A 144,179-nucleotide genomic window follows, 5' to 3' on the forward strand; every position below is an offset into this window, starting at 1 on the left:
AGTGGACTATGAAGAACAAGCTGGGCATCTGAGAAGCAGAGAAGGCCTTTAAATTGATTGAAGAGAAAGATGTGATTTCATGGAACACCCTTATTGCTGCTTGTTCTCATTGTGATGATCATGCAAAGGGCTTGAGAGTTTTCAAGCACATGACAGAAGAAACTAACGTAAGGTCTGATGACTTCACTTTTACCAGTGCCCTTGCTGCCTATGCAAGGCTTGCTTCAATGAGCCATGGTGAGCAGATACATGCTCATCTAATGAGAACAAGGCTATATCAGGATCTGGGAGTTGACAACACACTTGTGAACATGTATGCTAAATGTGGTTGTATTGGCTATGCATATGATATATTCAGCAAAATGGTCCATCACAATCTTGTCTCATGGAACACCATAATTGCTAGATTTTGGAAGTCATGGGCTTGGGGAGAGAGCTGTAGAACTTTTTGAACAGATGAATGCAATTGGGATAAGGCCAGATTCAGTTACGTTTATTGGACTTCTAACAGCTTGCAATCATGCCATAGCCAAGCCGAAGCCAATACCAAGCCCTAGTCTTGTAAGAAACTTAACTTGGCAGAACCAAGCTCCAGCAAGTTATATCCCTACATTCTGCCACTCATCCCACTAATCAATACCCATTCATTTACTAAATCATTTTTCAACCATCCCACTCACTGTTCAAGCCCAATTTTCTCACCACTATTCATCACCCATGAATCCCTCTTCTTTTATTTCCCTGCATGTGGTCATCCTCATCCATGTACACCCATCATATTCAGTGTCTTTCACTTATTTTCATCACCATACCCATCTTTTATCCTCCTAACCCATCGTTTATTTTTCTTGTATCCATTAAGCCATATTTTGACCATCATCGTCTCCTCTATCACACTTTTAGTATACTTCTTTCCTTCCTCGAGTACATGAAGCCTCAATTTGCTAACAAACAGTCTTGCTTCGAACGCAATACATGGTGATGTATATCAGCATCGAAGGAAGAGGATGCTAGATAGTCCTTCAAGGAAAGTGCAACCATGCATGTTGCTACTGACGTGGAGGATAGACCGATAGACTGATCCAAAAATCTGAGAAGAAACAATGACCGGGAATGGTGAAGACCAGCCATCAGAATTGATCTCGAAACCACCTGCTCTTGTACTAAGGTATGGCAGCACGATTATGCCGCGATTATCACCAACCTTCAGGGCAGCATTGCGTGGTGCACCTATAGATATGTCCAGAAATTTTCAGTGAGTTCAAGGTGCCAAGTCTCAAATGGTTTTTTAAGGAACAAACCATACAAACATTAACATGGATCAATATCTTCATGGTTCCTCCAAGTTTTCAACAAAGGCACTGCCTGTGCTTCAATCATCTGGATTCACACATCCATTCTATGCAACTACAGCAGCTTATATGACTTCAGCAAATCCATTTTACCCCAATCTGCTCCTCCATGCATAAGATCCTATGAGCTTTCCTATGAAATCTTGTGCTGAGTTCAAGACTGAACACGTCGTGTCAAAGGACGAAATCAATGGGGAAATGAATGGAAACTCAAACCCCGTATTGGATGAGAAGTGAGAAATGGGGTCGAATAATACTGAGATCTTTGAAAGGACAACTATAGGATGAAATGGGGTCACAGGCTGGAGATGTTTTCATGATTGGAGGAACATGATTCTGATACGTGGTGACAGCGGTCACGGGTTTCTTTTGACAAATTCGATGTGGTTAAGGATGGGTTCATAATCCCAGAGGATCCTTCCTACTCTAGAAGATGAGATGAGGGTGGGGATCGTGATGATAATCCTAGGGTGACTCCTAAAATCACCAGGGATTTTTGTTTATTGGCTAGCATGATGGCTGCTAACTTATACTATTCCCAGATAGAAGATCTTACGTTTGCTCTCTATGTGGTGATGCAATGATGAACTTCGTGTTCGTTCAGATGAACTCCTCAAATCTTCAAGGAAAGATGTAAAACATTGTATAGAGTTTTGGGAACACATTCCTCCAAGTGAACCTTGTCGTGTTATCCTTGGCGACACGAGGGATAAACTGTATAAAGTGAAGGGGATATATTTGAAGCGAATGCAATGGCATGATATGTCCATCTTAGAGTTGAGGATTTTGTGGACAGGATGGTAAACCATTTAGCTCAGAAGTTCAAAAGGAAAGTTTGAAGAAAGACACTCAAGTAGTGGGTTCGCATCAATACCGGATTGACAAGTCGTTGCAGAATTTTGGAAGTGTAATTTATTGCTAATGTTCCCCAGAAATTTGCTCTTTCATTGGGTAGCATCTTCACCAAGCTGATCAACAGGAACACAACAATTCCCTCTAAGAAGAGTCAAGTGTTCTCAACAGTAGCTGACAATCAAACACAGGTTGGTATCAAGGCATTGCAAGGTGAGCGAGAGATGACATCTGATAACAAGCTCCTTGGTGAGTTTGAGCTTATGGGCATCCCACCAGCTCCCATGGGACATGCCTCAGATTGAAGTCACATTTGATATTGACGCTAATGGAATTGTCACTGTGTCCGCCAAAGACAAGGCCACAGCGAAGGAACAACAAATCACGATTCGCTCATCTGGTGGCCTTTCAAAAGATGAGAAAGGAGAAGATGGCGATTGCAATCACCAACTTCAAGGTGGGATATCATTTGCACCTTAGGTCCATGTGCATGGCCACCTTTTGAGCCCTGTGCCACCCCCCTCAAACTCTTTCCCTTTGATGTTGCGTTCAAACCATATACTGATTCTTCCTTGTTGCGTTGAAACTTTATAACTTCGGTTCGTGATTCCATTGTAATCATTGGGTCAAGGTCTGTTACTTATACTTTTGGTTCGCGTTTCACTTATAAACGTTGGGTCAGGGTTCTATCAAAAATCTGTATTTTAGTTTTCTTGGGCAATTATTCCAATACTGTTTGTTGGGTCTCAAATCGTGTCGATTGAGGTTCGCATCAAAACCTGCAAACACATGCATACATGTTTGACATGATTGCATATTTGTTAATGGTTATTAAATAGTTATCGTGCATGCTATTACATGTTTAATTCAAAGTTTTTAAGGGTATACTTAGGATGGCTATAAATTTCCCTACTGAGTTGTGAGCGCACCCTATCCCTCCCACCTTTAGATGTAGGTTAGAAGACCTATGCAGGAAATAATGCTTAAGCATTGCTTTACTGTGATTGGATGTTGTTTGTTCGCATTGATAGTGTTTTGAGGCTTTGCCTTTGTATTAAAGATTGAATCTTTTTGTAGAAATATATATATTTGTTAGGTACACTTGTAGTATGGGCTACCCGTAATGAACCATGGGGTTTTGGTATATGTAAATTAATGTAGTACAAGTTTCTTTTGTGAAACAAAACATATTTTGTTAACTAATAGTTATGAACTTTAATATAAGATGCACTCTTTATAATAGGTTTTGCATATCCTCCTTTTGCACAAAATCAAGAAGGAACTCAGCATTTAAATTTTTGTATCCCCATATCTTTAAGAGCACATATACTATATTTGATAATCAATTGTTCAGTTTAAAAGGAAAAAAAAGAAAAAAAAAACTGGGGTGTGACAAAATAAGTGTACGGGTGTATTAGGTTGGTCTTGCCCTTGGGTTTAACTCCCTAAAGACACGGGGTTGGTCCTACCCTTGGGTATGAGTCCCAAAAGACACGGGATATGACTTGCCCTTGGGTGATATCCATAAATAGTCATTATTATATTAACCGAGTATCTTATGGAGCATTAATATCTGATATATAGATTGGTGGGGGTCAACAGTTTATCAGTTATGAAAGGATGGACGAGGAAAAGCAAAGATGAAACCAGTAAACACATGCATACATGTTTGACATGATTGCATATTTGTTAATGGTTATAAAATGTTTATCATGCATTATATGACATGTTTAATTCAAAGTTTTTAAGGGTATGCTTAGGATGATTATAAACTTTCCTACTAAGTTGTGAACCCACCCTATCCCTTTCACCTTTACATGCAAGTCAGAAAACCTATGCTGGAAATAATGCTTAAGCATTGCTTTACTGTGATTGGATGCTGTTTGTTCGCATTGATAGTGTTTTGAGGCTTTGCCTTTGTATTAAAGACTGAATCTTTTCGTAGATATGATGTTATATATATATATATTTATATATATATATATTTGTTAGGTACACTTGTAGTATGGGCTACCCATAGTGAACCATGGGGTTTTCGCATATGTAAATTAATGTAGTACAAGTTTCTTTTATGAAACGAAACATATTTTGTTCACTAATAGTTACAAAGTTTAATACAAGATGTACTCTTTATTATAAGTTTTGCATATCCTCTTTTTGCACAAAATCAAGAAGGTACTTAGCATTTAAATTTTTGTATCCCCATCTCTTTGAAAGCACTTATATTGTCACACCACGATTTTTTTTTTTTCTTAAACTGAACAATTGATTCTTAAATACAGTATAAATGCTCTCAAGGATATGGGGATACCAAAATTTAAATGCTGAGTTCCTTCTTGATTTTGTGCAAAAAGAGGATATGCAAAACCTATTATAAAGAGTGCATCTTATATTAAACTTCGTAACTATTAGTTAACAAAATATGTTTCGTTTGACTAAAGAAACTTGTACTACATTAATTTACATATACCAAAACCCCATGGTTCACTATGGGTAGCCCATACTACAAGTGCACCTAACAAATATATATATATATATATATATATATATATATATATATATATTTATATATATAACATCATTCATACAAAAAGATTCAGTCTTTAATACAAAGGCAAAGCCTCAAAACACTATCAATACGAGCAAACAACATCCAATCACAGTAAAGCAATGCTCAAGCATTATTTCCTACATAGGTTTTCTTACCTGCATTTAAAGGTGGAAGGGATAGGGTGGGTTCACAACTCAGTAGGAATGTTTATAACCATCCTAAGCATACCCTTAAAAACTTTGAATTAAACATGTAATAGAATGCATGATAAACATTTTATAACCATTAACAAATATGTAATCATGTCAAACATGTATGCATGTGTTTGCTGGTTTCATCTTTGCTTTTCCTCGTCCACCCTTTCATAACTGATAAACTGCTCATCCCCACCAATTTATATATCAGATATCAATGCTCCACAAGATACTCGGTTAATATAATAATGACTATTTATGGACATCACCCAAGGGCAAGTCATACCCCGTGTCTTTTAGGACTCATACCCAAGGATAGGTAGGACCAACCCTGTGTCTTTAGGGACTAAAACCCAAGGGTAGGACCAACCCTATGTCTTTAGGGACTAAAACCCAGGGGTAGGACCAACCCCGTGTCTTTAGGGAGTTAAACCCAAGGGCAAGACCAACCCTATACACCCACATCAGAGTGTCTTCCTCGAGGGCTTTAGGGACTTTCACCCAAGACCAACTCAATAGGAAAGTTTATATCAATCCAAAGCATACTTTTAAAAACCTTGAATTAAACATTTAAAGCATGGATGATAAACATTTTATAACCATTAACAAACATGTATGCATGTGTTTGCTAGTTTCATCCTTGCTTTTCTCCATCTATCCTTTCACAACTGATAAACTGCTGACTCCCAACAATCTACACATCAGATATCCATGCTCCACAAGATACTCAATCAATATAATAATGACTATTCTGGGACCTCACCCAAGGGCAAGTCATACCCTGTGTCTTTTAGGACTCATACCCAAGGGCAGGACCAATCCCGTGTCTTTTGGGACTCATACCCAAGGGTAGGACCAACCCCGTGTCTTTAGGGACTAAAACCCAAGGGTAGGACCAACCCCCCCCCCCCCCCCCCATACACCCACATCGGAGTGTCTTCCTCGAGCGCTTTAGGGACTTTCACCTAAGGACCCACGGTCCCACATAAACAATAGATCAAAAGATAATGCTTGTTGCACCACATGGACACTTCCCACCAACCAATTCTCTGAATGTCATCCGTGATTATTCCACATCCTTCTTGCCATGCAACCACACCATAGACCATTTCCACAACATAGAACCGTGAATCTCCACACCAATATGCCTTCCAATCTCAATGTAACATTTCCACACAATAAATTGAGATGCCATTCACATTAAAACATTTCATGAAATCATAGAAATGACATGAAATTTCCAATAAATGTTTCAAGGAAAGAAATCAGATACACTATGGGATAACATAAAATTCCCTACCTTACACCGACTTCCTTTTTGTGTTTCTTCTAAGTAGGTGATCTTTGCCTAATACAAGGAATTGAAATGAAACAACATAATTTAGGTTTCCTAACCATGAAAATTTATATAGTTTACTGCTGCTAATTTTCAATTCTCATATTCTCTAATCTATATACCTACAGGTTTTCAAATCAAATTTGAATTAAATTAAACAATATTTACAATGCATATTAATTTCCCTAATTAATTACCAAACACTAATTGTTTTGATTTTCTTAAAGCCTAACCCATTAACAAATCCCAACTGTTCAAATAACCTATTTAATCACATGTTTACTATACTATTTTTCAATCAGACCAAATTAAACGAAGATTTATGCCTATCTTACCATTACTAAAATACTTAAGTTAAAATATTTAATCCTTAATTAATTGTGATTTTTAACTAAAACATGTTTATAGCTAATTAAAGGAAAACTTGTACACAAATTTTACCGTTAATTTGTTTCAACTTACCATTAGGAACCAAAATAAACGAAAATTACAAAATTAAACAACTTCCTTACCTCAAATCCACACTTTCTCACTCTAGATTCTCTCTCTAAACCAAGTTGATGCAAGTGAAATGGTGGAAAACGAGTTGCAGCCCCCTTATAAAGGGGTCTCCATGCAACCAAGCACGAGGTGGCGGCCCACATGGCTGCCACCAATCCACCCAAGTAGGAGGTGGCATTCCACTAACTCCAATTTCCAAATTTTGCACTTTAGTCCTTCAAGTTATCAAAAATAAAAACCATAAGTGCCCATTAATCCTTTAGGTTTTCATAATCCTAATTAGCCCCTAAGAATCTAATAAGCATGCTTAAGTTATTAACTAATCCCACTTCACCTTAATCAAAGTTGAATTCATAATTAAACAAGATTAGCACTAAACTAGTTTTAACATCTAATTAAGCATGCTTAAAGTTAAGTTCTAAGATAATCATTATTGTCTATTTAATTGATTAGTACTAGGTATTACAATAAAATTCCCTACTTTACACCGACTTCCTTTTTCTGTTTCTTCTAAGTAGGCGATCTTTGCATATTACGTGGAATTGAAATGAAACAACATAATTTAGGTTTCCTAACCATGAAAATTTATACAGTTTATTGCTGCTAATTTTCAATTCTCATATTCTCTAATCTATATACCTACAGGTTTTCAAATCAAATTTGAATAAAATTAAACAATATTTACAATGCATTTTAATTTCCCTAATTAATTACTAAACACTAATTGTTTTGATTTTCTTAAATCCTAACCCATTAACAAATCCTGTAACACCTAGTACTAATGAATTAAATAGGCAATAATGATTATTTTAGTACTTAACTTTAAGCTTGCTTAGTTAGATGTTAAAACTAGTTTAGTGCTAATCATGTTTAATTATGAATTAAACTTTGATTAAGGTTAAGTGGGATTAGTTAGTGATCTAAGCATGCTTATTAGGTTCTTAGGGACTGATTAGGGTTATGAAAACCTAAAGGACTAATGTGCAATTATGGGTTTTATTTTTGATAACTTGAAGGACTAAAGTGCAAAATTTGGAAATTAAGGTTAGTGGAATGCCACCTCCTACTTGGGTGGATTGGTGGCAGCCATGTGGGCTGCCACCTCATGCTTGGGTGCTTGGAGACCCCTTTATAAGGGGGCTGCAGCTCGTTTTGCACCATTTAGCCTGCAGCAACTTGGGTTAGAGAGAGAAACTAGAGAGAGAAAGTGTAGATTTGAGGTAAGCAAGTTGTTTAATTTTGTAATTTTCGTTTATTTTGGTTCCTAATGGTATGTTGAATAGAATTAACGGTAAAAATTGTGTAAAAGTTGAGTATAATTAGCTATAAACCTGTTTTAGTTAAAAATCACAATTAATTAAAGATTAAAGTATTTTAAGTTAAGTATTTTATTAACGGTAAGATCAGCATAAATCTTTGTTTAATTTGGTTTGATTGAAAAATAGATTAGTAAACATGTGATGAATTGGGTTATTTGGACACTTGGGATTTGTTAATAGGTTAGGCTTTAAGAAAATCAAAAGAATTAGTGTTTGGTAATTAATTAGGGAAATTAATATGCATTGCAAATATTGTTTAATTCAATTCAAATTTGATCTGAAAACATGTAGGATATAGATTAGAGAATGTGAGAATTAAAAATTTGCAACAATAAACTATATAAATTTTCATTGTTAGGAAACCTAAATTATGTTGTTTCATTTCAGTTCCTCGTAATAGGCAAAGATCGTCTACTTAGAAGAAACACAAAAAGGAAGTTGGTGTAAGGTAGGGAATTTTATGCCATTCTATGGTGTATCTGATTTCTTTCCTTGAATTATTTGTTGGAATTTTATGTTGTTTCTATGATTTCATAAAATCTTTTAAAGTGTCATTGCATCTCAGTTTATTGCATTGAAATGTTACCATGATGCCAAAACGTATATTGGTATGAAGATTCGTGGTTTTGTGTTGTCGAAATGGTTTATGGTGTGATTGCATTGCAAGAAGGATATGGAATTATCATAGATCATATTCAGAGAATTTATTGGTGGCGAAGTGCTTATGTGATGCTACAGGCCTTATCATTTGTTATATTGTTTATGTGGGACCGTGGGTCCTTGGGTGAAAGTCCCTAAAGCCCTCGAGGAAGACACTCCGATGTGGGTGTATGGGGTTGGTCCTGCCCTTGGGTATGAGTCCCAAAAGACACAGGGTATGACTTGCCCTTGGGTGATGTCCCAGAATAGTCATTATTATATTGATAGAGTATCTTGTGGAGCATTGATATCTGCTGTGTAGATTGTTGGGAGTCAGCAAATTATCAGTTGTGAAAGGATGGATGGGGAAAAGAAATGATGAAACCAACAAACACATGCATACATGTTTGACATGATTACACATTTGTTAATGGTTATGAAATGTTTATCATGCATGTTATTAAACGTTTAATTCAAGGTTTTTAAAGGTATACTTAGGATGGTTATAAACTTTCCTACTGAGTTGTGAACTCACCCTATTCCTTCCACCTATAGATGCAGGGCAGAAGACCTATGCAGGAAAGAATGCTTGAGCAATGCTTTACTGTGATTGGATGCTGTTTGCTCATATTGAAAGTCTTTTGAGGCCATGCCTTTTGTATCAAGACTACACCTTTTGTTGGAATGATGTAATGTATATATTTGTTAGATACACTTGTAGTATGGGCTACCCATAGTAAACAATGGGGTTTGGTATATGTAAATTAATGTTGTACAAGTTTCTTTTGTGAAACAAAACATATTTTGTTAACTCAATAGTCACAATGTTTATTACAGGATGTACTCTTTATAACAGGTTTTCCATATCCTCTTTTTGAACAAATTCAAGTAGGAACTCAACATTTAAATTTTTGAGAGCACTTTTACTGTATTTGAGTATCAATTCTTTAGTTGAAGAATAAATAATAATAATCATAAGAAAAAAAAAATTGGGGTGTGACAAATCCAAAGTGTCCAAATAACCTAATTAATCACTTGTTTACAAATCTATTTTTCAATCAAACCAAATTAAACGAAGATTTATGCTTATCTTACCATTAATAAAATACATAAGTTAAAACACTTTAATCCTTAATTAATTGTGATTTTTAACTTAAACATGTTAATAGCTAATTCCACTCAACTTTTACACAAATTTTACCGTTAATTCTTTTTAGCATACCATTAGGAACCAAAATAAACGAAAATTACAAAATTAAACAACTTGCTTACCTCAAATCTACATTTTCTCTCTCTAACCCAAGTTGATGCAGGTGAAATGGTGGAAAACGAGCTGCAACTCCCTATAAAGGGGTCTCCATGCAGCCAAGCACGAGGTGGCAGCCCACATGGCTGCCACCAATCCACCCAAGTAGGAGGTGGCATTCCACTAACTCCAATTTCCCAATTTTGCACTTTAGTCCTTCAAGTTATCAAAAATAAAACCAATAATTGCTCATTAGTCCTTTAGGTTTTCAAAACCCTAATCAGCCCCTAAGAATCTAATAAACATGCTTAAGTCATTAGCTAATCCCACTTAACCTTATTCAAAGTTTAATTCATAATTAAACAAGATTAGCACTAAACTAGTTTTAACAATTAATTAAGCATGCTTAAAGTTAAGTAATGAGACAATCATTATTGCCTATTTAATTCATTAGTACTAGGTGTCACAACAATCAAAAGAATAGACAAATTAGCTTAGATAGAAGAACCTAGGATGGCATCTCAATGATGTGAAACTAAACAAACTAAGTAAGAAAATGAATAGAACTATGAATGGCGTTCCAATGATGAGGAATCTCGGGAACAAATGATTATGTTTAGATAGAAGCTAGGATGACATCCTGATTATGGGGTGAAGGACGAAGGATACCCTAAACCAACTTTAGGAAGTGGGATGCCCTAAACGATGCCTTAATAAACTTAATAAAGGGAATTCTCTAAACAAAGTCAAGGAAGGGGGATGCTCTAAGCAAATTCGAGTAAGCGGGATGCCCAATCCCAACAAAAGCGGTTGTGCTTAAAAACCTCAAGAAATGGAGTTGCGCTAAACAAACTTTTGGATGGGGATGGCCTACTACACTAAATGAAGTGGGACTTTTCTAAGTAAGCCCTAGGAAAGGGTATGCCCTAACAGAATTGAAGGAAGTTCGTTGGTCTAAACAAACTCTAGGAACATGAATGAATTAAAAATCTCCATGAAGATGGATGACCTAAGAAACTGAAGGAAGGGTGATGGACTAAAGTAAATCAAGGTAGTTTGATAGCCCAATGAATAGGAACGTCCTAAAAAATAGAGGAATGGGAATACCCTAATAGCACCCGAGGAAAGAGGATGCCCTAAATAAACTCAATGAAGGGGAATACCCTAAACAAACTTAAAGAAGGGGATGCCTGAAAACAATTCAAGGAAGGAGGATGCCCTAAACATACTCAAGGAATAGGGCATACCCTAAAACAAACTCAAGAAAGGGGAGATGTGCTAAACATACTAAAGGATGTGGGCATAACCTAAACAAATGCAAGGACTAGGAATTCTATAAAGAAACTATGAGATGGGGAGGAGGAGATGCCTCAATAACATTGAAGAAAGGGGTATGATCTAAACATAGATAAGGAAGGTGGATGTCATAAATTAACTGAATGAAGGGGGGACGTCTTAAACAAAATAATGGGAAAAAGATGCCTTAATAAGACTGGATGAAATCACATTCCCTAAATGAACTCAAGGAAGGTCCATCCATTAAAGAAACACAAAAGATGAGGTTGCCCTAAATAAACTCAACGATGGAGGATGCCCTGAACAAACTCAAAAAAAGGCGTTCACATTAGGAAATTCATGGAAGGGGAATGCGCTAATAAGACTCAAGGATGGGGGTTCCCTTAAACATAGTCTTATGAGGGGGATGCCATAAGTAACTCTAAGAATCAGGTTGCCCTAAACAAACTCTAGGAAGGGGAATGCACTAAAAAAATTCTCAAGGAAGAGGGCACAAACACTAAACAAACTCAAGGAATAGATATTCTATAAAGAAACTAAGGAATAGTGGGACGTCTTAAGAAGACTCAAGGAAGGGGGATGTCCTAAAAAGAGATATGGAGGGAGAATGTTGTAAACAAACTCAAAGAAGGGGATGTGCTAACAAGACTGAATGAAGGGGGATGCCCTAAAGAAACTCAAAGAAGGGGGATTCTCTAAACTAAATTTGGGAAGGGGATGTCATTAACAAACTCAAGGAAGGGAGATGCTCTAAACAAACTCTTGGAAAGGGAATGAATTACAAAATCTCCATGAAAAAGAATGACCTAAGAAACTAAAGCAAGGGTGACGCCCTAATGTAACTCAAGGGAGTGGGATGGCCTAAGGAAACTCAAGGAACATGGATGTTTAAAACAAACTAAAGGAAGGGGGATGCCCTATTAAAACTCGAGGAAAGTGGACGCCGTAAACAAACTCTAAGAAGGGAAATGCCCTAGACAAACTCAACAAAGGGAGATGTGCCAAAAAAAATACTCAAGAAAGCGGGAGGGGCTTAACAAACTCCAAGAGGCAGATGCGCTATGAATCTTAAGGAAGTGGGAGTGCACTAAATCAACTCTTGGAAGGGGGGTGCCATAAACTCAAGCAAGGGGGATCTTTTACACAAACTCCAAAAAGGGGAACGAATTCAACAATCTTCATGAAAAGGGACTAAGAAACTAAAGGAAGGTATAGCCCTAAAGTAACTCAAGGGAAAGGGGTGCCCTAAGAAACTCAAGGAATGGGGATGCCCTAAACAAACTAATGGAATGGGGATTCCTTAATAACAATTTAGGAAGGGAGATGCCCTAGTAACACTTAATGAAGGGGGATTCCCTAAACATACTCAAGGATGGGCAATGCCTTAAACAAACTAAAGTAAGACAGATCCCATAAACAAAGTCAAGGAAGGGATCTACCACACACAAACTCAAGGATGGGGGATGCCATAAACTAAGTGAAGGAAGGGGAATGCCATTATAAGACTTAAGTATGGGAGATGCCCTAAACAAAGTCACTGAAGGAATATATCCTAAACAAACCGGAGAAAGGAAGATGTCCTAAACAATCTCCCTGAAGAGGGTTGACCTAAGAAACTCAAGAAAGGGAGATGCCCTAATGTAACTCAAGGAATGGGGATGCCCTAAACAAACTAAAGGAAGAGGAATGCCCTAAACAAATTCATGGAATGACAAGAGGAACCACCGATTCACAAATCTCATTAACCACAGAATTTAGTGAGCGGCGCCAAATCTTTCTAAATGCCACTCGAACCCAGAGCTAGATGGTTCTCCTCGAAATGCGTTGCCCTAAACAAATTCATGGAATGACAAGACTTTAAACAAACTAAAGGAAAGGGGTGTCCAACAGAAAATCATGGAAGGAGGGGATTCTCCACAGGAATTAAAGGAAAGGATGCCTTAATGAAACTCTATGCCATAAACAAATTCAAGGACACGAGATGTCATTAAAAAAACTCTAGGAAGGTGGATGCAATATAAAACTTAAGGAAGTGGGAGTGCACTGAATAAACACTTAGTAGATGATGCCTTAAACAAATTCAACTAAGGCGAATGCTCTACACAAACTCTAGGAAGGGGAATGAACTAAACAATCTCCATGAAGAGGAATGACCTAAGAATGTGAAGGAAGGGTGATGCACTAAGGAAACTAAAGGAACCCCATGGCCCAGGCAAACTAAAGGAAGGGGGGTGTCATGATAACACTCGGGGAAAATGGATGCCCCAAACAAATTCAAAGAAATGGAATGCCCTAAAAAAACTCAAGGAAGGGAGATGCTAAAAAAAAACCCTAAAAGAAAAGGGGATGTCCTAAACAAAGTCAAGGAAGGGAGATTACCTAATAATAATCAAGGAAATGGGATGACCTAAACAAACTAAGGTAGGGGGATGCATTAAAGAAACTCTAGGAAAGGGGATGTCATAAACAAAAAGGAAATAAGGATGCATTGAAAAAAAACAAAAAACTCCATGAAGAGGGATGACCTAAGAAAATGAAGGAAGGGTGATTCCCTAATTTAACTCAAGGGAATAGGAAAACTTAAGGAAACTCTAGGAAAGGAGATGCCTTAAACAAATTAAAGGAAGGTGGATGCCCTAATAAAGGGAAATGACCTAAATAAACTAAAAGAAAGGGTGATGCTAAACAAACTTAATGAAGGGGAATGAGTTAAAAAAGCTAATGGAAAGAGGGATGTCCTAAACAAACTAAGGGGGATGCCCTAAACAATGTTAAGGATTGGGGATACTCTAATCAAGCTGAAAGAAAGAAGGTGCCATAAACAAAGTCTAGGAAGGGGTTACTATGGACTTGCATTTCTCACTTGCGTCCCCACTCGACAATGAGACTCATTTTTTAATTGTGAAAATTTGATATTTTATTAAAATTTGGAGTTCTCATGCCACTTATTTTATTTTATTTTTTATAGGGAAAATAATATAAGAAACTAAAAGCATAAGAAAAATGACACCTTAAACTTTGGAAAAACATGTCTTTGAAATAATAAACCCGAGTCTAGGTCCAAGGATCAGGTTATCTATCAGGAAGGTACCTTAAGATAATGGTACTCCAAACCCTTAAAAAGATCTCTACAAACTAAATAGAGGGAAGTATGACAATTAAGTGATTAATAGAGGGAATCAAGGAAGACTTATTGTGATTACTCAAATTCCAATAACATATTAAGCATGCTAAACAAATAATTCAAGTCAGACCATAAAGGTAGAGTAAGATGCGTACCTGGACTGCAATTTAAAGCGCTATTACAAGATACTGAAGTTAGTTCAAACAACAAAATAAGCATGCATCTCATCAGCAAAAATCAAGGCACTCTGCGCCAATATCAAACATGGTATGATTCACACAAAACATTTCATATGTAACTAAAAAGAAGTGAATGGTGGAGAGTGTACCTGAAGAGCATATCTTTAACGCAATGCACTTTCAATACAAATGGAGAAGCTAGGATAAAAAATGATGACAAGCAATTACGAGAGCATAATATCTGCATGGCATGAACTTACAAAGACATCAACTATACAAGTTATATAACCAACTAAATAAATCAACTTTGGGAAAAGCTTTTTCGATGCAAATAACATTCTAGAATCAATTTCAAGAAGTGAGTAACATCACACAATTATGGAAAAAAAAATTTAGTACACTCCAAAAATAATTAAAACAAAATTTAAAACTAAAAGGTCATTGGCTAAGCTGAAACTGGTAGCAAGGATAAATTTTAAAATATCTTTTATGTAGGGTTCACTCAAATCTTCATTCAAAATTCCATAACCCATACATCCTCAACCTCAAGTGAAAAAAATTACCAAGGCCAAGGACATTCCCATTAGTTTGGAGGCACAAGTTCAAACTTATGCGAATAAAAACAAAGTTTTTGGAAAACCAAAAAGAGAATGCAACATGTATGAAATGAGTTGCATGTTTTTAAAAGAAAGTGAGATATTTGCCCTAAACCTAAAACGAATTTTCTTTTAAAGTCCTTAAATGATTCAAATCCTTTTGAAAATAATTTAAATTATTTTTAAAAAAAATTGATTTTAGGAGGAGCAAAAAAAGAAGAAAATTAAGAAATTCCAAACAAAAGACCTAAAAGTTGGGATTTTTTATTCATAACTTTAAACAATTTGAAAAGAAAGGAAAAATCAACTTAGACATTCTTTTTTGGCTACCTTTTCATTACTGGTGGAGAAAAGATCTTTTTTTGTAAAAGAAATTTTGACTCAAAAATCAATTAAGTTTTTTCTAAAGAATAACAAGCTCTCAAAGGTAAATAATCAAATATCATGAATTTTTAACTAAGTTAGCATTTAAAGAACTTTAGAAAATAACTTAAGATGAATTTTTCACTAAACTTGCATTCAAGAAACTTTAAAAAAGAATCTAACATGAATTTTTAACCAAACTAGCATACAAAGAACTTTAAAAAACTAATACAGAAATTCAAACTCCATTATTATCTTTCAAATTTATCTAGAAATTCAAACTCCAAAACTTATATACTGCCTAAGGGAAAATCTAACAAGTTCATCACCATCATGAAAGGGAGATAGAGATTACTTGTCTTAAGGGACAGAACAAGAGAAATGCCAATCTCACATAAGTACCAAATAGGTTGTTAAAAACAACATTGATTAAACCAATTGCTCTAACAACAAAAGCATAAGTTGATTTACATATTAAGGTAGAGAAGAAAAAACACACACTTCTTGTCATTGTCGTAGCTCTGAACTTATTAAAACCCACATTCCACACTACCACTGTGATTTAGTGCTTCCTTTTTTCCTCTTCTTTTGTTACTAGCCGATTTAAATATTAATTAAAGCATGCAGTTTACATAAAGGAAATGCTAGTGGGACCCTTGTTCGCCTTTTCTATTCCTTATAGAGTAAGACACTAAGCTATAGTTGGAAATTGACCTAAATCACCAATAACAAACATGGGTTTCAAGTCAACAAACCAAAGCAAACTTAAAGCAAAATAAAGATGCAACCACATTTTAAGACTTCCAACACCCTTATTCAACCCAACCACATAGTGTAACTCACTATTGTGTGAATCACTGCAACTATGAACAAAAAAAATATAAACACATCATTTCTTTCTTGTTGCATAGGGTATAGAACAATGATTGCGTAGGGGTGAAAAATTGTTGAAAGTGACACAAATCTACCATCAAAGACAAAGCAATTCTACAACACAAACTGCTTAAAATACAATGGCATAAGCGAAGAGTCTTTTTACCATATCAATGATTCAATAAGACAACTTTCAATGATTTCTTAACCACAAACTGCCACATACATGATTTTCATAACTCAAACCTAGGTACAAAGTCAAGTACAAGAAATCAAGCCAATCTATGAGGAAAAAAAAAAAGGAAAAATAAATAAATAAATAAAAGAAAATTTCGAACAACCCAAATGCATTATCTAGTAAGATAAGAATGCAATTGAGCGAAGTAACATAAAAGAGGAAAAATAAGAGAAAAAAGAACATTATGAAAAGAGGATGACTCCTAGAACATTTAACCCACAAACCTATCATTGGTCTAGTTGCGATTGACAGGGCTTGAACCCACAGCTTCCGCCTTGCAAAGGCATTGCACTGACCATTTGAACTACAATCTCACATAAATAAGGTCACAACTGTCAATATAGGTAACCAAACAAGTTGTACAAATAACACTTAACAACTCAATCTTTATAATAACTCAATCTTAATTTCATTATATTGAATGACATACAATTCTTTTGTAGAAGTACTTATAAATCAAGTATCTTCAAATCAAACCAAATATGCTCATATCCATGCGCTAGGAAAAAATGATTCATATTAAGGCAAAAAAGTAAAAAAGAAATATCAGTTACTATTAGATGTCAACCCCACATCCCACATCATATTATTTCATGCAGAAACCAAAAGAATGATCCATAATTAATCCAAATTCATGAAAACATAACTTGACATGGAACAAATAGTCTCTATTAAAAAAATCTAGGAATATAAGTAAATCTCAAGGCTATGCCCCACACTATAATGACAACAATTACAAATTGAAGGGATTTGCACTATTACAAATTTAAGTGGTTTCCATAATGCATCTAGCTTATACTACTTAAGAAATAGCAAAAACCAAAAGAATTATTAGCCCAAAACCATAATGAATTCATAATCACGAAAATGTTATTGTAACACCGAAGCATTTTCTTTTAAGGGTAATTTAGGAAATTGTTATTAATAATTAAATTAGTTAATTAATTAATTTAATAAAAAAAAGAGGGGTAAAAGAGTAATTTTACGATTAATACCCTAGGTATAAAAAAAAAATTCTCTTCTTCTTGTTCTTTTTTGAATCGTATTCCTATTCGCAGAAAGTTTCCAGAGAACGTGAAGTTGAGGTCAGATTTGAAGGTTTGAAGAACAAACCTCTATAGGTAAGTTTCTAACCCCTAGATTATTATTTTAGATTCATTAGTTAATTTCAAATACATTAGATATTTTTTGGAAAACCCTAAATCTAGATTAGGGTTAGATTATTTTTTTTTTTAATTCGTTTTAATATCAAATAGTGAAAATTTAAGATTTTGATTTATTATTGGAATTGGGGAGATTTTAACTTTTTTTTATTAGAAAAAAAAAATTCCTGTGAGGATTTCGATTTAGATTAGGGTTAGTTTATTATTATTATTATTATTATTATTTCGTTTTAATATCAAAATAGTGAAAATTTAAGATTTTGATTTATTATTGGAAATTGGAAATTCTTAAGCTTTAAAAAAAAAAAAAAGAGAACGCGTGTGCATAGCCCTAGAAGGAAGGAAAAAAAAAAAAAAGAAAGAAAGAAAAGGGCGTGTGCCAAATGGAAGGAGCCTTTATATATATATATAATGAATCATGATGATGGCAATGAAAAAAAAAAAAAAAAACTTGCTTTTTGGTTTGGTTTGGTGTACCCGAGACAGGTTGAGTGGCTTTGGAATTGGTTAATTAAAGTAATAATATTTAGTTTTAGATTTATAATTAAGATAATAGTAATAATAGTTTTTTTTTTTTTGTAATAAATAGAATGAGAGATTTAGCAAAATATATATATATAGAATTTTATAATGAAATAAAGTTATAATTTAATTAAATTAGTAATGTGTTATTAGAAATAAATTGGGAATTTATTAGTTTATTTAAATAAGGAACAGATTAGTTAAATTATAAATAAATAGTAATAATTGTTCCTCTTATGTTTTGTTAGGTGAAGAGTAGATTTTCAGGATTATTTTTCTTCAAAGTTTTTGGAGGATTTCTTTTGAGGTAAGGGAAGTTAATGCAATATTTATAAAATTTAAATTATTTTATATGTTATTTTGAATTGTGGAAAAGAAAATGATATTTTGTTACCATGCATGGATCAAATTGTTTTGCACTAAATGTTATGTTGGAATATTTTGTTTTATTTATGACACAAAATATGGAGATATTATGTTGTGTAAATTTGAATACTTGAACAAAAAAACATCACTTTGGTTTATTTGGCCCTTGTCAACGGGATATAATAGTTGACTATTCGGCCCTGTCAACGGGATATAATAGTTGACCTTTACATTTCATGGTGGGAATGTAATTGATTTGGATCCCAGCCTCTAGGGGTTTGGTTAGAGGTTACTAGTACTTGTAGTGTTTGGTTCCGTCCACCAGGAACAATTTGAGGCTAGCCACCCATTTGAAAAGTCCCACCTAACTGGGCATTTGATATTTGATAACCAGAGTAATGAAAAAAAAAATGAAAAATTGAATGGATTTGATTGAATCTTATGTGAAAGTGTTTGAATTTGATATGAAATTGGTTAGTTGAATTTTGAATATATTGGTATTTTTGAAACTCTGATATTTGATGAGAAAAAAAATGATATCTCCTATTTGAAATGAAAATATTTGATCCATGAACTGCATTAATATTCCTTATTGGGCTGTGAGCTCATTCCCAATTGTTGAAAATTTTTCAGGTACTCTTAGTTCGGGTGAGGAGTGATGGCTAGGCTGAGGAATGGTCATCATTAGGATTTGACTTAGGATTTTATGTTGGATTTTGTTTAACTGTTAGTTATGTTCATTTGGATCATTTGATATTTGGAAGTTATTTGGAAATTGAATTTTGAGGATTTTAGATTTTGTTTCGCTACTCTAAACAGGTATTTGGTAACATCCAGTTACAATATGATTGTTTGGGTCAGATTATACTTTAAGCCTTCGGGTTTGAGGTGTGAAATGACCGTCACGCCCTTGGAGTGGGTCTTGGGGCATGATAGTTATCATGACTTGGCATGGAACAAATAGTCCCTATTCAAAACCTAATAATATAAGTAAATTTCAAGGCTATGGCCCACACCATAATGACAACAATTACAAATTGAAAGGATTTGCACTATTACAAATCGAAGTGATATCCATAGTGCATCCAGCTTATACTACTTAATAAAAAATTGCATAAACCAAAAGAATTATCAGCCCAAAACCATAATGAATTAAAATCATCAAAATGTTTCCATGACTTGGCATGAAACAAATAGTCCCTATGTATATATAGTGTCAGAAGCCTCTTCCCCAAATTGATATAGGATATCACAACATCTCTCCAGCTTGGTTTTCCAATTTAGTTAATGGAACTAAAAATATTGGTGGTTACAGAATTTACCAATGGCTAAATCTTCTGTTGAGATTATTTTCCTCCACTTGCCTCTTACCATAATTAAATGACAAATTCCTTTAATGTTGACGCATCTTGAAGGTCTAGTGAACATTCTTGCTTGTAGAGTAACATGAAAGAGGACTGTAGTTTGAGGTTCTAGAATCATGGGATGGTGGCCATGGATTTCTTAATAAGTAAAAAAATCACCACAGGGATCTCTATAGGCTAATTGCTTAGTGTGTGGCATTTTGAAGGACATACTGAGATAGGTGATGACAACTTCCAAGGGTTCATGGGATTATGAAAAGTGGATGTTAAAAGGATGTAGCTCCAAATTCATGAAGTACATTTGTTTTTCTGGCTTATCATTTTAACCAACAAAATTAGCTCTCTTGTGCCATGAACTTAAGATGACTAATTGGAAGGTGGTTTTTTATTGTCTAATTTATAAAATTAGTGAGATTTATCATTCAAATGAGGGCATGATCTCAACCTCCATTACAATATATGGAATGATTTATCATTCAAATGAAAAAATATCGGGACACATCATAGGTGCTTGAGTACATATAATTAATTTTCTAAAAAAAATGAAAAATCTAAAGAAATTATAATTCCTCATGGAAACCATTCTCAGGACCACTTCTTTGAAGGGAAATACTGGCGACCTATAATCAAACACTTGAATGTTGGCTAAGTCAAGCTGCCCCACAAACTAGTCTACATGTCGTCTGCTATCTGCTTGAGTAGCAACCAAGCCTTCACATGATCTCTCATCAAACCTTGGTCCATCAGCTTGCATGCTGAATAGGCACTCGTGGGTGCAAAGCATCATCCAATGCGGCCTTGGTACCACATCATCCAAGTCAAGATGCTAACACACAACCCTATCCCTACCCCCCAATCCAATCTAAAGGAAATGGGAAAAAGAAGTAGCTAGCTACTCCCATACACACCCCTCCTTTGCGCTTCCAGGAGCTCAAATCATAGACCATTACTCCAATTAATTCGATACTCCTTTCCATAACCCTATCCCTCCAACCCAAAGGAAGGGAGGAAAGCAGCAGCCACTGACTACTTCCATACCCTATTTAATACAAATCGTCCTGCATAAATTAAGCTCAGCCACAAATTTTTTATTGCCTAACAAGAGGAATGTGTAGCCATGGAAATAGAAAAAGAATTATACACGTGTGTACACATATAATACATGGGTGCACACAATAAATGTAATGCATGTCAAGTGTAACTACAAAATGGAAGAAGAATATATTGATGTGTTACCTAAACTTCTATTGTGGCATTTCATAAAAGCAAGATTTCCACCAGTGCATTTCATAAAATGCAAAATTTCCACTGTTGCAGTTCATAGAAGCAAAATTTTAATTGTTGCATTTCATAAAAAAACACATTACTTCTTCAAGTTGTTACCTGGATCTGAGGGCCTTTTTCCTAGCAAGGGATTTCTTGTCATTAGGGGATTTTTTGCTGTGACCAGCAGAGTTGGATGGCAGAGAATTGGTTGCAACATTAAAAGATTTTGTTTCCATTGTCAACATCTTCAAAGATATTTTCCGGAGGTAATCAGACTGAATTAGAAGTAAAAATAAAAATATATCAATTCATCAAATTATTAATGACAAAGTAAGATAAGATAGTATCAAGTTTTGCACTTTAATCTTTTACACTAAGGATAGATACAAAAAATGCTCATAGGTCTTAAGGAATGGTTGAGTAAATACTAGCATGATGGATATACTTGGCTTGTGGCAGCAAAATAAATCTTTTCCTGAAACCTTTCAACAATTTTCCTTAGCTCATGCAGTCCCTCTGGTCCAGAAATAGGAAGATGTCTCTTCAATCATTGGTTCAAAAAAAATATATTAAATAGGAAATCATGTTAGTTATGCACTGACCATGTCACATAAATTTCCAACCATAAAACAATATTGCATGAAACAGGAATTTAGAGTAAATAGAAAATTTTTATTAAGGAAAGGAAAGGAAAGGAACTAACATCCCATAATAAGAGGGGGTTTGAGGGTAAGACAACCAGAAAGCTTGTATATTTATAGGATTCCATGCTTACATCCCTTCTTTTGAACAAGTCAAACACAAAAGATTGTCTCTTGCAATTTACTGCACATTCTAATACCTTTTTTCTAGTTCCTATTTTTTAATGATCATATTTGAACTTCCTCATGTATTGATTTCTAATGTATCTAACATGCTCACAAAAACTTATTATGTCTTGCCTAGCTTGAACTCCCAAATACAAGAATCAATGAAATTCAATTATATTCCCCTAAACAATTCATGGAATGCCAGCTTACATTTCAATTAGACCAAGGATTACAACAAGTTCTTTGGTCACTATACTTATTTCTTGCCAATAGGAGAAATCGGTTTGGAGGTTAGAGGCCAAGAATATTTTTAGACCACCTATGTAGACTAGCCTGTAACACCAAGTACTAATGAATTAAATAGGCAATAATGATTATTTTAGTACTTAACTTTAAGCTTGCTTAGTTAGATGTTAAAACTAGTTTAGTGCTAATCATGTTTAATTATGAATTAAACTTTGATTAAGGTTAAGTGGGATTAGTTAATGATCTAAGCATGCTTATTAGGTTCTTAGGGACTGATTAGGGTTATGAAAACCTAAAGGACTAATGGGCAATTATGGGTTTTATTTTTGATAACTTGAAGGACTAAAGTGCAAAATTTGGAAATTAAGGTTAGTGGAATGCCACCTCCTACTTGGGTGGATTGGTGGCAGCCATGTGGGCTGCCACCTCATGCTTGGGTGCTTGGAGACCCCTTTATAAGGGGGCTGCAGCTCGTTTTGCTCCATTTCACCTGCAGCAACTTGGGTTAGAGAGAGAAACTAGAGAGAGAAAGTGTAGATTTGAGGTAAGCAAGTGTTTAATTTTGTAATTTTCGTTTATTTTGGTTCCTAATGGTATGTTGAATAGAATTAACGGTAAAAATTGTGTAAAAGTTGAGTATAATTAGCTATAAACCTGTTTTAGTTAAAAATCACAATTAATTAAAGATTAAAGTATTTTAAGTTAAGTATTTTATTAACGGTAAGATCAGCATAAATCTTTGTTTAATTTGGTTTGATTGAAAAATAGATTAGTAAACATGTGATGAATTGGGTTATTTGGACACTTGGGATTTGTTAATAGGTTAGGCTTTAAGAAAATCAAAAGAATTAGTGTTTGGTAATTAATTAGGGAAATTAATATGCATTGCAAATATTGTTTAATTCAATTCAAATTTGATCTAAAAACATGTAGGATATAGATTAGAGAATGTGAGAATTAAAAATTTGCAACAATAAACTATATAAATTTTCATTGTTAGGAAACCTAAATTATGTTGTTTCATTTCAGTTCCTCGTAATAGGCAAAGATCGTCTACTTAGAAGAAACACAAAAAGGAAGTTGGTGTAAGGTAGGGAATTTTATGCTATTCTACGGTGTATCTGATTTCTTTCCTTGAATTATTTGTTGGAATTTTATGTTGTTTCTATGATTTCAAAAAATCTTTTAAAGTGTCATTGCATCTCGGTTTATTGCATTGAAATGTTACCATGATGCCAAAACGTATATTGGTATGAAGATTCGTGGTTTTGTGTTGTCGAAATGGTTTATGGTGTGATTGCATTGCAAGAAGGATATGGAATTATCACAGATCATATTCAGAGAATTTATTGGTGGCGAAGTGCTTATGTGATGCTACAGGCCTTATCATTTGTTATATTGTTTATGTGGGACCGTGGGTGAAAGTCCCTAAAGCCCTCGAGGAAGACACTCCGATGTGGGTGTATGGGGTTGGTCCTGCCCCTGGGTTTTAGTCCCTAAAGACACGGGGTTGGTCCTGCCCTTCGGTATGAGTCCCAAAAGACACGGGGTATGACTTGCCCTTGGGTGATGTCCCAGAATAGTCATTATTATATTGATCGAGTATCTTGTGGAGCATTGATATCTGCTGTGTAGATTGTTGGGAGTCAGCAAATTATCAGTTGTGAAAGGATGGATGGGGAAAAGAAATGATGAAACCAACAAACACATGCATACATGTTTGACATGATTACACATTTGTTAATGGTTATGAAATGTTTATCATGCATGTTATTAAACGTTTAATTCAAGGTTTTTAAAGGTATACTTAGGATGGTTATAAACTTTCCTACTGAGTTGTGAACTCACCCTATTCCTTCCACCTATAGATGCAGGTCAGAAGACCTATGCAGGAAAGAATGCTTGAGCAATGCTTTACTGTGATTGGATGTTGTTTGCTCATATTGAAAGTCTTTTGAGGCCATGCCTTTTGTATAAAGACTACACCTTTTGTTGGAATGATGTAATGTATATATTTGTTAGATACACTTGTAGTATGGGCTACCCATAGTAAACAATGGGGTTTGGTATATGTAAATTAATGTTGTACAAGTTTCTTTTGTGAAACAAAACATATTTTGTTAACTCAATAGTCACAATGTTTATTACAGGATGTACTCTTTATAACAGGTTTTCCATATCCTCTTTTTGAACAAATTCGAGTAGGAACTCAACATTTAAATTTTTGAGAGCACTTATACTGTATTTGAGTATCAATTCTTTAGTTGAAGAATAAATAATAATAATCATAAGAAGAAAAAAAAAATTGGGGTGTGACAAAAACTCCCCTGTTTTTTTGTTTTTCTCTCATTTTTTTCACTCTCTATTTTATTTCACTCTTTTTTTTGTTCACTCTCTTTCTCATCATCTTTTTTTGAACTCTTAGTGTCACAATTTTTTTGCAAGTCATTCTCTCTTTTCAATTTCATTTGATCTTCATATACTTGTCGTGGAGTCAACGGTACAAGAGTAATGGTTTTATTGTCTTTTGCAAAAGAATACCTATTCTTGAACCCGTCATGATTGACCTTTCTGTCAAACTGCCAAGGCCTACCCAATAAAATGTGACCCGCATGCATTGGAACAATATCACAAAGTACTTCATCCTTGTACCTCCCAATTGAAAAAGAAACCAGCACTTGCTTATTTAGCTTAACCTCTCCACAATCATTCAACCACTGCAACTTATATGGTCTAGGGTGTTTCAAGGTAGGTAAATTCAATTTTTCAACTAAAGTAGTGCTAGCCACATTGGTACAACTCCCCCCCATCAATGATCATACTACATACCTTATTGTTGATGTGGCATCTAGTATGAAAAATATTCTCCATTTTTTGTTCCACGTCATCCTCTTTAACTTGGGCACTTAAAGCACGCCTAGCCACAAGTGACTCACCCTCCACATTATCGTCACAAGCATCATCCAGTGATGGCATCTGGTCATCATCTTCCTCACTTTCAGTTTCCACCTCTCCATCAACACGTGATATCATGGTCCTCTTATTTGGGCATTATGAAGCTATATGACCTACTCCCAAACAATGAAAACATTTAATATCACGATTACGAGTTTGGGATTCATTTTTTACCTTTGTTGACATTGGGAGCTTCATCTCTCCTTTTTGGTGGTTCGGTTTTGGACTTGAAAACAACCCCTTCATCTTTCCTCCCATTTGGCCTCCATGAAGCAGAGGAGCCGAGATTTTGAAATGACCAAGTTCCTTTCCTTTTAAGCTGTCGTTCCACCTTTATTGCCATGTGCACCATGTCTTCCAACTCCACATAGTGTTGTAACTCTACCACGTTGGCAATGTCCCGATTCAACCCATTCAGAAACCTTGCCATAATAGCTTCTCTATCCTCCTCTACATTAGCCCGAATCATGGCAATCTCCATCTCCTTGTGATAGTCATCCACGCTCTTATAGCCTTGAGTAAGACTCTGTAATTTCTGATAGAAGTCCCTATAGTAGTGACTAGGGACAAACCACCTCCTCATGGTGGCTTTTATTTCCTCCCATGTCTCAATAGGCCTCTCATAATTTCTTCTTCTATTCATCACAACTTGATCCCACCATATAATAGCATAGTTAGTAAACTCAATCATAGTTAGTTTTACCTTTTTCTCCTCGGAGTAGTTATGGCACTCAAAGATGAACTCCACCTTCTTCTCCCACTCCAAGTATACTTCTGGATCATTTTTCCCTTGGAATGATGGTATCTTCATTTTGATGTTTCCTAGGCTTCTATCAGTCCCATCTTGCCGTCTTGGAGCTCTTTAGAAACCTCTACCACGCCTTTCGCCCCTTGGCGCAAACCTGCCCTCATGGTTCAATGAAGCTCGATCCTCTTCATCTTCAAACTCCTCCTCATGGTAGTCATCAGAATCATCAATGCGCGCACGCCTTCCTTGCCTTCTAGCATTAGGGGTTCTTTGGGTACGCTCCTCTCACAAATAAGCAATAACAGTGTCTTGCCTACCCATCCGATCCCGAATATCATTAAACACCACGTTCATGCGTTCAAACTGTTGTTGCATAGCCTGCAACAAGAGGGATGACTCCTCCCCTCCTTCCTTATTTGATGTTTCGCCCTTGGAAGACATATTTTTTAAACTACAAGAAAAATGTAAGAAATAATTCCTCACAACACTCCCTCACGTGTTTGCACTCACACTCATGTTTCACTCTTAAATTGGCTTTTTCCCGATATTAGTCTCACACTCTCTTGCCTTTTTCCACTCGTAGCTTCCCCTTTTTAGTTTTGCTTAAACTAATAAACTTGATCAAGAAATTCATCTTGTAGTATCTAAACTAATACCAATGGTAAGAAAATATGACAGAAATACTAAATCAAAGGAAGAGGACAAAAGAAAATAATATTTTGATTTGAGAGAATTGAAACTATACTCAATATTTTTTTTTTCTATTTCTTTTTTCTTTTCTTTGGAGCTTGGTGCACGATCTTAACCTAGTGCACGTCAAAAAAATAAGAACGAGGAATAAAGAACACAAAAGGAACAAGATAGGATGATAATAGGAAACAAAAGATAAAGGGATAGAAAACTGATTTTAGAACCTGTGCTCTGATACCAAATGATGCGAACCTCAATCGACACGATTTGAGACCCAACAAACAGTATTTGAATAATTGCCCAAGAAAGCTAAAATACAGATTTTTGATAGAACCCTGACCCAATGTTTATAAGTGAAACGCGAACCAAAAGTATAAGTAACAAACTTTGACCCAATGATTATAATGGAATCACGAACCGAAGGTATAAAGTTTGAACGCCACAAGGAAGAATCCTTGATAACTTCACAGTTTTTGAAGAACCAAAAGAAGAGCAAAGCCTCACCTTTTTTTTATTCAATAAAAAAAATATTCCCCTATTACAGTGAGTGCGTGCTATTTATATGTCATGAAAAAAACTTACTAAATATTAAAACCCTAAACTAAAAAAGGTACTAAATATTAAAATCCTAAATAAAGGTTGATTTGGTCTGAAATTAGCAGATCAAAAATAGGAAAATAGCTAAAAAACATTCTAAATAATAAAAGCCTAAAATTAAGGTAGATTTGGCCTGAATTTAGAAGCTCTAGAATAGGAAATAACTTATATGAAACTAGAAAGTCAATCAGTCATTAATCCATGCCATAAAATCAAGCCAAATTAACCCTCAATATCTTGGATTAAATTTATTACACCTTCATCTTCCTTTGGGCCAAACTTGGAATGTCCCGCGTTAGAATCAGCCCAAATCTCTTGAATTAGCCCATTAAGTGCTTCTTTGATCTTCTTAGATCTTGCTTTAGTAATAGGGCCAACTGGAACATGCAATGGATCCTTGAATGCTTGTTGGTTCTCCTTAAGCAATGACACATTAAAACATATAATGAAATCATAGAAATGACATGAAATTTCCAATAAATGTTTCAAGGAAAGAAATCAGATGCACTATGGGACAGTATAAAATTCCCTACCTTACACCAACTTCCTTTTTGTGTTTCTTCTAAGTAGGCAATCTTTGCCTATAGGAACTGAAATGAAACAACATAATTTAGGTTTCCTAACCATGAAAATTTATACAGTTTATTGTTGCTAATTTTTAATTCTCATATTCTCTAATCTATATACCTACAGGTTTTCAAATCAAATTTGAATTGAATTAAACAATATTTACAATGCATATTAATTTCCCTAATTAATTACCAAACACTAATTGTTTTGATTTTCTTAAAGCCTAACCCATTAACAAATCCCAAGTGTCCAAATAACCTAATTAATCACATGTTTACTAATCTATTTTTCAATCAAACCAAATTAAACGAAGATTTATGCTTATCTTACCACTAATAAAATACTTAAGTTAAAATCCTTTAATCCTTAATTAATTGTGATTTTTAATTAAAACGAGTTTATAGCTAATTACACTTAACTTTTACACAAATTTTACCGTTAATTTGTTTCAACATACCATTAGGAACCAAAATAAACAAAAATTACAAAATTAAACAACTTGCTTACCTCAAATCGACACTCTCTCTCTAGATTCTTTCTCTAACCCAAGTTGCTGTAGGTGAAATGGTGGAAAACGAGTTGTAGCCCCCTTATAAAGGGATCTCCATGCAGCCAAGCACGAGGTGGCAGCCCACATGGCTGCCACCAATCCACCCAAGTAAGAGGTGGCATTCCACTAACTGCAATTTCCCAATTTTGCACTTTAGTCCTTTTTGTTATAAAAAATAAAACCCATAATTGCCCATTAGTCCTTTAGGTTTTCATAACCCTAATCAGCCCCTAAGAACCGAATAAGCATTCTTAAGTCATTAAATAATCCCACTTAAACTTAATCAAAGTTTAATTCATAATTAAACAGTATCAGCACTAAACTAGTTTTAACATCTAATTAAGCATTCTTAAAGTTAAGTAGTAAGATAATCATTATTGCCTATTTAATTCATTAGTACTAGGTATTACAAAAATCCATCTCTCTATGAGGAGGTAAACATGGCAATTCTTTTGGAAAAGCATCAGCAAATTCACAAAACATTGGAATGCAATCTATAGTTATCTTTTTTTTGCCTTCTCCCAACATATTAAAAAGAAAATAGTGTAAACCATCCTTTCTTGACCACTTGTCATCTAGGTTTCGAATTAATGGAATAAATGTAAGCCTTTTGTCACCATAGAAACTTCAATATGAACCCGAAGAGATTTGGAATGTTACTTTCTTCAAATAACAATCTAATACAGCATGATGCCAGTCTAGCCAATCCATCCCCACAATTACATCAAAGGATGAAATATCAAGAAGAACCAGATATATTGTAACTTCAAGATCCCCAATATAAAGTACACAAGCATTACACACCCACTCGGTTTCCACCTTACCACCCATAGGAGTCTCAACACATAATGAATAATGAAGGGGAACAAATTCTATGTCTAGCATGGAGGCACATGATGTAGAAATAAAAGAGTGGGTAGCTCAAAGACCAAATAAAACATGTGCCCAAGTGCTAAAACATAAGATCATACCTTCCACTAAGGCATTTGACTCTGCATTTTGTGACCCCAATGCATAAAATCTCCCTTGTTGTCCTTGCTCTAGCTTCTGTCCAGGCTTCCCTTGTCTAAAGTTGTAACAACTAGTACCAATGAATTAAATAGGCAATAGTGATTATCTTAGTACATAACTTTAAGCATGATTAATTAGATGTTAAAACTAGTTTAGTGCTAATCTTGTTTAATTATGAATTAAACTTTGATTAAGGTTAAGTGGGATTGGTTAATGACTTAAGCATGCTTATTAGGGGCTGATTAGGGTTATGAAAACCTAAAGGACTAATTGGCAATTATGGGTTTTATTTTTGATAACTTGAAGGACTAAAGTGCAAAATTGGGAAATTGGAGTTTGTGGAATGCCAGCTCCTACAAGCCACCTCATGCTTGGCTACTTAGAGACCCCTTTAAAAGGGGCTACAGCTCGTTTTGCACCAGTTCACCTACAGCAACTTGGGTTAGAGAGAGGATCTAGAGAGAGAAATTGTAGATTTGAGGTAAGCAAGTTGTTTATTTTTTTAATTTTTGTTTATTTTGGTTCCTAATGGTATGCTGAAAAGAATTAACGGTAAAATTTGTGTAAAAGTTTAGTGTAATTAGCTATAACCACGTTTTAGTTAAAAAAAATCACAATTAATTAAAGTTTAAAGTATTTTATTAATGGTAAGATCGGCATGAATCTTTTTTAAATTTTGTTTGATTGAAAAATAGATTAGTAAACATGTGATTAATTAGGTTATTTGGACACTTGGGATTTGTTAATAGGTTAGGTTTTAAGAAAATCAAAAGAATTATTGTTTGGATTAATTGGGGAATATGTGAATTTAAAAAAAAAAAACAATAAGTTGTTAAAAATTAGTAAGAAAGGAAAATTTCATAAGATTTAAGAGAATAAATTTTAATGGTTAGGAAAACCTAAATTATGTTGTTTCATTTCAGTTCCTCGTAATAGAAGAAACACAAAAAGGAAACCGGTGTAAGGTAAGGAATGTTATACTATCCAAGGGTGCATCTTGATTTATTGTGTTGAAATGTTACCTTGAAATTAGAACGCATATTTGTATGAAGATTCATGGTTCAGTGTTGTGGAAATGGTTCATGGTGTGGTTGCATTGACAAAAGGATATGGAATAATCATAGATGATATTCATAGAATTGATTGGTGGGAAGTACTTATGCGATGCTACAAGCATTATATTATGATATATTATTTATGTGGGACCGTGGGTCCTTGGCCAAAAGTCCCTAAAGCCCTCGAGGAAGACACTTCGATGTGGGTGTATGGGGTTGGTCTTGTCCCTGGGTTTTAGTCCCTAATGACATGGGGTTGGTCCTGCCCTTGGGTATGAGTTGCAAAAGACACAGGGTATGACTTGCCCTTGGGTGAGGTCCCAGAATAGTCAGTATTATATTGATCGGGCATCTTATGGAGCATTGATATTTGATGTGTATATTGGTGGGAGTTATCAGTTTATCAGTTAATGGTTATAAAATGTTTATCATGCATGCTATTAAACGTTTAATTCAAGGTTTTTAAAGGGTATGCTTAAGATGGTTATAAACTTTCCTACTGAGTTGTGAAGTCACCTTATCCCACCTCCAGATGCAAGTTAGAAGAACTATGCAGGAAATAATGCTTGAGCAATGCTTTACTATGATTGGATGTTGTTTGCCTACATTGAAAGTCTTTTGAGACCTTGCCAGGTACACTTGTAGTATGGGCTACTCGTAGTGAATAATGGGGTTTTGGTATACGTAAATTAATGTAGTACAAGTTTCTTTTGTGAAACAAAACATATTTTGTTAACTAATAGTCACAAAGTTTAATACAACATCTACTCTTTATAACAAGTTTTGCGTATCCTCTTTTTGCACAAAATCAAGTAGGAACTCAATATGTAAATTTTTGAGAGCAATTATACTGTATTTGAGTATCAATTGTTTAGTTTGAAGAACAACAAAAACCAGGGTGTGACAAAAGTTTCCTTCCTTGGATTCGTGAGTTCATATGCTGAAATTGCTGTTGAGATGGCTTGTAAGCAAGTCATTGAATTTTGGGTAGTCCCTCCCAAGATGTCTAACATCTCCTTGGTCCCTTGGTCATATCTGTAGTCTCACTATACTGCTCTTGTTTTCTGGGTTGTTGTTGGGGATGAGTCACTTTTTGGCGCTTAAAATCTTGTTCCCGTTTTTTTGAACCACCAAACCTAGAATTTTTACTTCTCAACCCAGCTTCCTCCATTTCCCTTTCTCTAACCAAAGCCCTTGCCACAACCTCACTATAAGTACGAAGCATGAAGGGAGCAACCTGTGCTCTAATGTTCAATCTCAACCCCTCTTGGAATTGTTCAGCTCGCATTTGTTCATCTACAACCACATTCAGAGCATATTCAGATAGTTGTGTAAACTTTATTGGATATTCAGTTAATGTCATGTTCCTTTGAACCAAGTGTATAAATTAAGCTCTTTTTTGTCTTCTAACAACCTCTGGAAAGTAATTAGATAAAAGAAGCTCCTCAAATTGCATCCAAACCATCTTAGTTACATCCTGACTAGTCTTGATCATATCCCACCAATTGTCTACTTCATCCCTCAACATGAAGGAAGCTAAAGAAACTCTCCTTTCCTCAGGCACTGCCATTACATCCAGTATTTTCTTTATTTCTTCCATCCAATTCTCAACTTCAAGAAAATTAGGCCCACCTAGAAAGATTGGAGGAGTCAATGCTTTAAATTCCCCAATTAGGCTCAGTTATGAAATTCTGAACCAGCAACTGGATATATTGTAGCTCTTCCCTCAGTAACATTAGCATGAGATAGTGGAGATAATCTAGTGGTTCGTCTAGGCCTTGTTGTTAGTTGGTTCCTTGCTCTAGGCATTTTGTCTTAGAAAGGTATCCAAGGATTAGATTATCAATACATTACATTATAAGGGTTATTCATTAAATCAAGCATCCTTAAATAATACAATTAAACCACTTATGTCACATACAATCATTTTGAAAATAGACCTAATACCAACAACACTATAGTAATGAATTCAAACAAGAAACATGATCACAATTACCATAGCTAGGCATACTCGCACCAATACAACCAAGAATGTCATCAACACAATAAAAACACAAACCGTTAATCATTTAAACTTTCACCTTAGTATTAATATATCATACACAATAAAAGAGTGTAACAATAATAATGACTCCAGTGCACCTATTGGGCTCCCCACCTAATTGTCCATAATAGGCATCTAATCCCTTATGCTTTGATACCAAGATGTCACACCTCGGTTTTTTTTTTTTTTTTTTTTCAAACTGAACAATTTATACCCAAATATAGTATAAGTACTCTCAAAGAGATGGGGATACAAAAATTTAAATGCCAAATTCCTTCTTGATTTTGTGCAAAAAGAGGATATGCAAAACTTGTTATAAAAAGTACATCTTGTATTAAACTTTGTAACTATTAGTTAACAAAACATGTTTTGTTTCACGAAAGAAACGTGTACTACATCAATTTACATATGCCAAAACCCCATGGTTCACTACGGGTAGCCCATACTACAAGTGTACCTAACAAATATATATATATATACATCATTCCTACAAAAAGAATTACGTCTCTAATATAAAGGCAAAGCCTCAAAACACTATCAATGCGAGCAAACAACATCCATCCAATCACAGTAAAGCAATGCTCAAGCATTATTTCCTGCATAGGTCTTCTGACCTGCATTTTAAGGTGGAAGGGATAGGGTGAGTTCACAACTCAGTAGGAAAGTGTATAACCATCCTAAGCATACCCTTAAAAACTTTGAATTAAACATATAGCATGCATGATAAACATTTTCTAACCATTAACAAATATGCAAACATGTATGCATGTGTTTGCTGGTTTCATCTTTGCTTTTCCTCGTCCATCCTTTCAAACCTGATAAACTATTCACCCCCACCAATCTATATATTAGATATCACTGCGCCACAAGTCATACCCTGTGTCTTTTGGGACTCATACCCAAGGGCAAGACCAACCCTATGTTTTTAGGCACTAAAACCTAGGGACGGGACCAACCCCATACACCCACATCGATGTGTCTTCCTCGAGGGCTTTAGGGACTTTCACCTAAGGACCCACGGTCCCACATAAACAATATATCAATAGATAATGCCTGTAGCATCACATAAACACATTGCAATTCTCTGAATATCATCTATGATTATTCCATATCCTTGTTGCCATGCAACCACACCATGAACCATGAATCTTGATATCAATATGCGTTCCAATCTCATTCTAACATTTCAACACAATAAACCGAGATGCAATGACACATTAAAACATTTGATGAAATCATAGAAATGACATGAAATTTACAATAAATGATTCAAGGAAAGAAATCATATACACTATGGGATAACATAAAATTCTCTACCTTACATGGACCCTCCTTCTATGATTCTTCTATGTATGCGATCTTTACCTATAACAAGGAATTAAAATGAAACACATAATTTAGACTTCCTAACGATGAAAATTTATACAATATATGGTTGCTAATTTTTTAATTATAATATTCTCAAATTAATTGCCAAACAATAATTCTTTTGATTTTCTTAAAGCCTAACCTATTAACAAATCCCAAGTGTCCAAATAACCTAATTAATCACATGTTTACTAATCTATTTTTCAATTAAAAAAAGATTTATGTTGATCTTACCGTTAATAAAATATTTAAGCTAAAATACTTAAATCCATAATTATTTGTGATTTTTAACTAATACATGTTTATAGCTAATTACTCTCAACTTTTACAAAAATTTTACTGTTAATTTGTTTCAACATACAATTAGGAACAAAAATAAACAACTTGTTTACCTCAAATCTACACTTTCTCTCATTAGATCCTCTCTCTAACCCAAGCTGCTGCAACTAAATGGTGCAAAACGAGTTGCAGGCCCTTCTATAGGGCTCTCCATGCAGCCAAGTAAGAGGTGGCAGGCCACATGCCTACCACTAAACTCCAACTCCTAAATTTTGCACTTTAGTCGTTCAAGTTATCAAAATTAAACCCATAATTGCGAATTAGTCCTTTAGAATTTCATAACTATAATCAGCCCCTAACAACCTAATAAGCGTGGTTAAGTCATTAACTAATCTCACTTAACCTTAATTAGATTAATCCCTAATTAAACAGGATTAACACTAAACTAGTTTTAACATCTAAGATAATCATTGCCTATTTAATTCATTAGTGCTAGGATGACATCACAATGACGAGAAACATAACAAACTACCAACTAAGCTTAGGTAGAACCTAGGATGGTATGTAGACAATCAGACACAAAATTAACTTAAATTGGATATAGATAGAACATAGGATGATGTCCTAGTGATCAGAAATCAAATGAACAAACGAATAAACTTAGATTAAAACTAGGATAGTAACCCAATGACGAAGGAACTGAATGAACAGAGATAGAACAAATGAATTAGCTTAGATAGAACCTAGGATGGCATCTCAAAGAATGAAAATGAATAGAACTATGAATGGCGTTCCAATAATGAGCAATCTCAGGAACAAATGATTATGTTTAGATAGAACCTAGGATGGCATTCTGATTATGGGGTGAAGGACAAGGGATACCCTAAAAAAACTAAAGGAATAAACTTAATGATCGGAATTCTTTCAAGGAAGCAAATTCGAGTAAGCGGGATGCCCTTAAAATGCCAATGGAAGAAGAACGTCGCAAATGAACATTAAGAAGGGGGATTCACTAATAGGACTCATAGAAGGGGCATGCCACAAAAAAACTCTACCAAAGGGGGATGCCCAATCCCAACACAAGCGGTTGTGCTAAAAAACCTCAAGAAATGGAGTTGCACTAAACAAACTACTGGATGGGGATGCCCTAGTACACTAAAGAAAGTGGGAGTCTGCTAAGTAATCCCTAGGAAAGGGTATGCCCTAAAAGAATTGATGGAAGGTTGTTGGTCTAAACAAACTCTAGGAAAGGGAATGAATTAAAATCTCCATGAAGATGGATTGTAATACCTAGCACCATTGAAATAAGTGAGCAATAATGATTATCTTAGAACTTAAATTTAAATGTGCTTAATTAGATGTTAAAACTAGCTTAGTCTTAATCCTATTTAATTATGAATTAAACTTTGATTGAGGATAAGTGAGATTAGTTAATGACTTAACCATGCTTATTAGGTTATTAGGGGCTGATTATAGTTATGAAAACCTAAAGGACTAGTGGGGAATTATGGGTTAATTTTTGATAACTTGAAGGGCTAAAGTGGAAAATTGAGTTAGTGGAAGCCATGTTGCCTACAACCGCCTACTTGGACAGAGGATCTAGAGATAGAAAGTGTAGATTTGAGGTAAGCAAGTTGTTTAATTTTATTTTGGTTTCTAATGGTATGTTGAAACAAATTAATGATAAAATTTGTGTAAAAGTTGAGTTTAATTAGCTATAAACATGTTTCAGTTAAAAATCACAATTAATCAACAATAAAAGTATTTTGTTAATGGTAAGATTAGCATAAATATTTGTTTAATTTGGTTTAATTGAAAAGTAGATTGATAAACATGTGATTAATTAGGTTATTTAGACACTTGGGATTTGTTAAAAAAATCAAAACAATAAGTGTTTGGTAATTAATTAGGGACTATTAATATGAATTGTAAATAATGTTTAATTCAATTCAAATTTTATTTGAAAACTTGTAGACATGTAGATTAGAGAATATTATAATTAAAAATTAGCAACAGTAAATTGTATAAATTTTCATCGTTAGAAAGTCTAAATTATGTGTTTCATTTTAGTTCCTTGTAATAGGTGAAGATCGCCTAAATAGAAGAATCATAGAGGCAAAGCCAGTGTAAGGTAGGGAATTTCATAAAATGTTTTAACGTGTCACTGCATCTTGGTTTATTGTGTTGAAATGTTACATTGAGATTGGAACATATATTTGTATGAAGATTCATGGTTTTGTGTTGTGGAAATGGTTCATGGTGTGGTTGCATTGCAAGAAGGATATGGAATAATCACAGATGATATTAAGAGAATTGATTGGTAGGAAGTATTTATGTGATGCTACAGGCATTATCCTTTGATATATTGTTTATGTGGGACTGTGGATCCTTGGCTGAAAGTCCCTAAAGCCCTTGAGGAAGACATTCCGATGTGGGTGTATGGGGTTGGTCCTACCCTTGGGTTTTAGTTCCTAAAAACATGGGGTTGGTCTTGCCCTTGGGTATGAGTCCCAAAAGATACAGGGTATGACTTGCCCTTAGGTGATGTCCCAGAATAGTCATTATTATATTGACCACTTATCTTGTGGAGCATTGATATTTGGATATATATATATATATATAGATTGGTGGGGGTGAGCAGTTTATCAGTTGTGAAAATATTGGCCAAACCTAGGATTGCATCCAAATGCTTGGAACCCAAAGGAGCCAAGAAAAAACCTAGATGGAAACTAGGATGACATCACAATGATAAGAAATATAACAAACAACCAACTAAGCTTAGTTAGAACCTAGGATGGCATGTAGAGGATCAAACACAAATTTAACTGAAATTGGATATAGATAGAACCTAGGATGACGTCCTAGTGATGAGAAAAAAGAGGATGAAACGACTAAACTTACATTAAAACTAGGATAGTAACCCAATGGTGGGTAACTAAAGGAACTAAGAATGAATAGAGATAGAACCAAGAATTATGGTCCAATGATGAGCAATCCAAAGAACAAACGAATTAACTTAGATAACACCAAGAATAGAATCTCAATGATGTGAAATTAAACAAACCAAGAATGAAAATGAATTGAACTATGAATCGTATTCCAATGATGAGCAATATCAGGAACAATTAATTATGTTTAGATAGAACCTAGGATGACAACCTGATTATGAGGTGAAGGATGAGGGATACCCTAAACAAACTTAAGGAAGTGGGATGCCCTAAACGATTCCCTTAATAAACTTAATGAAGGGAATTCTCTAGTCAAAGTCAACGAAGGGTGATGCTCTAAGCAAATTCGAGTAAGTGGGATACCCTTAAAAAGCCAATGGAAGAAGAACGTCGTATATGAACTTTAAGAAGGTGGATTCACTAGTAAGACTCATAAAAAGGGCAAGCGACAAACAAACTCTACCAAGGGGGATGACGAATCCAAACAAAAGCGGTTGTGCTAAAAAAGGTCAAGAAATGGAGTTGCGCTAAACAAATTATTGGATGGGGATGCCCTACTACATTAAAGGAAGTGGGAGTTTTCTAAGTAATCTCTAGGAAAGGGTATGCCCTAAAAGAATTGAAGGAGGGTTGTTGGTCTGAACAAACTCTAGGAAAGCGAATGAATTACAAATCTCCATGAAGATGGGTGACCTAAGAAAGTGAATGAAGGGTGATAGACAATAGTAAATCAAGGTAGTTTCATAGCCCAATGAACAAGAATGTTCTAAAAAAATTGAGGAATGGGAATACCCTAATAACACTCGAGGAAAGAGGATACCCAAAAAGGGGAATACCGTAAACCAATTCAAGGCAGGGGATGCCCGAAAACAACTTAAGGAACGAGGACGTCCGGAACATAATCAAGGAATAATGCATACCCTTAAACAAATTCATAGAATGGCGTCCTACTTATGAGAAACCAAAGGAACAGACAAATAAGCTTAGATAGTTCACAATGATGGGAAACCAAAGGAACAAACAATGAACATAGGTTGAACCTAGAATTGTATCCAAATGTTTGGAACCCAAAGGAACTAAGAACAAACCTTGATAGAAATGACATCCCAATGATGAGAAACATAACAAACAACCGACTAAACTTAGGTAGAACCTAGGATGGTATCCAGACGATCAGACAAAAAAATTAAGTCAAATTGGATATAGATAGAACTTAGGATGATGTTCTAGTTATGAGAAATCAAAGGAATAAATGAATCAACTTAGATTAAAACTAGGATAGTAACCCAATGACGGGTAACTTAAAGACCTAAGAATGAACAGAGATACAACCAAGAATTATGGTCGAATGATGAGCAATCAAAAGAAAAAATGAATTAGCTTAGATAGAACCTAGGATGGCATCTCAATGATGTGAAACTAAACAAACTAAGAATGGCATGCCATTGATGAGCAATCTCGGGAAAAAATGATTCTTTATAGATAGAGCATAGGATGACATCCTGATTATGGGGTGAAGGACGAGGGATACCCTAAAAAAACTTATGGAAGTAGGATACCCTAAACAATCCCCTTAATGAGGGGAATTCTCTAAAGAAAGTCAAGGAAGGGGGATGCACTAAGAAAATTCAAGCAAGCGGGATGCCCTTAAAAACCAATGGAGGAACAACATGGTAAATGAACTTTAAGAAGGCGGATTCACTAATAAGACTCAAAGAAAGGGCATGCCAGAAACAAACTCTACTAAGGACGATGGCCAATCCCAACAAAAGTGGTTGTGCTAAAAAAACATCAAGAAATAGAGTTGCGGTAAAGAAACTAGTGGATAGGGATGCCCTACTACACTAAAGAAAGTTGGAGTCTACTAAGTAATTCCTAGGAAAGGGTATGCCCTCAAAGAATTGAAGGAAGTTGGTTGGCCTAAACAAACTCTAGGAAAGGGAATGAATTAAAAATCTCCATGAAGAATGATGACCTAAGAAACTCAAGGAAAGATGATGGACTAAAGTAAATCAAGGTAGTTTGACAGCCCAATGAACAAGAATGTTCTAAACAAATAGAGGAATGGGAATACACTACTTACACTCGAGGAAAGAGGATGCCCTAAAGAAACTGATCTGCCTTTTGGTTCTCCCCGAAAACGACCTTCCTTTTTTAAACCCATTTTGAAAGAACTTGAAAAAAGAATTAGAAAATTTAAAAACAAGTGTTTTATAGTTCTAACAGTTTTAAAAGAACAAACAAAATTGTTTTTATTTTTAAGAGTTCAAAAGAAATAAAAAAATGGGTTATCAACAATGTTCTATATATAAATATAAAAAGAAATAATAAAAGAACTCTTAAAAATGTATCCAGCTCAATTATTTGGATTGAGAGAAGTACATGAATCTAGTGAAACTCAAAAACAAAAGGATTCGAAAATCAATAATAAGATGATTCACAAATCGTCTATTAAAATTCGATCTATGAAGGGGAATACCCTAAAAAAACTCAAGGAAGGGGATGCCCGAAAACAACTAAAGGAAGGAGGATGTCCTTAACATACTAAAGGAATACGGACCCTTAAAAAAATTCTTACGATGGTGTTCTAATGATGGGAAACAAAATGAACATACGAATAAGCTTCAATAATTCACAATGGAGGGAAACAAAAAGAACGAACAATGAACATAGGCCGAACCTAGGACTCCATCAAATTGTTGGAACTCAAAGGGACTAAGAACAAACCTTTATAGAAACTAGGATGACATCACAATGATGAGAAACATAACAAACAACCAACTAAGCTTAGGTAGAACCTAGGATGGTATGCAAACGATCGAACACAAAATTTACTCAAATTTGATATAGATAGAAGCTAAACAAACTATGAATAGAAGAATGAATGGCATTCCAATGATGAGCAATCTCGAGAACAAATTATCATGTTTAGATAGAACCTAGGATGACATCCTGATTATGGGGTGAAGGACGAGGGATACCCTGAACAAAATTCAAGAAGTGGGATGCCCTAAACCAATAGAAGAACAAAGCAAATTCAAGGAAGGGGGATGCACAAAGCAAATTCAAGCAAGCGGGATGCCTTTACAAAACCAATAGAAGAACAACATCGTAAATGAACTTCAAGAAGGCGCATTCACTAATACGACTCAAAGAAAGGGCATGCAACAAACAAACTCTACTAAGGATGATGGCCAAGCCCAACAAAAGTGGTTGTGCTAAAACAATATCAAGAAATGGAGTTGCGCTAAAGAAACTACCAGATAGGGATGCCCTACTACACTAAAGGAAGTGGGAGTATGCTAAGTAATCCCTAGGAAATGATATGCCCTCAAAGAATTGAAGGAAGTTGGTTGGCCTAAACAAACTCTAGGAAAGGGAATGAATTAAAAATGTCCATGAAGATGGATGACCTAAGAAACTCAAGGAAAGATGATGGACTAAAATAAATGAAATCAGTTTGATAGCCCAATGAACAGGAATTTTCTAAAAAAAAATAAAGGAATGGGAATCCCCTAATAACACTCCAGGAAAGAGGATGCCCTAAATAAACTCAATGAAGAGGAATATCCTAAACAAACTTAAGGAAGGGGATGCCCGAGAACAACTCAAGGAAGAAGGATGTCCTCAACATACTAAAGGAATAGGGTGTCCCCTTTAAGAAATTCATAGGATGGTGTTCTAATGATGAGAAACAAAAGGAACATATGAATAAGCTTCAATAATTCACAATGAGGGGAAACCAAAGGAACAAACAATGAACATAGGCCAAACCTAGGCCTCCATCGAATTGTTTGGAACCCAAAGGGACTAAGAACAAAACTTTATAGAAACTAGGACGACATCACAATGATGAGAAGCATAACAAAAAACCAACTAAGCTTAGGTAGAACCTAGGATGGTATTCAAACGATCGAACACAAGTTTAACTCAAATTGGATATAGATAGAACCTAGGATGGCATTTCAATGATGTGAAACTAAACAGAAAAAGAATGAAAATGAATAGAAGAATGAATGGCATTCTCGAGAACAAATGATCATGTTTAGATAGAACCTAGGACGAGGGATACCCTGAACAAATTTCAAGAAGTGGGATGCCCAAAAAAATCCCCTTAATAAACTTAATGAGGGGAATTCTCTAAACAAAGTCAAGGAAGGGGGATGCACTAAGCAAAGTCAACCAAGCGGGATGCCCTTAAAAAGCCAATGGAAGAACAACATCGTAAATGAACTTTAAGAAGGCGGATTCAATAATAAGACTCAAAGAAAGGGTATGCCACAAACAAACTCTACGAAAGAGGATGGCCAATCCCAACAACAGTGGTTATGCTAAAAAAACATCAAGAAATGGAGTTGCGCTAAAGAAACTACTGGATAGGGATGCCCTACTACACTAAAGGAGGTGGGAGTCTGCTAAGTAATCCCTAGGAAGGGTATGCCCTCAAAGAATTGAAGAAAGTTTGTTGGCCTAAACAAACTCTAGGAAAGGGAATGAATTAAAAATCTCCATGAAGATGGATGACCTAAGAAACTCAAGGAAAGATGATGGACTAAAGTAAATCAAGGTAGTTTGATAGCCCAATGAACAAGAATGTTCTAAAAAAATAGAGGAATAGGAATCCCCTAATAACACTTGCGGAAAGTGGATGCCCTAAATAAACTCAATGAAGGGGAATACCCTAAACAAACTCAAGGAAGGGGATGCCTAAAAACACAAATGGAAGAACATCATCGTAAATGAAATTTAAGAAGGCGGATTCACTAATAAAAGGGCATGCCACAAACAAACTCTACTAAGGATGATGGCCAATCCCAACAAAAGTGGTTGTGCTAAAACAACATCAAGAAATGCAGTTGCGCTAAAGAAACAACTGGATAGGGATGCCCTACTACACTAAAGGATGTGGAAGTCTTCTAAGTAATCCCTAGGAAAGGGTATGCCCTGTAAAAATTGAAAGAGGTTGGTTGGCCTAAACAAACTATAGGAAAGGGAATAAATTAAAAATCTCCATGAAGAGGGATGACCTAAGAAACTCAAGGAAAGATGAGGGACTAAAGTAAATCAAGGTAGTTTGATAGCCCAATGGAATGGAATGTTCTAAAAAAAATAGTCATGGGAATACCCTAATAACACTCGAGGAAAGAGGATGCCCTAAATAAACTCAATGAACGCGAATACCCTTAACAAACTCGAGGAAAGGGATGCCTGAAAGCAACTCAAGGAAGGAGGATATCCTCAACAAACAAAAGGAATAGGGTGTATCCTTAAACAAATTCATAGGATGGTGTTCTAATGATGAGAAACAAAAGGAACGTACGAATAAGCTTCGATAATTCCCAATGAGGGAAACCAAACAAATAAACAACGAAGATAGGCTAAGCCTAGGACTCCATCGAAAACTTTGGAACCCAAAGGGACTAAGAACAAACATTTATAGGAACTAGGATAACATCACAATGATGAGAAACATCACAAACAACCAACTAAGCTTAGGTAGAACCTAGGATGGTATGCACACGATCGGACACAAAATTAACTCAAATTGGATATAGATAGAACCTAGGATGACATCTCATTGATGTGAAACTAAACAAACTAAGAATGAAAATGAATAGAACTATGAATGGCATTCCAATGATGAGCGATCTCGGGAAGAAATAATTATGTTTAAGTAGAACTAAGGATGAAATTCTGATTATAGGGTGAAGGACGAGGGATACCCTAAAAAAACTTAAGGAAGTGGGATGCCCTAAATGATCCCCTTAATAAAATTAATGAGGGGAATTCTCTAAACAAAGTTAAGGAAAGGGGATGCACTATGCAAATTCAAGCAAGCGGGATGCCCTTAAGAAACCGGTGGAAGAACATCATCTTAAATGAACCTTAGGAAGGCGGATTTAGTAATAAAAGGGGATGCCACAAACAAACTCTACTAAGGCGATTGCCAATCCCAACAAAAGTGGTCATGCTAAAAAAAACCTCAAAAAATGGAGTTGCGCTAAACAAACTACTAGATAGGTATGCCCTGGCCAGACTAAAGGAATTGGGAGTCTGCTTAGTAGTCCCTAGGAAAGGGTATGCCCTCAAGGAATTGAAGGAAGTTGGTTGGCCTAAACAAACTCTAGGAAAGGAAATGAATTAAAAATCTCCATGAAGATGAATGACCTAAGAAACTCAAGGAAAGATGATGGACTTTATCAGGAAAGTTTGATAGCCCAATGAACAACAATTTTCTTTAAAAAAAAAATAGAGGAATGGGAATACCCTAATAACACTCGAGGAAAGAGTATGCCCTAAATAAACTCAATGAAGGGGAATACCCTAGACAAACTCAAGGAAGGAGGATATCCTCAACATACTAAAGGAATGGGGTGTACCCTTAAATAAATTCATAGGAAGGTGTTCTAGTGATGAGAAACAAAAGGAACATACGAATAAGCTTGGATAATTCACAATGGAGGGAGGGAAACCAAACAAACAAACAACGAACATAGGCCAAACCTAGGACTCCATCGAAAACATTGGAACCCAAAGGGACTAAGAACAAACGTTTATAGGAACTAGGATAACATCACAATGATGAGAAACATAACAAACAACCAACTAAGCTTAGGTAGAACCTAGGATGGTATGCACACAATCGGACTAAAAATTAACTCAAATTGGATATAGATAGAACCTAGGGTGGCATCCCAATGATGTGAAACTAAACAAACTAAGAATGAAAATGAATAGAACTTTGAATGGCATTCCAATGATGAGCAATCTAGGGAACAAATGATTCTGTTTAGATAGAGCTTAGGATGACATCCTGATTATGGGGTGAAGGATGAGGGATACCCTAAATGATCCCCTTAATAAATTTAAGGAGGGGAATTCTCTAAACAAAGTCAAGGAAGGGGGATGCACTAAGCAAATTCAAGCAAGCGGGATGCCCTTAAAAAACCAATGGAAAAACATCATCATAAATGACCTTTAAGAAGGCGGATTTACTAATAAGACTCAAAGAAAAGGCATGCCACAAACAAACTCTACCAATAGGGAGGCCCAATCCCAACAAAAGCGGTCGTGCTAAAAAAACCTCAAAAAATGGAGTTGCGCTAAACAAACTACTAGATGGGTATGCCTACTAGACTAAAGGAATTGGTAGTCTGCTTAGTAATCCCTTGGAAAGGGTATGCCCTCAAAGAATTGAAGGAAGTTGGTTGGCCTAAACAAACTCTAGGAAAGGGAATGAATTAAAAATCTCCATGAAGAACGATTACCTAAGAAACTCAAGGAAAGATGAGGGACTAAGAAGTAAATCAGGGTAGTTTGATAGCCCAATGGACAGGAATGTTCTAAAAACATAGAGGAATGGGAATACCCTAATAACACTCCAGGAAAGAGGATGCCCTAAATAAACTCAATGAAGGGGAATACCCTAAAGAAACTAAAGGAAGGGGATGCCCGAAAGCAACTCAAGGAAGAAGGATATCCTCAACATACTAAAGGAATAGGGTCTACCCTTAAACAAATTCATAGGATGGTGTTCTAATGATGAGAAACGAAAGGAACATACGAATAAGCTTTGATAATTCACAATGGAGGGAAACCAAACAAACGAACAATGAACATAGGTCGAACCTAGGACTCCATCAAAAACTTTGGAACCTAAAAGGACTAAGAACAAACCTTTATAGAAACTAGGATGACATCACAATGATGAGAAACATAAGAAACAAGCAACTAAGCTTAGGTAGAACCTAGCATGGTCCGTAGACGATCGGACACAAAATTAACTCAAATTGGATATAGATAGAACCTAACATGGCATCTCAATGATGAAACTAAACAAAACTAAGAATAAAAATGAATTGAACTATGAATGGCATTCCAGTGATGACCAATCTCGGGAACAAATCATTCTTTATAGATAGAGCATAAGATGACATCCTGATTATGGGGTGAAGGACGAGGGATACCCTAAAAAAACTTAAGGAAGTGGGATGCCCTAAACGATCCCCTTAATAAACTTAATGAGGGGAATTCTCTAAACAAAGTCAAGGAAGGGGGATGCACTAAGCAAATTCAAGCAAGCGGGATGCCCTTAAAAAACCAATGGAAGAACAACATCGTAAATGACCTTTAAGAAGGCAGATTCACTAATCAGACTCAAAGAAAGGGCATGCCACAAACATACTCTACCAATGGGGAGGCCCAATCCCAACATAAGCGGTCATGCTAAAAAAACATCAAAAAATGGAGTTGCGCTAAACAAACTACTAGATGGGTATGCCTTACTAGACTAAAGGAATTAGGAATCTACTTAGTAATCCCTAGGAAAGGGTATGCCCACAAAGAATTGAATGAAGTTGGTTGGCCTAAGTAAACTCTAGGAAAGGGAATGCATTAAAAATCTCAACGAAGATGGATGACCTAAGAAACTCAACGAAAGATGATGGACTAAAGTAAATCAAGGTAGTTTGATAGCCCGATGAATAGGAATGTTCTAAAAAAGTAGAAAAACGGGAAAACCCTAATAACACTCCAGGAAAGAGGATGCCCCAAATAAACTCAATGAAGGGGAACACTCAACAAACTCAAGGAAGGAGGATGTCCTCAACATACTAAAGGAATAGTGTTTACCCTTAAACAAATTCATAGGATGGTGTTCTAATGATGAGAAACAAAAGGAACATATGAATAAGTTTCAATAATTCACAATGGAGGGAAACCAAACGAACGAACACTGAACATAGGACTCCATCGAATTGTTTGGAACCGAAAGGGACTAAGAACAAACTACTACATGGCACTGCTCTACTACACTAAAGGAAGTGGGAGTCTACTAAGTAATCCATAGGAAAGGAACATACGAATAAGCTTAGATAGTTCACAATGATGGGAAAAAAAGGAACGAAAATTGAATATAGGCCGAACCTAGGATTACATCCAAATGCTTGGATCCCAAAGGAACTAAGAGCAAACCTAGGTAGAACCAACTAAGCTTAGGTGGAACCTCAGACGGTATGCAGACAATCTGACATAAAATTAACTCAAATTGGATATAGATAGAACCTAGGATAAAGCCCTAGTGATAAAAAAAATAAGAGGAACAAACGAATAAACGAAGATTAAAACTAGGATAGTAACCCAATGACGGTTAACTAAAGGAATGAAGAATGAACAGATATACAACCAAGAATTATGGTCCAGTGATGATCAATCAAAAGAACCAACGAATTAGCTTATATAGAACACAGGATGGCATCTCAATGATGTGAAACGAAACAAACTAAGAATGAAAATGAATAGAACTATGAATGGCATTCCAATGATGAGCAATCTCGCGAACAAATGATTATGTTTAGACAGAACTTAGGACGACATCTTGATTATGGGGTGAAGGACGAGGCTTACCCTAAAAAAACTTACGCAAATGGGATGCCCTAAACAATCCCCTTAATAAACTTAATGAGGGGAATTCTCTAAATAAAGTCAAGGAAGGGGGATGCACTAAGCAAATTCAAGCAAGCGGGATGCCCTTAAAAAACTAATGGAAGGACAACATCGTAAATGAACTTTAGGAAGGCGTATTCACAAATAAGACTCATAGAAAGGGCATGCCACAAAAAAAAAACTCTACCGATGGGGAGGCCCAATCCCAACAAAAGCAGTTGTGCTAAAAAAACCTCAAAAAATGGAGTTGCGCTAAACAAACTACTAGATGGCTCTGCTCTACTACACTAAAGGAAGTGTGAGTCTGCTAAGTAATCCATAGGAAGGGAACATACGAATAAGCTTATATAGTTCACAATGATGGGAATAAAAGGAACGAAAATTGAATATAGGCTGAACCTAGGATTGCATCCAAATGCTTGGATCCCAAAGGAACTAAGAGCAAACCTAGGTAGAAATTACGGTGACATCACAATGATGAGAAACATAACAAACAACCAACTAAGCTTAGGTGGAACCTAAGACGGTATGCAGACAATCCAGAACAAAATTAACTCATATTGGATATAGATAGAACCTAGGATAAAGTACTAGTGATAAAAAAATAAGAGGAACAAACGAATAAACCTAGATTAAAACTAGGATAGCAACCCAAAGACGGGTAACTAAAGGAATGAAGAATGAAAATATATAGAAACAATAATTATGGTCCAGTGATGAGCAATCAAAAGAACCAACGAATTAGCTTATATAGAACCCAGGATGGCATCTCAATGATGTGAAACTAAACAAACGAAGAATGAAAATGAATAGAACTATGAATGGCATTCCAAAGATGAGCAATCTTGGGAACAAATGATTATGTTTAGATAGAACTTAGGACGACATCTTGATTATGGGGTGAAGGACAAGGCATACCCTAAAAACACTCACGCAAGTGGGATGCCCTACATGATCCCCTTAATAAACTTAATGAGGGGAATTCTCTAAACAAAGTCAAGGAAGGGGGATGCACTAAGCAAATTCAAGCAAGCGGAATGCCCTTAAAAAACTAATGGAAGGACAACATCGTAAATGAACTTTAGGAAGGCGTATTCACAAATAAGACTAATAGAAGGGGCATGCCACAAACAAACTCTACCGATGGGGAGGCCCAATCCCAACAAAAGCGGTTGTGCTAAAAAAACCTCAAAAAATGGAGTTGTACTAAACAAACTACTAGATGGCTTTACTCTACTACACTAAAGGAAGTGGGAGTCTGCTAAGTACTCCATAGGAAAGGAACATACGAATAAGCTTAGATAGTTCACAATGACGGGAAAAAAAGGAACGAAAATTGAATATAGGCCGAACCTAGGATTGCATCCAAATGCTTGGATCCCAAAGGAGCTAAGAGCAAACCTAGGTAGAAATTACGGTGACATCACAATGATGAGAAACATAACAAACAACCAACTAAGCTTAGGTGGAACCTAGGACGGTATGCAGACAATCCAGCACAAAATTAACTCATATTGGATATAGATAGAACCTAGGATAAAGTACTAGTGATAAAAAATAAGAGGAACAAACGAATAAACCTAGATTAAAACTAGGATAGCAACCCAAAGACGGGTAACTAAAGGAATGAAGAATGAAAATATATAGAAACAATAATTATGGTCCAGTGATAAGCAATCAAAAGAACCAACGAATTAGCTTATATAGAACCCAGGATGGCATCTCAATGATGTGAAACTAAACAAACTAAGAATGAAAATGAATAGAACTATGAATGGCATCCCAATGATGAGGAATCTCGGGAACAAATGATTATGTTTAGATAGAACTTAGGACGACATCTTGATTATGGGGTGAAGGATGAGGCATACCCTAAAAAAACTTACGCTAAACGATCCCCTTAATCAACTTAATGAGGGGAATTCTCTAAACAAAGTCAAGGAAGGGGGATGCACTAAGCAAATTCAAGCAAGCGGGATGCCCTTAAAAAACCAATGGAAGGACAACATCGTAAATGAACTCTAGGAAGGCGTATTCACAAATAAGACTCATAGAAAGAGCATGCCACAAACAAACTCTACCGATGGGGAGGCCCAATCCCAACACAAGCGGTTGTGCTAAAAAAACCTCAAAAAATGGAGTTGCGCTAAACAAACTACTAGATGGCTCTGCTCTACTACACAAAGGAAGTGGGAGTCTGCTAAGTAATCCAGAGGAATGGAACATACGAATAAGCGTAGATAGTTCACAATGATGCGAAAAAAAGGAACGAAAATTGAATATACGTCGAACCTAGGACTGCATCGAAATGCTTGGATCCAAAAGGAACTAAGAGCAAACCTAGGTAGAAACTACGGTGACATCACAATGATGAGAAACATAACAAACAACCAACTAAGCTTAGGTGGAACCTAAGATGGTTTGCAAACAATTGGACACAAAATTAACTCAAATTGGATATAGATAGAACCTAGGATAAAGTCCTAGTTATAAAAAATAAGAGGAACAAACGAATATACCTACATTTAAACTAGGATAGTAACCCAATGACGGGTAACTAAAGGAATGAAGAATGAACAGATGTAGAACCTAGAATTGTGGTCGAATGATGAGAAATCAAAAGAACCAACGAATTAGCTTAGATAGAACCCAGGATGGAATCGCGATGATGTTAAACTAAACAAACTAAGAATGAAAATGAATAAAACTATGAATGGCATTCCAATGATGAGGAATCTTGGGAACAAATGATTATGTTTAGACAGAACTTAGGACGACATCTTGATTATGGGGTGAAGGACGAGGCATACCCTAAAAAAACTTACGCTAAACGATCCCCTTAATCAACTTAATGAGGGGAATTCTCTAAACAAAGTCAAGGAACGGGGATGCACTAAGCAAATTCAAGCAAGCAGGATGCCCTTAAGAAACCAATGGAAGGACAACATCGTAAATGAACTTTAGGAAGGCGTATTCACAAATAAGACTCATAGAAAGGGCATGCCACAAACAAACTCTACCTACTAGACTAAAGGAAGTGGGAGTCTGCTAAGTAATCCACAGGAAAGGAACATACGAATAAGCTTAGAAAGTTCACAATGATGGGAAAAAAAGGAACAAAAATTTAATAGAGGCCGAACCTAGGAAATCGCATCCAAATGCTTGGATCCCAAAGGAACTAAGAGCAAACCTAGGTAGAAACTATGGCGGCATCACAATGATGAGAAACATAACAAACAACCAACTAAGCTTAGGTGGAACCTAAGATGGTATGCAGACAATCAGACACAAAATTAACTCAAATTGGATATGGATAGAACCTAGGATAAAGAAAAATAAGAGGAAGAAACAAATAAACGTAGATTAAAACTAGGATAGTAACCCAATGACGGGTAACTAAAGGAATGAAGAATGAACAGATATAGAACCAAGAATTATGGTCCAGTGATGATCAATCAAAAGAACCAACGAATTAGCTTATATAGAACCCAGGATGGCATCTCAATGATGTGAAACTAAACAAACTAAGAATGAAAATGAATAGAACTATGAATGGCATTCCAATGATGAGCAATCTCGCGAACAAATGATTATGTTTAGACAGAACTTAGGACGACATCTTGATTATGGGGTGAAGGACGAGGCTTACCCTAAAAAAACTTACGCAAATGGGATGCCCTAGACGACCCTTAATAAACTTAATGAGGGGAATTCTCTAAACAAAGTCAAGGAAGGGGGATGCACTAAGCAAATTCAAGCAAGCATGATGCCCTTAAAAAACCAATGGAAGGACAACATCGTAAATGAACTTTAGGAAGGCGTATTCACAAATAAGACTAATAGAAGGGGCACGTCACAAACAAACTCTACCGATGGGGAGGCCCAATCCCAACAAAAGCGGTTGTGCTAAAAAAACCTCAAAAAATGGAGTTGTACTAAACAAACTACTAGATGGTTTTACTCTACTACACTAAAGGAAGTGGGAGTCTGCTAAGTACTCCATAGGAAAGGAACATACGAATAAGCTTAGATAGTTCACAATGACGGGAAAAAAAGGAACGAAAATTGAATATAGGCCGAACCTAGGATTGCATCCAAATGCTTGGATCCCAAAGGAACTAAGAGCAAACCTAGGTAGAAATTACGGTGACATCACAATGATGGGAAACATAACAAACAACCAACTAAGCTTAGGTGGAACCTAGGACGGTATGCAGACAATCCAGCACAAAATTAACTCATATTGGATATAGATAGAACCTAGGATAAAGTACTAGTGATAAAAAATAAGAGGAACAAACGAATAAACCTAGATTAAAACTAGGATAGCAACCCAAAGACGGGTAACTAAAGGAATGAAGAATGAAAATATATAGAAACAATAATTATGGTCCAGTGATGAGCAATCAAAAGAACCAACGAATTAGCTTATATAGAACCCTAGATGGCATCTCAATGATGTGAAACTAAACAAACTAAGAATGAAAATGAATAGAACTATGAATGGCATTCCAATGATGAGGAATCTCGGGAACAAATGATTATGTTTAGATAGAACTTAGGACGACATCTTGATTATGGGGTGAAGGATGAGGCATACCCTAAAAAAACTTACGCTAAACGATCCCCTTAATCAACTTAATGAGGGGAATTCTCTAAACAAAGTCAAGGAACGGGGATGCACTAAGCAAATTCAAGCAAGCAGGATGCCCTTAAGAAACCAATGGAAGGACAACATCGTAAATGAACTTTAGGAAGGCGTATTCACAAATAAGACTCATAGAAAGGGCATGCCACAAACAAACTCTACCTACTAGACTAAAGGAAGTGGGAGTCTGCTAAGTAATCCATAGGAAAGGAACATACGAATAAGCTTAGATAGTTCACAATGATGGGAAAAAAAGGAACAAAAATTTAATAGAGGCCGAACCTAGGAAATCGCATCCAAATGCTTGGATCCCAAAGGAACTAAGAGCAAACCTAGGTAGAAACTATGGTGGCATCACAATGATGAGAAACATAACAAACAACCAACTAAGCTTAGGTGGAACCTAAGATGGTATGCAGACAATCAGACACAAAATTAACTCAAATTGGATATGGATAGAACCTAGGATAAAGAAAAATAAGAGGAAGAAACAAATAAACGTAGATTAAAACTAGGATAGTAACCCAATGACGGGTAACTAAAGGAATGAAGAATGAACAGATATAGAACCAAGAATTATGGTCCAGTGATGATCAATCAAAAGAACCAACGAATTAGCTTATATAGAACCCAGGATGGCATCTCAATGATGTGAAACTAAACAAACTAAGAATGAAAATGAATAGAACTATGAATGGCATTCCAATGATGAGCAATCTCGCGAACAAATGATTATGTTTAGACAGAACTTAGGACGACATCTTGATTATGGGGTGAAGGACGAGGCTTACCCTAAAAAAACTTACGCAAATGGGATGCCCTAGACGACCCTTAATAAACTTAATGAGGGGAATTCTCTAAACAAAGTCAAGGAAGGGGGATGCACTAAGCAAATTCAAGCAAGCGGGATGCCCTTAAAAAACCAATGGAAGGACAACATCGTAAATGAACTTTAGGAAGGCGTATCCACAAATAAGACTCATAGAAAGAGCATGCCACAAACAAACTCTACCGATGGGGAGGCCCAATCCCAACACAAGCGGTTGTGCTAAAAAAACCTCAAAAAATGGAGTTGCGCTAAACAAACTACTAGATGGCTCTGCTCTACTACACTAAAGGAAGTGGGAGTCTGCTAAGTAATCCAGAGGAATGGAACATACGAATAAGCGTAGATAGTTCACAATGATGGGAAAAAAAGGAACGAAAATTGAATATACGTCGAACCTAGGACTGCATCGAAATGCTTGGATCCAAAAGGAACTAAGAGCAAACCTAGGTAGAAACTACGGTGACATCACAATGATGAGAAACATAACAAACAACCAACTAAGCTTAGGTGGAACCTAAGATGGTTTGCAAACAATTGGACACAAAATTAACTCAAATTGGATATAGATAGAACCTAGGATAAAGTCCTAGTTATAAAAAATAAGAGGAACAAACGAATATACCTACATTTAAACTAGGATAGTAACCAAATGACGGGTAACTAAAGGAATGAAGAATGAACAGATGTAGAACCTAGAATTGTGGTCGAATGATGAGCAATCAAAAGAACCAACGAATTAGCTTAGATAGAACCCAGGATGGAATCGCGATGATGTTAAACTAAACAAACTAAGAATGAAAATGAATAAAACTATGAATGGCATTCCAATGATGAGCAATCTTGGGAACAAATGATTATGTTTAGACGGAACTTAGGACGACATGTTGATTATGGGGTGAAGGACGAGGCATACCCTAAAAAACTTACACAAATGGGATGCCCTAAACGTCCCTTAATAAACTTAATGAGGGGAATTCTCTAAACAAAGTCAAGGAAGGAGGATGCACTAAGCAAATTCAAGCAAGCGGGATGCCCTTAAAAAACCAATGGAAGGACAACATCGTAAATGAACTTTAAGAAGGCGTATTCACAAATAAGACTCATAGAAAGGGCATGCCACAAACAAACTCTACCAAAGGAATGAAGAATGAACAGATATAGAACCAAGAATTATGGTCCAATGATGAGCAATCAAAAGAACTAACGAATTAGCTTAGATAGAACCCAGGATGGCATCTCAATGATGTGAAACTGTTTAAACTAATAATGAAAATGAATAGAACTGTGAATGGCGTTCCATTGATGAGGAATCTTGGGAACAAACGATTATGTTTAGATAGAATCTAGGATGGCATCAAGAATATGGTGTGAAGGACGAGGGATACCCTAAACAAACCTAAGGAAGTGGGATGCCCTAAATAAACTTAATGAAGGGAATTCTCTTAACAAAGTCAAGGAAGGGGGATGCTCTAAGCAAATTCGAGTAAGCCGGATGCCCTTAAAAAGCCAATGGAAGAAGAATGTTGTAAATGAACATTAAGAAGGGGTAGTCACTAATAAAACTCATAGAAAGGGCATGCCACAAAGAAAGTCTACCAAGGGGGATGCCCAATCCCAACAAACGTGGCTGTGATAAGCAAACTACTGGATGGAGATGCCCTACTACACTAAGGAAGTGGGAGTCTTCTTAGTAAGCCCTTGGAAAGGGTATCCCTAAAAGAATTGAAGGAAGGTTGTTGGTCTAAAAAAACTCTTAGGAAAGGGAATGAGTTAAAAATCTCCATGAAGATGGATGGCCTAAGAAACTGAAGGAAGGGTGATGGACTAAAGTAAATCAAGGTAGTTTGATAGTCCAATGATCAGAAATGTCCGAAAAACATAGAGGAATGGACAAACCCTTATAACTCTAGAGGAAAGAGGATGCGTTAAATAAACTCAATGAAGGGGATGCCCGAAAACAACTCAAGGAAGGAGGATGCCTTGAAGATACTCAAGGAATAGTGCATACGCTTAAACAAACTCATAGGATGGAATGCTCATTATGAGAAACAAAAGGAAAATACGAATAACCATAGATAACTCAAAATGATGGGAAACCAAAGAAATGAACAATGAACATATGCCGAACCTAAGATTGGATCAAAATGTTTAGAACCCAAAGGCACTAAGAACAAACCTAGATAGAAACTAGGATGACATCATAATGATGAGAAACATAACAAACAATCAACTAAGCTTAGGTAGAACCTAGGATGGTATACAGACAATCGAACACAAAATTAACTCAAATTGGATATAAATAGAACCTATGATGACTTCCTAATGATGAGAAATAAGAGGGAACAAACAAATAAACTCGTTTAAAACCAGGATAGTAACCCAATGACAGGTAACTAAAGGAACTAAGAATAAACAGAGATAGAGCCAAGAATTATGGTCCAATGATGAGCAATCAAAAGAACAAACGAATTAGCTTAGAGAGAACATAGGATGGCATCTCAATGATGTGAAACTAAACAAACTAAGAATGAAAATGAATAGAACTATGAATGGCGTTCCAATGATGAGAAATCTCAGGAACAAATGATTATGGGGTGAAGGACGATGGATACCCTAAACAAACTTAAGGAAGAGGGATGCCCTAAACGATTCCCTTAATAAACTTAATGAAGGCAATTCTCTAAACAAAGTCAAGGAAGAGGGATTCTCTAAGCAAATTCGAGTAAGCGGGATGCCCATGAAAAAAGCCAATGGAAGAAGAACGGTGAAAATGAACATTAAAAAGGGGGATTCACTAATAAGAGTCATAGAAAGGGCTTGCCACAAACAAACTCTAGCAAGGGGGATGCCCAATCCAAACAAAAGTGGTTGTGCTAAAAAACCTCAAGAAATGGAGTAGCACTAAAAAAAACTAATTGATGGGGATGCCCTACTACACTACAGGAAGTGGGAATTTGCTAAGTAATTCCTAGGAAAGAGTATGCCCTTAAAGAATTAAAGGAAGTTGGTTGGGCTAAACAAACTCTAGGAAAGGGAATGATTTAAAAATCTTCATGAAGATGGATGACCTAAGAAATTGAGGGAAGGGAATGTCCTAAAAAAATAGAGGAATGGGAATAACCTAATAACACTCAAGGAAAGAGGATGCCCTAAATAAACTCAATGAAGGAGAATACCCTAAACAAACTTAAGGAAGAGGATGCCCAAAAACAACTCAAGCAAGGAGGATGGCGTACCTTTAAACAAACTCATAGGATGGCGTCCTAATTATGAGAAACCAAAGGAACATACAAATAGGCCTAGATAGTTCATAATGATGGGAAACCAAAGGAACAAACAATGAACATAGGTCGAACCTAGGATTGCATCCAAATGTTTGGAACCTAAAGGAACTAAGAACAAACCTAGATAGAAAGTAGGATGACATCACAATGACAAGAAACATAACAAAGAAACTTAAAACTAGGATATAGATTGAAACTGAGCTTTGGTAGAACCTAGGATGGTATGCAGACTATCGGACACAAAATTAATTCAAATTAGATATAGATTGAACCTAGGATGACGTCCTAGTGATGAGAAATAAGAGGGAACAAATGAATAAACTTAGATTAAAACTAGGATAGTAACCCAAAGACAGGTAACTAAACGAACTAACAATGAACCAAGAATTATGGTCCAATGATGAGCAATCAAAAGAACAGACGAATTAGCTTAGATAAAACCTTGGATGGCTTTTCAACGATGTGAAATTAAACAAACTAAGAATGAAAATGAATAGAACTATGAATGGCATTCCAATGATGAGGAATCTCAAGAACAAATGATTATGTTTAGATAGAACATACATCCTGATTATGGGGTGAAGGACGAAGGATACCCTAAACCAACTTAAGGAAGTGGGATGCTCTTAATAAACTTAATGAAGGGAATTCTCTAAACAAAGTCAAGGAAGGGGGATGCTCTAGGCAAATTCGAGTAAGCTGGATGCCCTTAAAAAGCCAATGGAAGAAGAACGTCGTAAATGAACATTAAGAAGGGGGATTCACTTATAAGACTCATAGAAAGGGCATGCCACAAAAAAATTCTACCAAGGGGAATGCCCAATCCCAAAAAAAACGGTTGTGCTAAAAAACCTCAAGAAAAGGAGTTGCAATAAACAAACTACTAGATGGGGATGCCCTACTTAAAGGAAGTGGGAGTCTGCTAAGTAATCCCTAGGAAAGGGTATGGTCAAAAAGAATTAAAGGAAGTTGGTTGGTCTAAACAAACTCTAGGAAAGGGAATGAATTAAAAATCTCCATGAAGATGGATGACCTAAGAAACTGAAGGAAGGGTGATGGACTAAAGTAAATAAAGGTAGTTTCATAACCCAAGGAACAGGAATGCCCTAAGAAAATAGTGGAATGGGCATACCCTTATAACACTCAGAGAAAGAGGATGCCCTAAAGAAACCTAGTGAAAGGGAATACCCAAAACAAACTTAAGGAAGGAATGCCAAAAAACAACTCAAGGAAGAAGGACGTCCTGAACGTACCAAAGGAATAGTGCATATGCTTAAGAAAAAATCATAGGATAGCATCCTAATTATCAGAAACCAAAGGAACATATCAATAAGCTTAGATAGATCACAATGATGGGAAACAGAAGGAATGAACAATGAACATAGGCCGAACCTAGGATTGGATCCTAATGTTTGAACCCAAAGGCACTAAGAACAAACCTAGATAGAAACTAGGATGATATCACAATGACGAGTAACATAACCAATAATCAACTAATCTTAGGTAGAACCTAGGATGGTATGTAGACGATCAAACACAAAATTAACTCAAATTGGATATAGAACCTAGGATGACATCCTAGTGATGAGAAATAAGAGGGAACAAACGAATAAACTCATATTAAAACTAGGATAGCAACCCAATGACGGGTAACTAAAGGAACTAAGAATAAACAGAGATAGAACCAAGAATTATGGTCCAATGATGAGCAATCAAGAGAACAAATGAATTAGCTTAAATAGAACCTAGGATGGCATCTCAACGACATGAAACTAAACAAACTAACAATGAAAATGAATAGAACTACGAATGGTGTTCCAATGATGAGGAATCTCGGGAACACATGATTATGTTTAGATAGAACTTAGAATGCCATCCTGATTATGGGGTGAAGGACGAAGGATACCCTAAACCAACTTAAGGAAGTGGGATGCCCTAAAGGATGCCCTTAATAAACTTAATGAAGGGAATTCTCTAAACAAAGTCGAGGAAAGGGGATGCTCTAAGAAAATTCGAGTAAGTGGGATGCCCTTAAAAAGGCAATGGAAGAAGAACGTTGTAAATGAACATTAAGAAGGGGGATTCACTAATAAGACTCATAGAAAGGGCATACCACAAACAAACTCTACCAAGGGGGATGCCCAATCTCAACAAAAACGGTTGAGCTAAAAAACCTCAAGAAATGGAGTTGCACTAAACAAACTACTAGATGGGGATGTCCTACTACACTAAAGGAAGTGGGAGTCTGCTAAGTAATACCTAGGAAAGGGTATGCCCTAAAAGAATTGAAGGAAGTTGGTTGGTGTAAACAAACTCTAGGAAAGGGAATGAATTAAAAATCTCCATGAAGATGGATGACCTAAGAAACTGAAGGAAGAGTGATGGACTAAAGTAAATCAAGGTAGTTTGATAGCCCAATGAACAGGAATGCCCTAAAAAAATAGTGGAATTCGAATACCCTTATAACACTCAAGGAAAGAGGATGCCCTAAATAAACCTAATGAAGGGGAATACCGAAAACAAACTTAAGGAAGGAATGCCAAAAAACAACTCAAGGAAGGAGGACGTCCTGAACGTACCCAAGGAATAGTGCATACGCTTAAGAAAAACTCATAGGATGGCGTCCTAATTATCAGAAACCAAAGGAACATATCAATAAGCTTAGATAGTTCACAATGATGGGAAACCGAAAGAACGAACAATGAACATAGGACGAACCTAGGATTGGATCCTAATGTTTGAACCCAAAGGCACTAAGAACAAACCTAGATAGAAACTAGGATGATATCACAATGACGAGTAACATATAACAAACAATCAACTAACCTTAGGTAGAACCTAGGATGGTATGTAGACGATCAAACACAAAATTAACTCAAATTGGATATAGAACCTAGGATGACATCATAATGATCAGAAATAAGAGCAAACAAACGAATAAACTCATATTAAAACTAGGATAGCAACCCAATGACGGGTAACTAAAGGAACTAAGAATAAACAGAGATAGAACCAAGAATTATGGTCCAATGATGAGCAATCAAGAGAACAAATGAATTAGCTTAGATAGAACCTAGGATGGCATCTCAACGACATGAAACTAAACAAACTAACAATGAAAATGAATAGAACTACGAATGGTGTTCCAATGATGAGGAATCTCAGGAACACATGATTATGTTTAGATAGAACTTAGAATGCCATCCTGATTATGGGGTGAAGGACGAAGGATACCCTAAACCAACTTAAGGAAGTGGGATGCCCTAAAGGATGCCCTTAATAAACTTAATGAAGGGAATTCTCTAAACAAAGTCGAAGATGCTCTAAGAAAATTCGAGTAAGTGGGATGCCCTTAAAAAGCCAATGGAAGAAGAACATTGTAAATGAACATTAAGAAGGGGGATTCACTAATAAGACTCATAGAAAGGGCATGCCACAAACAAACTCTACCAAGGGGGATGCCCAATCTCAACAAAAACGGTTGAGGTAAAAAACCTCAAGAAATGGAATTGCAGTAAACAAACTACTGGATGGGGATGTCCTACTACACTAAAGGAAGTGGGAGTCTGCTAAGTAATACCTAGGAAAGGGTATGCCCTAAAAGAATTGAAGGAAGTTGGTCGGTGTAAATAAACTCTAGGAAAGGGAATGAATTAAAAATCTCCATGAAGATGGATGACCTAAGAAACTGAAGGAAGAGTGATGGACTAAAGTAAATCAAGGTAGTTTGATAGCCCAATGAACAGGAATGCCCTAAAAAAATAGTGAAATGCGAATACCCTTATAACACTCAAGGAAAGAGGATGCCCTAAATAAACCTAATGAAGGGGAATACCGAAAACAAACTTAAGGAAGGAATGCCAAAAAACAACTTAAGGAAGGAGGACGTCCTGAACGTACCCAAGGAATAGTGCATACGCTTAAGAAAAACTCATAAGATGGCGTCCTAATTATCAGAAACCAAAGGAACATATCAATAAGCTTAGATAGTTCACAATGATGGGAAACCGAAGGAACGAACAATGAACATAGGCTGAACCTAGGATTGGATCCTAATGTTTGAACCCAAAGGCACTAAGAACAAACCTAGATAGAAACTAGGATGATATCACAATGACGAGTAACATAACCAATAATCAACTAATCTTAGGTAGAACCTAGGATGGTATGTAGACGATCAAACACAAAATTAACTCAAATTGGATATAGAACCTAGGATGACATCCTAGTGATGAGAAATAAGAGGGAACAAACGAATAAACTCATATTAAAACTAGGATAGTAACCAAATGACTGGTAACTAAAGGAACTAAGAATAAACAGAGATAGAACAAGGAATTATGGTCCAATGATGAGCAATCAAAAGAACAAATGAATTAGCTTAGATAGAACCTAGGATGAAATCTCAACGACGTGAAACTAAACAAACTAAAAATGAAAATGAATAGAACTATGAATGGCGTTCTAATGATGAGGAATTTCGGGAACACATGATTATGTTTAGATAGAATCTAGGATGACATCCTGATTATGGGGTGAAGGACGAAGGCTACCCTAAACCAACTTAAGGAAGTGGGATGCCCTAAATGATGCCCTTAATAAACTTAATGAAGAGAATTCTCTAAACAAAGTCAAGCACGGGGGGGGGGAGGGTGCTCTAAGCAAATTCGAGTAAGCGGTATGCCCTTAAAAAGCCAATGGAAGAAGAACGTCGTAAATGAATATTAAGAAGGGGGATTCACTAATAAGACTCATAGAAAGGGCATGCCACAAACAAACGCTACCAAGGGGGATGCCCAATCCCATCAAAATCAGTTGTGCTAAAAAACCTCAAGAAATGGAGTTGCGCTAAACAAACTACTAGATGGGGATGCCCTACTACACTAAAGGAAGTGGGAGTCTGCTACATAATCCCTAGGAAAGGGTATGCCTTAACAAAATTGAAGGAAGTTGGTTGGTCTAAACAAACTCTAGGATAGGGATTGAATTAAAAATCTTCATGAAGATGGATGACGTAAGAAACTTAAAGAAGGGTGATGGACTAAGTAAATCAAGGTAGTTTGATAGCCCAATGAACATGAATATCCTTTAAAAAAAATAGAGGAATGGGAATACCCTTATAACACTCAAGGAAAGAGGATGCCCTAAATAAACTCAATGAAGGGGAATACCCTAAACAAACTTAAGGAAGGGGATGCCCAAAAACAACTCAAGGAAGGAGGATGTCCTGCACATACTCAAGGAATAGGGAATACCCTTCAACAAACTCAAGAAAGGGAGATGTGCTAAACATACTGAAGGATGCAGGTATAATATAAACAAACGCAAGGAATAGGAATTCTACAAAGAAAGGGATGGGGAGGAGGAGATGCCTTAATAACATTAAAGAAAAAGGGGATGATCTAAACATAGATAAGGAAGGTGGATGCCATAAATTAATTGAATGAAGGGGGATGTTTTAAACAAAATATGGAAAAAGAAGCCTTAATAAGATTCGATTAAATCACATTCCCTATATGAACTAAAGGAAGGTTCATGCATTAAAGAAACACAAAAGATGAGGTTGCCCTAAATAAACTCTACGATGGAGGATGCCCTAAACAAATTCAAAAGAAGGCGTTGCCGTTAGGAAACTCATGGAAGGTGTGTTTCACTTCTGCTTCGGTCTTCGACCTTAAGTCTTTCCTAGAGTTCCACTCTGTATCAGGTATTCTACTTCAACGTTTCTAGGGTTCCACCCTTTGTGAAGGTGCTTCGGGCCCTTTGGGTCCTTTAGACAAAGGAAAGGGGAAAAAACTAGCATAACCTATCGGAGGGCTGATACAATAATAACCCTTTAGCTCTTATGCTCATTATCCTAGGCAATATGATATGCACTTTAGGGCATCCTCAAGATATGTTTTCAAATACTGCTATAAAATTACAACCCATCTTTGCTCAATGGATACAAAACACCCATGCCCTAGCACACGCTAATAAGACTCAAGAATGGGGGTTGCCTTAAACATAATCAAATGGTGATGCCATAAGTAACTCTAAGAATCGGGTTGTCCTAAACAAACTCTAGGAAGGGGGATGCACCAAAAAAATTCCCAAGGAAGAGGGCACAAAAACTAAACAAACTCAAGGAATAGATATTCTATAAAGAAACTAAGGGACAATGGGATGTCTTAATAAGACTCAAGGAAGGGGGATGCCCTAAACAAAGACATGGAAGGAGAAGGTTGCAAACAAACTTAAAGAAGGGGATGTGCTAACAAGACTCAATGAAGTGGGATGCCCAAAAATTTGAAACCAAATGAACTAAAATTAAGCACAGATAAAACCTAGGATGATATCTCAATGATGAGAAACTAAAAGAACAAAGAAATAAGCTTAGGAAAACCTTAGGAAGTTAGAATGACCAATGACAGAACCTAGGACGGCGTCCTAATTATGAGAAACCAAAGGAACATACAAATAAGCTTAGATAGTTCACAATGATAGGAAACCAAAGGAACGAACAATGAACATAGGCTAAACCTAGGACTGCATCCAAATGTTTGGAAATGAGAAACAAAGGAACATACGAATAAGCTTAGGTAGTTCACAATGGTGGGAAACCAAAGGAATGAACAATGAACATAGGTTGAACCTAGGATTGCATCCAAATGTTTAGAACCCAAAGGAACTAAGAACAAACCTAGATAGAAACTAGGATGACGTCACAATGATGAGAAACATAACAAACAACCAACTAAGCTTAGGTAGAACCTAGGATGGTATGCAAATGATCGGACACAAAATTAACTCAAATTGGATATAGATAGAACCTAGTTAGACGTCCTAGTGATGAGAAATAAGAGGGAACAAACGAATAAACTCATATTAAAACTAGGATAGTAACCCAATGACGGGTAACTAAAGGAACTAACAATGAACAGAGATAGAACCAAGAATTATGGTCCAATGATGAGCACTCAAAAGACAAACGAATTAGCTTAGATAGAACCTAGGATGACATCTCAACGATGTGAAACTAAACAAACTAAGAATGAAAATGAATAGAACAATGAATGGCGTTTCAATGATGAGGAATCTCGAGAACAAATGATTATGTTTATATAGGAACATAGGATGACATCTTGATTATGGGGTGAAGGACGAAGGATACCCTAAACCAACTTAAGGAAGTGGGATGCCCTAAAGGATGCCCTTAATAAACTTGATGAAGGGAATTCTCTAAACAAAGTCAAGGAAGGGGGATGCTCTAAGCAAATTCGAGTAAGCGGGATGCCCTTAAAAAGCCAATGGAAGAAGAACGTTGTAAATGAATATTAAGAAGGGGGATTCACTAATAAGACTCATAGAAAGGGCATGCCACAAACAAACACTACCAAGGGGGATGCCCAATCCCATCAAAATCAGTTGTGCTAAAAAACCTCAAGAAATGGAGTTGCGCTAAACAAACTACTAGATGGGGGATGCCCTACTACACTAAAGGAAGTGGGAGTCTACTAAGTAATCCCTAGGAAAGGGTATGCCCTAACAAAATTGAAGGAAGTTGGTTGGTCGGTCTAAACAAACTCTAGGAAAGGGATTGAATTAAAAATCTTCATGAAGATGGATGACGTAAGAAACTTAAAGAAGGGTGATGGACTAAGTAAATCAAGGTAGTTTGATAGCCCAATGAACATGAATATCCTTTTAAAAAAAATATAGAGGAATGGGAATACCCTTATAACACTCAAGGAAAGAGGATGCCCTAAATAAACTCAATGAAGGGGAATACCCTAAACAAACTTAAGGACATACTCAAGGAATAGGAATAGGGCATACCCTTAAACAAACTCAAGAAAGGGGGATGTGCTAAACATACTCAAGGATGTGGGCATAACCTAAACAAATGCAAGGAATAGCTACAAAGAAACTATGGGATGGGTAGGAGGAGATGCCTTAATAACATTGAAGAAAATGGGATGATCTAAACATAGATTAGGAAGGTGGATGCCATAAATTAACTGAATGAAGGGGGATGCCTTAAACAAAATAATGGAAAAAGATGCCTTAATAAGACTCGATGAAATCACATTCCCTAAATGAACTCAAAGAAGGTCCATGCATTAAAGAAACAAAAAAGATGAGGTTGCCCTATATAAACTCAACGATGGAGGATGCCCTAAAACAACTCAAAAAAAGGCATTGCCATTAGGAACTTCATGGAAGGGGAATGCGCTAAGAAGACTCAAGGATGGGGGTTCCCTTAAACATAATCAAATGAGGGGATGCCATAAGTAACTCTAAGAATTAGTTTGCCCTAAACAAACTCTAGGAAGGGGGATGCACTAAAAAAATTCTCAAGGAAGAGGGCACAAACACTAAACAAACTCGAGGAATAGATATTCTATAAAGAAACTAAGGGATAGTGGGACATCTTAATAAGACTCAAGGAAGGGGGATGCCTTAAACAAAGATATGGGGGGAGAATGTTGTAAACAAACTCAAAGAAGTGATGTGCTAACAAGACTCAATGAAGGGGGATGTGCTAATGAAACTCAAAGAAGGGGGATTCTCTTAACAAAATTTGGGAAGGGGATGTCATTAACAAACTCAAGGAAGGGGGATGCTCTAAACAAACTCTTGGAAAGGGAATGAATTTCAAAATTTCCATGAAAAATAATGACCTAAGAAACTAAAGCAAGGGTGACGCCCTAATGAAACTCAAGGGAGTGGGATGGCCTAAGGAAACTCAAGGAACATGGATGCATAAAACAAACTAAAGGAAGGGGGATGCCCTATTAAAACTCGAGGAAAGCGGACGCTGTAAACAAACTCTAAGAAGGGAAATGCTCTAGACAAACTCAACAAAGGGAGATGTGCCAAAAAAAAATTTCTCAAAAAAGGGGAGGGGCTTAACAAACTCCAAGAGGTAGATGCACTATGAATCTTAAGGAAGTGGGAGTGCACTAAATCAACTCTTAGAAGGGGGGTGCCACAAACTCAAGCAAGGGGGATCCTTTACACAAACTCCAAAAAGGAGAATGAATTAAACAATCTTCATGAAAAGAGACTAAGAAACTTAAGGAAGGTGAAGCCCTAAAGTAACTCAAGGGAAAGGGGTGCCCTAAGAAACTCAAGGAACGAGGATGCCCTAAACAAACTAATGGAAGGGGGATTCCTTAATAACAGTTTAGGAAGGGAGATGCCCTAGTAACACTCAATGAAGGGGGATTCCCTAAACATACTCAAGGATGGGGAATGCCTTAAACAAACTAAAGTAAGGCGGATCCCATAAACAAAGTCAAGGAAGGGGGATGCCACACACTAACTCAAGGAAGGGGGATGCCCAAGTGGAATGCCATAACTAAGTGAAGGAAGGGGAATGCCATTATAAGACTTGAGTATGGGAGATGCCCTAAACAAAGTCACTGAAGGAATATATCCTAAACAAACTGGAGAAAGGAAGATGTCCTAAACAAACTCCAAGAGGGTATACCATAAACCAACTCAAGGGGTAGGGGGACGTCGTAGAAAACTAATGAAAGGGGGATGTGCTAATAACAGTGATGGAAAGTAATTGTCATAGACAAACTCCAAGAAAGGGGATTCCCTAGACAAACTCAATGAAGGGAGATGCGCTAAAAATATATAGAAAATGGGAGGTGTTGAACAAACTATAGGATGTGCATGCCCTATAAAACTCAAGAAAGTGGGGGTGCACTAAATCAACTATTGAAAGGGGGATGTCCTAAACAAACTTAAGGAAAGGGGATGCTCTACACAAAGTCCAGGAAAGGGAATGAACTAAACAATCTCCATGAAGAGGATTGACCTAAGAAACTCAAGAAAGGGAGATGCCCTAATGCAACTTAAGAAATAGGGATGCCCTAAACAAACTAAAGGAAGGGGAATGCCCTAAACAAATTCATGGAATGACAATACTTTAAACAAACTAAAGGAAAGGGGATGTCCAAGAGAAAATCAAGGAAGGAGGGGATTCCCCACAAGAACTAAAGGAAAGGATGCCTTAATGAAACTCTATGCCATAAACAAATTCAAGGACACGGGATGTCCTTAAAAAACTCTAAGAAAGTGGATGCCCTATAAAACTTAACAAAGTGGGAGTGCACTGAATAAACACTTAGTAGGGATGGCTTTAAACAAATTCAACTAAGGCGAATGCTCTACACAAACTCTAGGAAGGGGATGAACTAAACAATCTCCATGAAGAGGAATGACCTAAGAATGTGAAGGAAGGGTGATGCACTAAGGAAACTAAAGGAACCCCATGGCCCAGGCAAACTAAAGGAAGGGGGTGTCATGATAACACTCGGGGAAAATGGATGCCCTAAAAAAACTCAAGGAAGGGGGATGCTAAAAAAAAACTAAAAGAAAAGGGGATGTCCTAAACAAAGTCAAGGAAGGGAGATTCCCTAATAATAATCAAGGAAATGGGATGACCTAAACAAACTAAGGGTAGGGGATGCCTTAAAGAAACTCTAGGAAAGGTGATGTCATAAACAAAATTAGGAAATAAGGATGAATTGAAAAAAGAAAACTCCATGAAGAGGGATGATGTAACATCTAGTACTAATGAATTAAATAGGCGATAATGATTATCTTAGTACTTAACTTTAAACGTGCTTAATTAAATATTAAAACTAGTTTAGTGTTAATCCTATTTAATTATGAATTAAAGTTTGATTAAGGTTAATTGAGATTAGTTAATGACCTAAGCATGCTTATTAGATTCTTAGGGACTGATTAGGGTTATGAAAACCTAAAGGACTAATGGGCAATTATGGGTTTTATTTTTGATAACTTAAAGGACTAAAGTGCAAAATTGGGAAATTGAAGTTAGTGGAATGCCACCTCATACTTGGGTGGATTGGTGGTAGCCATGTGGCCTACCACCTCGTGCTTGGTTGCATGGAGACCCCTTTAAAAGCAGCTACAACTCGTTTTGCACCAGTTCACCTATAGTAACTTGGGTTAGAGAGAGGATCTAGAGAGAGAAAGTGTAGATTTGAGGTAAGCAAGTTGTTCAATTTTGTAATTTTCATTTATTTTGGTTCCTAATGGCATGCTGAAAAGAATTAACAGTAAAATTTGAGTAAATGTTGAGTATAATTAGCTATAAACCCATTTTAGTTAAAAATCACAATTAATTAAAGATGAAAGTATTTTAGCTTAAGTATTTTATTAATGGCAAGATCAGCATGAATCTTTGTTTAATTTGGTTTGACTGGAAAAAAAATTAGCAAACATGTAATTAGTTAGGTTGTTTGGACACTTGGGATTTGTTAATAGGCTAGGCTTTAAGAAAATCAAAAGAATTAGTGTTTGGTAATTAATTGGGGAATATGAGCATTAAAAAAATTTAACAATAGTAAGTTGTAAAAAATTAGTAAGAAAGGAAAATTTCATAAGTTTTAATTAAATAAATTTTAATGGTTAGAAAACCTAAATTATGTTGTGTCATTTCAGTTCCTCGTAATAGGCAAAGATCACCTACATAAAATAAACACAAAAAGGAAACTCATGTAAGGTAGGGAATTTTATGCTATTCTATGGTGTATCTGATTTCTTTCCTTGAATCATTTGTTGGAATTTCATGTTATTTTTATGATTTCATAAAATATTTTAATGTGTCATTGCATCTCGATTTATTGCATTAAAATGTTACCATGATATTGGAATGTATATTGGTATGAAGATTCATGGTTCTATGTTGTAGAAATGTCATTTTCATGTGTGGTTGCATTGCACAAAGGATATGGAATTATCACAGGATGATATTCAGAGAATTGATTGGTGGGAAGTGTTTATGTGATGCTACAGGTATTATCATTTGATATATTGTTTATATTGGACCGTGGGTCCTTGGGTGAAAGTCCCTAAAGCCCTTGAGGAAGACACTCCGATGTGGGTGTATGGGGTTAGTCCTACCCTTGGGTTTTAGTTCCTAAAGACACAGGATTGATCCTGCCCTTGGTATGAGTCTCAAAAGACACGGGGTATGACTTGACCTTGGGTGATGTCCCAGAATAGTCATTATTATATTAATCGAGTATCTTGTGGAGCACCGATATTTGATGTGTAGATTGGTGGGGGTTAGCAGTTTATCAGTTGTGAAAGGATGGATGAGGAAAAGCAAAGATGAAACTAGCAAAAACACATGCATACATGTTTGACATAATTACACATTTGTTAATGGTTATAAAATGTTTATCATGCATGCTATTAAACATTTAATTCAAGGTTTTTAAGGGTATGCTTAGGATGGTTATAAACGTTCCTACTGAGTTGTGAACTCACCTTATCCCTTCCACCTCTAGATGCAGGTCAGAAGACCTATGCAGAAAATAATGCTTGAGCAATACTTTACTGTGATTGGATGCTATTTGTTCGCATTGAAAGTCTTTTGAGGCCTTGCCTTTTGTATCAAAGACTGAATCTTTTTGTAGGAATGATGTAATATATATATTTGTCAGGTACACTTGTAGTATGGGCTACCCATAGTGAACAATGGGGTTTTGGTATACGTAAATTAATGTAGTACAAGTTTCTTTTGTGATACAAAACATATTTTATTAACTATAGTAATAAAGTTTAATACAAGATGTACTCTTTATAACAAGTTTTGAGTATCCTCTTTTTGCACAAAATCAAGCAGAAACTCAGCATTTAAATTTTTGAGAGCTCTTATACTTTATTCGAGTATTAATTGTTTAGTTTGAAGAATAACAAAAACCGGGGTGTGACAGATGACCTAAGAAAATAAAGGAAGGGTGATTCCCTAATTTAACTCAAAGGAATAGGATGACTTATGGAAACTCCAAGAAAGGAGATGCCTTAAACAAATTAAAGGAAGGTGGATGCCCTAATAAAGGGAAATGACCTAAATAAACTAAAGGAAAGGGTGATGCTAAACAAACTTAATGAAGGGGAATGAGTTAAACAAACTAAAGGAAAGGGAGATGTCCTAAACAAACTATGGGGGATGCCCAAAAAAAAACCTCAAGGAAAAGGGGGTGCCCTAAACAATGTTAAGGATGGGGGGTACTCTAATCAAACTGAATGAAAGAAGGTGCCATAAACAAAGTCTAGGAAGGGGGTTACTATGGACTTGCATTTCTCACTTGCGTCCCCACTCGACAACGAGACTCATTTTTTATTTGTGAAAATTTGATATTTTATTAAAATTTGGAGTTCTCATGCCACTTATTTTTATTTTTTTATAGGAAAAATATTATAAGAAATTAAAACCCTAAGAAAAATGACACCTTAAACTTTTGAAAAAACATGCCTTTGAAATAATAAACCCAAGTCTAGGTCCAATAATCAGGTTACTTAAGTTGAGGGAAGTAAGACAATTAAGTTATTAATAGAGGGAATCAAGGAAGACTAATGGTGATTACTTAAATTCCAATAACATATTAAGCATGCTAAACAAATAATTCAAGTTAGACCATAAAGGAAGAGTAAGATGCGTAGGACTGCAATTTAAAGTGCTATTACAATATACTGAAGTTAATTCAAACAACAAAATATATAGCATGCATCTCATCAGCAAAAATCAAACAAACATCAAGGCACTCAGCGCCAATATCAAACATGGTATGGTTCACACAAAACATTTCATATGTAACTAAAAAGAAGTGAATGGTGGAGAGTGTACCTGAAGAGCATATCTTTAACGCAATGCACTTTCAATACAAATGGAGAAGCTAGGATAAAAGATGATGACAAGCAATTACGAGAGCATAATATCTGCATGGCATGAACTTACAAAGACATCAGCTATACAAGGTATATAACCAACTAAATAAATCAACTTTGGGAAAAGCTTTTTCGATGCAAATAACATTCTAGAATCAATTTCAAGAAGTGAGTAACATCACACAATTGTGGAAAAAAAAAAAATTAATACACTCCAAAAATAATTAAAACAAATTTTCAAACTAAAAGGTCATTAGCTAAGTTGAAACTGGTAGCAAGGATAAATTTTAAAATATCTTTTATGTAGGGTTGTGTCAAATCTTCATTCAATATTCCATAACCCATACATCCTCAACCTCAAGTGAAAAAGATTACCAAAGCCAAGGACATTCCCATTAGTTTGGGGGCACAAGTTCAAACTTATGCAAAATAAAAACAAAGTTTTTGGAAAACCAAAAAGAGAATGCAACTTGTATGAAATGAGTTGCATGTTTTTAAAAGAAAGTGAGATTTTTGCCCTAAACCTAAAAACAAATTTTCTTTTAAAGTCCTTAAATGATTCAAATACTTTTGAAAATGATTCAAATCCTTTTGAAAATGATTCAAATCCTTTTGAAAATGATTCAAATCCTTTTGAAAATGATTCAAATCCTTTTGAAAATGATTCAAATCCTTTTGAAAATGATTCAAATCCTTTTGAAAATGATTCAAATCCTTTTGAAAATAATTTAAATTATTTTTTTTTAAAAAAATTGATTTTAGGAGGAGAAAAAAAGGAACTAAGAAAATTAAAGAAATTCCGAACAAAAGACCTAAAAGTTGGGATTTTTTATTCATAACTTAAAACAATTTGAAAAGAAAGGAAAAATCAACTTAGACCTTCTTTTTGGCTACCTTTTCATTCATGATGGAGAAAAGATCTTTTTTTGTAAAAGAAATTTTGACTCAAAAATCTATTAAGTTTTTTCTAAAGAATAACAAGCTCTCAAAGGTAAATAATCAAACATCATGAATTTTTAACTAAGGTAGCATTCAAAGAACTTTAGAAAATAACTTAAGATGAATTTTTAACTAAACTAGCATTCAAAGAACTTTAAAAAAGAATCTAACATGAATTTTTAACCAAACTAGCATACAAAGCACTTCAAAAAACTAATACAGAAATTCATCTTTCAAATTTATCTAGAAATTCAAACTCCAAAACTTATATACTACCTAAGGGAAAATCTAACAAGTTCATCACCATCATGAAAGGGAGATAGAGATTACTTGTCTTAAGGGGCAGAACAAGAGAAATGTCAATCTCATATAAGTACCAAATAGGTTGTTAAAAACATTGATTAAACCAATTGCTCTAACAACAAAAGCATAAGTTGATTTACATATTAAGGCAGAGAAGAAAAAACACACACTTCTTGTCATTGTCGTAGCTTTGAACTTATTAAACCCCACATTCCACATTATATTATTTCTTAAGAAAACCACAAAAATAATAAGAAACAAACAACTTTTGTAGTGGATTACTAAAATAGAGTTGGCTCTACCACTATGATTTAGTGCTTCCTTTTTTCCTCTTCTTTTGTTAATAGCCGATTTAAATATTAATTAAAGCATGCAGTTTACATAAGGGAAATCCTAGTGGGACCCTTGTTCACCTCTTTCTATTCCTTATAGAGTAAGACATCAAGCTACAGTTGGAAATTGACCTAAATCGCCAATAACTAACATGGGTTTTAGGTTAACAAACCAAAGCAAACTTAATGCAATCACATTTTAAGACTTCCAACACCCTTATTGAACCTAACCACATAGTGTAACTCATTATTGTGTGAATCACAACAACTATTAACAAAAAAATATAAACACATCATTTCTTTCTTGTTGCACAGGGTATACAACAATGATTGTGTAGGGACGAAATTTTTTTGAAAGTGACACAAATCTACCATCAAAGACAAAGCAATTCTACAACACAAACTGCTTAAAATACAATGGCATAAGTGAAGAGTTTTTTTAGCATATCAATGATTCAATAAGACGACTTTCAATGATTTCTTAACCACAAACTGCCACATACATGATTTTCATAACTCAAACCTAGGTACAAAGTCAAGTACAAGAAATCAAGCCAGTCTATGAGAAAAAAAAAAGAAAAATAAATAAATAAAAGAAAATTTCGAACAACCCAAATACATTATCTAGTAAGATAAGAATGCAATTGAGCGAAGTAACATAAAAGAGAAAAAAGAACATTATGAAAAGAGAATGACTCCTAGAACATTTGACCCACAACCCTATCATTAGTCTAGTTGGGATTGACGGGGCTTGAACCCGCAGCTTCTGCCTTGCAAAGGCATTGCACTGACCAATTGAACTACAATCCCACATAAATAAGGTCACAACTGTCAATATAGGTAACCAAACAAGTTGTACAAATAACACTTAACTCAATCTTCATAATAACAAATACTTAAGTTTAATTTCATTATATTGAATGACATACAATTCTTTTGTAGAAGTACTTATAAATCAAGTATCTTCAAATCAAACAAAACATGCTCATATCCATGCGCCGGGAAAAAATGATTCATATTAAGGCAGAAAAGTAAAAAAAAATATCAGTTACTATTAGATGTCAATCTCATATCCCACATCATATTATTTCATGCAGAAACCAAAAGAATGATCAGCCCAAAACCATAATGAATTCAAAATCATGAAAACAGGACTTGACATGGAACAAATAGTCTCTGTTAAAAAAAAACCTAAGAATACAAATAAATCTCAAGGCTATGCCCCACACTATAATGACAACAGTTACAAATTGAAGGGATTTGCACTATTACAAATTTAAGTGGTTTCCATAGTACATCCAACTTATACTACTTAAGAAATAGCAGAAACCAATAGAATTATTAGCCCAAAACCATAATGAATTCAAAATCATGAAAATGTTATCATGACTTGGCATGGAACAAATAGTCCCTATTCAAAACCTACAAATATAAGTAAATTTCAAGGCTATGGCCCACACCATAACAACAACAGTTACAAATTGAAGGGATTTGCACTATTACAAATTTAAGTGGTTTCCATAGTGCATCCAACTTATACTACTTAAGAAATAGCAGAAACCAATAGAATTATTAGCCCAAAACCATAATGAATTCAAAATCATGAAAATGTTATCATGACTTGGCATGGAACAAATAGTCCCTATTCAAAACCTACAAATATAAGTAATTTCAAGGCTATGGCCCACACCATAACGACAACAATTACAAATTGAAGGGATTTGCATTATTACAAATCGAAGCGATATCCATAGTGCATCCAACTTATACTACTTAATAAGAAATTGCAAAAACCAAAAGAATTATCAGCCCAAAACCATAATGAATTCAAAATCATCAAAATGCTTCCATGACTTGGCATGGAACAAATAGTCCCTATGCATATATAGTGTCAAGAGCCTCTTCCCCAAATTGATATAGGATATCACAACATCTCTCTAGCTTGGTTTTCCATTTTAGTTAATGGAACTAAAAATGTTGGTGGTTACAGAATTTACCAATGGCTAAATCTTTTGTTGAGATTGTTTTCCTCCACTTGCCTCTTACCATATTAAATGACAAATTCCTTTAATGTTGACGCATCTTAGAGGTCTGGTGAACATTCCTGCTCGTAGAGTAACATGAAAGAGGACTGTAGTTTGAGGTTCTAGATTCATGGGATGGTGGCCATGGATTTCTTGATAAGTAAAAAATCACCACAGGGATCTCTATAGGCTAATTGCTTGGTGTGTGGCATTTTGAAGGACATACTGAGATAGGTGATGACAACTTCCAAGGGTTCATGGGATTATGAGAACTACATTGTTTTTCTGGCTTATCATTTTAACCAACAGAATTAGCTCTCTTGTGCCATGAACTTAAGATGACTAAATGGAAGGTGGTTCCTTATTGTCCAATTTATAAAATGAGTGAGATTTATCATTTAAATGAGGGCATGATCTCAACCTCCATTACAATATATGGAATGATTTATCATTCAAATGAAAAAATACCGAGACGCATCATAGGTGCTTGAGTACGCATAATTTTCTAAAAAAATGAAAAATCTAAAGAAATTATAATTCCTCATGGAAACCATTCTCAAGACCATTTCTTTGAAGGGAACTACTAGCGACCTATAATCAAACACTTGAATTTTGGCTAAGTCAAGTTGCCCCACAAGCTAGTCTGCATGTCGTCTGCTGTCTGCTTGAGTGGCAACCAAGCCTTCACATGATCTCTCATCAAACTTTGGTCCATCAACTTGCATGCTGAATAGGCACTCGTGGGTGCAAAGCGTCATCCAATGCGACCTTGGTACCACATCATCCAAGTCAAGATGCTAACACACAACCCTATCCCTACCCCCTAATCCAATCCAAAGGAAAGGGGAAAAAGAAGAAGTAGCAAGCTACTCCCATGCGCACCCCTCCTTTGCGCTTCTAAGAGCTCAAATCATAGACCATTGCTCCAATTAATTCGATACTCCTTTCCATAACCCTATCCCTCCAACCCAAAGGAAGGGAGGAAAGAAGCAATCATTGACTGCTTCCATACCCTATTCAATACAAATCGTCCTGCATAAATTAAGCTCAGCCACAAATTTTTTATTGCCTAACAAGAGGAATGTGTAGCCATGGAAATAGAAAAAGAATTATACACGTATGTACACATATAATACATGGGTGCACACAATAAATGTAATGCATGTCTAGTGTAACTACAAAATGAAAGAAGAATATATTGATGTGTTAGCTAAACTTCTATTGTGGCATTTCATAAAAGCAAAATTTCCACCATTGCATTTCATAAAATGCAAAATTTCCACTGTTGCAGTTCATAGAAGCAAAATTTTGATTGTTGCATTTCATAAAAAAAAAATACATTACTTCTTCATATTGTTACCTGGATCTGAGGGCCTTTTTCCTAGCAGGGGATTTCTTGTCATTAGGGGATTTTTTGTTGTGACCAGTAGAGTTGGATGGCAGAGAATTGGTTGTAGCATTAAAAGATTTTGTTTCCATTGTCAACATCTTCAAAGATATTTTTCAAAAGTAATCAGACTGAATTAGAAGTAAAAATAAAAATATATCAATTCATCAAATTATTGAAGATAAAGTAAGATAAGAAAATATCAAGTTTTGCACTTTAATCTTTTACACTAAGGATAGATACAAAAAATGACACTGGCATAGACGACATATGTGAATACTGATCTACCTTAACAGATATACCTTATCTTGACGATGAAAAACTGTCAATGAAGACCTTTTTTCTTGTAGTGAATGATTTAGTCGAGAAGATGATAGATGATTTAAGGTCAAAAAAGAGATAAGATAATATCAAGTTTTGCACTTTAATCTTTTACACTAAGGATAGATACAAAAAATGTTCATAGGTCTTGAGGAATGGTTGAGTAAATACTAGCATGATGGATATACCTGGCTTGTGGCAGTAGAATAAATCTTTTCCTCAAACCTTCAACAATTTTCCTTAGCTCATGAAGCCCCTCTAGTCCAGAAATAGGAAGATGTCTCTTCAATGTGTCCATGCTAGACATAAAAAAAGGTTAAATTGTAATGGGTTATTCTTATGCAATCATTGGTTCAAAGAAAAAAAATCTTAAATAGGAAATCATGTTAGTTGTGCATTGACCATGTCACATAAATTTCCAACCAGAAAACAATACTGCATGAAACAAGAATTTAGAGTAAATAAAAAAAAAATTAAGGAAAGGAACTAACATCCCCATAATAAGAGGAGGTTTGAAGTAAATAGAAAAAATTTATTAAGGAAAGGAACTAACATCCCATAATAAGAGGGGGTTTGAGGGTAAGACAACTAGAAAGCTTGTATATTCATAGGATTCCATGCTTACATCCCTTCCTTTGAACAATTCAAACACAAAAGATTGTATCTTGCAATTTACTGCACATTCTAATACCTTTTTTCTAGTTCCTGTTTTTTAATGATCATATTTGAACTTCCTCATGTATTGATTTTTAATGTATCTAACATGCTCACAAAAACTTATTATGCCTTGCCTGGCTTAAATTCCCAAATACAAGAATAAATGAAATTCAATTATATTCCCCCAAACAATTCATGGAATGCCAACTTACATTTCAATTAGACCAAGGATTATAGCAAGTTCTTTGGTCATTATACTTATTTCTTGCCAATAGGAGAAACCGGTTTGGAGGTCAGGGGCCAAGAATATTTTTAAACCACCTATGTAGATTAGCCTAACCTAGACTAATATTGCTTTTGTTAGAATATGATATACAAAATATGGGTCCAATTCTTGATAACTTAAAACTTTAAGGAAAATTGATTACTTAACATAATCAGATTTTAGGTTATTTAGGGGTCTCGAGTTGAAATCACTCCCCCATTTATTTATTTGTCTAATTATATGTAATCACAAATGTATGATTTATCTACCACTACTATGATTTGGGAGGATTAAGATTTGTCTGCTACTACCATGATTTATGCCTCTCATTGCAAGTATAGGGCCACATGCATGCAATAGCAAAAAACTATTTTTTATTCTTTACCTTAAAAACAAGTTTTAAAAAACATAATCAAACATACCCATATTTTTATTTTTATTTAAAAAAAAATAGATGGAAACAATTCCTACTTGTGTTTCTAAAAATTATTTTTTATTTCATTTTAATTTTAAAAATTGTTTAAAAAATATAAAAAAATGTTTTTAATTATTATTTTTAAATTTTTGTTTTAAAAATAAATTATTATTTTTAGAATAAATCTTAGGTGTTTTTAATTATTTTTTTATATTAAATAATAATTTAAAATATAAATAATTTTTTGAAAATTTAATATGGGACACAAATTGGGTTTTTTTTTTCTTTTTTTTTTTCCCTTCAATTTGTTTAAGTTAAAGTATTGTAATTGATATTTAAGCTAAAAATTTAATCACCATGTACCCGGGTTGTGCCAAATTTATTTCTAACCTAAATTCGGCCATTGGCTTGCCCAACTTGAATTTTGAGCCTCACCTCGAATAAAAACGAAGCTCGAACCCAAACCCCTTAAAAATATCTGGACCAGGTTGGGCTAAGAATTAAATTCTTCATAATAGGCATCCAACCAACGGAATGAAAGTACCCAATGGACTTGCATTTTAGTTGGTCATTTTCAGTCTTTTGTTTGTTGAAATGAAAGGACCCAATGGGCTTGTATTTTTAGTTGGACCCTCCAATTATTTTTTTAACCTCATCCTAAATAGCCCAAGGACCCAAAAGAGAAAAAAAAAAAAAATTTGTTTTCTTTGAGAAGTATATCCCAACGCCTCCTAAATAAATTGTTTATATTTTACTATAAACTTTTATAAATAGAAATTTCAATATTATAATAAATAAATATTACTAGAAAAATGACTAATGAGAGTAAAATAGATATTTGAATCTAACTTGGAAAGTGAATAAATTTTCAAGAAGACACAAGGAACAGATCAAGCAACTATAGAATCAAAGTGCATATCAAATCAAGTGAAGCAAAGGACTAATGCACATACCTTCAACAATATCAATTTTTGAAAATTCTTCTGCACTGCTCTTAGCTACCATAAAACATTCCAAGCTACCAACTTTTTGTTGATGTATGTGGGCATTTCTTGCAGTAACCTCTTCTTCCATTTGTTCCATATGGAATTTGTCAAGCTTCTCAAACTCCTCAATGCGAGACTTGAGTTCCAGTTGCAAACTCCTTACTCTGGTTTTCGTTAGTGTGAAAAAAATACACCAATTATTAAAAAAATAAATTGCAAATGAGGTAATGCAAGAACAACTTAATACCTTGCTAGGTTATTAATGAAGTATGTCTCCAATATGGGTAAATAAGAGACTAGTCCAAGCGTAGGTGCCATGACATTATATCTTATAATGAAGTCATGCATTAAAACCTGACATGATAATAAGTTGTCATATTAGCACATGATAGATGAAAATAGAATTAAAACAATAATATAAACAATACATGTGACTCCACCAAACCTATTGCAAACCTTTTCAACCACAACTTCCATATTTCTCCATAGGAGTTGGATGAGTAGCATAAATAGCAACAATAACATTATCAGCAACAGCATACCATTATGTTTCCTGGCAGCCAAAACCATCAATTAAGATTTCCATTTGGATACATGACACCATATGCGTCAATTGGTTAATAGCAACATGGAACATAATGAATAAATATCTACTAAGTTTTGTTACAAGAACAGTTGAAAGGACACATGGTACCACTTTCAATGTAATTTTGAAACTAAGAGACATTTTCCTCAAGTCAACAACTAAGGTTTCAATAGTTGGATGAATTGCATAAATAAAATCAATAACATTATCAGTAACCGCATACCATAAGTTATCTAGCAGCCAAAAACCGGTGATTAAGCTTTTCAGAATGTCAAATATCAGGGTCTCATTATTAGACAATAGGTTTTTCTTTCGCTCTTTAGAAAACTTGTAAGAGTAATGCATCCGATTCAAGCATGCAGTTCAAGCAACCTTGGAGTTTTGAAACCAATATTAGACCCCAAAATGAGGACAATATTGAGAAGCAAAAAAGTATAGGTTTTAAAAGCAATCCAATGTGAGGCTACCCAATCAAGGATCAATACATTATCAACAAATCGTAAGTAACTCGAGATGGAGTATCCACCTTTGGAAGAACGCTCAGATTGGGCCTAGGACTCTCCCCAAGATTTAATTTACAAGATAGTGAGACTAGAGAAACCTTTGATTAATAAACATACATGATCAAACACGTCTTACTCTTCGAGACAGAAAAGCTCTTTCCAAGAGAGATCAAATAATACATCTATTTGCATAAGAAGAAAAAAAGATTAAAATCCTAAAAAAAAAATGGTCTATACAAAATAACTAATGTCAATATCTTTACTTAGAAAAATGACTAATGAGAATAAAATAGATATTTGAACCTAACTTGGAAAGTGAATAAATTTTCAAGAAGACACAAGGAACAGATCAAGCAACTATAGAATCAAAGTGCATATCAAATCAAGCGAAGCAAAGGACTAATGCACATACCTTCAACAATATCAGTTTTTGAAAATTCTTCTGCACTGCTCTTAGCTACCATAAAACATTCCAAACTACCAACTTTCTGTTGATGTATGTGGGCATTTCTTGCCGTAACCTCTTCTTCCATTTGTCCCATATGGAATTTGTCAAGCTTCTCAAACTCCTCAATGCAAGACTTGAATTCCAGTTGCAAACTCCTTACACTGGTTTTCGTTAGTGTGAAAAAAAATACACCAGTTATTAAAAAAATAAACTGCAAATGAGGTAATGCAAGAACAACTTAATACCTTGCTAGGTTATTAATGAAGTATGTCTCCAATATGGGTAAATAAGAGACTAGTCCAAGCGTAGGTGCCATGACATTATATCTTATAATGAAGTCATGCATTAAAACCTGACACGATAATAAGTTGCCATATTAGCACATGATAGATGAAAATAGAATTAAAACAATAGTATAAACAATACATGTGACTCCACCAAACCTATTGCAAACCTTTTCATTTATAATACCCAACAAGCTATAAATATGAAATAACTTGAAAATAATGTCTAATGCTAGGTTTTGATTTGTCTTCTTCCAAGGGCATGTGCTCAAAATCCTTTTAATCAAATATTTCATTTTGGTAATATATATCCCAAAAAACCTGTTTACTGGAAGAGGAAGGCTTCTTGATTCAACTAGTTGCTGCACATAATACATCTTTTGGTGTAGAGTTTATGCTTCTTACCTCTCATTGTCCAAGAAATTTTTCCTCCAACGTTTGAGTGTCTGGTGATAATGTATTCTTATGTTTTCCAGATGATTATTTTTTATTTAGGTCATGGCCAGTTTGAGTCTATCGGCTACTTATAATTATATTCAAGTTGCCACAAATTCTTCCTACTTCCTGCAATAGTTGGGAAACATACTTATTTATTATCCTTCTCACATGGTCACACCAAAGCTTGTGTCATAGATTTACATTACCTTGTTCACTTGATGTTCTCTGTCCAAAGTAGCATTTCCAGAAAATAAGGCCCAAAATTGTGAAAATGAAAACCAATACTGAAACTAGAACTGCAATGAGTATCTTCTTTTTTCCATTAGAAAGAGGCTTGAAATATATCAAAAATAAAAACAACAGTGTTAGCTTGAATGCTATGCTTAGCACACAATTCCATTCAATTGATGTTTTCTATAATAAGATTTCTTTAGCATTGCATATATCAGGGAGTAAATTGGTTAGAAAAATAAAATAAAATAGAGGAATTGAGCTGGTTTTCATGAAGTTGTTAAATAACTGTCTGAGGTTACAAAACTATTGATTTCATAATTTAACAGAATAACTTTATAGTTATTTGTCATAGCAGAACAAGTTGGGCAACAAAAAGGCACATCCAACTTAACTATGAAAGAGAAAGACTATGATATTTCACTAGGAATGAATAAGGCCTAAACTCACCAGATTCCACAGAAATAGCTAATATGAGAGGACCATAAGTTCCTCTGCTTGGTATAGCTGTTGTCCCCTTGCTAGCCCAATGAAAGCGGACCTCTAAAGTTTTATTCTTCACAACTGCTTTAAATTCTTTTACAACTACCTTTTCAACCCCTTGTGCTGCTTGTACAATATCAAAATCCTCCGATTCCAACTTTCCCTGCAATTAACTAATTAAATCAACTAACCTTCTATAACAAACCAAGCACCAATCTAATTTTTCCTATTATGAGTACCTGAATATAAACATTAAAAATATGTCTACCAAGGCTATGAAAGGATTTATTGCCTCTGATAATTATCTCTGCAAAGTGAATTTTTACTGTATAGTTCCCATCTGCTAAGCAGCGCCCATAGTAAGTAAAAGATAGAGGAGAAAGTCGTGCTCTGGTGTACAACCCAGAGTGGTTCATTCCAAGTACGGATACATTTTGTGCTATGTAATCATTTATGGTTCTGTTATGATCCTAGAAGTGTCCAGTGCTACTAAATCCCCAATAATCAGTCATAGGATGAAATTTTGCTGCACCTCCTTCATATTGATCCCCTTCATAAACAACATTTCCAACAGTAGATTTCTCTCCACCACAATTTATATGCAATGAATAACGATCTTAAGAAAACAGAAAAGTTATAGACGATGATCAGTTATTAAACATAAATAAATATATAAATATATAAATAAATAAAACTAAATTTTATGTCCTTGATGAGATGATATAATTTCATTTCAATACCAAAGATAAGTCCCAATCATCTAGGATAAAATAACTGAGAAATTCACCTCACATTTTATGTACTCACTTTTTTGACAAGGATAGTTTTCCAGGCACCCACCAAGTTCTCTGAATTAATGTAGCATTGGTCCAAAAAAGAAAGAAAAGAAAAGAAAAGAATCAATGTTGTGCAAGATAAAACATATACAAATTGCTTCCCTTCACACACAAATTATAAAGTAAAAAGCTTACAAGTTCCCCTCCTCAAAAAAGCTTTTGAACAAGTTCCTAATGAAACAAAAAAGAAGATAATTTAATGTAGGCAGTGAATGAAAGAAAAACTGCGCCTAAAGCTTGAAAAGGTTTAGTTTACTAAGAAATAGTTCTTGCAAGCTATCTCGACATGAAGGTAGTGCAGATTGCTCAGAGAAGTTACTGTAAGAAAGATCTATTTCACTGCAAAAACATAAATGACTCTTTAAACACAATATAACTCCATGAAAGCTAATATACAAAACACTATGAAAGAATTGTATAAGTTATAAGTGCTAAAGAAGATTGTATGCGGAATTTAATCTAATTTGCAACTAATAGCTAACAAATAGTTAGGAGCTTTTCTAATGAGAACATTTCTTTGACCCATTGCAGATAGAGGGATGCAAATAGCAAGAATAGAATCAGCAATCAAACTCCATAGAGGTCAGAGATGAATGTGTTCGTACAGGGGAGTTCATGTGTATGCATGTGTACAACCTTACCTGTGTATGGTTGGGTAGATAAAAACAAAGGTAATAGATAACAAAAGATGGACATCAAATCTCAAGCAAAATTAACTCAAGATGCTGGATGAAAAACATACGTGCGGCTCTGCCTTCCCTTGATTCCATCTAGAATATTTCCATTAAGCCGGTTGCCTGTCAGACACCTAATCGGCACGCAAAAATGGTTTATTGTTAAAGCTTTCCAACGTAACAGAACATGGGGAGCACAAAATAATAATGAATGTAGATGTAGAAAAACCTATTAAAGAAAATGAATGTAGATGTAGAAAGAACTATTAAATAATAATGCACTGACAGGGAATTAAACCTAGTTATGAACTATGGCAGGGTACTATTTTACCACTAGACCACTAATGCAACTTTTGTTATTATCTCAAGATGTTCTGCAGGAGAAGATGGAGAAAAAATTGAAATTTTCACAAGGGTAATCCCCATAGGTATTGAAAGCCCTTGCCCCAAGTGATGCAGTCTCTTAATGCACCAGACTTGTGGCCACCTCCATAACCCATATAGCTGGGGGCAAGTGAGTATACCTGCTACTCATAACCAGGCAAATGTATGACCCCAAAACAATTATAAGAATGAACTAATAGTGTATAGTTTTAACCCCTCTATCAATTTTTATGATAGACACAACATAGATAGGGAAGACTTCTATGCATTACAATTACACATGTCCTAAGTTTCTGTTTCTTACATGACTTGCACGTTTGTTAGGCCATCAAGATTTGGAATCTCTCCGTTCAACTTGTTGAAGCTGAGATCTCTGTGAGAAAACAACAGTACAAATGTCATAATAAAGCACCAAATTAGAAGTTCAGCCAAATGATGGCTTAATTGAATTTGGTGCAATATAAATCTCAAGAGATAAAAGGTCATTAGTCTGAAGATAGAAGGGTAAAGAAAAGAGGCATAACTCATTGATAGACATAGAATTACTGACCCCTAGATCAGCCATTTATCCCCATTCTTAATAATAATAAAGTCAGGGTGTGTATATTATCATTTGAGGGCCAATTTAATCTCACAAAAGTATTTTGGCACAGAAAAACCACCCAACAAATTCAATAAGAGGGGGGGATGAATTACAAGAGGAAAGGATCCCTTCGCAAAAGGGACAAAGAAAAAAGAGCTTCCAACTAAGGAGTCAAAAGATAAAAATATAGTTTAGACCCAAAGGAGCTGGTAATTTCCATCAACATACAGTCTCCCAATATAGCTTTGGCCCATATTGTAAAATATTTGTCTTTCCTACTTTTTCTACCTTCATATGTAAAAATAAAAATGTAGAAAAAAAAAAAGGCACAATTTGCCTTAATGATTAAAGGTCAAGGGTAAAGGGAAGGAACAAGAAGAGGAAGCCCCTTACATGGTAGCCCACAATACAAGTTCTTACTGTAGAAAGCTAATGATACTTGACATAATCCACTACTCCAACCATTTAGGGACAACAAATTTGCCATAAAAGAAAAAGAAAGAGGAAAAGAAATGCATGGTAGAGTTACAAAAATCTCAATTCTGTCATCTCTACTATATATGTGGGGATTGGTCCTGAGATATTACAACCCCTCAACATCCTGCAACATAAACTAAGTCCATGTAAGTACTAGTGCTAGAGAGTGTGAATTACTTTGCTTTAGAGCATTTTTTTAATCATAAATACCACTTAAAACCTGTACATTCTTTTCATGCTTCTTAGGGGTGGAAAAGTGGAACCCTCTCCATTTAAGTCACTAATTCTTCTGCATAGAATCCCATGAAGAAAAAAAATGGCAAAATGCTACTCTTGTCAGTAATATACTGCATTTACACAACTCTCTTAGATTAATTTTTTCAGAAAGTGGAAGAAAGATGATTAATTCCAAATCATTGTATTAGCTTTTACCAGTGTCTTGATGCAACAATATGGCCATTGTTACTCTAATGAATGAAGGAAAACATCCACCAAGGAAAATGAATTCCTTTATAAAATTTGAGTTTCTTCTGTACTCATCGTGCCTTTCAACTGGGATTGATATGAATTAAGGAAAAAAGAAAAATCAAACACCCTTGGTTGTTGGAAAAAAATATTAATCTTTATAAGAAAGACATTTATATTTTGATCAACAATATAACTAAATCCCACCCTTCCATATGCTCTACATCCATTCTATTAGAATGTGGTATTTGCAGAATAATTCCTTTGCCTTTCCCAGCAAAGAAAATCAACTAGAGAAGACAGAATCATAGATTCGGCTGTAGTGCATCAACTGAATGTGGCTCATGACAACCCAAAAGATTGGTTTTGAATCCATGGATACAGGTCCTTTTAATACCTTTGCAGCACCAGTGCTGCTGGGAATAATGTTGAAGGAGGCAGCTCTGCCACCTCTCCAATCCTAATGGTTTTCTAAATCCATGGTAGTTGTGGTACGTGTTTAGCTGGAACCAGAAAGATTCAGTGATAGAACCATCCCTACAATTAATTTTATTATTATTATTATTATTATTATTATTATTATTATTATTATTATTATTATTATTATTGTGTAACTAATCAAAAGGGAAAGCAGAAACTTTATTGGCATGCAGAGTAACATGATAGAGCCAATTAGAGAAGCTCTAATTTTTTATTGGACTGAGGAAGTGTTAGAATCCAGGTTTATTGTCCTGATTTTTTTCTAGGTGACTTAGGTCAAGCATGCTTCAAGTATGAAGATAGGTGGGCAACTATCTCAGCAAGATCATGGACAGAATGACCTTCAGCCTTGTTCTCAAACAGAGAAAGGAAAAAAAAACAGAAAATTAAGACAATCCCAATAATGATGTATTAGTTAAATTACAGTTCTGTAAGATTAGGTACAACTTATAGATTTCCTTTTGTATATTTATACCCAAAGTTAAAAAGTAAATAACCTACATTTCATGATAACAACAAAAATAAAAATAGAAGTATCTATTTTAAAAAAACAAAAAGAAATTGAGCAGAGTGTATCAATATGTTACTAGTGCCTTATTTTTCTAGTACATGATGAAGCATGTATAACCTGCAGCCAATTTTCTGAAAGCAACCTGCAGCCTTATTTTCTACCACTTTCTATACAAAATATTTAGCTAGAGATCAAGAATCAAATGTCAGTTGTATTATAGCCTCGAATTATGTGGGTTAGGCTTTTTTTAACAATGGAAAATCATGATTTTCGGAGGCATGTTTCTACCAGTGATAGACCAATGTTGAGCTAAAATGACCACTGAACTTAAAAATAGTTTTTTTTTTCTTGCATTGCGCTATCCTCCTTTTGCTTCGGTTAGTTGGGTATTCATTTAGAGTGGACAACCAGGCAATTGCCTCCATTGAGACTTCCTACAACTCCAAAAGTATTTCCAACTTCTTCCTTAGTAAGCTATTAGTAGAAATGGCAGATATAAATAGATTGAGAGAGAGAGAGAGAGCATCACATACCCGGCCCTAGAACTCAGTTTACTAAACTGCTCCAAGATAGACATGAGGCATGTGTGTCTTAAGGAAATAGCATGGAAGGCTTCTGAAAGCTCATGCATTCTTGAAACATTTTCCAGTGATATATCCTTGAAAATAAAAATAAAAGAGTCACCAGGTGTCCACAATCTGATTCAAAGCAGTAAAGGAATTCATATCCAAAAAATCGAGCTCCTTAACTCACATGGGCAATGGTACACTCACAGGGACGCTTTATCCCTGCAAGAGATACTGATCAGTAGCTATGAGGAGATCTTGTGCAATATCCAATATAATTTCTACAGATCCAGTGTATAAAAATCTGTACAAAAATAGAATGTCAATAAATAAGAAAAGCTCAAGTCAATTTGGAGATGGAGCAGTGATGCAGACAAGATTTAATTTCCATCTGAGTTGTCCAAGGCCTAATCTGGTTCTTGGTGTTAAACCTCATTCAGATAGATCAGGAATCATTGTCCTTCTGCAAGATAAAGCTAGAAGTAGAAGGTCTTCAAGTTTTCAAAGATGATAAATTGTTTAGGATGTTGACTAGATAGAATTGAAAAGGAGAATAATGGAATCAAGGTGTAATTTTTTCTTCTCTCTAATGCAATAAGACAACAATAGACAATGATAAACAAGTTAAAATCTTATTTATTCAAAGCAAGTCTTCAAGGGGCATATTGTTTCAAAAGAAAAAGAAAAAATTTAATGACATTAATCAGAAATCTTCCAGAGTCAAAAGCCCCCAAATGATGTGACAATCATATTCAAGTGTATTGATATTTACCCACCTCACCAACATTGCTCATGGCAAAGAAAAGTGTCCCTGCAACAAGGAGTGTATCACCAATTAGAGGTTTCAAACCTTCTAAGAGACAAATACAAGTTTGTGTGATAGTTGATACTGTACTAATAAATAATAATGTAAAATTTTCAGTAATGAATTAGAAAATGCCTCAATGACAAAACAAAGCTCTAGTTCTAGAATTTTCAGGTGGATTAAGTCATACTCTATTTTGCTGAATTTCATGATAGTTATGCACTAATTCTTGGAAGATAAAGGTTTTTGGCACCATAAAAATATGTCGCACATAACAGTCTATGCATGCTTTAGACCTTTAAGTTCAAAAGAGAGAAGAGATCATGGTGATACTGTTTTTGTCCAAAGCCTAGATTCAGAAACTTCCATTTTCAAGGCTATCTTTCACTAAAAATTGCTACTTATCTGTTTCTGTTCATTTAGTCATGAAAAAAATCATTATAATAATTGAATTGATGAATGGTAGGATGAGAAGGGAGAGGATTTTTACCTTTAGCTTTGATAGGGTTTCTATCATGGATTTGAGCAAGTTGATGTCTATGAATTTCTAGCCCAGCCTTTTTTTTTTTTTTTTTTGATAGGTAAAAAAAGTTCATGGTAAATCAAAATACCAAAGAACACGATGAAATTTCAAAAATTCAAAACCTAGAACTTTCTTACAGGTAGTTTTATTTGACTTAAAAAGATTAAAAAACTATCTGTTTTTTTAATTACAATTTCTGCACAACTAAACAGCACATTAACAAACCGAATGGACTAAAAAAAACAGATCTACAATAACCATGAAAGAATCATCATCAAAAACTAATTCCCCAAAACAAAGAATCAGACCCGTGGAGAGAATAAATTAAAAATTAAAAATTAAAAACCAAAAAAGAACAAATCATAAAAAATAAAAACAAAAGGACTCGGATCCAATTTTCTAAGAACCCTATTATTATTCTTGGTTTAAACCAAAACCTACGAATTTCATCACAATCATCAAGAACCCGGATTCATAACTCACCTGTAGGGGGGCGAAAGTCTACCGATCCCGGCGAGCAAACTCCCAAGAACCTGATGCGAGTCCCTCTATCTTGCAGCAAACCTAAAGACTCAGACCTCTCGTGCTTCTTCCGTGAGAGAATAAATTCAAAATTAAAAAACCAAAAAGGAACAATTCATAAAAAACAAAAGGGCTCGGAGACCAAATTTTCCAAGAACCCGACTATTTTTCTTGGTATAAAGCAAAACCGACATCATCAAGAACCCGGTGGGATTCAACTCACCTGTAGGACGGCGCAAGTCTGCCGATTCCGGCGAGCAAACTCCCAAGAACCCTGATGCGAGTCCTCTATCTTGCAGCAAACTTAAAGACTCCGACCTCTCGTGCTTCCTCTCCTCTCCTTGAAGAAGTCCTTCCGATCCCAAGGCAGTGGTTTTGACAGCATGAAAACCCAGTCAATCGCAAGGGCAGCCCCGCCCCTAGCTTAATCAGCCAACCACACAACCCTGACCCAAATCTAAGGTTTCCAAAATCCCACAACCACAAAACCACTACGCAATAAGTTGATTCCCCGAGCTTCCACACCGAGATCGAACCAAATCACACCGTGCCCTAGCCTCTCGGCCAATAAAACTCAAAAGTCCTCCGCCTTTCACTTCCCCTTCTTTCCGCCGCGCCCTAGATTCCACTTCGGGGAGACGCCACCATAGATGAGACACAAAAGCCTCGGCTTCCTACCTCCAGTTTCTTTCACTTTCTAAGCTAGCAGGGGAAAAAATTTGTTTGGAACGAGAAGGTGAGATCGTGACGACAATAAGGTCCATAAAAGAGAAGAGGAGAAGAAAAAGAGGTGAAAGAGAGGAAAGTCTCGAGACTAAAGAATGAGTATGGTATATCTATATATCAGATCATCGGCTTCACTTAACCAGAATTTATATAATATTTTCATGTCCCAATAATTAATTTCATTTGTCCTAGTTTATTTATTTTCAAGGTCTATTTAGCCATGTTTTTTTAAACTTAAACATAAGGTAATTTTTAATTTAAAGATCGTTTCTAAATTAGTGAGAGAAAAAATCATAACTAAAAGTTCATTTGACAGTAATTCTAATAAAAATATTGTTCTTAAAAGTGTTTTGTCTTTATGAAAAACAGTTTTATGAGAATCAGAAAAAATGATTCTAATAATGTTTTTGATAATATGTTGTATAAGTATAAAAACATTTTTAATATTAATAAATTACCAAAAATTATATATAATTTTAATTACAAAAAGAAAATAGTATGATAAACAAAAAACTTTTCAAAAGAATATATATATTGTTAAAAAAAACTAAAAATAAATTTTTTATTTAAATAAAATTTTGAAAAATGTTTATAAAAGGATTGAATAAAAGATAATTTTGAAAATAAAATAATATATGATTACCTATTAATTTCTCAAAAAAAAAAAAACTTTTCTAATTAAAATTAATAATTTTTTATCATTATAATAAAATTTTAAAAAATATTTACGAAAAAACATCTAAATCAATAAATAAAAAATAAACATTAAATAAAAGATAATTTTCAAATAAAACAATACATGATTGCCCAAAACCCACACGATAGAACCCCAACTTATAGCAGATTGAGTACATATCGTCTTCCACTTTGAATAGCTTCATGTATTCTTGTTGTTTGTCATATCCCATTCTACGATGAACTCCTCCTTCTACTTTGGCTTCTCATGGACCAATCATCGAACACTTGGTGAATGCAAACACAGTGGGAACTGAGAACACTTGGTGTATTGCTGATTTCAACTCCTGAAAATCAAATGAGCTTCCTCCATAGACCAAGGATTTGAATACTGATATTATGATCGGAAAAACTGACCTATTACAACATGCATAAATGGGACAGTTGTTCTTCTCAATTGAAATTGTTGTTCCCATTATGCTTCCCTCAACCTCAACACAAAGGTCGTAAATAGGCTTAACCACACGGTTCAAATATGCATTCTCATTCGGAATTGATGGCAACATAGGGAGACCTATGTTTTCATCAATATTAATTCTCAAGAACTCGAGTAGATAGAGGCTGAGGTAGAATAATTTGCAATCCGAATTGGGCATAGAATCTTGAATCCAAATGATTCGATTTCTGGCTGAACAGAGGGTCTTCCTACTATGCAGTCTCGGATAGAGAGCGATGGATGAAGAGAATGAAGGAGAGAGGTATGAGTGAAAGGGAAAGGAAGGTATCGGGAATCACTTGGGGGCATTTTTGGAATATTTCAAATTTTTTGAAGTGTTTTTTTTTAAAAAAAAACACCTGTCAAGTGATTCTCTAAAAATCACTTTAAGTGTTTTTCTGGATTTTCAAAAGTGTTTTTAAAATTTTGCCAAACACCTTATTTTTCATCCCAAAAACACTTAAAAGTGTTTTTAAAGGTAGAAACACTTTTGAACATCATTGCCAAACAGGCTCTAAATTTTTTTAAAATAAAAGTATTTGACAAGATGTTTTAAAAAATAGTTTTTTTAAACAAAAAAAAAAAACAGTTTTTTTAAACAAAAAAAAACAGTTTTTTTAAACAAAAAAAAAACAGTTTTTTAAACAAAAAAACTCATTTATAAATTTAATTTTTAATAATATAAAATCAAATTCAAGTTAAGTCATGTTAACAAAATAAAAATTAAATCTACAATTATCTATAAATTAAAGATAAATAAATTTTTTTTAATTATAAAACAATTTTTTTATTCTAGTGATATAAACATTACTAAAAGATAAAAATAATTTTAATATTCAACCATGATTTCTCATGCTTGTTTTTAAAAACCATTTTTAAGTTAAAAAATAAAATAAAATATTTATAAAAATAAGGGCATTTGGCAAGTTATTTTTATAAAACGATTTTCTTGGATAAATATTTTAAAAAATATATATATATTTTCATTTTGTAAAAATAAATAAAATTAAATTTATATAATATTAATTAATTAAATTTAATTGAAGTCTTATTGAAAATGAAAATAATTTTGTAATTATAAATATATTAAAAAAATAGATTGTTTTTAGTAAAATATAAATACTAATATTATAATAAAACCATAAATAATATTTTTAGTAGAAAATATACTATTTTATTATATATTAGAAACATAAGGATATTAACATCTTTGTATTTTTTTTTTTTGTTAAAATGAATAATACTAATTGTCAATAGGATTTTATTTAAAATGAATAATGAATAAAGTTTTTTTTTAACATATAAATGAGCAAGTTTTTTATTACACATGCGCACATTTAATATTAAATTTTGAACATAATATTCTACAATGTTTTGATTTAATCTAAAATTAATTGGGCCAATATTTTTATTACAAATCATTCTTAAAATTAAATGATTTATTAAATAATTAAAATTATTAATCATGCCTTACTTAATTTATAACCTATTTACCTAGTGAGAAAATTTTCAAAAGAATAGTTGTGTGTATGGGTTAAATAGTAAAGTTATGACTCATGATATATATGTTTTTTTTTTCAATGATTAGATTTATTTTTGAGTTGCAAATTATTTCAAAAAAAATTTAAACTCATTAATAAATTCAATAAAAAGTACCACTTGATTTGAAGTTCATTTTTCTAGTGAAAAAAAAATTATAAAACAATAATTATGTGCATAAAATAAATAATAGAGTCATTATAAACCAATTTTTATTCATAAATTTATGGTTTTAATAAGTTTATTATTTGAGTTTTAAATTATTTTAAAAAATTATTAGAGTTGTTAATGAATCCAATATATGAAGTCTTATTTAATTTGAAGTTCATCTGCCTATTGAAAAAAAAAATCATAAAATAATAATTTTATATAGAAGAGAAACAATAAAGTTGTTTTAAACCAATTTTTATTTATAAATTTCTGATATTAATGAGTTTATTATTTAAGTTTTAAATTATTTTTTAAAATTAATAGACTTGTTAACAAATCTAACATATTAAGTCTTATTTAATTTGAAGTTAATTTGCCTAACAAAAAACAAATCGAAAAATAATGATTCTATGTAGAAGAAATAACAGAATGTGTGTTTTTTTATTAGTTTTAAAAATCGATGAAAACAACTTTTACTTGTTATTTAAAATTTATTATCTATTTCACTTTGATTTTAAAAATTAGAATCAGAGAACAATAATTAAATGGTATTATGAATTTTTAAAAACAATTTTATGTTTCTAAAAAACAAAAAGTTGTTTTTAAAAACTCTGCTAAACAGGCTCTAATTTTTTAAAAATGTTTTTAAACTAAAGAACAAGAAAGAGTTTTATGATGTTTTATTAAAACCTAAATCATACTTTTAAAATAAATTTTGGTCTATAGCTTATTAATATTATTGAGTTCCTTCTTAATATTAATTAAATTGGTTTTTGAGTTTTAAATTATTTTTAAAAATTAATAAATTTTATGTGTCAAGTATAATTTGATTTGAAATTTATTTGTGTAATGAAAAATTTTAAAGAAATTAAAAAAATAGAAAAATACATGTAATATAAAGGAAAATCATATTTTAAAATTTTTTATATCAATATTATATCGTAAAAAGAGAAAGGGAATGGGATCATATTCAATTTTATTTCTTTTTATTATTTTTCTAAAATTTTATGTGTTTTACTACTGTTTTTAAAAACTGGTGAAAACAATTTTTACTTGTTCTCTAAAAACTATTCTTTATTTCACCTTGTTTTTAAAATCGTTTCCTAAGAACAACGGTCAAATAGTGTTCAGAATTTTTAAAAAAGGTTTTTTGTTTTTTTTATAAAGATTGTATGATATGTAATAAGACAAACATTGATATAGACTAAAAAACATTAGAAGATAGTTTCACTATACACAAGATACTATAGATCCAAAGGTATAGAGATACAACATTCCTATTACTTCCAATACATAAGTACTTCATCATAGTGGGAGGTTTATACTCTATATTATGATGAAGCAATGAGTATGTTGGTGCTCATAACTCGACAAGGAGCTATGAATGATAGTTAGAATCGTTATAATTTTAATGTAGTCTGGGTTCTTGTAGAAGCACCCGAAGGGATAAAACCCATAAGTGGAAGTTGGTCTACAAAAGGAACAAAGGAGTAGATGGAAAGCGGTTAGGTTGTAGCTAAAGTTTATAGTTTGAACATTGTTTTGAATATAGGAAACCTTTTCACCAGTAGTTATAATCAAATCCATTAGAGTACTCCTATCCATTGTGGTGCATCTCATTTATGAGATATTACAATAAGATGTCAAGATAGTGTTCTTAAACTTTTATCTTGATATTAACATCTATATGATGTAACCATATATTTTCATAACAAATGGTCTTGTGTGTACAAGAATGTGAAGGGAAGTGTGGTAGTGCTCTAAGATCTTGTAGGTAGATAACAATCTACTCTTTGAGAATGATGTAGAGATATTTTCATCAACCAAGATAAGTTTTTCTACTCAATTCTACAAGGGACACCATCTAAGTTTATCTATCTAAGTTTATTGTTTGTTCCTTTGGTTATTCATCATTGGGACACCATCCTAAGTTCTAAGTTTATTCTTTGTTTCTTTGGACTTTTATCATTGGGATGCTATCATAGGCTACATCTAAGTTAATTATTTATTCATTCATTTGGTTTCTAATTATTGTGACACCATCCTAGGTTCAATCTAATGTTATTCTTTATTTCTTTAGACTCTTATCATTGTGGTACTATCCTACCTTGTATCTAACTTAATTCAATTTTCCTTTGGACTCTTATCTAAATTTATCTATGTTCCATTGGCTTCTCATTATTGGGACACCATCATAGGTGTAATCTAAGTTCATTATTCGTTCCTTTGGATCCTTATCATTAGGACGTTATCCTGGGTCCTATCTAAGTTTGTTATTTGTTCCTTTGGTTTCCTATCATTGGGATATCGTCATAGGTTCAATCTAAATTTATTCTTTGTTCCTTTGGACTCTTATCTTTGGGACATCATCCTAGGTTCTATCTAAGCTTATTATTTGTCCATTCAGTTTCTAATCATTAGGACACCATCCTAGCCGCAATTTGAGTTTATTCTTTGATTCTTAGGACTCTTATCATTAGGATGTCATCTTAGGTTCTAGTTAAGTTTATTATTTGTTCCTTTTTTTTTTTTTTCTAATCATTGGGATACCATCCAAGGTTCAATATAAGTTTATTATTTGTTCCTTTGAACTCTTATCATTGGGACGCCACCCAAGGTTCTATCTAAATTTATTATTTGTTCCTTTGGTTTCTTATCATTGGAACACAATCCTAAGTTAAATCTAAGTTTATTCCCTATTCCTTTTAGAGTCATCATTAGGATGTCATCCTAAATTGTAATACCTAGCACCAATGAATTAAATAGGCAATAATGATTATCTTAGTACTTAACTTTAAACGTGCTTAATTAGATGTTAAAACTAGTTTAGTGTTAATCCTATTTAATTATGAATTAAACTTTGATTAATGTTAAGTTAGATTAGTTAATGACAACCTTGCTTATTAGGTTCTTAGGGGCTGATTATAATTATGAAAACCTAAAGGACTAATGGGTAATTATGGGTTTAATTTTTGATAACCTGAAAGACTAAAGTGCAAAATTGGGAAGTTGGAGTTAGTGGCAGCCAAGTGGCCTGCCACCTCCTACTTGGGTGGGTTGGTGGCCGCCATGTGGTCTGCCACCTTCTACTTGGCTGCATGGAGAGCCCTATATAAGGGCATGCAACTCATTTTGCACCATTTTACCTACAACAACTTGGGTTAGAGAGAGGATCTAGAGAGAAAAAGTGTAGATTTGAGGTAAGCAAGTTGTTTAATTTAGTGCTTTCGGTTCATTTTTGTTCCTAATGGTGTACTGAAACAAATTAATGGTAAATTTTTTGTAAAAGTTGAGTGTAATTAGTTATAAACATGTTTTAATTAAAAATCAAAATTAATTAAGGATTAAAGTATTTTAGCTTAAATATTTTATTAATGGTAAGATCAGCATAAATCTTTGTTTAATTTGGTTTAATTGAAAAATAGATTAGTAAACATGTTATTAATTAGGTTATTTGGACCCTTGGGATTTGTTAATGGGTTAGGCTTTAAGAAAATCAAAACAATTAGTGTTTGGTAATTAATTAGAGAATATTAATATGCATTATAAATATTGTTTAATTCAATTCAAATTTGATTTAAAAACCTGTAGGCATGTAGATTAGAGAACATTAGAATTAAAAATTAGCAACAGTAAATTGTATAAATTTTCATCATTAGGAAGTCTAAATTATGTGTTTCATTTCAATTCCTTGTAATAGGTAAAGATCGCCTACATAGAAGAATCATAGAAGGAAAGTTTGTGTAAGGTAGGGAATTTTATGCTAACCCATGGTGTATCTGATTTCTTTCCTTGAAAGATTTATTGGAAATTTCATGTCATTTCTATGATTTCATAAAATGTTTTAATGTGTCATTGCATCTCGGTTTATTGTGTTGAAATGTTACATTGAGATTGGAACTCATATTGGTATGAAGATTCATGGTTCTGTGTTGTGGAAATGGTTCATGGTGTGGTTGCATTGACAAAAGGATATGGAATAATCACAGATGATATTCAAAGAATTGATTGGTGGGAAGTATTTGTGCGATACTACAGACATTATCCTTTGATATATTATTTATGTGGGATCGTGGGTCCTTGGGTGAAAGTCCCTAAAGCCCTCGAGGAAGACACTCTGATGTGGGTGTATGGGGTTGGTCCTGCCCTTGGGTATGAGTCCCAAAAGGCACAGGGTATGACTTGCCCTTTGGTGATGTCCCAAAATAGTCATTATTATATTGATAATGTATCTTGTGGAGCATTGATATATGATATATAGATTGGTGGGGGTGAACAGTTTATCAGTCGTGAAAAGATGTACAAGGTAAAGTAAAGATGAAACTAGCAAACACATGCATACATGTTTGACATGATTGCATATTTGTTAATGGTTATAAAATGTTTATCATGCATGCTATTACATGTTTAATTCAAAGTTTTTAAGGGTATGTTTAGGATGGTTATAAACTTTTCTACTGAGTTGTGAACTCACCCTATCCCTTCCATCTTTAAATGCAGGTCAGAAGACCTATGCGGGAAATAATGCTTGAGCATTGCTTTACTATGATTGGATGTTGTTTGCTCGCATTGATGGTGTTTTGAGGCTTTGCCTTTGTATTAAAGACCAAATCTTTTTTTAGGAATGATGTAATATATATATTTGTTAGGTACACTTGTAGTATGGGCTACCCGTAGTGAACCATGGGATTTTGGTATATGTAAATTAATGTAGTACAAGTTTCTTTTGTGAAACAAAACATATTTTGTTAACAAATAGTTACGAAGTTTAATACAAGATGCACTCTTTATAACAGATTTTGCATATTCTCTTTTTGCACAAAATCAAGCAGGAACTCGACATTTAAATTCTTGTATCCCCATATCTTTGAGAGCACTTATACTGTATTTGAGTATCAATTGTTCAGTTTGAAAAAAAAAAAAAAAACCGGGGTGTGACATAAATTCTATCTAAGTTGATTATTTGTTCCTTTCCTTTCTTATCATTAGGACACCATCCTAGGTTGAATCTAAGTTTATTCTTTATTCTTTTGGACTCTTATTATTGGGACCCTATCCTAGGTTTTATGTTAGTTTATTCTATATTCCTTTGGTAACTCATCATTGGGACACAATCCTAGATTCTAACTAAGTTTATTTTTTGTTTCTTAAGTTACTAATCATTGGGAAACCATCATACGTCCAATCTAAAGTCATTCTTTGTTCTTTTTGGACTCTTATCATTGGGATGTCATCCTAGGCTATATTCTTTGTATATTATTTGTTCATTTGGTTTCTAATAATTAGGACACCATCCTAGGTTAAATCTAAGTTCATTGTTTCTTTAAACTCTTATCATTGAGACGACATCTTAGGTTCTATCTAAGTTTATTCTTTGTTTCTTTGGACTCTTATCATATATATATATAAATTTATTATTTGTTCCTTTTGCTTGTAATTATTAGGACACCGTCCTAGGTTTAATATAATTTTATTCTTTGTTCCATTGGACTCTTATCATTTGGACACCATTCTACATTTGATCAATTTTAGCTAATATTTATTTTGACTAATCCTAGTAATAAATTTATTTATAAGACATATATCATAAATGTATAAGATAATTAAAAAAATATTTATTTATGAGACATATATCATAGATGTATAAGATAATTAAAAAATATTTATTATAAAATATGAGTTGTTAAAGATTCATGGTTGTGTAATGCCTTTTGAGAGTATATGAGGTAAAAGAGATTTGCAATTAAAAATAAGTAAATTATTTTGATTTAATAGTTAAAAGGTTATTTTTGATATTAAGTTATGTTATTGAATTATTTTATCAAACACATTTAATTTATTCATCAATTTAAATTTAAATCATTAAATCATTAAATTGATTTATTGAATATCTTCTAACTATTGAGTGGATGAAGTGACAAGGGAAACTAAGGAAGTGTTTTGTAAAACTTAATATTTATTACTTAATAATTTAAGTTGACTTTAAGTTAAATTATACTTAAGTTATTGACTTAAAACTTATTATTTAATTCTTATTTTAAATATTAAAGTTGTTTGATAAAATTAACTTAAATCTTATTCTTAATCATAAAATTGACATATAACCTCATAAATTATAATTATAGCAAAGAAGGTTGAGTAATAGTGGAGGTTGTAAAGTAGCAAAAATAATCCTAAAGGTAATTAGAATAAATGAGGGAAAAAAGTAAAATGAAGATGTTAACTTAAGTATAAGTTAATTGTTTTTACTTAATACTTGAAGTTACCTTTGACTTGAAGTCACATCATTAAGTTATTTTATTAAGCATACGTAATTTACTTAATAACTTAAATTTAAGTTATTAAGTTGGTTTACCTATAAAATGACTAGGAAGCTAAGCTTGGGAACACATGTAAAAAAACCTTGATATGGATCAACCAAAAATGATAACTCTTTTGATTTGCTTATCCAAAAGATAAGCCTACTTTTTTTAAGTCACTAAAGACTTTCTTACATGTCCAAGCAATTTTAGCATATGTGGCTCTGAAAGACCTTGATCTGTCTAATTCCTCAGAACGTTGCATCGGGCAGGAACCTCAGGCCTGGAATCCTCCAACTATGAACACACACTTCCTTTCCTCAAGCATCCATATCCACCAAATGCATTCCTCTTTCTTAGAATTTATAACGTCCATTTCTTTGTGAATTAAACAAATTGATATAAATACACTGTTGCTTCCTCTAATTCACATTTTAGCTACCACCGAAAGTTACCTATGTTTAATGAAACTTTGTAATATCGAAATTCTCTTCTAAAATTATGAATTTAACTTCAAAAACCTATCTCAATTAAAGTCTTAAAATGTGTTTGGTAGTTATTTTAGGAAGTGCTTCTAGTTTTTTTATGCTTGAAAGATAAAAAATTTCAAGTGTTAAAAAGATTAGAAACTATTCCTAAAATCACTGTTAAATGCACTCTTACTCTAGGATGATTTCTAAAATTCTCAAACATTAGAATGGGCCAAGAATTCCAGATTCTTGGCTTTAACATGTTTTTAATTTCAACCTTCATTTTCAAAAATATGATTCATTTACGGTTGAAGAAGCTAATTGCAAATATTTTTTTTTTCCCTTTATCCAAGTAACCATGTGGTAAAAAAATTCCGCCAAGATACCAGCTTAGGCAACACAGAAAAAGGTGTTGATGAGAAATGATAGGAACTCGTGGATCATTTATAGCAGCATTCTGTTAATGCTTAGCATTAGTCCTTCATTCTCTACTCTCAATCTCTCTCTCTCTCTCTCATCCCTCATCATCAAGTTGCCCCTGCTCACCAACTGGTCCAACTGATCGAGGTCGGAATCCTCATATTGTGTTTGAATCAATGTTATCAAAATTAATCTAGAGTAGTCAGACACTGCTAATTGAGTTCGTTTTCAGTCTAGGCTAGGGTTAAAATATGACCTCTCATGGTTGGAATTTAGGACAGATAAATAGGATGAATTTCCACTCAAAGACTCTTATATGATTGCGGTTGTTACAATGAATTGAGATTCAACAAATTACAACACTAGGTTACTTTTCCATTGCAATCTCTTACAACTACTAGGAACTGAACGCACACCTCAAATTACAATTACTTGGAACATCCGACTTCCTTTGCGTTCTCTTTTTTATATAACACTAACATTCTGAGGCAACTGCCAATATTATCTCATCAAGGGCTTATGGTAGAAAAAGATAAAACAAATCCTCACCAAGAAACGGTCAGTTGCAGCAACAAATTATCCGAACATTTTGTTGAATAATTGGTGGGTCTCTTCCATCCAAGAAAGCACCTCCAGTGCCTCTGAAACATGAGAAATACTGATCATTCGACCACTCTTGACAATATGGTCATTAATTAAACAATGAAATGAGTAAATTCATTACCGAGAAGCAACCAGAATTGTAAGTAACTCAAGTTTGTCTTAAATTTGGAGAACATGATCATACCCATAAAATCTGAAAATCCAGCAGGAATAAGATTTACTTGGCAGAAGCTTAACAACAAAATTGTTTCTTGGACAACTTGCTGGAGTTGTGTGCACGTTTTACTAAGTTTTACCAGAATCAGGATTCAGTTTGGGGGAGTGGCAATATAATGCATATTTGCCATAGACTAGCAGCCGCACTCACTGTGGAGCACCCAACTTGCTACATAAAGACCTCAGTAGCCCACTATAACAGAAAAACAAAGGGGGTAAAAGAGGTGAAACAATTTCTTCAGTCAGCATCTATTTGAGAAAAGAACTACTTTTTCCTTTCTTAGTTTGTACGCAATATTGTAACAAAGTCAGGTGGCAGAGATTCCATGAATGGATGATATATCCTCCATCTTGAGGAACTTCAATTCCTGCTTTAGTTTTTTCTTCTCTTCATTTGACATTCCCTTCCCGAAAGCTAATTTACTGCAAAACACATAATTTGTTAATATTTCTAAAGCACTATAGCAACCATGAAAAAAAAAAAACATGTTTCAATGTTTTGCCTCAAGATAATCTTGAGGAAATGAAGGAAAGGTATACCAATTAAAGATAGGACCTTCTCCCTTAAATCACTATCCTAGAGCTTGATTTGAGGGCTTTTGACAAATGTAGGGTTTGTTTGGAGCCATGCAGTTGTTTGTCAAGTTAAATGAGGATAAGACTACATCTTTAAGAGATGAGTCAACATTCCAAAACCAAGGCCATATTCAAGCATCTAGGTTTCAATATATTCTAAAACATGATATAATCCTAAGCTGACTGCACCCATGTTGAATTCAAGACCAAATTTAGATTCCATTCCGTCTTATTCACACCTCACACACCTTATAATCACCTCAGGGGTTTAAAATAGGATGAGCTTGTAGCCTAGTAAGGGAAAATAAAACAAGGAAGATCAACTAAAAGTTCGAAAGGGAAATCAAAATAGCGAATATCATATTCACAACATATTAACCAAATTCATTTTCTCAAAACAGATATCATAAATCTTTCAAATATAACCTTTCTTTTTTCTTAGTCATGGCTTGATTCCTTTACTTTTTTCCTTGTGTCAAATAAAATATGGTTAAAATATACCAACCAGTCTAAAAGATCTAAAGTTCAATAGTATTAAAAAGCCTCTAACTTAACCCTCTAAGGGTTGGGGTACAATGCCTTAGAACCCCTAACAAGGGTGCATAGGATCTCAAATCATATGAGCTCAGATGAAATATATATGCAAATATTCCCAAACTACCAATTCCAATAATCAAAATGTAAACTGAATTTCATAAAGGAATTGCAAGATCTACATTTTTAGGTTCATTATACAAAAACTTAATTCACATGATTCTTTCAAATGATTCTTATAGAATGACAGGTCATAACATTGCCCTTTACCTTGGGTATTTTGATGACCAATCAGCCCCAGATGCCATTAAGCAAACTGTCTTCTCCTATTGTCAAACAAATAAATGGGTAAATATGTTGCCCTATATTCCCAATACTAGGTTTTACTTGAGTTAATCTAATTCTGTTTGGGTTGGGCCTTAACCAGGAGTGTGATCTTATATCCATTGTTGGTCTGTTTGCTAAAAGTATTAAATGGTTGTCTGGTATTGGATCCATTCCATTCTTTGATAATCCTAAGTTTATAGAGCATAAAAAAGATCATGATCAAATTCGTAGTCACTGATTACAATCTTTAGTCTTAGAGCCTTTTCCTTTTATATCAAAAGATCAGTTTTGTTTCTCTCTAATCTACTTTGTATTTATATTTCAGAAATTCAAATGGGTATTTGATATTTACACCATCATTGAGAAACAATGAGGTTATTTTAGTTAAAATCAATGACAAAAATTACATATAATGGTCCTCTCACTTCATTTAATGGAAGCCATTAGGCAATATCTTCATGGAATAAACATAGAATCAACTGCATGTAGTAGATCCATAGCCACTTCGACCAAGAATGAATCTAAAGTGGTTGCTTGAATTCTATCTACTACAACACAAGTCATTCTTTACAAACTTTCACTAGACTCCACTCTTTCCAATGCCACACCTAATAAGATCATATCAACTATCCTGATGTAGGATAACCATAGAGTTGTAAGGAAGGGAACAAAGAATTAAGATTGTGACAGTGGGAACAAAAAATTATAAAAAAACAAAAGAAAAAAAAAGAAAAGAAATATAGGTAAATCCTATGATATACAGATATGTTAACTTCAACTAAACTATTTGTGTCAAGTGTCAACATAATACCACATGGGTGCACGTATGAGATTAGTGTTTGATATGCTTATATTGCATTGAATACGATCTTGTTAAAAGGTTGTATTTGGGAGAGAAGCAGAGGTATCTCTTCATGGATTAGATTCGAGGATGTTAGTTTGCGGTGCTTATTGGAAGAGTAGAAGTCTATTGTAGAGAGATTGATAACTGAAGTTGGGTTCTTGGTTGGGAAGAGGGGGGAAGGAAGTATAGATTGGAGTGATGTTTTAATGAGGCAAGAAGGTTCATTCTTTGCTTTGTCCTTGATCTTGAGTAAAAAAAAATCAGCATTCTCTTTCCAAAAGGGAAGGGGCTGTCTGATGGTAGGAATCCTCTGGCCGAGAGGTTGAGAGGTCTTGGAGTGGTCCCTGTAGGAGGCTTAAAGGAAACTAGAGTTCCAGAGGTTGCTGAGGGTGAAGGGGGGCCTGAAGGTTTTGTGGAGGGAGAAGGAGGTGGAGACAAAGTCCTACGCAGATGCTGTAAAGTCAAAAGTGGGAAGAATAGGCGATTCAGTTTGGTTAGAGGTGGGGGAAAGAGAAGTGCGAGGAAGGTTACATAAGATGAAGTAGTGTCTGGTGGGCTGGTGGGGTAATAATTCAGCTCCATTACCTGAGTTGGATTTCGTAAGGAGATGGACGCATCAATATTGGCTTTTAAAGGGGAATCTGAGTGTTGCTATGTTAGGCAGAGGACTCTTTCTGTTTGAATTTGAGACGCTAAGTGAGATTGAGCAAGTTCTAGTTAGAGGCAAAAGAAGTATTAAGGAGAATTTTCTTATTTTGGATAGATGAAACCCAAAGGTGGGGTGTCTTTGCAAGGACTCCTTTACTAATGAGGCTTGGATGAGGGTAGTGGGGCTCCCGCTTCACTTGTGGAGTCATGAGGTGTTTAAAAGAATCGACGATGGGTGTGGAGGCTTTGTTGCAGTGGATGAAGATACCGATTCTTTGACTGAGCTGCAGTGGGCTCAAATCTTGGTGAAACTTGCGGTAAGGGTTTTACTCTGCTCAGGTTGTTGTGGGGTCGGGTGCTATTCCTTTCATTTGTGGTGGGAGACTCCACCTTATTTCCCGTAGGTGGTGTCGACGGGAAGAAACTATGGAGAGGGCGTTTCATGGGAAGGAGAAGAAGAAGGGGGAAGTTCACGTGTTGCTTGCTTTGGGAGTCAAAGGTAGAAGGTGGAGCAATTGAACTTGCAGCTTGGGGTACGGGATGTGTCGTTAGTTAGAGGAAACCCAACTACCCTTCCTGTTGAGGTCTCTTTTGTAGAGATTGAAGAGAGGTTTAGGGTAGGTAACTCTCCTTTCCAAGAGAAAGGGGTTGAAAAGTAATTTTTTTTTAAATAGACGGGCGGACTTGGTTTAGGGACGAGTGGTCTTAGTTGTGAGCCTTCTGGATTGGGCCTTAGGGAGGCCTAAGGACAAGATAAGGAGCTGCAGGTGGGTTTGGGTCAGGTCTTTAAGCCCATTGCTTTAAACGATTTAAAAAGGTGCAGCAAGGGGGAGTTGGTTGTGGACCTTGAGCCCAAAGTTGTTGGAACAATGGGAGGAGGGGATTTAATTGGGCCAGAGTCTTCAGTCTTTTTTTCTAGGGCTCTAGATTAGTTTTCGCTTAGCAAGGCTAGAGAGGAAAGCGGAGATGTGGATCCTCTTGTAGGGTTGACAAGGACTGCTTTGTCATTGGAGGCCCTTGAGGTGGTGGAAAGAGCGTCGTTGATTGATGAAGATCTATTTGCAGAGGCTTCTAGGTACGTCGAAACTCTTTCATTCTCCGTGGGGGGTCGAGAGCTCTCTTTTTCTACTAGTTCTTCTGGGTTTGGTCGGGTTGTGATGAAGGAGGGGTCTTTTGGTGGGTTGACTTCTATGGATGGTGGAGAGGAGTCGAACCTGCTGAGTATTATTTTGGCTGATGGCAGATCTGGGGAGATGACCTCTGAGGGGGAGAAGACTCTAGTTGAAGAAGGAGTGGGGAGTGAGGATGAGGAGTTGCTACAAGATTTGGAAGGGAAAGGTTGTCGATGGGACGACAGCTGTCTGGCGAGGTTCAACAAGTTTTTGGGTTTTTCAACGGAAGGGTTTAAATGTGAAATTTTGAATTTGCTTCTAAGGACCAAGAGAAAAAGAGAGTAAAGTATTAAGAGGGAAACCACAGGGTCTACTAAGTTTGATCGAGAACTAAAAAGATTAAAGTGGTCCATTAATTATAATGGTGCGAGCAAGGAGAACTTTGTGGTTAGAGGAGGTGGGGCCAGACTCTTAACCCTTAGATGAAGTTAAAAATTTTATCTTGGAATGTTAGAGGAGCTAATGACATAAATAAAAGAAAGATAATCAAGGCCTTGATCAGGTCTCAAAGAGTGGATTTGGTGTATTTTCAGGAGACTAAAATTCAAGACATATCCCTGGGGGTTAGTGCACAGTCTTGGAGTGGGACTATTTTTAGGTTGGGGAGCAGTGAATGCAAGGGGGGCAACTATTGGGGTGGTAGTTATTTGGGATAACAAAGTTTTAGAGTTAGTAGGCATGGAGGTGGGTCTTTTCTCAATTTTGTGTCGCTTTAAAAATTGCGAGGATGGCTTCTTGTGGACCTTTACGAGGGTTTACGAACCTACCTTGAAAAGATACAGAGAATTTTTTTGGGAAGAGTTAGGTGTCATTTAAGGGGACGTTAATGTGATTAGATTTCGTAGTGAGCGTAATAGAGAAGGAAGAATGTCTAGGTCCATGAGAAGGTTTTCGGAGTGATTGATGAGTCGGCTTTAAAAGACCTGCCTCTACAAGGGGGCCCTTTACGTGGAGTGGAGGGTTGAATGGTCAATCCAGGTCAAGACTGGATCAGTTTCTGGTTTTGGAGGATTGAGAGACTCATTTTAGCGGGGTGGTGTAGTGTACTCTCCCAAGGCCAGTGTCTAACCATTTTCCAATTCCATTAGATGGGGGTGGAGTGAGGAGAGGTCCAATTCCTTTTTGATTTGAAATTATGTGGTTGAAGGAGGAGGGGTTTAAGGAGATGTTGAAGGACTGGTGGCAAGGTTTCAACTTTAGTGGGTCCTATAGCTTTATCTTGACAGAAAAATTAAAGGCTTTAAAAAACAATTTGAAGATTTGAAACGAGGAAGTGTTTGAAAAAGTGGGGGTGAACAAGAGGCTGGCTATAGACAGAGTGTCCTTTTGGGATGATCAAGAGCAGCTAAGAGTTTTAAACGGGCAGGAGTTAGAGGCTAGAAAGGAGGCTAGGGAGGATTTCAAGAAGTGGGCACTTATGAAGGAAATTTCGTGGAGACAAAAATCAAGAGAAACGTGGTTGAAGGAAGGAGATAAGAACACAGGATTCTTCCATAGGATGGCAAATTCTAAGAGAAAGAGGAATTGTTTGACAAAGATTAAAATTAATGGCCTCTGGTTGTCAGAAGAACAAGAAATTAAGAGGGGTGTGGTTAGGGCCTACCAGAATCTGTTATCGGATCCTGGTGGTTGGCACCTTAGTTTGAACAGTTTGGAGTTTGACAGAATTAGGGTTGAGGAGGCAGCCGGTTTGGAGGTGTTCTCTGTGGAAGAGGTTTACTTGGCCCTTTCGGAGCTGAAAAGGGACAAGACGCCTGGTCCGAACGAGTTCACCCTCGCTTTCTGGCAGTTCTGTTGGGATTTTGTTAAAGATGAGTTAATGGGTTTCTTCAAAAAAATTTATGAGAGGGGAAGATTCGTTAGAAGCTTGAACACCACATTCCTGGTTTTAGTCCCAAAAAAAGGTGAGGCAAATGATTAGAAAGATTTTAGACCCATCAGTTTGGTGGGAGGATTGTACAAGTTGCTTGCAAAGGTCTTAACTAATAAGCTAAAGAAGGTAATGGGAAAGGTGGTGTCATTAACCTAAAATGCCTTTGTTGAAGGAAGACAAATTCTCGATGCTGCGTTAATTGCTAATGAGGCCATAGACTCTTTGTTGAAAAGGAATGAAAGTGAAGTGTTGTGTAAGTTAGATTTAGAGAAGCTTATGATCATATTCATTGGAATTTTCTGTTGATAGTGATGCAAAAAATGGGTTTTGAGGAGAAATGGGCTAGCTGGATTAGTTAGTGTATATCCACAGCTACGTTTTCAGTTTTGATTAATGGCTCGCCAACGGGTTTTTTTCAAAGACTAAGGGGTTAAGGCAAGGGACCCCCTTATCCTCTTACTTATTTGTGATTGGGATGAAGGCTTTAAGTTGTCTCATTAATAGAGCAGCAAGGGGGGGGGGGACAGGCTATAGGATAAGGGGAAGGGGTGGCGACGGTCTCCAAATTACTCACTTGCTGTTCGCTGATGATACACTGGTTTTTTGTGAGGCTTCTTAGGAGCAAATGTCTTTTTTAAGTTGGTTGCTAATGTGGTTTGAAGCCATTTCAGGGATGAGTATCAATTTGGATAAGAGTGAAATTTTTTGTCGGTGGGAAGAGTAGAGAATGTAGAGTTGTTGGCCCTAGAGCTTGGCTTCAAAGTGGGAGCTCTTCCTTCCACTTATTTGGGGCTCCCTTTGGGTGCTCCGCACAAATTGGTGGTGGTTTGGGATGGTGTAAAGGAAAGGATTCAGAAGAGACTAGCCTTGTGGAAGAGGCAATTCATTTCTAAGGGAGGGAGAATTACTCTCATTTGGAGCACTTTGGTTAGCATGCCAATCTATCTCATGTCCTTGTTGCGTATGCCAAGAGTTGTTAAATTGAGACTAGAACAAATCTAAAGGGACTTTTTTTGGGGTGGGGAGCTTTGGAGAAGAGGCCCCCTCTTGTAAAGTGGGCAATTGTTTGTTCAAATAAAAAGAATGGTGGATTGAGTGTTAAAAATCTTTCTATCCTCAATAGGGCCCTTTTATGTAAGTGGAGTTGGCGTTATACGGTTGAAAGGGAGTCCTCGTGGAAGCTTGTTATTAGTAGGAAGTTTAGGGAGGAAGGAGGAGGGTGGAGTACTTGTGAAATAAGGGAGGGCTATGGGGTGGGGTTTTGGAAGGAAATTAGAAAGGAAGGTTCCTTGAGGCTTAAAAATATTACTTTCTCTGTGGGGGATGGTAGAAGGGTGAGATTTTGGAAGGGCAAATGGTGTGGGAATAATACCCTTCATGATTCTTTTCCTTCTTTGTTTGACTTAGCAGTTTCTAAAGATGCGTGGGTAGCGGATTGTTGGGATTCCTTGGAGAAAGGGGGCGGGGACATGGGGTGAAATCCCTGTTTCTCTAGATCTTTTAATGATTGAGAGGTGGAGGCGGTGGAGAGGGCTCCTTTCGACTCTTTAAGGAAAGAGACTAGTTGTTGGTTTGGAGGACAAGGTGGTGTGGAAAGAGACAAAGAATGAGATTTTTTCTGTTAAATCCCTTTATAATACTCTTGAACCTAGTTGTGCAGTCCCGTTTCCCTGGAGCATCATTCGGAGCCCTTGTGTTCCTACTAAGGTGGGTTTTTGTTGCTTGGGAAGCTTCATGGGGGAAGGTCCTAACCTTAGATCAACTCAAGAGGAGGGGGTGGAACTTAGCTAACAGATGTTTCCTGTGTTGTGTTGAAGAGGAGACAATTAATCACATTCTTATTCATTGCTCTAAGGCGAGGGTTTTGTAGGAGCTTGTGTTTACATTGTTTGGTGTTAATTTGGTCCTTCCGCTTTCGGCTAGAGACACTCTTAGGTTGGCGTGATTCCTTTGTGGGCAAGAAGCATAGAAAGGCTTAGTTGGCAGCCACTTTTTGTTTATTTTAGATGATTTGGAAGGAAAGAAACAAGATAGCTTTTGTTAATGAGGATTTTTCAATTCAAATGATGAAAAATTCGTTTGTTTGTAATCTTTGGTCTTGGTCTAGGTCTTGTTTAGATGTAGGACCTTTACCTTTAATCAACTTTTTTGATTGGTTTGGTTCTAGTTGAGGGTTGATAAGTGTTTCCTTCTTTTTGTTCTTGCCTTTTGGCGTCTCTTGTATACTCTCTATATGCTTTGGGTTGCCTCTTAAGCACCCTTTTTCTTAATATATTTTCTGTGTGTTTATCTATATATAAAAAAAATACGATTAGGCTAATGATTTGGTTGATCTCCTTCTTTAATTTTTTAATTTATTTTTACATTGTATACATGTAGTTATTTTTCTCTTTCTCTCCTTTCTACTTTTTATTTTAGATTATATCAAATAATAGTATAAAATAAAGTGTAATAAAAAATAAAGAATTTTTAAATCAATTTCCAACTCGTTGGTTTTCTTTTTTTTTTTCTTTTTTAAACAAACATTATAATAGATAGATTTTAAAGATAAATATAATATAAAATTTATAGATAAATATAATAATTAAACCTGTGTATTGTGGTGCGCTTTTTCGCTAAGCACTATTAATTTATTTGTTTCATTTGCCTCTTAAAAAGGATAAATATAATAATTAATAACATAAAAAATCTAAATATAAATATCAAAATTATTATCTTAAAAAATCTAAAGCTTAATGATTACTACTCAAAAAGTCCTATTTTATAGCTTGTAATTAACTCTTTTAAACACTTTTGAGTAGTAGTTATTACCTTTTAACTCAATTGGCATGTTAAGGACCCTTGCAATCGTTTCTAATCAAAATTGTGTTAAGTTTTGGTGTTTTTGATAGCTTTTTGAATACCAAAGCAATCTAAGATGAGGGAGAGTTCTATATAATCCATGGCAAAGCAAATGAAAGCTCATTTACAAGAAGAATCCAAGCTTTGGAGCTTTGTAGTCCTTTGCCAAAAGCAAATCATGAATGCAAGGAGGGAAAGCAAAGAGAGAAATCTAACATGAAGAATTCAAGAGGACAGCAATTGTTGGAAACATTTCGAGTACTTCCTGGAGATGCATACTATATGTCGTTTCGAAGCTCGCGAAGTCAGGAGTCCAACGCTTTAAATAGTGTGCGAATTGGAGTTGAAACGAAGAAGTTATGGTCATTTGAAGACAACTGCATTAAGCTGTGCGAAAATTTCGCAGCCCAAAGCCCATTTCGCAGTTGCGAAATGAGTTGCGAAATCCACCTGTGTAAACTCAGATATTTGCAACCGACTTAGTTAGATTTTTTCTCAAGATATTTTGTGTAAATTTCCATTTTCTCCTTGTAATAAGTCAAAGATATTATTGGGATATTTCTTAGAAAATATCTTCTCTGTATATATCTTTGAACCAATGTAAAGAATGAATCAATCCATCATAGATCCGATATATGTAATCCACGAGAGGAGGATCATAGAAGAAATATATTTTTACAGAGCACTTGCTCTGTTTTTCCTTCATATTTTTGTTTTCTCGTTATTTTTATTTCTAGCAAATCAAACTTTGAGGATGTTTCCTAAGAGGATGAGTGGCTAGGCTCTTTGTCTCTTGGAGTGAAGAAAGCCGGGTAAGTTTCCACATGCAAAAATTGGAAGTTTTGTTGTTTCAGCTTTTAATGAAGAGAAAGTGTAACCTGTTAATGGTTTTTATCTTTTTAGTTAACTTAAAACTCCTTAAAATCACCTGGGCCAACACTTGGTAAGGCAAATGGTCTCCATCCATTGAGATACACTAGTTTATCTCTTGCGAGCTTTTGGGAGGTGGTTCAAAGGTAGGATTTTCTAGAATAGCCAACACTTGGTAAGCTTTTGGACTCTAAGAAGACATCCATTAGTTATCTCTTGCTAGCTTTTGACGAGTAGTCCAAGGTTAAGGATCACCTTGAATGGCAAAATGCTAGGTGAGGGGCACGAGCCATTGCAAGATGCATCAGTGAGAGGGATTTAGTGTTTGAACCTATTAAGGGGAAGCATCTGTACCACACCGATTCGGGAAATAACTATATGTTAAATCCCTAACACGAGGAAAAGATTCAAGTGACCGAAACTCCCTTTTTGTATAAGGAACCTGAGCCTAGTGATCTAAAACTCCAAGAAACACTTTTCTTTGTAATTAAAATCAGTTACTATTTTTGTTAGCTTAAAACCAACCTTTTCAAACATCTTTATGTCTTCTTTTAAAGTTAACCTTGAAATGAAAAGGCACCAATTCAACTTTGAATTAATATCAATTGTGGAGTGAAAACCCATCCCAGTGAACGATCCTAGAGCCACTATGCTATGCTAGCTGAGGCTATCTTAGTACATGGTGTAATAGGTTATAAATTTTGTTGATTACTCCCGTCTGAGGATAGCAATCAAGGTACACTAGCTGGGCACGAATCAAATGGCGCCGTTGTCGAGGACCATTGAGAGGACATGAATCAGCTAATACACCAATTGGGAACGAATCACTTAATTATAATAATTGATATAAAAATTCAAAAAATTTCCATAATAAAAAAATTGAATATGAATTATATTTAATCAACATCTAATGTATTATAAGAATTTTATGACAAAATCATTACAAATTTATAATACTTTAAACTAATCAAAGTTTACTAATAATGTGACATAATATTTTCTTAAAGATTTTTTCTCAGCATTCCATTAAATTAGGTTCTTTAAGTACAATTAGCACTAATATCATGTAGTATTATAGATAACTTATACTTACATTACTATGCTTATGTTTAGTGTTAATTTATTTATTTTTATTAATGTTGTATCCAAGTACCCACACCCATAGTTGAGATCCTTTTAAGCCAAATTCCTATGTTCTAAAATTTTAGGATGCAAAAGATCCAACACCTAGACATATACCCACACCTACACATCCAAATGTAATGTAGGGAAAATCCTATAATAAGCCTTACCATTAGAAATTCAAAATATGCACGAAAAAATAGAAACAAAAAAGTAAACATGATTCATCATTTTATTCATTTTTCTCTTGGTTATATTACATAGCCTCGTTTATAAGCTTTAAATAACCTAAAAGACTCGACAGACTATAGAAAAAGAAACCTAACCTATATAGTAACTTTGTAGAAAAACCTAAAAGACTAGACAGACTATAGGAAAAGAAACCTAACCTACATAGTAACTTTGTAGAAGTCATCATTCTTTTGTACCATTTGAGCCTTTTAAATAACTGAATTAAAAGGAAAATAGAAACTTTGAGCAAATAGAGAAACTTTAGAAAATAGATGCTTTTAGAAAATAGAAACTTAAAAAATATATCATCTTAGAGAAAGACATCCTTTTAAAAAATCAGAAACTTAAAAGTATAAGAACTTATTGCAATATATAAGAGATTTCTAAGAAAGAAGACTAGAATTCTAAATAACCAAATAATCAACTACCATAAACTTGAACTCCAAATGATTTGAATAAGAAGAATTACAAAAACGCCTTTCATTCCTTTTCATGAATGACTCATATCCCCAACTTTTCTTGTATAGCATGTAGCCTAAATCAAATTCACTTTCTACACTCAAAATTTTCTCTTGGCTGCCCAAAATGCCAACTATAAGAATAATCAATGCATTGGCAACACTCATTGATAGCCACTCCCCACCGATAGAAGGTGGTGCATGAACTCTTAGCATAATTTCCTTTCCTTTCCTTACAACCACCTAATTGATTGCCCTGTTTGCCACAACATTTAAGTATTACTACAATTTTCCATTGTCATCCATTAGAGCAAAATACTTTTGATTGCCATGGAGTTGAGATCTTTTGGAAGCTCTGAATACTCCTTAAACTTCTTAAGAATTGGAACATATGCCTCAATAAGAGATACGACTCATCAAGTAAACTTTCCTGCATAAAATATGTCCATAGGATGATATAAAAAAATGACCATATGCTTCCTACCAACCATAATGATGTTTTCTTTGGGAAATCAAACATTGACTTCCCTTTGGCTTTTAAAGCTCCTAAATGACAAGCAATTCGAGTATAACCTAGGGGTCATATTTCTCTATGTTGGTAATTGAAACCTGTGTCATGACACACATAACATGTGCTTGGTGCATTTGTTAATCTGAAAATCATGACCAAACCCCTCATATAATACATAAAGATTTAATCTTTCTTCAATATTCTTCAATAAACAACTCATCAACTCATCTTTTAAGCTCTACATACTCCATGCAATGTGTATGGTACATCAGTAAATTAGGGAAAGAAGAATCTAAGCTAGATTAATTGCATTTGGTAGGTTTGCATAATTGACAATTCATACCATAGTTTATTATTGGGAGTCAAGTTACTAGAATCAACCAGTAGCTGTTGCACTTCTTTTGCCACTTTCACAATCTGTTTTGGGATGGGTTTTACTACATCTTGAGGTATAGATGCATCATAGGCAAAACCTTTCCTCTTTGCCCTCATCTTCAAATTGCTATTTGATGAAAGTATATGATGGTTCTTTTGTTTCAAAGGATGCTAATTTTTCTACTAGTTCTTTGATGGTAGAATTTCTTTCATTAAACAAAGAATCTTCATTCGCCTAATGCACAAGAGTACAAATGTTCTCAAATCCATTAGGTTAGACTTCTTGATATAAAAATACAAGGTCTTCTTAGTAAAATATGGGCAACTATCATTGGCCAACAACAAACCATATCAACTACTTAAAATTATTATTTATAAGAAATGTTAATAGACAACAAAAACTCCAAAAGTCAATTCCAGATCACCCTACTTTCACAATAGAATTGGCTTGAATTTCAAGGGAGAATGTGATTCTTTGAGATGAATCTAAACCCAATGTGATTCTTCGAGATCAATCTAAATCCCTTAAGATAACTAATTAAATGCCTTCTTTAAGTTCTATAATCCCCGTATGATATGAATAGAATATTTCTGAAAGAAGAAAAAAAAATATTAACACCTTTTTGTTTTTCATAAAAATTGTTATCAAAAAAGGGAAAAAATTATCTATAAAGAAAATTTTAAAAATAAGTCAAAAACAAGATATTGATCATATGTAAATCTTACTATTTGACATGAAAACATTTTGACAATATATAACACTTATATAAAATAAGTTCACTTAGTACTCCTTCAGTTTTATTATTATTATTTTTTCTGTTAATTAATATTTACTGACATGTATATCAAAGTAAGGTGAACAGATGGTCTACATTTCTTCCCAAGATGGTAAGTGATATTAATTCACAGGTTTATATAAATTCATTGTGGGAAATAAGGTCAGTTCAACAATAAATATAAAATAAATTCATGTATATCATCAAGAGGAATAAAAAATCAATCAATTGCCAAACAATCATCGAAGGAGATAACGTGGATGTTGGGCCCCCACCAAAACCTATTTATTTTGCATGGATTAGTTCAATGAGTTCCATTATTTGGAACCATGAAGTTTGTTCATGCTTATTGAAAAATCAAGAAAATTATTAAATAAGTTGAGAAAGGTGCTTGTTGAAGGAATATGGCAGCAAGTGTTATTAAAAACTGAATTTTATTTTCTAAAAAAAAAATCTCCTAAGGATGAAATTTGAAGAAAATTGAAACCGTTTTAACGAAAAATATTTTGAAATCCAATTTTAAAATGTATAATATCACAAGAAGAAGATAAAGAAACATTAGGGGGAGGATGATGTGCACCAAGGTGGCCAAGTTAGAGAAAGACACGGGAGTGTGATTGAGACAACATTGTTGGTGGTCACATGAGGAGTCTTCAATAGATTATTGATAGGTCTAGTTTCTCATAACCATAACTCAAATCATCAACAGAAGCTTGCGGTGAAGCAGCAAAATCCAGTTTCATATCAGATCTCCTGTACTGTTGCTCTATTCCGTTAGTTGGAGATGCATTCTCAGATTTATCAATATACTCAAATTCAATTACTGAGTTGCTTTTCTTCCACTTTAAGTTTCTGTGCCCACTGCTCCCCAATTGGTAAGCCATCTCTTATCCCAACAGAACTCCGAATTAAGATAATGGATGTAGACACAACCATATTAGCATGCTACACTGCCACTTCTTGGAGAGGCACTCAAGCTTTTTGTAAGAAGGTAGTTGCTTTTTACAACAGTTCACGAAGCATGGCAACGTTTGAGAAAGTAGTCATTTCAGCTTTCCTGATGTTTCTGAACCTGGTAAAAAAGGCAATGTCGTTGTAGATGGTGCTGAATCATCTTCGGTCTTTAATCAGTATCAATTCCAATCGAAACCATGCGATCTACTCGTGTACTAGTGCTTTTAAAATCATTTTTTGGCTCTCCTCTACAAACTGCTATTTGACTATGGTACTGTTGCCTGTGTCCTAAAACCATTTGCATAGGGAAAAATAAAGCCTGATACAGTTCCAGTGTATAGGTGGCCGATTCGTCTCTAGTTTCTCACTAACCATCGCCATCTTTCATACAATGAATGAATGACAACGAATGCATTTCATGATACTCCGGACATCTGGACTATCAAAGGATGGCACATCTTGAGACTCGGAATTGATAAAACTTGAAAGGAAGACCAATACGAACTGAGGAAACCAAACCTACAGCCAAGAAAACAAGGGCAAACCAAATAGATGATGCATAGTCTTCAAGGTTACAAAGGAACTCAACAAAAGTAGCAAGTGCTCCAATTGTCTTTTCAAATCAGTCAATTTGGTCCAATGCATTCTCTACCTAACTTTGAACTCAATAAGTGCTCTTGGATCCAACCAGGAGGTCATGATTATCCATGTAATTAGAGTGCAGGGCATGTGCCATGTCAACAGATACAAGAAAACTCCCCTGATAACTACTGATATTTTAAACTGGCCACTTGATGTATAATGGTGCATGCCACGCAAGGTTTTGGATGAAGAGATTGTGTGAGAAAGGGGTGGCATCTGTAACTTGTCTATGAATCATGGAAATCCACTTGGATTTTAAGTGGATTATGATTAAGATTTGAAGAGCTTCCAATGCCAAGATAGTGGACCTAGGATGCTAAAAGGATGAAATTGGCGTATTCCAAGATGGCCATGCATAGGTGGGGGCCCAAGATGCAATCTAGGGTGCACCATCTGCAATTGGCAGCAAGTTGATTGTTCGTCAAGTAAAATCTGGGGTTATTCTAAACATGTTCAGATTTCTCGAACCCAGACATCTCATGCCATTATGGTTACCCAAACTTGGAGGAAGTGTGAAACTTGCCCCATTCATGTAAGTGATCCTCAAGTCATTCAATTTTTCCAAACGATAAATGCTATTTAGGGATAGGTCCTTTCATTCCATTTGCATTATGGCCACACATTCTAGAATCTTCCACATAGTTCTTTTCTGTTCGAAACCGCATTCCCATATTCATAGCTGTTCCAAATTCCATTATCATTTTTCTTAATGCCGCTCAAAACCCCCATTGAGATTGCATCCTGCTCCTGATATTCTGCACCTCATATCTAGCTCCCATCTGAACATCTTAGTTTCGAACAGATGCTTTGGGCAGAGATTCTGAAAATTCTAGCTTGCAAGTGATTTCAGCAAAGTGTGAGAAATTCCATACTGAAGTAGCTTCTGAAACATTGCATGGAATTAGATCATTATCAAGGAAGTGGCAGATTTCTCAATGCTACTGTCTAAATGACATTCAGGAGCTGGAACCAAAGGCTTCCTTTTCGAAAATAGGTATAGAAGAATGGTCTAGATGACCCCTGCTGAGTAACCAAAATCACTATGCTCACAAATCTCCTCCTATTGAGTTGGTTCATAATTCTGACCTGAACCTGAATTGGGATGATGACCTGATCCAAGTAACATAACATCTGAACAAGGTTTCCCACGCACATCGAATTCATGTTGATCAATATGCCCATTCCTGTTATATCCTAACTTTCCCAAGTGTCTTTACTATCACTTGTCCGATGAGTATCAAATTTTCCTGAACAAATATAAATGGAGCGAGGTAATATGAGGGGGTTGTCCTCAAACCCTTGGAAGGCCTTATGGGTCACAATAGATTGAGAGAAACCATAGGAACTAGGTGCATCATACTCCAAAATCGACAAGAATTGATTGCAATCCTTTAGATGTCACAGTTGTTGTAAGTTGCTTCTTATGAATTTGTTCAATTTTCTTGCGGCAAGAACGAGGGTGCAATGTTCGCATGTATGGCAGTAGCACTACTTGGGTCATGACTGATGGCAAGATGTTGCAAGTATGGTCTAAGAATTGCAAAATCTAGCAGCCTTGCACCCATTAAATGGACGTCCAGAGCCATCTTCATTGTTCTTTGTCAAGTTGGCCATAGGGACTGCTAGATGCTGAGGATACCAAGGCTGAGGACAAGCAAGAACTAGCCACACGTACACTATGGTGGCCATGCATGCACATGCAAAGGAGAGTGCACCTGGAACTCCCTAAGCATTTTGGATCTCTTACAAGCTGAAGTCCGATGAAATAGGCTGAAGAGAAGATCAGATGGTTGTATCATCTCAGACTCAAATGGGATGAAATATCGACTTCAAGGTGGTTTAAATAGTGTACTTTAGTTTACCAAAACTAAAAAAATATTTAAACCTAAACGCTCAAGGTTCTAAGAAAACCCCCAAACATAATTCATTTACGTTATACCTAGTTCTCCAATACAGACCCAGATGGGTAAGAGAGCTAAAACTTTAAAACCCAACTGAGAGATAATCTGGTTTAGGAAAAGCAACAAACAAGAAGAATTAGTTGGACAAAAAAAAAAAAAAAAAATCCAAATTGAAGATGTCAGTGGTTTCTCTCGGCGGCAAGTGCTGGTTTGGAATGGAGTCGAAGACTTTTGAGATCTCAATCGACGAGGCCAAGGGGAAGGTGTTGGGAATAGTTTGCGAAAGGAGCCCTAACTTTTCTTCTTGGATTCGTTTCAGCAGCAAGGGCTTCTCCTTCCTCTTGGAAGGAGCTGAGACATGCTGCTTTCTCAAAGTGGGGAAGCGATTCAAAAAAGTTTGGATGGAAGGAGGAAGAAGATATTAGTTGGAGTTGCGCTCAAACAAAGCATGTAGGTTTTTGTTTTGTTCGGTCTAGGATGTAGAAGGTAAGAAATTCTCATTGGCTTTCCCCGAAGGCAGGGGTGTGGTTGGAGGTTGGCAACTCTTGGCCAGGAAACTAAGAAGCCTGGGCTTCTCCTTAGCTCAAAGGGATGATGAGCTCTTAGCCACCCCCTCAGGAGGGAGGAGTCTCAATGAGACCAGTGTAGGGAAGAAGGACCTACTTCCTAAGACAGTTATTTCTGATTCTTCTGAATTCTGAAATGCTGTTTGGTTAGAAACAGAAAAGGAGGTGATTGACAATAACAAGGAGGTTATGAGGAGGAGCTTGGTGGGGAGTTGGGGGGGTTCCGTTCAGCCCCCTTCCCTCGACTCCCTTAAGTCTTGGGCGCAGTCCAGCTGGATGTTGAGAGGACATCTTCGCTTGGCTTTGTTAGGAGGGCCGTTTATACTCTTTGAATTCGGAGATGGCGTTGAAGTTGAGCGGGTGCTACACTTAGGGGTCAAGTGGTTTAAAGGTAAATGTATTCTCTAGGACTAGTGGAATCCTTCTGTTGGTTACCTCTCAGAGGATAGGAAGAACTGAGAAGTGTGAGTAAGAATTTTAGGGCTTCCTCTGCATCTTTGGGGGATGAGTTTTTTTAAAAGCATAGGGGATGCCTGTGGCCGTTTTGTGAGTATTGATGAGGATACGAAGGAACGACGGAACTTGCAATGAGCTAGAATCCTCGTCGCAATAAGAGGATGGAATTTCACGAGTTCATTATAGTTAGTATCAGGCTCCATTTGTTTCACGGTCCAGCTATGGTGGGAGTCTGCCCCTTGGATTAGTGAGGTGCAACCTTCTTGGGGTTGCAGGGAAAGTGGAAGTGGGGGTAAGGTTGAGGGTGAGGTTGAGTCACGCACCTTCTTGAGAGTTACTGAAGTCCGTCCTGGGAAAGTGGTTGGCCAGGTGTCATCGTTTGACACGCTTCCCTCTGCAAAAGAGAAAAAGGACGCTGGAGTGGTCGCTGCTCCCTATCTGACAGGTTTAGCGGCAGCTTTTGTTTGGAATGGACATCACAGCGGGGCGGGACTTCTCAGAGGGATGGGGGCTCGGTTGGGCCTTGAGTTAGAGGCCCCTGCCTTTGAGGCTTTGGGCTCTGCTTGTGGTCAGGCCCAAGGTCAGGCCCAATTGGTTGTGGATCGGGCTTGTCCTTCAAAAGGGGAAGAGACTCTTCTCTCCCCCAAACACCTTATTCTCACTCGGAGCCCTAGCCCTAAACCTCCATACCTTAGCGACGAATCCTTCATCATCGACGGGCCTTCTCTTTTCCCGGTGGGATCTGCGTAAGAAGCTCCCTGTGGGTCTCTTCCAGCATGAAGCCCTAGGCTCCTTCCCATGACGAACAGGCCCTTCGCAAGTCTTTGCTCTTTGCGCGTCTTGCCCAACGACCCCTTTGCATGACGATCCCTGCGCGCCTCTTCCGACGGCTCTAAGGACGACCGCGAAGCCCCTTGCCGACGTCGCTCTCTTAGAAGAAGTCCTCAAATTCCAAAAAGGTACGCTTCCTCCGTCTCGTTCTTTTTGGGGGGAAGGGCCATATTTTTCTTCTACTCTTTCTCGGGTGCCGCTTTCTTCTTCTTTGGGCAAAGGCCGTGGAGGGCCATCTTTGTGCTTAAAAATCTGGGGTGACTCCCTTGAGTGGGAAGCGGGTGTGCCGGAAGTAAGGGCCGGTGTCATAAAAGGGCCTCTCTCCATGGTTTTGCAAGATGGATCAGAGGTGGTTTGTCCTAAGAATGCCTCCTTTGAAGAGGAGAAACCATCCGACAAAGAACTCTCCAATTTCAAAGACTTCAGCAGATATTTGGGAATGCCGGTTGAGGGGTATGAAGATAAAATAGTTCTGTTGTTAAAGAAGTTGAAGAAGATGACTGGTGGGATGAAACTATGTAAAAAAAGGAAAAAGAAAGTGGTATCCGCATCGTGCTCTGAAAGGGAACTGAAGAGGTTGGACTGTTCGGTTAGCTATGGAGAGCCTACGAACAGAAGGAGTGGCAGGAGCAAATGGGAATTGATCCCTGTAGATTGATGAAGATCAAAATTCTCGCTTGGAATGTTAGAGGGCTCAACGATAGGGAGAAAAGACGAATGATCAATTCAGTAGTTAGAGCCCAGAAGGTAGATTTAGTCTGTTGTTTAGAAACAAAGGTATCAGAGATGTCATTAAAGTTGGTTAAAAGCTTAGGCACTGGAAGGTTCATGGATTGGGGGGCAGTTGATGCTGGGGGTGCCTCAGGAGGCATCATGATTTTTTTGGGACAATAGGGTTCTAGAACTCTTGGAGCTGGAGTGAGGTGTTTATTCCATTTCAGGCCGCTTTAGGAATGTGGAAGACGACTTTATTTAGGTATTTACTGGTGTCTACGGACCAGTCATTTTGAGGGCAAAAGAGGAGTTTTGGGAAGAACTAGGCGCTATCAAAGGCCTGTGGGATGAGCCTTGGTGTGTTGGGGGGGATTTCAATTCCATTAGATTTCCAAGGGAAAGGAGGTATGGTCACAATCTAACTGCAGGGTGAGAAGGTTCTCTGAGGTGATTGAAGAATTGAATCTAAAGGATTTACCCTCTCCTAGTGGTCAATTCACTTGGTTTAGCGGTCTTAATTCACAAGCTGCTTCTAGATTGGATTGCTTTCTGATCAATAATGAGTGGAAAGATCACTTCTCGGGTGTCTTTCAAAGTACCATCCTCAGAATAGCATTCGATCATTGTCCCATTCTCTTGGAAGGCGGGGGGATAAAAAAAGGCAAGACTCCCTTCCGCTTCGAGAAAATGTGGCTTCTGTCGGATAGGTTTAAAGAGCTGGTTCGAGCATGGTGGATTGGTTACTCAGTTGTAGGATCTACCAGTCACTGTCTTGTTGAAAAACTGAAATCCCTTAAAAGGGACCTAAGAAAGTGGAAAAAGGAAGTTTTTGGTAACGTTTATGCTAAAAAAGCCGAGGCTCTTTCTCGAATACAATTCTGGGATTCAAAGGAGAGACTTAATCCCCTGTCCTCTAAGGAAGCAGAGGCTCGTTTGGGGGATTTGGAGGAGTATAAGAAGTGTGTTTTAATGGAAGAAACCTTTTGGAGGCAAAAATCCAGGGAGACATGGCTAAAAGAGGGGGATAAGAATACCAAATTCTTTCATAAGATGGCCAATGCCAGGGCGAGAAAGAACCTCTTATCCAAGGTGAACATCAATGGAAACCCCCTCACTAGTGCGGAAGATATCAAGGATGGGGTGTGTAGGGCTTAGAGTACAAGAGTGCAATTGATTCTCTATAATGGGATGTTGAATCAACTTCAAAATTGAATTATGAGGATTCAATACTCTTATGGGTCATAGTGGTCCTTAGAATCCGTGTGAGTTCCTAAAAATGGTAGAATCCAGGCGAGTACTGGGAAAAGGTAGAACCCGTGGGAGTACCAAAAAACTGTCCGGGCTAGTACCGAAAAAGGGTAGAATCAGTGTGAGTACCGAAAAATGGTAGAATCCGGGCGAGTACTAGAAAAAGGTAGAATTCGTGCAAGTATCGAAAAATTGTACGGGCAAGTACCGAAAAAGGGTAGAATCCGTGTGAGTTCCGAAAAATGGTAGAATCTGGGTGAGTACCGGGAAAAGATAGAATCCGTGGGAGTACCGAAAAATGGTAGAATCAGTGTGAGTACCGAAAAATGGTAGAATCCGGGTGAGTACCGGAAAAAGGTAGAATCCGTGCGAGTACCGAAAAATTGTCCGGACGAGTAATGGAAAAGGGTAGAATCAGTGTGGGTACCAAAAAATGGTAGAATCCGGGTGAGTACCGGGAAAAGGTAAATTCCGTGCGAGTCCCAAAAAATTGTCCGGGCGAGTACTGGAAAAGGGTAGAATCTGTGTGAGTTCCGAAAAATGGTAGAATCCGGATGAGTACCAGGAAAAGGTAGAATCCGTTCGAGTACCGAAAAACTGTCCGGGCGAGTACCGAAAAAGAGTAGAATCCGTGAGAGTACGTAAAAATGGTAGAATCCGGGCGAGTACCGGAAAAAGGTATAATCCATGCGAGTAGCAAAAAACTGTCCCGGCGAGTACCGGAAAAAGGTAGAGTCAGTGTGAGTACCGGAAAATGGTAGAATCCGGGCAAGTACCGGGATATGGTAGAATTCGTGTGAGTACCAAAAAACTGTCTGGGCGAGTACCGGAAAAGGGAAGAATCCGTGTGAGTACCTAAAAATGGTAGAATCCAGGCGAGTATCGGAAAAAGGTAAAATCCGTGCGAGTACCGAAAAACTGTCCAAGCGAGTACCAGAAAAAGGTAGAGTCAGTGTGAGTACTGAAATTGGTAGAATCCGGGCGAGTAACTGGAAAAGGTAGAATCCGTGGGACTATCGAAAAACTGTCCAGCGTGTACCAGAAAATGGTAAAATCAGTGTGAGTACCGAAAAATGATAGAATTCGGGCGAGTACCAGGAAAAGGTAGAATCCGTGTGGGTACCGTAAAATTGTCCCGGCGAGTACTGGAAAAGTGTAGAATCAGTGTCAGTACCGAAAAAGGGTAGAATCCGAGCGAGCACACAAAAATCATAGAATCCGAGTGAGTACCGGGAAAAGGTAGAATCCATGCGAGTTTTGAAAAACTGTTAGGGCGAGTACCAAAACAGAGTAGAATCAGTGTGAGTATCGAAAAATGGTAGAATCCGGGTGAGTACCGGGAAATGGTAGAATCCGTGCGAGTACCGAAAAACTATCCGAACAAGTACTGAAAAATGGTAGAATCAGTATTACTACCGAAAAATGGTAGAATCCGGGCGAGTACCTAGAAAAGGTAGAATCTGTGGGAATATCGAAAACTGTCCGGGCGAGTACTAGAAAAGAGTAGAATCAGTGTGAGTACCGAAAAATGGTAGAATCCGAGCGAGTATCGGGAAAAGGTAGAATCCGCGAGTACCGAAAAACTGTCCGGGGAAGTACGGGAAAAAGGTAGAATCCGTGTGAGTACGTAAAAATGGTAGAATCCGGGCGAGTACCGAAAAAAAGTAGAATCCGTGCGAGTACCGACAAACTGTCCAGGCGAGTACCGGAAAAGGGTAGAGTCAGTGTGAGTACCGAAATTGGTAGAATCTGGGCGAGTACTCGAAAAAGGTAGAATCCGGGCGAGTACCGAGAAAAGGTAGAATCCGTGCGAGTACCGAAAAACTGTTCGGACGAGTACCGGAACAGGGTAGAATCAGTGTGAGTACTAGAAAATCGTAGAATCCAGGCGAGTACCAGGAAAAGGTAGAATCCATGCGAGTACCGTAAAAACTATCCGGGCGAGTATCGGAATAGGGTAGAATCAGTGTGAGTACCGAAAAATAGTAGAATTCCGGCGAGTACCAGGAAAAGTTAGAATCCATGCGAGTAATGTAAAAACTATCCGGGCGAGTATCGGAAAAGGGTAGAATTAGTGTGAGTACCGAAAAATGGTAGAATCCAGGCGAATATCGAAAAATTGTAGAATCCGTACGAGTACCGAAAAACTGTCTGGGCGAGTATCGGAAAAGGGTAGAATCCGTGTGGGTACAGAAAAATAATAGAATCGGGCGAGTACCAGGTAAAGGTAGAATCCGTGCAAGTACTGAAAAACTGACCGGGCGAATACCGAAATAGGGTAGAATCTGGGCGAGTACCGAAAAAAGGTATAATCTATGCGAGTACCAAAAAACTGTCAAGGCGAGTACCGGAAAATGGTAGAGTGAGTGTGAGTACAGAAATTGGTAGAATCCGGGCGAGTACTCGGACAAGGTAGAATTCGGGTGAGTATTGGGAAAAGATACAATCCGTGCGAGTACCGAAAAACTGTTCGTGCGAGTACCGGAATAGGGTAGAATCAGTGTGAGTACCAGAGAATCGTAGAATCCGAGCGAGTATCGAGAAAAGGTAGAATCCGTGCGATTACCGTAAAAACTGTCCGGGCGAGTACCGGAATATGGTAGAATCAATGTGAGTACCGAAAAATAGTAGAATTCGGGTGAGTACTGGAAAAAGTTCGAATCCGTGCGAATACCGTAAAAACTGTCCGGATGAGTACCAGAAAAGGGTAGAATCAGTATGAGTACCGAAAAATGGGAGAATCCGGGCGAGTATCGAAAAATTGTAGAATCCGTATGACTATCGAAAAACTGTCTGAGCGAGTACCGGAAAAGGGTAGAATCCGTGTAAGTACCGAAAAATAATAGAATCCGGGCGAGTACCGGGTAAAGGTAGAATCCGTGCGAGTACCGAAAAACTGTCTGGGGGAAAACCGAAACAGGGTAGAATCCGTGGGAGTGCGTAAAAATGGTAGAATCCGGACGAGTACCTGAAAAAGGTATAATTCGTGCGAGTACCGAAAAACTGTAAAGGCTAGTACGGGAAAAGGGTAGAGTTAGTGTGAGTACCGAAATTGGTAGAATCTGGGCGAGTACCCGAAAAAGATAGAATCTGGGCGAGTACCGGGAAAAGATACAATCCGTGTGATTACCGAAAAACTGTTCGTGCGAGTACTTAAATAGGGTAGAATCAGTGTGAGTACCAAAAAATCGTAGAATCCGGGCGAGTACCGAGAAAAGGTAGAATCCGTGCGAGTACCGTAAAAACTGTCTGGGCAAGTATCGGAATAGGGTAGAATCAGTGTGAGTACCGAAAGATAGTAGAATCCGGGCGATGATTACTACTCAAAACATGCTATTTTGTAGCTTGTAATTAGCTCTTTTAAACACCATTGAGTAGTAATTATTACCTTTTAACCCAATTAGCATGTTAGGAGCCCTTGCAATCGTTTCTAACAATTGTGTTAAGTTTTGGTGTTTTTTGATAGCTTTATGCTCACCAAAGCAATTTAAGAATGAGGGAGAGCTATTTATAGTTCAGGGCAAAGCTTTTGAAAGCTTAAATTTATGAAGAAATCAAGCTATGGAGCCTCATAATCCTTTGCCTTAATCGTTCAAAGTTTACAAGGGAGAAACAATGGAGAAGAAGAAAACAGGGGATGAAAACAGGGGACACAGCTGCAGTCTTTTAGTGCACTTTTGGAGCACTTCCCGAAGTCCATTTTCTGCATTCTATATACCATTTCGAAGCTCAGAAAGTCAAGAATCCAACGGTTCAAACCATATATGATTTGGAGCTGAAATGAGGAAGATATGGACTTCGGAAGACAACTGCATCAAGCTGAGGAACAATTTCGCACACCACTGTTTAAGGTGCGAAATCCTCAGTCCACTGTGCGAAATTTTCGCACACCTCAAACCAACATGCGAAATTGGAACTCAGCGTGCGAAAATTGGATATTTTTGCCGACTCTTTTTCTTCTGATATTTTTGTGTTTAAATTTCCATTTTCTCCTTGTATTCAACCAACCATGTAATTCCTTAGCTAGGAAGTAACCAAGGAAGGGTAAAACTACCTTCCTATATAAATTCTCTTGTAATCACTGAATATATATCTTCGTCGGGGAGCTTTCTCCAGAAGACCAACTATTGTAAATTTGTTACTTAGTGAAATACAGAGATCTCTTTTACTTTCTTTTCTCTTCTATTTTCTATTTTCTTGCAAGCCAAACACCCTCTGAGGATGTTTTCCCAGAGGATGAGAGGCTAAACATTTAGTTTCTTGGAGTGAAGGAAGCTAGGTGAAAAGTCCAGATTAAAAGGTGGAAAGTTTCCGTGCATTGAATTCAGGTAGTTGGAGTCCATAAATGGCTTTTAAAGCCAAGGTTTTTGCCTTAAATCCCTTAGGATCACTTTGACTGGCCAATACATGGTAAGCTTAAGGTCTCTGTGGATGCTTATTGCTAGATCCATATCAGTCCATTAGTTATCATGTACGAGCCAGTGGAAAGTGATTCAAGGTGATAGTCCATAGTGTCTTAAGTCATTAATGGACCTTGACTACCATCTCTAATGATTTTTTATGGATTAAAACTTCATTGTCAAACCTATACCGGTTCGGGAAATAACTATAGGTTAAATCCCCAATGCGAGGAGAAAAATCCGGAATTTTCCACTTTGCATCTGGAACTTGAACCTAGCAACCTTTATCTCCGAGAGACTTTCTTTCTTCCACTTTTTACTTAGTTCTATGTGAGTTTAGTTTAAATCACCACTTTCAAAACAATTTTAATTTCTTTTAAATTTCAAGTTTGTGCTAAAGGAAATCATCAGAATCAATTTCTAATTTAGAGTCTATCATTGGTAGAGTGAAAACCCATCCCTGAGTTCGACCCTAGAACTGCTATACTACAGTAGCTTTGCTACGCCAGTATAAGGTCATAGGTTTTATAAATGTTTTTGATTAAAAGATCCGGCTGGGGAAGTCAAGCTTAAAGAATCAAATGGCGCCGTTGCCGGGGATGGTGCCACAATACAGTGATACAACCTTTTAGAGGCTACTTGTGATTTTTATCACAAGTTAGGTGAATTCCTTTTTCATTAATTTCATTTTCTTTCATTTCCCTGTTGTTAATTTTATTTTCATTTTCTTCCTAACTTTAACCTTTTTTCTAGATTCCTTTTGTTTTTGTTGTTTTTGTCTTATTTCAGGTATTGTAACTTGTGCATGCCCTATTGGATTAGGGACCAAGAGGGAAGATTAGTAAGGATTGAGAATCCTCAAGACACAGAGTTGGATATCTGTGTAAATATCATGGACCCTCCACCAGAGGATCAGAATTCTCAACAAGGTCAAGGGGGTAATCCTAATGCATACCTATCCATGAGGGATAGAATGCATCCCCCAAGGATGAGTGCACCCTCATGCATCCTGCCCCCTCTTGAGCAGTTAGTTATAAGACCCCATATTGTACCCCTCCTACCAACTTTCCATGGAATGGAGAGTGAGAATCCATATGCTCACATTAAGGAGTTTGAGGAGGTATGTAATACTTTTAGAGAGGGAGGAGCTTCAATAGACTTGATGAGACTCAAGCTATTCCCTTTTACTTTGAAGGATAAGGCAAAAATATGGCTTAATTCTTTAAGGCCAAGGAGCGTAAGGAATTGGGTTGATCTTCAAGCTGAATTTCTGAAAAAATATTTCCCCACCCATAGGACTAATGGGTTGAAGAGACAAATCTCAAACTTTTCTGCAAAAGAAAATGAGAAGTTCCATGAGTGTTGGGAAAGGTATATGGAGGCTATCAATGCTTGTCCTCATCATGGTTTTGATACATGGCTCTTAGTGAGCTATTTTTATGATGGAATGTCTTCTTCCATGAAGCAAATTCTTGAGACCATGTGTGGGGGAGATTTTATGAGTAAGAATCCTGATGAAGCCATGGACTTTTTAAGTTATGTGGCTGAGGTGTCAAAAGGATGGGATGAGCCCAACTCAAGAGAGAAAGGAAAATTCCCCTCTCAACAAACCCAAAATCCAAAGGCTGGAATGTACATGTTGAGTGAAGATGTGGACATGAAAGCTAAGGTGGCAACAATAGCAAGGAGGTTGGAAGAACTTGAGTTGAAAAAGATGCATGACGTCCAAGCTATTTCCGAAACTCAAGCCCATGCCATGCCATGCACCATTTGCCAATCATGTGATCATGTGGTAGATGAGTGCCCAACCATGCCAGCCGTGAGAGAAATGTTAGGTGATCAAGCCAATGTTGTGGGGCAATTTAGGCCTAACACCAATGCACCCTATGGTAACACCTATAATTCAAGCTGGAGAAACCACCCAAATTTTTCTTGGAAACCAAGACCACCTCCATACCAACCACAAGGCCAAACCCAAGCACCTCAACAACCATCTTCAGTGGAGCAAGCCATTGCAAACCTAAGTAAAGTCATGAATGACTTTGTGGGTGAACAAAGGGCAATCAACTCCCAATTGCACCAAAAGATAGAGAATGTTGAGAGTTCTCTAAATAAGAGAATGGATGGGATGCAAAATGATCTATATCATAAGATAGATAATATTCAGTACTCCATCTCTAGACTTACCAACCTCAACACAGTGAATGAGAAAGGAAAATTCCCCTCTCAACCAAGCCAAAATCCTAAGGGTGTTCATGAAGTTGAAACCCAAGAGGGGGATTCTTCAAAGTTGAGGGAGGTCAAAGCTGTGATAACCTTGAGGAGTGGAAAGGAGGTTGATCAACCCTTGCCTAACTTGGGGCCTGATGAAGAACTCAGATCAAAGGGACCCTTGATTAAAGAGGGCAAAAACCAAGAAGAGCAGAGTGGGAAGAAAAGTGCATCCAAATCAAGCATTAAGGAAGAACCAAGGATAGTGATTAAGGAGGATATGATGAAGAAACATATGCCTCCCCCTTTTCCTCAAGCTTTACATGGAAAGAAAGAAGTCAAGAATTCATCAGAAATTCTTGAAGTGCTGAGGCAAGTGAAGGTGAATATACCTTTACTTGATATGATCAAGCAAGTCCCCACATATGCAAAGTTTCTAAAGGACTTGTGCACCGTCAAGAGAGGTTTACAGGTGACAAAGAATGCATTCCTCACTGAGCAAGTGAGTGCTATCATCCAGAGTAAGTCCCCAGTTAAGTATAAAGACCCGGGATGTCCCACCATATCAGTCAACATTGGAGGGACACATGTGGAAAAAGCTTTATTAGATTTGGGAGCAAGTGTGAATTTGCTCCCATACTCTGTTTATAAACAACTGGGACTTGGAGGATTAAAGCCTACAGCCATGACCCTCTCTTTAGCTGATAGGTCAGTAAAAATCCCAAGGGGTGTGATAGAGGATGTTCTAGTTCAAGTGGACAAATTCTACTATCCTGTGGATTTTGTGGTGCTTGATACTGATTCCTCTGTCAAAGAAGAAAATTATGTGCCAATCATCCTAGGGAGGCCTTTTCTAGCTACCTCAAATGCCATCGTTAACTGTAGGAATGGGGTGATGCAGCTCACATTTGGAAACATGACTTTGGAAGTAAACATATTCCACTTATGTAAGAGGCATCTTTACCCTGAAGAGGAAGAAGGATTTGAGAAAGTATGCTTGATCAACACTTTGGTTGAAGAGCACTGTGACAAGAGTTTAGAGGAGAGCTTGAATGAAAACCTGGAAGTCCTTGAAGATGGGTTCCCTGAACCCTCTGATGTGCTAGCCATTATGTCTCCTTGGAGGAGACGGGAAGAGATCTTGCCACTGTTCAACCAGGAAGACTCACAAGGAGTTGCTGTGGAGGACCCTCCAAAGCTTATTTTAAAGCCACTTCCTATGGAGTTGAAGTATGCATACTTGGAGGATGATGAAAAATGTCCAGTAGTGGTTGCCTCAACCCTCAATAGTGATCAAGAGGATAGTCTTTTAAGAGTCCTCAGAAAATGTAAGAAAGCCATTGGATGGCAAATTTCTGATTTGAAAGGGATTAGCCCTTTGGTTTGCACCCATCATATTTATATGGAGGATGATGCAAAACCAGTGAGGCAACCCCAAAGGAGACTGAATCCTCACATGCAAGAGGTGGTGAGGAATGAAGTTTTGAAGCTACTTCAAGCTGGGATCATCTATCCCATTTCAGACAGCTTGTGGGTGAGTCCCACCCAAGTAGTCCCAAAGAAATCTGGAATCACTGTGATCCAGAATGAGAAAGGGGAAGAAGTCTCTACACGTCCTACTTCAGGATGGAGGGTGTGTATAGACTATAGGAGGTTGAATTCAGTAACTAGGAAGGACCATTTTCCACTGCCTTTCATGGACCAAGTCCTTGAGAGAGTCTCAGGACATCCTTTCTATTGTTTTCTAGATGGTTATTCAGGGTACTTCCAAATAGAAATTGATTTGGAAGATCAAGAGAAAACAACCTTCACTTGTCCCTTTGGTACTTTTGCATATAGGAGAATGCCCTTTGGTCTATGTAATGCTCCTGCAACTTTCCAAAGATGCATGCTAAGCATCTTCAGTGATATGGTTGAACGTATCATGGAAGTTTTCATGGATGATATCACTGTATATGGAAGTTCTTATGAGGAGTGTTTGATGCATTTAGAAGCTGTTCTCCATAGATGTATTGAGAAAGACCTAGTGCTAAATTGGGAGAAGTGCCATTTTATGGTACAAAAAGGAATTGTCTTAGGACATATCATCTCCAAAAATGGCATTGAGGTAGATAAGGCAAAGGTGGAACTTATTGTTAAGTTGCCACCTCCCACAAATGTTAAAGGAATTAGGCAATTCCTTGGACATGCAGGATTCTACAGGAGGTTTATTAAGGATTTCTCAAAAATCTCAAAACCCCTGTGTGAGCTTTTGGTAAAGGATGCCAAGTTTGTGTGGGATGAGAAGTGTCAGAGAAGTTTTGAGGAATTGAAGCAATTCCTCACAACTGCACCAATAGTGAGAGCCCCAAATTGGAAATTACCTTTCGAGGTAATGTGTGATTCAAGTGATCTTGCTATGGGGGCTGTTTTAGGGCAAAGAGAAGATGGAAAGCCCTATGTGATCTATTATGCAAGCAGAACTTTGAATGAGGCTCAAAAGAACTACACAACTACTGAGAAGGAGTTGTTGGCTGTAGTTTTTGCCTTGGATAAGTTTCGTGCTTATTTGGTAGGGTCCTCTATAGTAGTGTTCACTGACCATTCTGCTTTGAAGTACTTGCTAACCAAGCAGGATGCCAAGGCAAGATTGATAAGATGGATTCTTTTGCTCCAAGAATTCAATCTCCAAATCAGGGATAAAAAGGGGGTAGAAAATGTGGTAGCTGACCACTTGTCCAGACTAGTGATAGCACATGACTCACATGGTCTACCTATCAATGATGACTTCCCTGAGGAGTCTCTCATGTCAGTAGATGTAGCTCCATGGTATTCTCACATTGCAAACTTTTTGGTTACTGGAGAAGTACCAAGTGAGTGGAGTGCTCAAGACAAGAGGCATTTCTTGGCTAAGATCCATGCCTATTATTGGGAGGAACCTTTTCTTTTCAAATATTGTGCAGATCAAATTATAAGGAAATGTGTTCCTGAGCAAGAGCAATCGGGAATTCTTTCCCATTGCCATGATAATGCATGTGGAGGTCATTTTGCCTCCCAGAAAACAGCTATGAAAGTGATCCAATCAGGCTTCTGGTGGCCCTCTCTTTTCAAGGATGCCCATACTATGTGTAAGGCATGTGATCGATGTCAAAGGCTTGGTAAGCTAACACGCCGAAATATGATGCCCTTGAACCCCATCTTAATAGTGGATATCTTTGATGTCTGGGGTATAGACTTTATGGGACCATTTCCAATGTCATTTGGACATTCCTACATCTTGGTAGGAGTGGATTATGTCTCTAAGTGGGTAGAAGCAATCCCATGTAGGAGCAATGATCATAAGGTGGTACTTAAATTCCTCAAGGACAACATCTTTGCAAGATTTGGAGTGCCAAAGGCCATTATAAGTGACGGGGGAACCCACTTTTGCAATAAACCTTTTGAGACTCTTCTAGCCAAATATGGGGTTAAGCACAAGGTACCTACACCTTATCACCCTCAAACTAGTGGCCAAGTTGAGTTAGCCAACCGTGAGATCAAGAATATATTGATGAAGGTGGTCAATGTGAATAGGAAGGATTGGTCTATCAAGCTCCTGGATTCCTTATGGGCTTATAGGACCGCTTACAAGACCATTCTAGGAATGTCTCCCTATCGCCTTGTTTATGGCAAAGCGTGTCACCTTCCAGTGGAAATTGAGTATAAAGCATGGTGGGCAATCAAAAAGCTCAACATGGATTTGTCAAGAGCCGGGTTAAAGAGATGTTTAGATTTGAATGAATTAGAGGAATTGAGGAATGATGCATACCTCAATTCAAAAATTGCCAAAGCAAGATTGAAAAAATGGCATGATCAGTTGGTAAATCAGAAGAATTTTACCAAAGGACAAAAAGTTTTGCTTTATGACTCTAAGCTTCATCTTTTTCCGGGAAAATTGAAATCCAGGTGGACGGGTCCTTTCATAATTCATGAAGTGCATCCCAATGGAGTGGTGGAAATATTCAATCCCACAGGCAATCAAACCTTCAAAGTCAATGGCCATCGTCTCAAGCCATTTATAGAGCCTTACAATACAGACAAGGAGGAGATCAACCTCCTTGAACCACCACAACTTTGAGGAAAAGCAGGGTATCATGGGCTAAAGAAGTCCATGAATTTTTTTTGTTATAGTTTTATAGTTATATTAGTATTTTTATTTCTTTATATTTTAATTTTTCTTTAATCTTAGTTTATTTTGTCTTAATTCAAGTCAATTTTCATGATAAATTTCAGAAAAAATCATGAAAGGTGAGGAGAGCTCTTCAAAAGCAGAACAGGGGAGTAAAACCAAGGAAGCAGAGCACCCAATTTCAAGGTGCCAAAATTTTCGCACACCTGATTTCAAGGTGCGAAAATTTCGCACACCCCAAAACCAAGGTGCGAAATCCTTGGGCCAAAAGAAGCCATTTTCGCACACCCCTACCTCAAGGTGCGAAATCAATTTCAAGGTGCGAAATCCCTTTTCAAGGTGCGAATTTCCTAAAATCCAATTTCGCACACCACTGTGGAAGGTGCGAAAATTTTCGCACTGTGCGAAATCCTCTCCTGGCACACGTGTGCCAATTTCGCACACCTCAAGCTGATTTTCGCACTGTGCGAAATAGTGTGCGAAAATTTCGCACACCACTATTCAAGGTGCGAAAATTTCGCACACCTCCTTTTAACGTGCGAAATCATCAGTAAAAAGGGTGCCATTTTCGCACACCCAATTCCAATGTGCGAAATTTGCAGGCCAAGGTGCGAAAATTTCGCACGGTAAAATTTTAACTTCTAAAAATTTAAAACCGACTTTTAAATTAAAATTTTACCCCCGAAATTGTGCCTAACGTCCAAAAACGACTTTTCGGTTGCCTTGGAAAATTTTAAAAGATCAGAAACCCCTTAAACCTCATTCCTATATAAACCCCTGAAGTCCAGAAGCTCAAAGGACTCTCCTAAGCACCAGCTGAAAAACCTCTGGAATCCCGAACACCCATCTCCCTTCATTTCGGCCATGGCGAAGACCAGAGGAGGCCTTTCCGCCTCCCCATCCTCACCGACACCTCGGCCACAGCGAGCCGCCATGGGAGCCGCACCTTCACCTCCCGTTCAGGCCCCGGCCATTCCCCCATCTGAGGGGGAAGCTCCTTCTCAGCGCCGATACCCCACCCGGAGGCCACCCGCGGACCCTGTGCCACCAGTCGAACAGGCCACGAGCCCTATTTCTCGGCCCCCTGCGAAAAGGTCCAGGTTCTCGGGTCCTGGAGAGCCATCCCACGTACCTCAGCCACAACCAGCTACAGAGGAACCTCGGATTCCAGTCGACATGCCTCCCGAGGCCATTATCAGGCGTCCCATGATAGCTGGACCGCCGATTGAGGGTAACCTGGATTGCAGAGATCGACCCTTCCATTCTGAGACCTATTTTGATATAGAGGCCCTCAGACAGCAGCCAGAGCTCAGAGATTCATTCCGACTGCTGCAGAGGTATCACATGGAGTCTTTTCTCACTCCTAGGCAATTCTACTATCCCAGAGTAGTTATAGATTTTTATCAATCTATGACTACTCGAGGTCTCCGCAATCCTACCCTCATCCAGTTTACTATAGACGGACGTCAGGGTGCCATTGGAGCTCGTCACATTGCTGAGGCCCTCCATATACCTTATGAGCCCGTATTTCAGGCAGATTTCAGGGAGTGGTCCTCATTCTCTCAGAGTGACATGGTCCGCATTTTGTCCAGGGGGACTTCTACAGCCTCGGTATTGACCAGGAGAGAGCTTCCATCTGGGATGCTCCTCATTGATGTGCTCCTGCGTGCCAACCTATTCCCCCTTCAGCATAAGGTTCAGAGGAGAGGAGCTATACTTGAGGCATTATTCAGGATTTCTGAGGGCTATTTCTTCGGCCCTCATCATTTGATTATGACTTCTCTTCTTCATTTTGAAGAGAAAGTCCATCAGAAGAAGCTTCAGAGGGCAGATGGCATCCCATTACTATTTTCGAGGCTCCTCTGCCAGATTTTAGAGCACTTGGGCTATCCTGAAGAGCCCCGTCTTGAGAGGCGCCGCCATTGCCGAGAGGACTTCTCTCTCGACAAATGGCATCACTTGGTAGCCTACTTTGCACCTCAGGGAGCCCCAGCTGTACATGCACCTCCAGAGCTACCCCGAGATGAGCAGATACCTCAGGCCCAGCAGGATGAGATTCTCACAGAGACACCACCTCCTGCCCCTGCAGCACATCCTTCAGTGCACATGCCCGAGGCTATACATTCTACCTCCCCTATCACTCAGGGTGCTCCACCAGCAGCGCCAGCTACCCCAGCACCTCCTCCTCCATCTGAGCCCACTGTCACCATTTCTCTTACAGAATTCAGAGGCTTAGAGCGTTCATTGCGGACACTGAGCACTGCTCAGGATTCTATTATCCACCAGATGGCCACTATTCGGGCACACCAGGATCAGATCATCGCTACTCAGGCCCAGCATACCACGATCCTTCATCAGATTCAGCAGCATCTGAGTATGCAGACCCCTCTTGGGCATGATAGGTCTGCACCATCCGAGCCTCTAGTGCCAGATGAGGAGAGCTTGCCAGCTGAGCAGCCTATACCAGAGGAGGAGATCAGAGCAGAGCCATCACATGACCCCACTCATATCTGATCTTTTTATGTTTTACTTTTTATTTTAGACTTGTAAATCACATCTTTTGCATGTGTTATAAATTGGGATTGGAAATAGTACTTGAAATCATACATTGTATATTTCTTTTTCAAGTAATATATATATATATATATATATATATATATATATATATATATATATATATATATATATATATATCCTTTTTGATTATATTCCCTTTTCTCATTACTCTTTTGTCCTTGGAACATGTGGTTTAAGGTACTGCATACCTCCTTTACACTCAGACTTTCTCTCACTCAGGAGGTACCACTTCCTCCCTTTATTTTTAATCGCTTTTGAAACATTGGGGACAATGTTCAACTTGGTTGGGGGGGGGGGGGGGGGAGAATTGAGAAAGGAAGTTTTGTTGTCAATATTAAGTTATTTTGGTCTTTTAGTTCATTTTTGCTTAAATTTTAAAATTTTTTAAAGTTTTTTGAATCATTCTCTCTGGTTGTTAAAGATAATTTCTCAAAAATAAAATAGGATAAGTCGAGTTTTAACTTAATTATTTAAGTCTTAGAGTTTGTTTTATGCTTTCAAAGTTGATAATCTATTGAAGCCTCTTTGATTTTGAACTTTCTTCTTCCATTTCGAGCTTTACACACACTGTGCACATTAGATCCCGGATATAAAATGTAAAACTTTCTCACTTTCTAAGCTTAGGAAAATTTTGACTTGGTTTATTACTTAACCTCTTTTTAAATAGTGTTGGGACACCTCATAAAGACCAATGAGTCTTAGAAAAAGACCAATGAGTCTTAGAAAAAGAAAAAGAGAATAAGCTTCTATTCTTTCCTTGAAACCTAAGTATGATCCGAAGGGGTGGCGAAAGCCTTTAAAACCCGATGCCCTAAACCTTAATTGGTTGGGAGTCATCGATCCTCTGCTTGCTACATGGGTGAATTGGTTAAGTTTAGTAAGTAAAAAGAATTGCGAATAAGAAGGTGCGTTCTTAACCTATTAAGAGTTGGTTAATGTTACCAATATCCGAGAAAAGCTTAGGTTGGAGGGTGAGGATAGTTGTATATACTATATCCGGAAGCTAATTTCATTAACACTTAGCTTATTATGGAAGAGTTTGATTTGGAACCTTGAGAGTAGAGATTCTTTTGATACTTAATTGCATAATCTCCACTCTTTGTACTTTTTGTTTAAGTTTTTAGCTTGGACAACTCCTATTGCATTTTGAATCTTCATATCTTTAGTTCACCATGTGAGATGTGTTTTGATATCAGTCATGCCACTCAATTATTTTTTGGAATGAATTGCATGACCTCTTTTATATATATTATTACGTTTGCTTAGTTTTCCTTTCCTTAATTGCTAAGGGACTAGCAATATGTCGGTTGGGGGGAGTGATTACTACTCAAAACATGCTATTTTGTAGCTTGTAATTAGCTCTTTTAAACACCATTGAGTAGTAATTATTACCTTTTAACCCAATTAGCATGTTAGGAGCCCTTGCAATCGTTTCTAACAATTGTGTTAAGTTTTGGTGTTTTTTGATAGCTTTATGCTCACCAAAGCAATTTAAGAATGAGGGAGAGCTATTTATAGTTCAGGGCAAAGCTTTTGAAAGCTTAAATTTATGAAGAAATCAAGCTATGGAGCCTCATAATCCTTTGCCTTAATCGTTCAAAGTTTACAAGGGAGAAACAATGGAGAAGAAGAAAACAGGGGATGAAAACAGGGGACACAGTTGCAGTCTTTTAGTGCACTTTTGGAGCACTTCCCGAAGTCCATTTTCTGCATTCTATATACCATTTCGAAGCTCAGAAAGTCAAGAATCCAACGGTTCAAACCATATATGATTTGGAGCTGAAATGAGGAAGATATGGACTTCGGAAGACAACTGCATCAAGCTGAGGAACAATTTCGCACACCACTGTTTAAGGTGCGAAATCCTCAGTCCACTGTGCGAAATTTTCGCACACCTCAAACCAACATGCGAAATTGGAACTCAGCGTGCGAAAATTGGATATTTTTGCCGACTCTTTTTCTTCTGATATTTTTGTGTTTAAATTTCCATTTTCTCCTTGTATTCAACCAACCATGTAATTCCTTAGCTAGGAAGTAACCAAGGAAGGGTAAAACTACCTTCCTATATAAATTCTCTTGTAATCACTGAATATATATCTTCGTCGGGGAGCTTTCTCCAGAAGACCAACTATTGTAAATTTGTTACTTAGTGAAATACAGAGATCTCTTTTACTTTCTTTTCTCTTCTATTTTCTATTTTCTTGCAAGCCAAACACCCTCTGAGGATGTTTTCCCAGAGGATGAGAGGCTAAACATTTAGTTTCTTGGAGTGAAGGAAGCTAGGTGAAAAGTCCAGATTAAAAGGTGGAAAGTTTCCGTGCATTGAATTCAGGTAGTTGGAGTCCATAAATGGCTTTTAAAGCCAAGGTTTTTGCCTTAAATCCCTTAGGATCACTTTGACTGGCCAATACATGGTAAGCTTAAGGTCTCTGTGGATGCTTATTGCTAGATCCATATCAGTCCATTAGTTATCATGTACGAGCCAGTGGAAAGTGATTCAAGGTGATAGTCCATAGTGTCTTAAGTCATTAATGGACCTTGACTACCATCTCTAATGATTTTTTATGGATTAAAACTTCATTGTCAAACCTATACCGGTTCGGGAAATAACTATAGGTTAAATCCCCAATGCGAGGAGAAAAATCCGGAATTTTCCACTTTGCATCTGGAACTTGAACCTAGCAACCTTTATCTCCGAGAGACTTTCTTTCTTCCACTTTTTACTTAGTTCTATGTGAGTTTAGTTTAAATCACCACTTTCAAAACAATTTTAATTTCTTTTAAATTTCAAGTTTGTGCTAAAGGAAATCATCAGAATCAATTTCTAATTTAGAGTCTATCATTGGTAGAGTGAAAACCCATCCCTGAGTTCGACCCTAGAACTGCTATACTACAGTAGCTTTGCTACGCCAGTATAAGGTCATAGGTTTTATAAATGTTTTTGATTAAAAGATCCGGCTGGGGAAGTCAAGCTTAAAGAATCAGGCGACTACCGAGAAAAAATAGAATCCGTGCGAGTACCGTAAAAACTGTCCGGGTGAGTACAGGAAAATGGAAGACTCAGTGTGAGTACCGAAAAATGGTAGAATCGGGGCGAGTACCGAGAAAAGGTAGAATTCGTGCGAGTACCGAAAAACTGTCTGGGCGAGTAACGGAAAAGGGTCGAATCAGTGTGAGTACCGAAAAATGGTAGAATCCAGGCGAGTACCAAGAAAAGGTAGAAGTTGTGGGAGTATCGAAAAACTTTCTGGTCGAGTACCGGAAAATGGTAGAATCCGTGTGAGTACCGAAAAAAAGTAGAATCCGGGCGAGTACCGGGAAAATGTAGAATCCATGGCAGTATCCAAAAACTATCCGGGCGAGTACCGGAAAATGGTCGAATCAGTGTGAGTACCGAAAAATGGTAGAATCCGGACGAGTACTTGGAAAAGGTAGAATCCCTGCGAGTACTGAAAAACTGTCTGGGCAAGTACCGCAAAAGGGTAGATCCGTGTGAGTACCGAAAAATGATAGAATCCAGGCGAGTATCGGGAAAAGGTAGAATCCGTGCAAGTACCTAAAATATGTTCGGGCGAGTACCCGAAAAGGGTAGAATTTGTGTGAGTACCGGAAAATGGTAAAATTTGGGCGAGTACCGGGAAAAGGTAGAATATGTGGGAGTATCGACAAACTGTCCGGGCAAGTATCGGAAAAGGGTAGAATCCGTGTGAGTACCGAAAAATGGTAGAATCTGGGCGAGTACCGGGAAAAAGTAGAATCTGTTGGAGTATTGAAAAACTGTCCGGGTGAGTACTGGAAAAGGATAGAATGAGTGTGAGTACCGAAAAATGGTAGAATTCGGGTGAGTACCAGGAAAAGGTAGAATCCGTGCATCTACCGAAAAACTATTCGGGCGAGTACCGAAAAAGGGTAGAATCAGCTTGAGTACCGAAAAATATTAGAATCCGGGCGAGTACCGGGAAATGGCAGAATCCGTGCAAGTACTGAAAAACTGTCCGGGCGAGTACCGGAAAAGGGTAGAATCAGTCTCAATACCAGAAAAATGTAGAATCCGGGCGAGTACCGGGAAAAGGTAGAATTCGTGTGATTACAAAAAAACTTTCCGGACGAGTACCGAAAAATGGTAGAATCCGGGTGAGTACCGGGAAAAGGTAGAATCCGTACGATTACTGAAAAACTGTCCGGACGAGTACCGAAAAATGGTAGAATCAGTGTGATTACAAGAAAATGGTAGAATCCGGGCGAGTACGGGGAAAAAGTAGAATCCGTGGGAGTACTGAAAAACTGTCTAGGCGAGTACCGGAAAATGGTAGAATTAGTGTGAGTACAGAAAAATGGTAGAATCCGGGCGAGCACCGAGAAAAGGTAGAATTCTTGCAAGTAACGTAAAAACTATCTGGGCGAGTACCGGAAAAGGGTATAATCCGTGTGAGTATCGAAAAATAATAGAATCCGGGCGAATACCTGGAAAAGGTAGAATCTATGGGAGTATCGAAAAACTCTCCGGGCGAGTACCGAAAAATGGTAGAATTCGAACGAGTACTGGGAAAAGGTAGAATCCGTGGGAGTATCCAAAAACTGTCTGGGCGAGTACCGGAAAATGGTCGAATCAGTGTGAGTACCGAAAAATGGTAGAATCCGGACGAGTACCGGGAAAAGGTAGAATCCCTACGAGTACTGAAAAACTGTCCGGGCGACTACTGGAAAAGGGTAGAACCGTGTGAGTACCGAAAAATGATAGAATCCGGGTGAGTACCGGGAAAAGGTAGAATCCGTAGGAGTATCGAAAAACTGTCCGGGCGAGTACTAGAAAAGGGTAGAATCCGTGTGAGTACCGAAAAATGGTAGAATCCGGATGAGTACCGGGAAAAGGTAGAATCCGTGGGAGTATCCAAAAACTGTCCGAGCGAGTACCAGAAAATGGTCGAATCAGTGTGAATACCAAAAAATGGTAGAATCCGGACGAGTACCGGGAAAAGGTAGAATCCCTACGAGTACCGAATAACTGTCTAGGCAAGTACAGCAAAAGAGTAGAATAAATGTGAGCACCGAAAAATTATAGAATCCGGGCGAGTACCGGGAAAAGGTAGAATCCGTGCGAGTACCGAAAATATGTTCGAGCGAGTACCGGAAAAGAGTAGAATCTGTGAGAGTATCGGAAAATGGTAGAATCCGAGTGAGTACCGGGAAAAGGTAGAATCCGTGAGAGTATCGACAAACTGTCTGGGCGAGTACCGGAAAAGGGTAGAATCCGTGTGAGTACCGAAAAATGGTAAAATCTGGGCGAGTACCGGGAAATGGTAGAATCCATTGGAGTATTGAAAAACTGTTCGGGCGAGTACGGGAAAGGGGTCGAATGAGTGTGAGTACCGAAAAATGGTAGAATCCGGGCGAGTACCAGGAAATGGTAGAATCTGTGCGGTAGTGAAAAACTGTCCAGGCAACTACCGGAAAAGGGTAGAAACAGTCTGTGTACTAGAAAAAGGTAGAATCCGGGCAAGTACCGGGAAAAGGTAGAATCCGTGTGATTACCGAAAACCTATCCGGACGAGTACCGAAATATGGTAGAATCAGTTTGAGTACCGGGAAATGGTAGAATCCGGGCGAGTACCGGGAAAAGGTAGAATCCGTGAGAGTACCGAAATTTTTTTTGAGCGAGTACTAGAAAAGGGTAGAATCCGTGTGAGTACCGAAAAATGATAGAATCCAGGCGAGTAACGGGAAAAGATAGAATACGCGCGAGTATCGAAAAACTGTCAGGATGACTTCCAAAAAATGGTAGAATCAATGTGAGTACCGGAAAATGGTAGAATCAGGGCGAGTACCGGGAAAAGGTAGAATCCGTGCGAGTACCGAAAAACTATCCGGGCGAGTACCAGAAAAGGGTAGAATCAGTGTGAGTATCAAAAAATTGTAGAAGCCGGGCGTGTACTAGGAAAAGGTAGAATTCGTGCGAGTACCGAAAATGGTAGAATCCGGGCGAATACCGGAAAATCGTAGAATCCGAGCGACTACAAGGAAAAGGTAGAATTCGTGCTAGTACGGAAAAACTGTCCGAGGGAGTATCGAAAAAGGGTAGAATAAGTGTAAGTACTGGAAAATGGTAGATTCCGAGCGAGTACCAAAAAATGGTAGAATCCGGGCGAGTACCGCGAAAAGCTAGAATCCGTGCGAGTACCGAAAAACTGTCTGGCATAGTACCGAAAAAGGGTGGAATCAGTGTTAGTAGCGGAAAATAGTAGATTCCGGGCGAGTACTTGGAAAAGGTAGAATTCGTGCGAGTACCAAAAAATGGTAGAATCCTGGTGAGTACCAAGAAAATGTAGAATCCGTGCGAGTACCAAAAAACTGTCCTGGCGAGTACCGGACAAGGGTAGAATCAGTGTGAGTACCAGAAAATGGTAGAATCCAGGCAAGTATCGGAAAATCGTAGAATCCGTGCGAGTACCGTGGAAAGGTAAAATCCGTGCAAGTACCGAAAAACTGTCCGACTGAGTACCGGAAACTGGTAGAATCAGTGTGAGTACCGGAAAATGGTAGATTCTGGGCGAGTACCGGAAAATGGTAGATTCTGGGCGAGTACCGGAAAATGGTAGATTCTGGGCGACTACTAGAAAAACGTAGAATCCGGACGAGTACCAGGAAAAGGTAGAATCCGTGCGAGTACCAAAAAATTGTCTGAGCGAGTATCGGATAAGGGTAGAATCAGTGTGAGTATAGAAAAATTGTAGAATCCGGGCGAGTACCCCGAAGAATTGTAGAATTCGGGTGAGTATTGGGGAAAAGTAGAATCCCTACGAGTACCGAAAAATTGTCCGGGCGAGTACCGGAAAAGGGTAGAATCAGTGTGAGTACAGGAAAATGGTAGAATCAGTGTGAGTTGCGAAAATTAGTAGATTCCGGGCAAGTACCAGGAAAAGGTAGAATCCGTGCGAGTACCAAAAAACTGTCCGGGTGAGTACCGAACAAGGGTAGAATCAGTGTGAGTATCGAAAAATGGTAGAATCCGGGCGAGTTCAGGAAAATCATAGAATCCGGGCGAGTATTGGGGAAAGGTAGAATCCGTGCGAGTACCGAAAAACTGTCTGGGCAAGTACCGAAAAAGGGTAGAATCAGTGTGAGTACCGGAAAATGGTAGATTCCGGGCGAGTACTTGAAAAACGTAGAATCCGAGAGAGTACCGAGAAAAGGTAGAATCCGTGCGAGTACCGAAAAACTGTCTGCCATAGTACCGGAAAAGGGTAGAATCAGTGTTACTAGCAGAAAATAGTAGATTCCGGGCGAGTACCAGGAAAAGGTAGAATCCGTGCAAGTACCAAAAAATTCTCCTGGCGAGTACCGGACAAGGGTAGAATTAGTGTGAATACCGAAAAATAGTAGAATTCGGGCGAGTACCGGAAAATCGAAGAATCCGGGCGAGTACGGGGGAAAGGTAGAATCCGTGCGAGTACCGAAAAAGGGTAGAATCAGTGTGAGTACCGGAAAAGGGTAGATTCCAGGCAAGTACCGGAAAAACGTAAAATCCGGACGAGTACCAGGAAAAGGTAGAATCCATGCTAATATCGAAAAACTGTCCGGACGACTACCAAAAAATGGTAGAATCAATGTGAGTACCGGAATATAGTAGAATCAGGGCGAGTATCGAGAAAAGGTAGAATCCGTGCGAGTACCGAAAAACTGTCCGGACGAGTACCAGGAAAAGGTAGAATCCGTGCGAGTACCAAAAAACTGCCTAGGCGAGTACCGGACAAGGGTAGAATCAGTGTGAGTACTTGAAAATAGTAGAATCCGGGCGAGTACCGGAAAATCGTCGAATCCGGTCGAGTACTGGGGAAAGGAAGAATCCCTACGAGTACCGAAAAACTTTCCGGGCGAGTACCGAAAAATGGTAGAATCAGTGTGAGTACAGAAAAATGGTAGAATCAGTGTGAGTAGCGAAAAATAGTAGATTTCGGGCGAGTACCAGGAAAAGGTAGAATCCGTGCGAGTACCAAAAAACTGTTCGGGTGAGTACCGAACAAGGGTAGAATCAGTGTGAGTACCGAAAAATGGTAGAATCCGGGCGAGTTCTGGAAAATCGTACAATCCGAGCGAGTACTGGGGAAAGGTAGAATCCGTGCGAGTACCGAAAAACTGTCCGGGCAAGTACCGAAAAAGGGTAGAATCAGCGTGAGTACCGAAAAATTGTAGATTCCGGGCAAGTGCTTGAAAAACGTAGAATCCGGGCGAGTACCGAGAAAAGGTAGAATCTATGCGAGTACCGAAGAATTGTCTGGCATAGTACCGGAAAAGGGTAGAATCAGTGTTTGTAGCGAAAAATAGTAGATTCCGGGCGAGTACTAGGAAAAGGTAGAATCCGTGCGAGTACCAAAAAATTCTCCTGGCGAGTACCGGACAAGGGTAGAATTAGTGTGAATACCGGAAAATAGTAGAATCCGGGCGAGTACCAGAAAATCGAAGAATCCGGGCGAGTACGGGGGAAAGGTAGAATCCGTGCGAGTACCGAAAAACTGTTCGGGCGAGTACCGAAAAAGGGTAGAATCAGTGTGAGTACCGGAAAAGGGTAGATTCCGGGCGAGTACCGGAAAAATTTAAAATCCGGACGAGTACCAGGAAAAGGTAGAATCCGTGCTAATATCGAAAAACTGTCCGGACGACTACCAAAAAATGGTAGAATCAATGTGAGTACCGGAATATAGTAGAATCAGGGCGAGTATCGAGAAATTCTTCGAGCGAGTACCGGATAAGGGTAGAATCAGTGTGAGTACCGAAAAATGGTAGAATTCAGGCGAGTACCCCGAAAAATCGTAGAATTCGGGTGAGTACCGGGGAAAGGTAGAATCCCTACGAGAACCGAAAAACTGTCCAGGCGAGTACCGGAAAAGGGTAGAATCAGGGTGAGTACCGGAAAATGGTAGAATCAGGATGAGTACCGAAAAATGGTAGAATCCGGGCGAGTACCGGAAAAACGTAGAATACGGACGAGTACGAGGAAAAGGAAGAATCCGTGCGAATATCGAAAAACTGTCCAGACGACTACCAAAAAATGGGAGAATCAATGTGAGTACCGGAATATAGTAGAATCAGGGCGAGTACCGGGAAAAGGTAGAATCCGTGCGAGTACCGAAAAACTGTCCGGGCAAGTACCGAAAAAGGGTAGAATCAGCGTGAGTACCGAAAAATTGTAGATTCCGGGCAAGTGCTTGAAAAACGTAGAATCCGGGCGAGTACCGAGAAAAGGTAGAATCTATGCGAGTACCGAAGAATTGTCTGGCATAGTACCGGAAAAGGGTAGAATCAGTGTTTGTAGCGAAAAATAGTAGATTCCGGGCGAGTACTAGGAAAAGGTAGAATCCGTGCGAGTACCAAAAAATTCTCCTGGCGAGTACCGGACAAGGGTAGAATTAGTGTGAATACCGGAAAATAGTAGAATCCGGGCGAGTACCGGAAAATCGAAGAATCCGGGCGAGTACGGGGGAAAGGTAGAATCCGTGCGAGTACCGAAAAACTGTTCGGGCGAGTACCGAAAAAGGGTAGAATCAGTGTGAGTACCGGAAAAGGGTAGATTCCGGGCGAGTACCGGAAAAATTTAAAATCCGGACGAGTACCAGGAAAAGGTAGAATCCGTGCTAATATCGAAAAACTGTCCGGACGACTACCAAAAAATGGTAGAATCAATGTGAGTACCGGAATATAGTAGAATCAGGGCGAGTATCGAGAAATTCTTCGAGCGAGTACCGGATAAGGGTAGAATCAGTGTGAGTACCGAAAAATGGTAGAATTCAGGCGAGTACCCCGAAAAATCGTAGAATTCGGGTGAGTACCGGGGAAAGGTAGAATCCCTACGAGAACCGAAAAACTGTCCAGGCGAGTACCGGAAAAGGGTAGAATCAGGGTGAGTACCGAAAAATGGTAGAATCAGGATGAGTACCGAAAAATGGTAGAATCCGGGCGAGTACCGGAAAAACGTAGAATACGGACGAGTACGAGGAAAAGGAAGAATCCGTGCGAATATCGAAAAACTGTCCAGACGACTACCAAAAAATGGGAGAATCAATGTGAGTACCGGAATATAGTAGAATCAGGGCGAGTACCGGGAAAAGGTAGAATCCGTGCGAGTACCGAAAAACTGTCCGGACGAGTACCAGGAAAAGGTAGAATCCGTGCGAGTAACAAAAAATTGTCCGGGCGAGTACCGGACAAGGGTAGAATCAGTGTGAGTACTTGAAAATGGTAGAATCTGGGTGAGTACCGAAAAATCGTAGAATCCGTGTGAGTATCGAAAAACAGTCCGGGCGAGTACCAGAAAATTGTAGAATTAGTGTGAGTATCGCAAAATCGTAGATTTTGGGCGAGTACCGGGAAAAGGTAGAATCCGTGTGAGTACCAAAAAATGGTAGAATCCGGGCGACTATAGGGAAAAGGTAGAATTCGTGCAAGTATAGAGAAACTGTTCGGGCGAGTATCGAAAATGGGTAGAATAAGTGTAAGTACTGGAAAATGGTAGATTTCGGGCGAGTACTTGGAAAAGGTAGAATCCGTGCGAGTACCAAAAAACTGTCCGGGCTAGTACCGGACAAGGGTAGAATCAGTGTGAGTACCGGAAAATCGTAGAATCTGGGCGAGTACTGGGGAAAGGTAAAATCCGTGCGACTACCGAAAAACTGTCTGGCATAGTACCGAAAAAGGGTGGAATCAGTGTTAGTAGCGGAAAATAGTAGATTCAGGGTGAGTACTTTGAAAAGGTAGAATCCATGTGAGTACCAAAAAACTGTCTGGGCGAGTACCAGACAAGGGTAGAATCAGTGTGAGTACTGGAAAATGGTAGAATCCAAGCAAGTACCGGGGACAGGTAGAATCCGTGCGAGTACCGAAAAACTGTCCGGGCGAGTACTGAAAAAGGGTAGAATCAATGTGAGTATCGGAAAATGGTAGATTCCGGGCGAGTACCGAAAAAACGTAGAATCCAGGCGAGTACCCGGAAAAAGTAGAATCCGTACGAATATCGAAAAAACTGTCCGAATGACTACCAAAAAATGGTAGAATCAATGTGAGTACCGGAAAATGGTAGAATCATGGCGAGTACCGGGAAAAGGTAGAATCCGTGCGAGTACCGAAAAATTGTCCGGGCGAGTACCAGGAAAAGGTAGAATCCGTGCGAGTACCAGGAAAAGTTAGAATCCGTGCGAGTACAAAAAAATTGTCCGAGCGAGTACCGGATAAGGGTAAAATCAATGTGAGTACCGGAAAATGGTAGAATCTGAGCGAGTACCACAAAAAATCGTAGAATTCGGGTGAGTGCCGGAGAAAGGTAGAATCCCGGCGAGTACCGAAAAACTGTCCGGGCGAGTACCGGAAAAGGGTAGAATCAGTGTGAGTAAAGGAAAATGGTAGAATCAGTGTGAGTAGCGGAAAATAGTAGATTCCGGACGAATACCAGGAAAAGGTAGAATCCGTGCGAGTACCAAAAATATTGTCCGGGCGAGTACCGAACAAGGGTAGAATCAGTGTGCGTACCGACAAATGGTAGAATCCGAACGAGTTCCGGAAAATCGTAGAATTCGAGCAAGTACCAGGGAAAGGTAGAATCCGTGCGAGTACCGAAAAACTGTCTGGGCAAGTACCGAAATAGGGTAGAATCAGTGTGAGTACCGGAAAATGGTAGATTCCGGGCGAGTACCTGAAAAACGTAGAATCCAGGCGAGTACCAAGAAAAGGTAGAATCCGAGCGAGTAACGAAAAACTGTCTGGCATAGTACCGAAAAAGGGTAGAATCAGTGTTAGTAGCGGAAAATAGTAGATTCCGGGCGAGTACTAGGAAAAGGAAGAATCTGTGCGAGTACCAAAAAACTGTCCGGGTGAGTACCGAGCAAGGGTAGAATTAGTGTGAGTACCGAAAAATGGTAGAATCCGGGCGAGTACCGGGGAAAGGTAGAATCCGTGCGAGTACCGAAAAACTGTCCGGGCGAGTACTAGAAAAGGGTAGAATCAGTGTTAGTACCGGAAAATGGTAGATTTCGGGCGAGTACCGGAAAAACCTAGAATCCGGACGAGTACCAGGAAAAGGTAGAATCCGTGCGAATATCGAAAAACTGTCCGGACGACTACCAAAAAATGGTAGAATCAATGTGAGTACCGAAAAATGGTAGAATCATGGCGAGTACCGGGAAAAGGTAGAATCCGTGTGAGTACCGAAAAACTGTCTGGGCGAGTACCAGCAAAAGGTAGAATCCGTG

The 144,179-nt window shown here is 36.7% G+C and overlaps 2 protein-coding genes and 1 long non-coding RNA gene across 7 annotated transcripts; 1 reads left to right on the plus strand and 2 right to left on the minus strand.

Moving 5' to 3' along the window:
- Positions 1–28,454: 28,454 nt before the first annotated feature.
- On the minus strand, positions 28,455–87,385 carry LOC104878068 (probable LRR receptor-like serine/threonine-protein kinase At1g53420). 5 transcript variants are annotated; one of them, XM_059736975.1, is made up of 9 exons: positions 86,768–87,384; positions 85,476–86,611; positions 84,882–84,916; positions 84,662–84,786; positions 81,917–81,985; positions 81,297–81,362; positions 80,526–80,566; positions 79,686–80,334; positions 78,462–78,634 (listed from the first exon to the last, which is right to left on the minus strand). In XM_059736975.1, the coding sequence occupies exons 2-8, from the start codon at positions 85,486–85,488 to the stop codon at positions 80,189–80,191; spliced, it is 495 nt and encodes a 164-aa protein (XP_059592958.1). In that variant the 5' UTR covers positions 85,489–86,611; positions 86,768–87,384; the 3' UTR covers positions 78,462–78,634; positions 79,686–80,188. The 5 variants fall into 5 exon arrangements, 2 of the variants coding, with proteins under 2 accessions (XP_059592959.1, XP_059592958.1); XM_059736976.1 differs by lacking the exons at positions 78,462–78,634; positions 79,686–80,334; positions 80,526–80,566 and adding exons at positions 28,455–29,571; positions 69,076–69,167; XR_002029372.2 differs by lacking the exons at positions 78,462–78,634; positions 79,686–80,334; positions 80,526–80,566 and adding an exon at positions 82,725–83,224 and having other exon boundaries at positions 81,348–81,362; positions 84,882–84,998; positions 85,471–85,505; positions 86,506–86,611; positions 86,768–87,382.
- On the minus strand, positions 74,487–79,679 carry LOC100855068 (uncharacterized). Its single transcript, XR_009465701.1, has 3 exons — positions 78,972–79,679; positions 76,713–76,909; positions 74,487–74,721 (listed from the first exon to the last, which is right to left on the minus strand). It is a non-coding gene; the product is annotated as an uncharacterized LOC100855068 (long non-coding RNA).
- Positions 87,386–130,230: 42,845 nt separating the features above from the next.
- LOC132253829 (extensin-like) lies at positions 130,231–130,984 on the plus strand. Its single transcript, XM_059737074.1, has 2 exons — positions 130,231–130,597; positions 130,959–130,984. Exons 1-2 carry the CDS (start codon positions 130,231–130,233, stop codon positions 130,982–130,984), a joined length of 393 nt encoding a protein of 130 aa, XP_059593057.1.
- Positions 130,985–144,179: the final 13,195 nt, after the last annotated feature.

The sequence above is a fragment of the Vitis vinifera genome, chromosome 5 (genome assembly GCF_030704535.1).
Source record: "Vitis vinifera cultivar Pinot Noir 40024 chromosome 5, ASM3070453v1".
Lineage (NCBI taxonomy): Eukaryota > Viridiplantae > Streptophyta > Magnoliopsida > Vitales > Vitaceae > Vitis > Vitis vinifera.

What these genes read in the sequence shown, in the direction of transcription:
- LOC104878068 (XM_059736975.1), bottom strand. An exon ending in AAACTGAGTTCTAGGGCCGG is followed by an intron (nt 81,986 to 84,661) that starts GTATGTGATGCT and finishes GTTTTCTCACAG; the next exon opens with AGATCTCAGCTTCAACAAGT. An exon ending in AAGGGAAGGCAGAGCCGCAC is followed by an intron (nt 80,567 to 81,296) that starts GTATGTTTTTCA and finishes ACATTAATTCAG; the next exon opens with AGAACTTGGTGGGTGCCTGG.
- LOC132253829 (XM_059737074.1), top strand. Translation starts at nt 130,231, where the DNA reads ATGGCGAAGACCAGAGGAGGCCTTTCCGCCTCCCCATCCTCACCGACA. An exon ending in AGCTGGACCGCCGATTGAGG is followed by an intron (nt 130,598 to 130,958) that starts GTAACCTGGATT and finishes CATTTTGTCCAG; the next exon opens with GGGGACTTCTACAGCCTCGG.